Below are 117742 nucleotides of genomic sequence, written 5' to 3'. Positions count from 1 at the left end.
AGTTGTATAGGAAGGTCAGACTAGGCTGTGGCTGGAGGGAAAAGAGCCAAAAAAGATTCAAATCATCAAACTCCAGCAAATAAAGCTGATTTTTAATAGACTTGAGGTCTAATTAGGTGTGATGTTTTAGGACATAACACTAGGAAAACAGCATTATTAACAGTATTATTAAGATGGGACAAGAAGGCATGGCCTGAAGTTGTGCCAGAGGAGGTTTAGGCTGGATGTCATGAAAAATTTCTTCACTGAAAGGGTTGTCAAGCATTGAAACAGGCTGCCCAGGGAAGCTGTGGAGTCTTAAAAGATGTATAGATGTGCTTGAGGTTTAGTGGTGACCCAACAGTAATAGTAGTAGGTTAATGGTTGTGCTTGATGGCCTGAAAGGTCTCTTCCAATTAAAACCATTCTATGATTCTGTGGTTATATTAATGTCTCTTTGACCTGGATGGAGGCAGTTGCTATGCCAGGTGTGATTAGAGAGCGGTAAAGTGGTTGAAAGCAAGAAATCTCTAACCAGCTTGTCCCACTCAGAAAAAAAAAAGAGATCTTGCAGTCATGATAACTCCATGGAAGGATTGGTTTGATGCTCAGAAACTTATCTCAAAGCTGGCAGGACATGCCAGGATGGAGTGCAATGGAGAGCATGGAGAAGGCTGTAATATGCCTGCCTCTAGCAGCTCTGGCCCATGGGTAACAGAAATAGCAAATATCCAGGGAAGAGCAACAAAGATAACTAAAAATATGGAAAGACCTTAATGTTAGAGTGATTTGAGGATTCAAATGACCAGGATTATTTAGGATGGAGGGATGAAACCAACAAAAAACAAATGAGAAAATACACAGTCAGGTATAAAGAGTAGAAACCGATTATTTGCTCTTTTTTGGGGGGTGGTGGAGGGGTAATAGAAGAACTAGAGAGCATCAAGTGAAACTAGCAGGTGGCACATTTAAAGCAGACAGAAGGAGGTGGATCTTCACATGGCCAGAAATTCAACAGTGGGACATCCTGCTTTGAGGTGGCTAAAGTTCACAGAGGATCCAAAATAGCACCTATACACATTCACAGAAGGGGAAAAAAAAACAAACCCATGAGGTGCTATTAAATGCAGAGACACCAGCTCTGCCTCGAGCAACTGCCTAAGCCACCGAGGATTGCCTTTTCCTTACCTTGAGAAAGGCCTTGAAATGCCTGCATTGGCTCAGGACCAGGGAGGTGCCTGGTGCTGCTCCAGCACTTCCTTCCAAGCAAAGCAAAGAGTGGCTCGGGCTGGCTTTTGTGATGTTCAGTGGCTGTTGTCGTTTCTAGTATGTGCTTTTAATTTACAAAAGGAACCAGCTGTGAAGAAGGCTGTAGCAGATACTGTGGGGAGAACATGCTTGCCTTCACATTAATGATTTAGTACCACACTCAGGTGACTGCCGATTTGTAAAGAGGCAACACCGTGAATGACATTAATTAGTTTTGGTCAAATAAAACACAGTTGGCTTCCTTGAGAAACACTGGCCAAACTGTTGAGCAGAATTTGCCATTTCTTCCCACCATCTTCAGATGATTTCAATGGGGCACATTCAAGGTATTTCCCTCCACTTCTTCTTGCATCACAGGTTCACACAATATACACCAGAACTTACATCTTCTGTTGTGATTCTTTTTTTGATGTTGAAAGGCAATGGGAATGGGCAGATTTGGTTTTCTTAACTTTCAGTGGTGGTTCATTCTCTTTAAAAAAGACACTTTTGTGACTTTGCTGTCTCAGTAAGACCTGGCAGATTCAAAATCAGAAAATTTATCCCAGAAGCACCAAATATCCGCAGCTTTTTAAATTTACTTTCCCTTTCTTTCTCTTTTTTTGCCTGCAGAATTGCTAAGTTTGGAACTTACTCTTTTAATAATTTTCCTTAGAGATGCAGCTGCTGCAATGGATTGTTTCCAATAGCATCCTGCCTCTCCCTCACAAAAAAAACCCCAAAAACACAAAACCAAAACCCCACAAACCACAACCAACAAACAAACAAAACAAAACAAAACAACCCTATTCTGGCCTGGCCTTTCTGTGAGAAAAGATAAAAACTTGAAAATGGGAATTCTTCAAGTTTCAGGAGGTAAATAAGTCATCCTACTAATTTTTGAAGTTTAATAATACTTATTAAATGTTCTCTTTTTGTTGTTTCTGTTGTGGGACTTCACACTGTCTTTCAGTGGACCTGACTGTACCATCATTTTGGTTCTTAAAACCACTGTCAAAAGCATTGTGACTTTTTATCTGTACAGTTGGAGTAGTTGAATTTCCTCATGGAGTTGGACCCCAAGCTTATGTTCTCACCCACAGCTGACCTGTTTTATTTTTCTGGTACATTAGAGCAGGAAAGCTCTCCAGCAGGAACCATGCTGGTAATTTGCATTACAGAGCAGGGCTTATCAAGAATATAAATCAGTTACAAGACTCCTGTAATTCTTACTTTTAATACTATTACCCACATCTTCCTGAGTTCCTACACCCATTTTTAATGCTGAAGCATGATTTAATTTGTTTTCAATGTTAATTTGTCCTGCAAAAAACATCCTGATGCTGATGTAATCTGTGGTGCTGATACTTTTAGATACTAGATAGCAATAGTCCCTTTCTTATGGAGAAAACAAAACTCAAAAGTTGCGATTATAGTTAAGAATTTTAAGTGTTTGCATATTGCTGTAACACAAATAGTCATCCCAAGTACAATGAAAGAAAAATGTTGGCTAATGCTTTAACAACTTGTCATTTCTCCTGTGAAATGGGTTTTATTTATTATTGCTTTTTTTCTCATATGCATTCTGCTTATACAGTTGTAAATAAAAGGATATCTGTAAAAGGGTGTAAATAAAAGGGTATCTATAAAAGGGTGTAAATAAAAGATCTGTGGTGTTTCTGCAGTGTTCCAGAAGTATTCATGCTCATGTTAAAATTAATAGAAATTAAAGCTTGTTACTTCTTTGTTGCTTTTGCTGTGACCTCAGCCTTGGCATGAGGAGCAGGACAGGCACAGCAATAACCATCAGGAAGCATCTGTAAAGAGTTGCAGGTGGAGCCCTGGAGATACAGCTGGGTCTCTTCTTCCTTACCCAACATCTAGCCGGGACAAAGTCACTCACTTGACTCCAAATTGAGGAAACATGCCCTTAGATGCCAGGACATGAGCAAGTCCTCTCAAGTCCACAGAGAGTCTTCATATTCTTGAAGATACGTGTGCACACAGGAGTGTAAATGAGGAGAGCCTTCTGGGTCACCCTCTTTCCCTTTGTTTTACCAAGATTCCTTAGCTCAACATTTTGGTGGTCTTCCCCCATTTTCTTTCCCACTCTAACAGCTGTAGGGTGGCTTGTAGCCTGCTTAATCTGTTTCCGTGGGATATGGACCCCTTGCCTATTCCTGGTGGGGCTGAGCCACGTCATCTCAGGGGACAGCTGAGGGCTTCCTGGCTTGCCACTTAAGGGACCCATCGACAGCTGCAATACTGTATGCTCACTTCAACACTATGCACAGCATAGAGAGAGGATTTCCTTAAGGCATTTCAGAACAAATTCCTCCATGGGATAATTTCTTTGTCTTCAGATGGGTTATGCCAGCAGGGAGACCTAACCCTCCCCTGAGAAGCTTAATAGGGTGTCCAGATTAGTGAGAACTTCTTAGTTCTCACATTCCAGTCTTGCTGACCTACTGATCAATAGGAATTTAGATGATGGGAATGTTGCTTTTCTTTTTTTTTGCCTTTTTTTCTGTCTTTTATTTTCAAATTATTATTATTATTGGTAATAATTAAAGTAATAATTACAGAAAACGGTTCCAGGATGGAAAAATCTATTTTCTCAGACCAGATATCTGAATAATAACTTGTCTAGCCAGCAAAATAAAAACTTTTCCATCTCAACTCAAAGCCTCTTACAGTAAAGGCAAGGGTGCTGCTTTATCTAGTTCTTAGAAACTTCAGCTGATAACAGAATTGTGCCTGACAAGCATCTTTTTAACTAAGAACTTTTTATACCTTCCCAATCACATTGGTCTAGCTGCACCCAGGAGTTTCAGGAGGACAGGTAGGTGGGGAGAAACTATTTTCTGAGCCAACAACACATACAGGACAGAGGTGCCTATTCATTTTGCTCATTGCTCTTTATATTTGGCCGCAGTACTTTCACCCATCACTCTGCCAACTCAGCTTCTGTACACAGTTCATTTTCTTTAGCAGGAGAGAACAGAGGGAACAAAGAGTTTGCTTAACACCAGTATTGTGAGATGGTTTCAGTTATTCAGGTCTCTTGGCCCTTGCAGCAAATTTAGGAAGGAAAGCAGTCCTTTAAAAGCATGTACAGCATCTTGACATTTTAGGTCTGGAGTGGAGCTTGGCAGGGAAAGCCTGGACAGGAGCCAGGCTGCTTCAGCAAATCCTACCTGAAAGTGATCCTGCTTAGTCCTTAGCTCTTTAATAGAGAGTTTCACTGAAGTGGGAACTTTTATGGCAGTTTTCCCAGTGAAACTGAGGTAGAATAAAAAGATAAGTGTTATATTGCCTATTGGCTTGATAAAGCAGAACAAATATTTTTTCTTCTGGATAATAATGAGAGAGTAAGATCTTTGCTTCATATCATGTGAACACAGGCTTTGATTTGTTAATTCAAACTTATTAAAATCAGGTCAATTCTCCATGTTGAAGGGGAAGGGACATTTTCTCTTGTCACTTTATGTTTGTAGTGGATTTTCACATGTAAAGAAGAGTCACTCATTACAGAAATATTAATCAGCCACATTCCCCCACCAATCACTGTCTGTAGCAGATGGTGCTCTTCTCTAAACCCTGCCAAGGTCCCATGGCTTGGGTAGGGAGAGAGATCCCACCCCATGATAAGGGGTGATACTGTTAGTCATGGGGTCTGTGTTGATAGGTTGGACTCGATGATCCTCGAGGTCCTTTCCAACCTAAGGTATACTGTGATACTGTGAAGGGTGTTTTCCTCCCCTCCAGGGCTGGAGAACAGGAGAAGAGAAGGAGCCAACTCACCCATGGGACCTTCCCCAGGCTGCCCTGGGCATCACCTGGCAGATGCATCCATGTGGGCAAATCAGCATTTCATTTCCCATCCCTGCCTCCCACAATCTGAGCCAGCAAGCCACTGTGCTGGGCAGCTGAGGTCGGCTGGGACCATTGCCCAGCTCAGGAAGACAGGCAGGAAGTGATGTGGCCACCTCACCAACCCCCTCAACGGTGGCAGAGGCAGAGAGGTGCCAGTAAGGGCGTCCTCTTCAGGTCTCCAAATAGCAAAACAGGCAGTGCTCTCTGTGCCCCCCAGCTTGTCTGAGCCTGCAGCATTCTATGACACTATATGTCTGGGGGGCTACTTAAATATGGCTCAGGCCTTTCCTCTTTGGTGCACTCCTCAGCTCATACTGCAGCACAGCCTGGGTGACAGCCAAGTGTGACTCAAAAAAAAAACCTAAAAAAAAAGGAGGAGCTGATAGTAAACATTTCAGGCTCTTCTACCTTATGTTAAAATGGTCACTGCAAGTTACAAGTCAACACCCTTTTTCTATTTTTTTTTTAAGGCTTTGCCTCTTTTGCCTTCCCTAATTGGTGTTTAATTATTAACAGAAGAGTAGTTTTTGGATAACGAGTCCCATCTGCTGACTGTGTGCATGTATTAGGCCTGGCAACACCAGTCTCCAGAGAGCTTCTCCATAGTCTCTCCACACTCACTGACCATTCTCCCAAAACGTGAGCAAATGCAGCTTCTTCTGAATGCACTGAATCGGCTGAAGTTGAGTTCCTCTGTTGCAGTTTTGGTGCTAACCCATCAAGTCCAGCAAGTTCATTTTCTGAAAGGCAGCAGCTGTCCCTGCTGAGCTGTTTCTGGACTGCAGTTCACCCATGACTCATCTCTTCTGCAGTTCATCTCACTGCACTTCTCTTTTGACAAGTCATTTCTGTCGCTCTGGCTGTTGCCCCGCTCTCAGGTTTGCTAAGCCCATGTAACTGAAGGGAGACTCTTTCAGAGGCAAGTGGATAACCAGTGTCAGAGGATGAACAAGAAACCTTTCACAGCACAGTAAAAGCTGACATCAGTTTTCAGTTACCTGTTCCCAGAATTTGTCATTATTACTGGGGTACTGATGGGGAAACCTCCTTGAGGAATGCTGGTGTAATGTATCTGAAAAGGTACTGCGTTAGTATTTGAGTGGAAGAAATCTCAAAACCCCAGGCAGAGTAGCTTTGTCACTTTAAAAGAAAGAGGTTGTGGGAGGAGGGAAGGGAGGGGGAAAAAAGTTGGCTATTAATAGACAATATGACTAGGAGCCCCGTTTTGAATGGCTTCTTTAATTAGTGGCATGTAATGCAGCAGCAAGGTTCTCAGTGCACTCTACCTGCTGACTTCCCAAGTGCAGATCAGAGAAAATCAGACAGAAAAAAAACTTTGCCGTGAAAGTCTGAGCTAAAATGCACAAACTAAAAAATAGCCAGGAGATGCTCTCTGAGTGTAGACTAGTGGAGTCAGTGCCAGCTCAGATTCTGGAAGTTTAAGTTATTTTCCCAGCATTAGCTGCCTGCCACAAGCTTTCCCCATTACTCCTGTTTCTCTCAGAATTTGTCTTTTATGTCTGTTTTGACAATAAGCTCCCAGAGGTAACAGCTGTCTTCTTTTACTCAGTTTCGCAATGCCTGGTACAAATATATCTTGCTTTCTCAGGAACTCAGCTCTTGAGCAGTGCTACAAGAAATAATGCTGCTCTTTACAGTAGTTCTCCATTAGCTCAATTTATATGTACTTGAGTTTTCAGTATCTCAAATACATAAACAGCAACCAGAAGCAGCTATTTAGGTGATTTAAAGCTAGGAGGAGGCTTGCTTCCTTAGCTCTGTAAGTCATGACAAGACACCTGGACCCATCAGCCCAAATGGATTTTACCAGAGCATTAAATTACTGCGAATATTTTGAAAAACACAGCTCAGATGTTTGTGGTTACTCTTTGGCTCTTTGCACCCTGCTTTAAGTAATTACATGTGGGGTGGCAAATCCTCCCTATAATGAAAGAAGAAAGGAATACTCCACAGGTATGCATGTTACGGTGCTGATAAGCAGCAACTAGCCCTGCAGGAAAGTTTTAGCGTGTGAATATCAAAAGCAGAAGGGAGGATAGAGAGCTGCCAGGCCAAGGCAGAGCTCCTCCTTTCTCAGTAAAGTAGTTCTATGGGTATGCTGACTCACCAGCTCCCTGTATAATAGAGGTGGAGAAAAGGCAATTATGTATAATTTCACAGCATTTCTTTTCCTCCCACTTCACCATTTCTCTTGTGGTGAGTGCACCACATTTCATTTGGCTGAAGAGCCAAGAGTTCTCTGTGTGAGAAAGCCTTATAAAATTGTACCTTAAGCTAGATATGTAAAAGCCAGATAAGCAGGAGTTAATAGTTCCCAGTCACCTTCAAAGAAAGGGTAATGTTTCATTGCTTGGCAAACCAACACTTAATGCACATAAACCAGTTGCAAATAGTTTGTGGAATAGTTGCAGAGAACATTTACACAAAAGGTGTTAGCAGATCTGCTGGTGGTGTTTGCACAGGCTTCCCCTCTTTTTCCAGCTGTGTATTTAAAGCTTTCATCACATTATCTTTCTTCACTTCCCAACCAAAGGAGTCCTGTTCCTTATGAAGAACATTTCAGCTCATCTGCAGGTACTTGCTCATTCGCAGGTGCTGGTCCATGGATGGTTGTCCAAAATGGTGCAATATTTAGCACCTAGCCCTCTCAGCAGCCTCATCTCTCACTTCTACAAATGGGAATTCATTGCTTGTCTAGTTCAGTGGCTTCTGCCCCTTGGGCAAAATCAAAGGGCACTGCATTAAGTGGTTTCATGTCCAAAAGAGAATAGTCAATGAAGGTAGCTCTGAGAAGAGCTTCATTACTTGTCCAACATCATTTCTGATCACTCAAGTATTTCACCATTGCTCTTCTGTTCCTTAACCTGACAGCACAGTTAAACTATGATATCAGAAAAAAAAATGCAAGATGCACTGTTGTTTTTCCTTCTTAGGTTACAGGTTTTGGGTGTGGTGGGGACATAAGAAAGGCAAAAGAAGATAGGTTGCTCAAAATGCCCCTTTCTCTCACTTAGTGGTTCTGGTGAAAGGCATGACCTCTTTTCACAAGCTTGGTGCTGCAAGGTTACTTTCCATCTCCTCATGTCCTACTCCTCACCAGAACCCAGATGCTGTTGCTTGCATTCAGAGCTGCTGGTTATTTCACCAACTTAAAGGAAAGGTCTAAAAGACAAAAGCCACCGGGCTTGGAGGACCCATTGAGTGTTCATCACCACAGGACTCCTGTCCCCCGACCATCTCTATTACTCTGTGTTTACGGAAAACAGGCGATGGCAGAAACACAGCCCTCAGCCTGTCTGACCTGACACAGCTCTCTTGATTTTGCCAGCCAAAAGCCAGCTAAATCCTGGATGGAAATTACACACACACCCCCAAATACACCAAGCCTTAATGCACTGCTGGGTACCCTGGCAGTAAGTGGAGGCATGCTGCCCCGCACAATGCTGGTGAGGCTAGCAGGCTGCCTGAACCTTGAAACAACAGTGAAAATCATGGGGTAAATTCTCCTTGACATTTCTAAGTTTCAGCTTTCCCATTTCCCAACCAAAAATCCCCACAGGACCTCCACGAGTTGAGTTGCACAAGTTTTGCTTTGGCCCTGCTACGGTGCCTATGTCTCCAAGACAGGGAGCCTGGAAATAGGCGGTACCTGCAACACTGTTGACTTATGCCTGCAATCGCTGCTTGGACTGTTTTGCAACATTTTGCAAGATGGCAAAACAAACGATCCTCTGTTTTAGAAGCGAGGTAAATGGTGAATTCCACTGCAGATACCTTATCTCTCACAGTTAGGGAGATATCAGGACACAGTCAAAACAAGAAGCTTGAGGTAGGGGAAGCTTGCTGCTGTATTTTGACACTTTTCTAATGCAGATCTTTGCATTCCAGAACTTTGTGGCATTTTGTTCTGTCACTCAATGTGAGCATCTGTGTGTATGCCTGTGCTCAAGTCTCCCAGTTTAAGCTTGATACCACCATGGTTTTGTTCCCCTGCTATCACCATTCAGCCACAGGTCTAAATATAAGCAAAGTGGCTTTCAGCTTAAACCCAGAGTAAAGCTGAGGAGTGAATGGGCTCTCTGTGAGGCTCCCAGTGCTTTGTCCTGGTAACCTAAATGCCAGAAATCAACAGGAAGGCGGTTGGTTTAGTGAGGTTATGATCAAGGTTTGGTTTGCTTTTGAAATTACTTCTGGTATTAAGATGAACAAATCCTAGAAGGTCACACTCTCTTTGCACTCTTTTCACTCAGCTCTGCTGCACACAGGTTTCAATACCATGATTATTTCTTGGGTGCTGCAGACCCTCATGATAATCAGTGCAAGAACAAATCACCCATGGCAGCTGTCACTGTCACATTTTCCCTGGTGAAGAAACATGTGAACAGGAGTCAGTTGTCAGTGGATCTGGGTTCTGTTTTTTCAGCCAGCTTTCCTAAAGAAAAGAGACAACATTTGTCACCAAGTTTTGTCAATGTCTCTTTTCCCTGGCCCTCAGCATGCTCTATTGCCTGCTGCCTGACTTGAGCAATGCATGGAGGAGAGGTGGAAAGGAGCTGCAGTGTTGGGGAGGTGGTTGTAGGGCAAGCCCAGCTGCAGCCACAGGCACTGGCCAAGGCAGGCAGGACCATACAGAGCACCCAAAACAGCCCTGAGAAGAACTCACCCCATATGTGTGGCATGAAAGGCACATAAACAGGAAGCAGAAAGCCACAGGAAATTTGACAACTGAAGTTTCACCTTTCATAGAAGCATTATTTTTACTAGCTCTATCACTATGTGTTATGTCCATAAAGAGTGTTTGTTTTCTCATTCTGCTCAGGCCTTGGATAGGAAAAATATAGTCCCTTTAGGTTATGGATTGTTTTACTTTCTGCCTCCTGCAGTGCTACATTCTGGTAATGATGAGCCTTATAAATTCACACCAGGGGATATTGAAGTCCAGCCATACGGGCACAGCTCCATCCAGAACTTGGGAAGACAGGTTCAATGAGAATACTGTATTGATTTGGGTTTATAGAGCTTGGCATGTGTGAAAGTTGCTGTTGTCATGTTGTGCATGCACTTAGGTCTCAGGAATATGACATCTTCAGTTGATCTATGCATTTCAGTCACCAGGACAAGGTTGATTACTATTTTGTTTTGAAGCAAGGAGTTAAAAATAATTTGCTTTGTAGCATCTCTCAGAACACTCCTTTAATCCTTCATAACATTTTCTTGCTGCTTCTCTCAGCAAAATTCTCCTGTCTAGAAATTATACAGATGAGCAATTTTTCTCCTCCAGCTTTCAGCCATGAATGAGGGGCGTTCCATATAATCTCCTCCTCTTGTCCTGACACAGCTCTCCTCATGAATTTCTTCATCTACAGGCACAAACACCACTCCATCCCCTGTGCTGCTGACAGACCCACTTTCTGCTTCAGCACTATTCTGTCATACTAGAAACCAAGTGGTCCTTAGAGACAGCAGAGAGAGAGAAACCTGAAGCTTCCTGGTCAATCCATCTTGAATAATATCTGTCGATCTGTCTGCACTGTAAGCTGGCAGCAAGCCAGCATGGGAGGAGCTAAGCACCTCTCCAAATGTGGGAGCAGGCTGCAAGGGATGCTGGCAGAGGTCACCTTACCTACACACTCACCTGCAAGGATTCTGTGGCCCAGCCTTTCCAGGGAATCCACACAGGTACAACTTTTGCTCAAGAGCTCCACATCTTGGCCACTACCAGTGCTTTGCTGGGGCCTCATGCAGGTGGTTTTCCTCACAGACATCTTCCTGGAGGTGGATTTCCTAGACCGCTAATGGTCATCACCCTGTTCCTCTTGCATTGCTGCTGCTTTACCATTTTCTTCCAAATAAGATTTCATGACACAGCCTGCCTGTCTTTGCTTTCAAGGCCTTTCCTGGTCCCCATTGCCCACAAAGGCCGTTCTTGCCTTGCTGCCCAGCAGGTGCTTTTCTGCTTTCTTTCTAGCTGCCATCCCCAGTAAGTGTGGAAAACCCCACAGCAGGTTCATACCGCTCGCTGCACAGCACCATCTCCTTGTCTCCTTTACCTTTCCTACAGGACCTGTCTGCTGTTTCCTTCCTTGTCCTTTGCTTGTGGAGTTTTGAGGCTGTAAAGGTTGAGAGTTTCCAGGAGGCAATAGCTTTCCTCCACTCACCAGGGTGCACAGGTCTGCAGCAACTCTACCCAATCTTGTAGCTGATATGATCGGCCATTCCTGGGGATATTTTGTGCTCATCTTGCAATGCTGCAGCAGCTCTCAGCTAGAGCAGTTGCTCCAACCTCCTGGACTACCTACCTCTTATACTTCTTCCCCACCTCCGTTTCCCTCTCTGTCTCTCTGGCACCATTGCATACTGCCATGTGAACACAAATTAGCACTGATGGTTTACCTGGAGGTTTTACTTCTGTTATTTAAGGGCATTGCACCAGTTTCAGGGCTTTGCTGGTTTAGTCTTTTTAACTGCAGGACATTTTTGTGGTTTAGCTCTAAGGTAAGTCGACCTCATGCCTGGGCTATGATCCCTCAGTGACTGTCATCCCTCCACAAATTTTCTCTGCTCCCTAACACATTCCCTCTCATCCTTCACCCCCTGTTTTGTAAGCTAGGCTGCTTCCTCCTTTCCCCACCCCCCACTCTCCGGGACCACTATCTGAGCATTTTTCTTAGCCACTTCCCTTTTTCAGGCTTGCCATGCAGCTGTAGATGACTGAGGGTACAGCATCCCCACACACACACGAGTAACCCTCTGTTTACAACTGCCTATCGCAGCACATTTTAATTTCATCAACAACTGCACAAACTATTTAGAATCAGCTCTCTGATTACATTCCTAAGGTCAGTATTCAAGTTCAAAGACTCAACAGTTGTTGATACACTCCTGCAGAGCCTCCTCTTCTCCAGAGGTTTCCAGAGGTCTGGATGGCACTTAAAGGCTGCAGTTGGAGATGCCACCTCTCTCAATTGTCCCACCCACTGCTGCCCCTCTTGCTTCCTCTGCCCCCCACACTGCCTTCCGCAGAAGTACCTTTGGGGAAAGCTGATCAAAAAGTCCTCTGTTGACATACCCCAGCAGGGTGTCCCCAGCTCAGCCAACTTGTGTCTGGCCCCAGAGGGATGCAGCACCCAGCTGAGGACATGAGGTCATGATGCTTACTGGGCTCCTGCTCCTCCCTGCTGCTCTGGGTTTCAGCAGTAGGTTGCTGTTGTCCTGCCACCATCACAGACCAAATTCACTTTGGGCACATAAACCACCTGTTATTTTTCAGCTAGTTTCAGCACAACCCGAAACCTCACCCTTTTCCCATGACTGACTTACAGAAGTAAGCTAGTGCCACCCTTTGGGCTTGCCTTCAGAAACCCAGAGTCCTGCAGTGCTGGCTCTTTGAGCTGTTCTACAATGGGCCTAGGAAGTCCCCCACTGCAGCAGAATGCTGGCCAGGGAGACTTACACATCATGTACAGCTCCAGGAGGACTGCAGGCATAAGATATGGGGACTAGTGAAAGGGGTGTGAGAGTCTAGTGTTTATTTTGTCTCTAGATGCTTTTACTCAGTAGCCTTTCAGCAAGCATCAAGCACAAAGCATATGGTAGGGGTGGTACCAGCTCCCAGTGTGCTGCTGGAGACTCAGTAAAGTTGGTTCCATGGCTTCTCCCATCTTTCATAGATCTCAGGAGACATTTTTATCATAATTGCATAATGTAATCTTATATAGATAGTCCTGGGCAAGAAAAGGTTAACTGAGAATTATGGACTTGGGTGAACCTATGTCTTCTTTAAATGTCAAGCCTGAAGGGCAGAAAGACTACAGAACACTTAGAGTTATTTATTGCCTTCCTGAGGTCTTCGTAACAGGCAGGATGAATGGAGAAGGCCACACATATGAGATCACAATCTTACCAGTGGTTTGGCCAATATGACCAGACATCAGGTGATGAAGACATGGTTCTTTCAGTGCACATCCCGACTCAGGACCTCCTGCTGCAGCAGCAGCAGTACCCCCATCACCTGAAGGTCATCCTTCACCCAGAAAGCTCAGAGCCTAAACTAAGGTGAGGTAGGTAAGCACAGGAAACCAGCTGAGGACAAGGAGACAAACAAGGGTGAAGGGTCTCTGAGGGAGGACCGCTCTATCCAGAGGTTACATCTGCCTTTAACTGGCCTTTTTGCATTACATCATGCAGAAGAGCTGTGGGCAATGCATGTGAGGAAGCTGCTTTCAGCTGAGTGGGACAAAAGGGAACCCAAACTGTTCTGAGTTTAGTACCAGAAGCAGATAGTGAGAGAAGGAAATGCTTGTGCCTGTTAAGAAGGATCCTACAAATTTAAACATCCCTCCCCCACAAAAAAAGGTCAGTATTTAGTATCACTCATGCTTTCGTACGGAAGGGCATAAATTGCACAGTGCTGTTATTTTCCACTGCTCTCCTTAAAGACCTTGTGATTAAATAAATAGAACCAATAGTGCCTTAATGGTCATGGAGTACTATGATAGTATTGTTCATCCAGAGGTACACCTCTGCATCAGATACTCTCAAACTACTCAAACACTTACTACAGCTTTAGGCATATGCTGAAGAACCTGTTATCTGGTCCTCCTCTAGAGGTAGTGAGACAGCTTTGCATGGCCCCTTTATGCATACAATTTGAAGCCAGGAGGACCTGTTAGATCTAGGGGTCTCTTCCACAGCCCATGCTACTGAATTTCACCACGTAAGTCTCTACGAAGCTCACCATATTCAGCTAAGCAGAAACAGTTGGTCTTGTGTGCAGCAGGCAAAGGAAGAGCACCACTGCTGACCCTCAGATGTTAGGGGTAGAAGTGGTGAGCTATTGAATCCCGTGCCAAAGCTTGCCTGCAAACACTAAACAAAAACACTTTTGGAAAATACTGTGCATCTTGTTTTCTATTGAAGCACTTTGTGTCACTGTCTTCATGACAGAACATCTTGGTTTCTAGCATGAAAAACCCCACATCATTTTACTTGGCTGGAAAAGTTAGGTTGTCTTTTTTGTTTGTTTTCTGATTATCCAGGGAAACCCCAGCTTTGGTTTTTAAGACATGAAATCAGTTGGACCTGATGATTTTGGAGATCTCTTCCAACCTGGTTGATTCTGTTACAGTAACATTTAAGAGCTCACATGGCAACAACTTCTCTGTTCCCAGTAAAAGCCTCTGTGACGCAAGCAATGCAAGCTATTGCGCCATCCTTCTGCTTGAAGCCCATCACCACAAGGATGACTTTCTGGGAGGTGTGGTGGGGTTTTATTAAACATTACAGGACTATCAGTGCAGGGGAAGATGCTCTCTAGTTTGAAGTATTCTCTAGCTAGGTCTAGGCCAGCAGAGACAACCCTTTTTGCCTCCAAATGATTTGATTCTGGTTTACTCTAATGAGAAAGACAAGAAGGTTTTCTTGGGAACCTGCAATGTAATGTTCTCACATACTTTGGGATGCAAGTCCCAGAATGTAATGAACACTTAAGGTGACAGACAGCAACCAACCACTGAGAGGCATGGAAGGGTTGCTTCACTCGGGAGTTTGGTTTGGGAGTTTAAGTTTGGTTTTAAATGACTCATAAATGTGAGTTTTGGAGATTGTGCTAACTGCAGTGACACCCTGTGGTGAGGAAGCAGATATTTGTTTCTGACCCCATTACCTCAAAGAAAACCCTAAAGTTCTCTCTGCCCTGCTGCCTGCAGTCATTTGCAGAAGGAAACACAGCTGAAAGGTAGTTTTTTCCTGGTAATGAGTAGCATTCCTTATAACATATGGGCAGACAAGTATTTTGCAGTTTCCATTATTATTCAGATATCATACAATTAACATTATAAAAGGGATTTCATATGCATATTGCCTGGCTTTAGCAGAAAATGTGAGATTACAGTTAAATACAAGTTGTATACAAGTGCCATTTAGTTTAAAATGTAATAAGACTCTAAGCACACTTCCAAGAGCAATGCACTACATGTAGAAAAGGACCTAGTGACTTGTAAGTATCTAGAATCATAGACTTCTAGGGGTTATCTAGTCCAATCCCCCTGCACTAGCAGAGACACCTTCAACTAGACTGGGTTGCTCAAAGCCCCATCCAACCAAACCTGAGGTGCTTCCAGGGATGGAGGTTCTACCACCCCTCTGGGCAACCTCCTAACAGTGTTTCATCACTCTGTATTAAAAAAAAAAAAAAAAAAGGCAATAAAAATCTCTTCCTTAAATACAGACTTAATCTTCCCTCTTCAGTTTAAAACCATTAGCTTTTGTCTTATCACAACACACCCTGCTGTCCCTATCATTCTTACAGGCCCCCTCTAAGTATTGATGGGCAGCAATAAAGTCTCCCTGGAGCTTTCACCAGGCTGAAAAACCCCGAATTCATATTTTGAGTAAGTTACATGGCCAGCTGAATGCACTGCCCAGCAAATTATTCACATGTGACCAGCTCTTGTTATTGCCTTACAGCTCTATTTTCCCCGGTTGTTCCTTCCCAAATCACCTAAATCCATCCCTTCCCCTGTCTCTGATTCCTTCCCTAAACATCCCATCATAAATCCTAAAATGCTTTCCCTGCATCCATGATGTGTCTCACCATCATATAAAAGGTGCTCCTGCATTGACTCACTGTGATACATTTCACATCTGGATCATGGGGCTGAGATTCTCCTGGGAGAGCCCTGGGAGGATCCCACACAGAGTGTTCCTGCTTCTAAGTCCTTAATTTGTGTTCCTCTGTACTTGTACTCCTGTGCACATCTGGGCTTGTGGAGTAGCCCTGCAGGGCAGGGTAATATTGAGGCTTCCCCTTCAGCCCTTGTCTTTTTGTGTTCCTCTGTGGGTGTAAAGACAAGTTTTTATCACAAAATCCAACAAAAAGATAATAGTTCAACTGCCTCTTTACCCATGGAGCCTGTTGTAAAACCACCGTGTGCTTTCTCCCAAGATTTTAGCATAAATCACCGGATCTTTCCTCCTTTCTCTCCAGCTTCTTTCTTACTACCATGGTACAACCCCACCTTCATCTTTATTTATCCAGACAAAACCAACAGCAATGATTAACTGATAATTTGGCCTCTATACTATGGCCTATTTCTGTGTGGTCCTCACTGAGCATTAGCCTACAGATAATCATTGTCCTATTTTCCCCATGTCTTCCCTAAGTGCTTACTCCATTACAGCCTTTCCACTTTAATGGGAACTGCCTATTCCCCAAATTCTACCTTTAGACTAGATCAGATTTTCCCAATTACCCTGACCTTGGCTCACCAGGTCCAGTCAGACCTCCTTGCCAAAATGCGTGAGCATTCAAGAGTATTCTCAACTCCCCCACTCCCTTCCCCAACAGTCTCTATCTTTACCCACAAGTCCTACTGACAAGAACACCAGCCCACAGCTACAAATACCCAGAAGCCTTTCCAGCACTGTGAAAGAATTTACTGCCTTGAGAGTAGGATGCAGTTGGTATTCCAAATGGAAAGCACTGACAGAAATATCACCTCTTTTCCTAGGCCCTGCCTCTACACCTTCCTGAATGACTACATACTCATTGTAACTGTTTTAGGTTTGCTCTATTTTAAAGACTATTGGGGAAATTATAAAATCAGTTTTCCTTTAAAGGACCAAGAAGGATCAAGACCAGAATATATTGTATCTAAGGGAAGAGCAAACTCGGTGACAGGACTTTTTCCCAACAAAATGACTAAGAATTCAGAGAGAATTGCTGTTTCCAGTGACTTTGAGGAAGATTAACAGAAGTCCTGGCTCTCCCTGTGAAGCTGTTTGCTGTAATTGAGGTCCTACATGAAGAAATATACATATTTAGTAAATGTTTAGTAAATTTTATTTTTAGGTATGTTTAACAGCCCTATTTAGTTTTTAAACAGAACTGAGGGAACTAAACCAGCCTGGAGCTTAAGTTTCAGTTGAAATAGACACATTCACGAAACATTTCTACAGCAGAGACAATTCCTCCTATTTAGAAGGCAGTGACCAAAGTAGTCATCTCCATTGTTTAAAATTGTCTGTTGAATCTGCATTTTCCAGGTCTCAAACAGAACTTTTCTTACCTGGTTGTACAGTATGAAGTGCTCTAAAGCAACTTCATTTCAACTTTGGGTGGTAAGGCAGATGGGGAAGAAACAGGAAAGCAGAATACTGAGAAAAAGTGACATAGTTAAGACTAATTTGCAAGTGGTATCAGATCCTAAGCATGTAACACACACAGAAAAGCATGATACAATTTAGGAAACAGTATTTAATTCAAGTTTATAAAAACAAACAAACAACACACACCTCAAATGCCTCTGAAAGTGAAAATCCATTTGCTAACACTGTTTATGCTACACAACTGAGACAGCTTTAAATCTCGTTTTGCAAGCCCCCAATGGTAATTTACCCTTGTCCTCCACTCATTTAAAATGCTGCCACAAGCTGAAACACCAACAAAACCACTTTATCATTTTGTAAAAGCCCTTTCTACAAAATTTGAAGTACAAATTTATTGTTAACATCATTTCTGCTAAAGTCTTGTAATTAGCTCAAACTGATATTAGAGTTAAGAAGTTTCTCCAGTACCACAAATCTAGGTTTCCACACACAGATTAAGTGTGGGACATACATAGCACAAAGGAAACTATTTATAGCCAAAAGAGGAATGGAAGCTATTCAGAATGTAGACTTCCTTTTGCACCAATTTTGTAGCCCAAAATGTGCCCTAACAGCTCTCCCTTGGGAAGCAGCAGAATGAGAAATTTTGGAAGACTGGTCCCTTAGTCACTCAGTTTCAAGGTGAGAATATAAAATGCATTTTGAAACAGCTGCCATGTTGATATAATTTCTTTACCTCATGCTCCATACAAAACATTAAAAAGCAATCAGGAAAAAACTGACTACATTCTAAATGTGCTTCCCAACTCCATGCAAAAGATGAAATGGTTGTTTCCCAGTTTATGCCCTAAGTTATAAAAACAGTTTAGGTTAGTTCATAACCTAAACTTTGAGTAAAGAAGAAATCTATGACAACACTACTATTGTATCATCATTAGTAAATGTATTGCATTGTAGATCTTTTCCCTGTTGGGAAAAAATATTAAGCCAAACTACTGACAGTTTCTCTGCTTGGCCTCTTCAGCAAAGTGAAATGTAGCACCAAATGAATCTGATAAATTCTCATCTTTCTTCATTCTCCTCTGCCTAATTTTTCAAGATACTCAGAGCACTACTTCCAAATCTGCCTGTGCTTAAGCTACTCAGGTTTGCATGTCTAACAGTCATATTGTGTTTTGCTTCTAATAAGGAACATATTCTTCAAGTCAGTTCATCACATTACAAAGTAGCAAACAGAAATTCAGAATATAAATTACAGATGAAAACACAAACTTAAAAATTACAAGGTGAAATTTGTTATGAAGGGAAGTAAAATTCTTTGGTGAGCATTGAGACAATGCATGGAATCTGTTTCTTTGCATTAAAATCCTGCCGAGTTGAGCAGGACTCGTACTCTGCCACTCTGCGATTCACACGAGTTAAAATCTGCATGAGTTCAAGCTCCCTTGCGTGTTTCTCCAGCATCTTACAGAGTGACTGAATAAACCAGGAGCCCTCAGCTGAATTCCTCCAGGAGTAATAACCTATGGAAGAGAAAAATGTCGAATTGATCAGATGTAGCAGCCTCTGATAAAGGACAGGATATCGATTAGGAGAGCAATGCATTGTTTTCAATAGTAAATAATGTTCTAAAATAAAAAGTCAAAACCATTAACCAATGAAATTTAGAATTTTTATCATCTCCCCAAATTTCAACTCAAAGATTTTTCTACTCCTCTCATCTTTTCTACACTAAGAAAAGTTAAGTAGGTAGAACACTAAAAGGCAGGAAAACTATCTTCTGCTGCAACAGCCTTAGCCATTAATCACTTACTACTCCTTTACAGAGTAGTACAGGGAGGTGACAGTACAAGTGGAGCCAAGATGCAAAATGGATTTCAGTGTCAGGCAACCAGCACAAGAACAAGAAGACAGTCTCAACTTTAGGCTGGATGTTAGGAAGAAGCTCTTTATAGAAAGAGTGATTGGCCATTGGAATGGGCTGCCCAGGGAGGTGGTGGAGTCACCATCACTGGAGGTGTTTAGGAAGAGACTTGATGGGGTGCTTGATGCCATGGTTTAGTTGATTAGATGTGCTGGATGATAGGTTGGACTCGATGATCTCAAAGGTCTTTTCCAATCTGGTTAATTCTATTCTATTCTATCTTCAGAACTAGGTGCATGAATTAAAGACTTGAACTTATTTCTGCTAACTGAAAACATTAAGAACTCTGCCACTACCAATTTTGTTAAAGGACACAATAAAGCTGATAAACTTCAGCATATTATTTGCCTATCACCCACTTCTGTGTGTGCATCTACAGACACCTGACTGTTTTGTTCTCTCAGAGTTGTTAATACCTTTTACATCCTGCTGTAAATTATTTGCACAACTGAGACCAACTGAATTTAGAGTAGATGAACATTTGAGGTTGTGCTAGTGACAAGGATGCATATTCTGGCTTTATTTTTGGTTGGGTGGGATCCTTTTGTGGGAACTGAGCAGAGCAATTGCCTCAAAGAAATCAAATCAGGGGAGGAAAAAAAAAAATGACTGAGGGAAGAAAATTCTTATTTCCACGAAAGAGAATGAAGAAGTCACTCACTGACTGGATACAACTGCTTTTGTCATTGACAATACCAATTCAATATGATGTATATAGATACAATTGAGGAGAGGCTGAGGGAGCTGGGATTGTTTAGCCTGGAGAAGAGGAGGCTCAGGGGTGACCTCATTGCCCTCCACAACTACCTGAATAGTGGTTGTGGCCGGGAAGGGGTTGGTCTCTTCTCCCAGGCAACCAGCACCAGAACAAGGGGACACAGCCTCAAGCTGTGCCAGGGGAAGTTTAGGCTTGAGGTGAGGAGAAAGTTCTTCTCAGAGAGAGTCGTTCGTCATTGGAATGTGCTGCCCGGGGAGGTGGTGGAGTCACCATCCCTCGAGGTGTTCAAGAGGGGATTGGACATGGCACTTGGTGCCATGGTCTAGTCATGGGTCTGTGGTGACAGGTTAGAATAAACCTTTATTAGAATAAACCAAACCAGGTTGGAAGAGACCTTCAAGATCATCGTGTCCAACCCATCAACCAATCCAACCCACCCAAACAACTAACCCATGGCACCAAGCACCCCGTCAAGTCTCCTTCTGAACACCTTCAATGACAGCGACTCCACCACCTCCCCGGGCAACCCGTTCCATAGCGCAATCACTCTTTCTGTATAGAACTTCTTCCTAACATCCAACCTGAACCTCCCCTGGCGCAGCTTGAGACTGTGTCCTCTTGTTCTGGTACTGGGTGCCTGGGAGAAGAGACCATCATCAGCCTGTCTACAACCTCCCTTCAGGTAGTTGTAGAGAGTGCTAAGGTCACCCCTAAGTCTCCTCTTCTCCAGGCTAAGCAGCCCCAGCTCCCTCAGCCTCTCCTCATAGGGCTTGTGTTCCAAACCCCTCACCAACTTTGTTGCTCTTCTCTGGACTCGTTCCAGCAAGTCAACATCCTTCCTAAACTGAGGGGCCCAGAACTGGACACAGTACTCGAGGTGTGGCCTAACCAGTGCAGTGTACAGGGGCAGAATGACCTCCCTGCTCCTGCTGGCCACACTGTTCTTGATGCAGGCCAGGATGCCATTGGCCCTCTTGGCTGCCTGGGCACACTGCAGGCTCATGTTAAGCCTACCATCAACCAGCACCCCCAGATCCCTCTCTGCCTGGCTGCTCTCTAGCCACTCTGACCCCAGCCTGTAGCACTGCATGGGGTTGTTGTGGCCAATGTGCAGAACCCGGCATTTGGATGTGTTAAATCTCATGCCGTTGGATTCTGCCCATCTGTCCAGCCTGTCCAGGTCTCTCTGCAGAGCCTCTCTACCCTCCAGCAGATCAACTCTTGCCCCCAGCTTGGTGTCGTCAGCAAATTTACTGATGATGGACTCAATGCCCTCATCCAGATCATCAATAAAGATGTTAAAGAGCACAGGGCCCAGCACTGATCCTTGGGGCACACCACTAGTGACTGGTTGCCAGCTGGATGTGGCACCATTCACCACCACTCTCTGGGCTCGGCCCTCCAGCTAGTTCCTAACCCATCGCAGTGTGCTCCCGTCCAAGCCATGGGCTGACAGCTTGGCCAGCAGTTTGCTATGGGGGACGGTGTCAAAGGCCTTGCTGAGGTCCAGGTAGACTACATCAACAGGCCTCCCCACATCCACCAGGCGGGTCACCTGATCATAGAAGGAGATCAGGTTGGTCAGGCAGGACCTGCCCTTCCTAAATCCATGCTGGCTAGGCCTGATCCCTTGGCCATCCTGTAAGTGTTGTGTTATTGAACTCAGGATGACCTGTTCCATGATCTTGCCTGGCACTGAGGTCAGGCTGACAGGCCTGTAATTCCCTGGCTCATCCAACCGGCCCTTCTTATGGATGGGCACAACGTTGGCCAGCTTCCAGTCCTCTGGGACCTCGCCAGTGAGCCAGGACTGCTGGAAAATTATGGAGAGTGGCTTGGCCAGCTCATCTGCCAGCTCTCTCAGCACCCTAGGATGAATCCCATCTGGTCCCATGGACTTGTGGGGATCCAAGCTGCTAAGGAGAGTTCCAACTACCGCCTCATGGAACATAGGGAAACTGTGCAGCTCCCTGGCTCCTTCTGCTAGCTCTGCAGACCAGCTGTCAGGAAGACGTTCTGCCCTTCTAGTAAAAATTGAGGCAAAGAAGGTGTTAAGTATCTCTGCCTTTTCCTTATCCTTGGTTACAATGTTCCCCTCCGTATCCACCAAGGAGTGGAGGTTTTCCTTCCCCTTCCTCTTACTATTAATGTATTTATAGAAGGACTTTTTGTTGTCCTTCACAGTAGAGGCCAGTTTAAGTTCCAAGTGTGCTTTTGCCTCCCTAATTCTCTTCCTACAAGACCTAGCAACATCCTTAAACATTCTGTGGGTTGCCTCCCCTCGCTTCCAAAGGTGATACACCCTCTTTTTTTCCCTCAGTTCCATTAAAAGTTCATGAACCATCCAGGCTGGCCGTCTGCCCCGGCGGCTCATCTTCTGGCACATTGGCACAGCCTGTCCCTGAGCCTTCAACAATTCTTCATTGAAGTAGGTCCAGCTCTCCTGGACCCCTTTGTTTTTAAGGACTTTATCCCAAGGAACCCTCTGAATTAGTTCCTTGAGTAACCCAAAGTCTGCCCTCCGGAAGTCCAGAGTGGAGGTCTTCTTGCCGCCCCTCTTGGCTTGACCAAAAACCGAGAATTCAATTATCTCGTGGTCACTGGACCCCAAACACCCTCCAACCACCACATCACCCACCAGTCCTTCCCTGTTGGTGAAGAGGAGGTCAAGCATAGCCTTGCCCCTGGTAGGCTCTCGCAGCACCTGGGATAAGAAGCTGTCCTCCATGCAATCTAAAAACCTTCTAGACTGTCTCCTCTCTGCCGTGTTGAGTTCCCAGCAGATGTCAGGCAGGTTGAAGTCGCCCATGAGAACAAGGTCCGGAGATCTTGAGACAGCCCTAAGCTGCCTATAGAATGCTTCGTCAACATCTTCCTCCTGGTTGGGTGGTCTATAACAGACTCCAACCAGGGTGTCTGCCCTGCTGGTCTTCCCTCTAATTCTTATCCACAAGCATTCAACCCGAGCATCCCTAATCTCCATCTCAATGGCATCTAGTGTCTTTCTGATGTACAGGGCCACCCCTCCACCCCTTCTTCCTCGCCTGTCTCTCCTGAAGAGCTTGTAACCGTCAATTGCAGCGCTCCAGTCGTGTGAGTCGTCCCACCACGTCTCTGTGATGGCAACTATATCATAATTTTCCTGCTGCATCAAGGCTTCCAGCTCCTCCTGTTTGTTACCCATGCTTCGTGCATTAGTGTACATGCACTTCAGCTGGGCTGCTGGTTTCACCTCCAACTCTAGCTTGTCGCCCCCAGACTCTTGTCTGAGAGGACTCTCTTCAGCCCCTTCCCCCTTCGAAACTAGTTTAAAGCCCTGTCTATGAGACCCGCCAATTCCCTACCCAGGATTTTTTTATCTTTGGGGGACAGTCCGTTCTCATATACAGTGATCTTTCCCCTTCTCTGGGACAGATGTACTCTATCTGTTGCCAGCTGGCCTGGTGCAGTGGAAAGTTTCCCAATATCAAAAAACCCAAAATTCTTTTGACTGCACCAGCCTCTAAGCCACTTGTTAACTATAGCTGCTGACCTGTTCCTTACTGTATTCCCTCCTGCAGTTAAAGGTATTGATGAAAAAATTATTTGTGCCCCTGACCCCTCAACCAGGTCTCCCAGGGCCCTGAAGTCATCTTTGATAGCCCTGGGAGTTCTGGTTGCAACATCATCATTCCCTAACTGCATAACTAGTAAGGGGTAGTAGTCAGAGGGCTGTACCAGTTTAGGCAGTTTTGGACTTGATGATCCTTGAGGTCTCTTCCAACCTTGGTGATACTGTGAAAATTTCAGTAACAAAGCTGTCTTTGCAGGTCTCTCACCTGGAGCTGTAGAATATGCATACAGGAAGTCTGCTTCTACAGGTATTTTCTGACACACTGTTTCTTCTGATGCACTGTCTGCCTCAATCCCAGAATCTAATTCTGTCCCTCTACAAGCCTGTTTGGTGGAAGGAAGAATGGAAAACAATTTTCAAACACACACACACAAAACCACCACCACCAAAGATGCAGTGACTGTGATCACAATACTGATTTTTTTTTTAAGACTAGTATAGCCTGGTTTAAAAAAAAAAGGGAAAATAACACAAATTTATATGCTCACATTTCCATTAGATAGACTAAGAAAGTAACTAGCATTTGTTTAAATCAACTACAGTTTGGTTAAAATAGATGTTAATTCAAAAGTGCCTTCAGAAACTCACTGAAAATATTGGCTAGTGTGTAGAAAGATTTTAAGTAATCCATAGAATTAAGGTAATGCAATCCCAGCTGTTTCAAATACTGCCTAGCTAATAGGGCAGACTGTGTCTCTTTTAGACCTGAGGAGCATCTTATTCTGAAACTAATTCCATTTAAATAGACTTCAGAAGTAATTAACTTTTTTGCACTACTAATTAATTAAAACAACATGAGGTTTTTTTTACAAGTATCCATCTGATTTGATGATCACTGCTTACCTGAATGAAAAAGAGCTTGGGTTTTCCTGCCAAACTTTTGCACCTGTCACCTCTGAAAAGGCTTGTGAGTGCTTTCAGTTCCAGAGGGCCATCAGTACCATAGATTAATCCTTCATCACCATGGCTTAGCAACACACAAACAAAACTGCTTCGCTTGCTGTGATCTTCTTCAGAAACTTGAAAGAAGAAGAAAAAAGATAGTTAACTTTTTTTGTTCCCTAAACGCTTTGAACATTTGATGCTTCTTATGTCACAAAAGTCTTTAAGAACTAATTCCCATGTTTAGAAATTTCCAACTAGTTTACTTCAGGAGGCTGGACACAGAAAATCCCAAATTGAAGGCCAACCCTACCCATTCTAAGACATGGTCACAGAACTAGGCAAAGAATACCATGTTCCCACAGCAGCTCAAAGATACACCTCACTCAGGCAGTAATGGTCAACAGTCTTGTGATCTGCGATTAGACCGATGAGGAGTTCTGAGTTTTGGGAACAGATGGGGAAGTCTTACCTCTCTTTCCAATCAGAGACACTTCAACTGCTTGGATTCACAAAATCACAGAATCTCAGATTATTGGAAACTGAATGCAGCATTAAAGTCCTTGCTGCTGCAGGGACCTAGATACTAGCATTACCCCTTTCTCTCACTCCTATCCTGTAGCAACATCTAGAAAGATTGTTCAAGCCTCTGAATTTGGTACTTAAAGACCTTCCTGTGACTACAAAATGCTAGAGTTATGGATCTTTAAGGCAACAAGGAGGGTGGACAACAAGCTCTCTACCCTAGACTTCAAAAGATCAGACTTTGGTCTCTTCAGAGATCTGCAAGGGAGAGTACCATGGGATAAAGCCCTGGAAGGGAGAGGGGCCCAAGAAAGCTGGTTACAATTCAAAGATTACCTACTGTAAGTCCAGCCACAATATGTCCCAACAAAGAAGGGATGCAAAAATGCCACAGGCCTTTTGACTTTCAGCTATGGTGAAGAGACAGGCTGCAATTCTACGAATAAATTCACTATGCCTGTGCACATTCTCTGGTATAAACATTAACTGGCAATAAACAACCTACATCTATGGTAGCACGTGCACTTGAAAAAAAACCAAACAGGATTACTGCAGGCTGTCTGTTGGGAATAGTCCCTGGCATACTTTTACTGTTGAACTGTAACCTGGCACAGCCTGGGAGCACACTAATGGGCACAAGCCACAGTCATGCCAGGGAACCTTCCAACAGTTTCTTAGAACAGACTGCTACAGGGCTATAGATACCTCCAGGCACCATGTAATTTACTGGTCTAGATGTAGCTGAGTACAAACAAAGCAGGAAGAACACAAACAGTAGTATAAAGCTCTCACTTGACAGAAGGGTGTTTAATTTCACAAGTCAAGTAAACATGAGTTGTTTCTCTAAAAGAGTAATTCATTCTACACACTTGCACTTCTGGTCCCTCAATTAGAAACCCTTCTGCATCAGAAAACCTCCTGGGCCATACCACCAAGCATACAGCACAGAATCCCTCTACCCAGTTAAGCAGAGTTTTTTTCCAACTCACAGAGCTTCAGTGATTCCAGAGCCAGAATATAAATCAATCTGCACTTAAAGTTTCATCCTTTTTTCCAGCCTTCTTTAAAAGACAAGAAAGGATATGAAGACAGTCATGGCACAAAAGATGGAGAGAGCAAAGATGAATAAACATGGAAGCTATGATGTATATGTCAACCTCAGTAACACATTACTAGTAGGTATAACATATCTAAAATAACCATGGAAGAAGAGATGTATTTGGCAACAGTGGTTGATTTAATACACACACTGAACATACTATTACTTACCATTTTGCAACAGATTAAAAATGTCCTCACACGAAAGATCATTGTTGATCTTTATCTTATAACCCAGCGTCCTAAAAACGCCTCTGACGCGTGCAGCATCCACATCCGTACCTGAACGGGGTGACATCCCTGTACACAAGAGAAATGTATTGTGTTTTACTCGATACAGACGGCATGGTCTGAGCCAAATTCTTTTCTCACTTATACCTGTGCCAACATGGAATATTATCTGGACCCATTCTAACAAAAAAACAATTGCACTGCTATACATGTACACCACCTCCTGCTCTCTGCACCTACAGGGTAAGTTTATCTATTCCTTTCTGTATTTAGGTAGATATGAAAACATGACATACAAAAGAATGTCATTTCCATGACAGAAATCATGACTAAATGGTAAGACAGACTTGTACTGCCTATCAGTTAATCTCCCCATTGCTGCTATATGCCAGTATGTTGCCTCTAGCTATATCTAAAAGAATTACACTGAAATGAATCTCATTCAAACAACCTAATTTTAGATTGCAGTAAAATTTCACCTGCATATTTGATCCAGAGCAATAATACAGGCCACTAAGTCATCTAAAGAAACAAAAATTTAAACATTGGAAGTTGTACCAGTATGTCTGTGGAAGTTCTTATTGTTTATTATCACACATTCCCCCATCTCTGGATAATCCATTCTGTATCTGCTGTCTTGCAGAATGTCAGAGTCCACAGACTTGCTAGCAGGTAGGTTCTTTCTGTACAGAAATTAAGACAAACTTTAGGTGTTAATTCCTGATCTCTCTTCTCTAGTTTCAAAATAACAACAAACCAAGGTTAATTTACATGATTCTAAGTTATATCTGTGAAGTCAGTTGGTAGATCTGACTTAAGACTAGCGAAGACTGTACTTGCCCAGACATTAAAACAAATAAAATCGCTCTGTATAGTTAAGCAGCCTCATAAAACCTCTGTTTCAAATTGGGCAAAATATGCACATACACAAAATAATTAAAAAAAAAATGGGAAAAGTGGAGTCATTTGTATTTGTAGTAATCTTTTGTGCAGCTCTTAACAAGCTTAAAATTTAACAAACCAAGGAAGAACTATGTCTAAAACAACACCTCTTCAGAGGAGAATATGAAAAATTAGTTTAAGGAAATGAGTTACTTCATCAGTAACAAATCAGTGGGGTTTTTAACTACCATCTCTTGAAAGTTTTGTATCTGGAAGCAAGACCAGGTCTCTGAGATTGTCAGTCTATTATAAATTCTAGTCAGAAGTCATACAACCATTGAATATTCACAAGTAAACACTCAAAATCTAGAAGGACCAAGACTCCATATGTGGCTGTATTTCTGCCTTAATGCATACACCAACCACACCACCACTCGTAACTCTGCAGTGCCTGTCAATTTTACTCAGTCCACGTATGCTGAAGTCAGTTTTCACATCAAAGCAGACTGGAAAACGGTTACAAGATAGGAAGCTGCTATCATGTATTCTACAAATATAAAGTTTGAAATGCTCTTCTATCTAATTTTAATTGAAATACTAAAAGAATTACTTTAGAAATGAATTAAGTTACAAGAGACAATCTGATGACAGCACTCAGTATCACAGTATAACTAAGGTTGGAAGAGACCTCGAGGATCATTGAGTCCAACCTATCAACACAGACCCCATGACTAGACCATGGCACCAAGTGCCACGTCCAATCTCCTTTTGAACACCTCCAGGGACAACAACTCAACCACCTCCCTGGGCAACCCGTTCCAATGATGAACGACTCGCTCGGTGAAGAACTTCCTCCTCACCTCGAGTCTAAACCTCCCCTGGTGCAGTTTGAGACTGTGTCCTCTTGTTCTGGTGCTGGTTGCTAGAGAGAAGAGACCAACCCCTTCCTGGCCACAACCACCTTTCAGGTAGTTGTAGACAGCAATGAGGTCACCCCTGAGCCTCCTCTTCTCCAGACTAAACAATCCCAGCTCCCTCAGCCTCTCCTCATAGGGCTTGTGTTCAAGGCCTCTCACCAGCCTTGCTGCCCTTCTCTGGACACGCTCAAGTGTCTCAATGTCCTTCTTAAACTGAGGGGCCCAGAACTGGACACAGTACTCAAGGTGTGGCATAAGCAATGCAGAGTCCAGGGGCACAATGACCTCCTTGCTCCTGCTGGCCACACCATTCCTAATGCAGGCCAGGATGCCATTGGCCCTCTTGGCCACCTGGGCACACTGCTGGCTCATATTCAGGCGGCTGTCAATCAGCACCCCCAGGTCCCTCTCTGTTTGGGAGCTCTCCAGCCACTCCGACCCCAGCCTGTAGCTCTGCATGGGATTGCCATAGCCAAAGTGCAGCACTCGGCACTTGGACTTGTTGAATGCCATCCCATTGGACTCTGCCCATCTGTCCAGTCGGTCAAGGTCCCTCTGCAGAGCCTTTCTACCCTCTAACTGACTAACATCTGCCCCTAACTTGGTGTCATCTGCAAACTTGCTGATGACTGACTCAACCCCCTCATCCAGATCATCAATGAAGATGTTAAATAGGATGGGGCCCAGCACTGATCCCTGGGGGACACCACTAGTGACTGGCTGCCAGCTGGATGTGGCACCATTCACCACCACTCTCTGGGCTCGGCCCTCCAGCCAGTTCCTAACCCAGCACAAAGTGTAGTGGTCCAAGCCACAAGCTGACAGCTTAGCCAGCAGTTTGCTATGGGGGACGGTGTCAAAGGCCTTGCTGAAGTCCAGGTAGACCACATCCACAGGCCTCCCCACATCCACCAGACAGGTCACCTGATCATAGAAGGAGATCAGGTTGGATCTGTCAGTGTAATGACTAGCTGTCACCAGAACAGGCCTGTGCTTCCTTGTTTCCACTCCTCTAAGTTCCCCTTGCACTTGTACTTCTGCTGCACTTAAAACCCTACAGCAGGTAACACAAGCAGCAGAACTATCTGCCACAGGTTGAGGTGAGCTCTAGAAGCAGTTCAAGGAAAGGACTGAATATTTAGCCCAGCGTGAGACAGAAGTCTTAGCTAGCCACTCAAAAATACTGTTAAGCCAAGTGTTCTGCTTTTCAGTTCCTTGTATATAAGCATGGCCTGTTCTGTCACAGGCTGTGTATTTTCAAAGGCAGTACAACAACTGTAATAGTTGTTTATAATTTGCCACTGAAGAAATTCTTCCTTTACTTCATCATTTCTTTTATGGCTCTCACCTTGTGTTACAGCACAAGATTCCTCAAGTCTTAAACCAGAAGTACCTCACTTACCCTTTGGAACTAGAAATAGATTTTGCATCTGTCAGATCTTCCTCCACATGTGGTCCATCTCCTGTATCTGCCATTATGGGTCTCAATTATCAGCTTTAAAACAGAGGAAAACAGAAATACACAGCAGTTAGTTTTCCATGTGAAATAATACCTTCAGATTGCTTACTTTTGTTAGGTTTCCTTAAAGCCTTACGCATAGAAAGGGCAATTTTTTAGAACTATGGGAATGTTGGAAGGGGATATTCATATCAAATAACTTCAGCTTAGGAGCTGAGTAATCCCTACATGTCTTATATTTGAAAGAGTGTGAAATATCCCTCTAAATTACTGTGTTCTGAAACAACTATGGGAAAACCAGTCTGCAGATCACTGTGACCAAATCACCAAAGAATGCCTACAAAAAGTAGGACAAGAGACAAACACATTGAAAATTATTCTCTTTTAAATACTGTAATGTCCCTACATGCATTTTAGTATTATGAAGAGTGTCACATATGGATCCTTTCATCTCAGCAGGACAAAAATTGAGATCCAAACCCAAGCAATACAAGTTATCAGGTATGTGCAAAGACTAACAGAAAAGATCAGATTTGGGTCATAGTATTTTGAGAAATGAATTATTTCTCTGCATCCTGTTGCAAATGAAACATCACCGCACCCAATCCTAATTGGTGCACATAAAGGCAACTGTAATATAGCTGACATGGAACCACAACAATGTACATTTAAATAGTTTATGAAATTAACTCCATGCTGTGTGTTTGTTTACCTTTACAAGAACACAGGAAAAGACATTATGATTGATACCAAGCCAGAAATCTACTTAAAAGCAATAAATCTCCCTCACAATTACTCCATGTGTACTCATGAACCAGTAGAACCAGGAATTTCTATGCCTTTTTCAACCATGGTTCCAAGCTTTCCTGGGCTCTCACCCTGACACTTTTGAACAAATCTTTATTTTGTAGGAAACATCCAAACAGATTGACCCACAATTGTGTTGCAACTGCTGCTGTTTTCTTCTGGAGAAGCAGTATGTGCTCGTCCAAATCCATTACCATGGCTGAGATTAATCCCCTGTCCCTGGAGAGACAGGGAATATATTAACTTCCTACCTTGCTTGTTCTTTGTCTGCCAACAGTATGAAGTATCACACCACATCAAAGAGCACAGCATCAGGTACCAACTGCATTATTGAAAGCAGACAAGAGGTGTACTGAAAGCAGTGTGGCCCTGTCAGCAGGGATTCAACCCCTGCCCTAAATCCAGGCGTTTACCCCAACTGTCTGGCACTGTGAAGTCTACAGCACCAGTGTGCAGGTACTGCACCAGCAAGAGTAAACCAATAAACACATGCCTATATACACTGTGGTCACCTGCTGTCTATCTCATGAGCCAGCCTCAGCTACTGATAACTACTTAGAGAAAGACTCAGCTGAAGTAGAGGGAAAGCTAACAACTTTCTGGCCAACAGGTAAGGGAGAGTAAGTGGATCATTAGAATGCCTTGGATTTACATCAGACATGCTCAAACACATGGCTGCATCCCATTAGGGACTGGTTTTAGAAAGCTGGTGGGAATAACACTGGTAAACAGCAGCAAACTTAAGCAGGCTAACTGGAGACCTAATACACTGAGATCACTGAAGGCTTCTCTAACATAAATGTTAAAGCATGCGGCAAACCTTCAACATTTAAGTGACCTTAAATTAAAGCTTATATCCTTTTGCAACCTTCAAACCCTAAAATTGGTGTCCTTGATCCAATGAAATCTGATAAAACCTCTGATTACAATGAACTACAACACTCTGTTTCTGAGAAATCTAAAGCACATTTTGTAAAGCTGTCTCAGAAAAACAGTTCATACTAAAGCCTTTGCAAGCCTAGCTCACCACCAACAGTTTTAATTGCTTAATGTGTTGGAGCTAGCTGCACTCTACTGCATTGCAACTGTAGCTTGTCTAAGAATTTCTACAGAAGCTAGAGAGTGAAGAATAAAAGATATAACATTAAGTACTTAAAATACACATGCATTTTCTTCAGCATAGAATGTGTAACTCACCTTCAATATATATCAATTTCTGAGCACCTTAATGCACCAAATCACCTGCACTTCTCTAAAGAACAAAAGATACTCACAAAGAGATATCCGTTTGGTTGCTAGGCACTCAAATGCACATTTGAACCAGGAGATGTTTTCTGCTCTAAAGAAGGAGACAGGGTAATAGCAATGCTCTCAGGAGGGTGGTGCTTATCCTAGCAGATTACTAAGAATTGCCTCATCTTGGTTTAGGTAATGCAATGATGTCATATTCTGTCAAGCAGAATACACATGTCCCTGTAGAGGATGATCTCATGCAGTTGTTAGATATGGGGGGAATGAATTAAATCCTTAACACATTCTCCTGATTAAAAATTGTTATTCTGCTCCTTCTTTTCTGTGAAAGCTTAGGTAAGACGAGCTTTCCCCAGTAAGGAAACTTAAACAAGTAGGTGAAATGAGCAACAGCATTTTTTTAGGCTAGCAGAATATATTATGTAGATTTTAGGAAGTTTATTTTACAGTATTTTACCAGTCCCCTCCCAAAAACACTCCTCACCAACTGCAAGTTTTTTTAAAACCCAGTGAGACATATACACACACACATATATATGATAATGCTACTTAGATCTTCACAGGTAGTATGTAGTAAAAAATAAAGTGGTTGAAAGAGGTCTGAAACTGGGCTCAGCAAGCTACCAAAAATGACCAAAGCCTCTATGTATAGCAATAAAAGTGCAAATGTATGTTGCCTTACATAAATACAGTTGTTCCAATGCTTTTATTTTGATAGGAAAATTATACATAAACCAATTATTTTCTGTTCCATCCATGCCTTTTACTTAATTTTGCCTTGACCTCAAAAATAAATTCACATCATCATAGATGACTGCCATAAGAACCACCAGGTTTCTTTTTAAAGCACTATTTGAATTGTGAACCAACAAGAGAAATAAATGATGTAGTGATAAAAATAATACTAAAGCTTCCCAGGGAAGGAAGCAAATAACTGGTGTCTAGTTACTAACTGTATTTTGAAACATGTAAACCACAGGAGACAAGACATGTTCAGTAGATGTCACCTGCCACAAAGTCCTGACTGTAGGAATAGAATAGAATAGAATAGAATAGATTAAACCAGGTTGGAAGAGACCTTCAAGATCATCGCGTCCAACCTATCACCCAACACCACCTAATCAACTAACCCATGTAACCAAGCACCCTGTCAAGTCTCCTCCTGAACACCTCCAGTGACGGCGACTCCACCACCTCCCCGGGCAGTCCATTCCAATGGGCAATCACTCTCTGTGTAAAACTTCCTCCTGACCTCCAGCCTGAACCTCCCCTGGCGCAGCCTGAGACTGTGTCCTCTTGTTCTGGTGCTGGCTGCCTGGGAGAAGAGACCAACCTCTGCCTGTTTACAACCCCCCTTCAGGTAGTTGTAGAGAGCAATAAGGTCACCCCTGAGTCTCCTCCTCTCCAGGCTAAGCAGCCCCAGCTCCCTCAGTCTCTCCTCATAGGGCTTGTGTTCCAAGCCCCTCACCAACTTCGTTGCCCTTCCCTGGACTTGTTCCAGCAAGTCAACATCCTTCCTAAACTGAGGGGCCCAGAACTGGACACAGTGCTCGAGGTGTGGCCTAACCACCTGTCCGAACCAGAAATCAGTATTTGAAAACTTAAAAGACTAGAAAAAGGAGACATGACTGCAAGAAAAAAAGTCAGACATGGACTTTATAAATATATACATGGCACACTGTGATATTCATTCAGATTTGCAAATTAAAAAGTTTCCATTTCACAATACATAATGATAACCAGTAATTATATAATTAATCTGGCATCTGGGCTGTTAACTCTTTTTCTTCACACCTGTCAATCAGTAACATAAGGAAAATATGAAAGTTGACTATATGAAAGAAAATCAAAAACATCTGAAATACTCTGTTGCATTTTCTGTGTAGCCCCTGTTAAGTATTACTAACATAGATGGAAGCATGTCAATACTGTGCTAGCCCTTCTCATTACCTCTGGTCTGGATGTAGTTTTTGGAAAGCACTGACACTGGGCCAGCACTCTGATGATAAAAGGACAGACAGACTTTTAGTTCGTCAGCATTAATCTGCAAATTCAACAAGACTGGACTTATACTGAGAGTAGTTGGGCCACTTCCTTATTTGTTGACTTATACCTACTAGCTGCATCACCACTGCAGCAAGTATTAAGAAGTCTTATAAGGCTATTAAGGGGAAGATGCCTTGTTTTCAAGTGTAACATATTTTCTTTATCTACTTCTCATTATAACCAGTTGGAGGGTACTAGCAGGAAAAAGACCGACCACACGTTGGACAGGGCCTTCTACATGCTATAAAAAAAACTAGTCAGAGGGTCTGAGAGGGCCTCCCCCTGCGCTGGCAGGGCTAGTACAAGAGAGAGGAGCGTCCGTACCACCGCCCCTGCGACCCTCCCTTGGGATGAAGTCGCAGCTGTCGCACACTCAGTTAACAACCGGGTCACCGCACAGCCGCTTTCCTGATGAGGTTTAACCCGTTCCATCCATAGCTTTATTTGGTAGATCCAAATGCAGCTGCTTCCAGATCCAAAGGCCCTATGCTTCCAGTCAGCTAACAGCCTCTCGGAGAGGCTCTGCAGAGCAGTTTTAAAGATGAGCTTTCCCCATTCTCCCTCCTCCCTCCCCCCACTTTTCTTTTGTTTAGGCAGTTAATCCACGAAACCAGTCTTAAACTGGGAAACCGGCTGCCTTAAGTTTCTGGATAACGAAGACAACTTCATAGTTCAGCCTCGCTCCGCTCCAACTCCGGCACGGACGAAGCGGCGAGCGCCGGGACGGCCCCAGGGCCCGGCCCCTCCCGCCGCCACCGGGAGCGAAGGCGCTGCGACGGGGGAGCGGGGAGAGCCAGCCCCAACAACCAGGCACCCTGTCGCCGGACTCGCTGCACCGGCAGCCCACTGGACAGGCAGGCGAACAGGAAAGCGGCGCTCCGAGCCGGGCCCGCTCCGGGCGAGCCGCAACTTCCCTCCTGCTCCAGGTGCAAGCAGGCTCCTGTTTCATCATCCGGCTCCCTACGGGTGAGGCGAAGGCGGCCATCCCCAGCGGACTGAGACCCCGCAGTGTCGGACACTCAACAGCCTGCTGGCAGCCACCAGCCAGCCCTACCCCCACCAGCAGCCCTATCCCACATCCCCACCGCTTTGTTAGTCTCAGACGACGACGACGACAACAACGACGACAACGCCGACGCCTCCTCCACCCACCGGCTCTGCCGCCTTCCCGCTCCACCGGCACTGCACTCCGACCTGCCGTCCCCGAGGCTCAGACTACGCTCGGCTGGGCTCAGCTCGGTTCAGCGTGAAGGAAGAGATGGAGCACGTCTCCCGAGTGCGTTTGCCGTACTCCCTCTGGCTCCTCCCGGCGTGGGGCGGGGCGGCGCGGGCAGCCCGCCCAGAGTGCCGTCGTTCAAACGCCGCTGGCGGCACTGCGCGGGCTTAGCCGGTAAGTTAGTGGCAGGGACCGATTTCTCCGTAACTGGTTCCCCCATGCCCCCTGAGGCTGTGTCTTGCTGGGCGAACCAACTCCTGGCCCTGAGGGGAGGCAGCGTGATGCCGAGCTAGGCGCTACCTGCCCTGCCTGCGGCCTTTGGGGCACCTCTGTGCCGTTGCTTCGGCTGCCCGCTGCAGGGCCTGCTTGCCGCCAACCGCGCCGCGCCCCTCGGCTCCGCTTTGTGGCGCGGTAGAAACAACACCCGCGGCCCTCGGCTGCCGTTACGCAGCTCCCAGGCCTGTAGGGGTGTCCACGGGAGCCTTGGGTTTGGGTGCTGACCCTGTTACAGCTGCCCCACAGCCACGCGTTACTCTGTTCTTCGTGCTCTTAGGCTTGACTTGTAACCCGAACCTCGTCCGTTTTTGTCTTTTGTTTTAGTTCTGTGTGCTTTCTGACGGAATAGTGATTTACGAATCGGCCTCTTAAGTAATCCTGTGGAGATGTTTACCACAGGAAATCCTTCAGCTGTTAGTGAGCTAGGTAAGCATGGGTGTGCTGAACTACCGCGGAGCAGGCAGGGTCTATCTCCCGCTGCTGCATGCTGAAAGCTTGGCAATCACACTGCCGATTGGCAAATGGAGCCTGAATACACCTGCCTGTTAGTGTCCCTCTGCCCTGCCGGCTCAGCCTTACACAGCAGCTCTCTCAAGCTGAGGGCTAATTTTCAGCTTCATCATCAACGTTCAGGTCAGTTAGTGTTGTATTTGTACACTGACCTTTGGTAGCAGGAATCAGAGTAAGTTAGACGTTAGGAACTAAAATTTCCAGCTTCTCACAACAAGAATTAGCAGACTTTTTGGGTTCTTATCAACAGGTCTACCATATGTATTTTGTACAAATTCCTCAAATCTTAATTACAGGAGCTGTTTCTTCTGTTATGAGTGCAAGATGAAAATTTGATGCTTGTTATTGTTGAGGGAAGATGAATAATGTTTGTCATTATACTGCAGTTCAGCTTAGCATAAGGATAATTAAGGTAATTGTCACTGATCTTAGGGAATTTAGCACTAAAGAGAAAATTATTTAGTGTGTTACTTTAAGGCAGAGACAGCAGATGGGAGAAAACATCATGTATTTATTAGTGTTGAGCAGCAGGAATGCTACCATAGAGCTATGCTGCAGGATACACTAGCCAGGAAAACACTGTAATCACATGGTTTGGAGAAGCAGTTGATTTGCATGTCTAAACTTCATTTCACAGCAGGTGTGGGTACTGTGTTTTGTTAGAGTTTTGGGGGGGGTGTTTTGTTTTGGTTTTTTACTAAAATTTAGGGATGCATATGATGAAACTATGTATTTGCATTTTTGCTGTACCTGAGGGAGAAAATTGCTGTTTGTGGAATGGCAAGTCCGTTTCACAGTATCACCAAGGTTGGAAGATACCTCAAATATCATCAAGTCCAACCTGTCACCACAGACCTCATGACTAGACCATGGCACCAAGTGCCACGTCCAGTCTCCTCTTGAACACCTCCAGGGATGGTGACTCCACCACCTCCCTGGGCAGCACATTCCAATGTCTTACAACTCTCTCTGTGAAGAACTTTCTCCTCACCTTGAGCCTAAACTTCCTCTGGTGCAGCTTGAGACTGTGTCCTCTTGTTCTGGTGCTGGTTGCCTGGGAGAAAAGACCAACCCCCTCCTGGCTACAACCTCCCTTCAGGTAGTTGTAGACAGCGATGAGGTCTCCCCTGAACCTCCTCTTCTCCAGGCTAAACAATCCCAGCTCCCTCAGTCTCTCCTCACAGGGCTGTGCTCAAGGCCTCTCACCAGCAGTTGCCCTTCTCTGGACACGTTCAAGTGTCTCGATGTCCTTCTTAAACTGAGGGGCCCAGAACTGGACACAGGACTCAAGGTTTTTCTTAATGAAACAAATGAACCTCACAAATAAATACCACCAACAAAAAAAAGCAAACAAACACCCCTCGCCCCAAAAAAACCCAACCAACCAAATCAAACCCCAAACCAACAAACAAAAAAACCCCTTAGCCATCTAAGGCATAAAAACACAAGGCATCCACTTTCCTCATCACTATAAAAAGAAGTCCTTTTCTGTCAAAAGGGGGAAATTAGCAAGTTAAGTCATCTCTCAGGAGATAGATTTATTTTCCAAGGGTTTTCATGCAATTGCCCTGCTGAGTCAAAAACACTGAAGGCCAAATATGTTTCCAAAGCACCACTTCTGGTGAAAGAGAAGAAAGGAAGATTAAGTGAGAATTTCCCAGTAAACTTAGAGGGCTAGTTCATAGGTATAAATTGTATGTGCTTGAAATAGGTATGCTGCATTAGGTTGATACAGGAACTGAAGTTACCTTGAAAAGACCTGACACATTGGGCTGCTGAAAATCTGAGAGCGCTTGGACTGCAGGAACAGTGGCAGATGTCACTTTAATGTGAGTCATCGTCTTTCCCTGAGGTTCAGATATCTGCAAAAATACATCCTGAGCTAACAAGGAAATGTAAAATGGGTAGAGAATTATAGGAATTGCCCTTTGCTTCTTTTTAATGGCTGTGTTGTGGGAAAGTGCTGATACAGGCAATGTCTTTTGCACCCAGTCAATTTACAGTCAACAGCATCAAAACGAAACTGAGGGTTGTGTTACCACTTCTGAGAAACACCAATTCATGTCTATAATTTCATTTTCATTCCCAAATACCACAGTAATTGGAAGAAAAGGTAAGGAGTGGAGGAAATTCACAGGTCAGGAGACTGACAAAGTCTATAGAGATATGTCTGACCCCTGTAAGAAGTTAAAAATACTTATGCTGAACATAAGCACTAAATTCTCAAAGTATAGCCAGGCTTAGGAATACCATAGGCAGAAATGTTAGGTGTCCAGGAGCCTTCACTGTGGAAAACTTGGATTCAGAGGATCTAAACTCTGGGCTTCAGGGCCCACAAGAATATCATAGTATCAGTCAGGGTTGGAAGGGACCACAAGGATCATCTAGTTCCAATCCCCCTGCCATGGGCAGGGACACCCCACACTAGATCAGGCTGGCCTCATTCAGCCTGGTCTTAAACACCTCCAGGGACGGGGCCTCAACCACCTCCCTGGACAACCCATTCCAGGGCTTCACCACTCTCATGTTGAAGAACCTCCTCCTCACATCCAGCCTGAATCTCCCCACCTCCAGCTTCATTCCATTATATTTAGATTCCATTATATTTAGATTCTTAAACTCATCTTCACGGAGCCAGCTTGTTAAAGGGTTGAATACTTTTGAGTATAATCAGTTTCATCTTCATCTTTCATTACAGCTGTGAGGTTGTTTTGAGAACCAAGGATTGCTAAAAGGTTACACAGGACAGACCAAAAAGATGCCCCTTCATCTTTGTTTACTTCTTGTTCTTCATTTCACACTTTCTTAGCTTTACCAGTTTGCAGATGTTCAGAGAGGTAATCAATTTCCCAGCAAAACATTAATGAAACTTAGAATCTTTTATACATGTGTCTTGGTCCAGAGAGGGAAAGAGATTCCGTTCTTTTGAATATTCCCCTGTTATGAAGTTAGAAGCACAAACAAGGCACAAATATCAACAGCCCTCGAGGGTATTTATTGACAGAATAACGGGGAGAGAGAGAGAGAGAGAGAAGAGGGAAAGAGAAGAGGAAAGGAATTGTATTACCACACCCCCCCAGGATGGTTTGGGTCTGTGGAGGAAGGGTGCTGTTGCTTTGGCTTGGAGGAGATGTCATCTTTGTTGGTAGTGCTGTCCTCCACTGGAGGATGGGATGGGCAGATCCCAAAATTCAAGTCCAAGTCCTTCTCTGAGCAGCCCATTCAACTCCATGATTTGCAGCAGGTGGGACTTAAGACAGAGAGAGGGTTCCTCCTGGTCTGCTGATTCCAGGCTACCTGGTGATGCCTTTTCTCCTGTGTCTGTCCTTTTCTCTCCTTGTATTTTATTCTCCATTTTTCTTCTCCTGAGCATTGCTCAGGTCTTTTTTTTCAGTCACAGGATGTTTTAGGTGTATGTCCAGGTGATGAATCCGTTGTCCTTTTCACCATCCTCCCTTTCAGGGGTAGCTGATGGGTAGAGATGATCTTGTCTATGCACATTCCAGCGAGTCATTATCCAGTGGTGTCTGCTCTCCATCCTCTCCCTTGGCAGCTATTGTCTGGGCAAGGAGCAAAGGTGATTTTATCTTTGTTGATTTACATCAAGAGAGACAAGGTTTAGTCTCTTACAACATGTTAATGTGCGGCTGTGCTTTGCTACATTACTTCATAACATTTGCATTAACGCAAATAGAAGTGTAAAGGTTACAAGATAGGAAGCATTTACTGCATCATGTGCTATTTCTGAGACGAGATAAGATTACCATTTACCTTTGCAAGAAAGTATAGGAGATTTTAAAGCAGGTGAAACTATTCCTGATCAATAGCAAACCTCATTTGTATTTCAGTTCTTTGAGATACAGAACTCAGAGTTGGAGTCACTGAATTTTTAACTTTTCTCATGAACTCAAGTGCTGGGCTGTAAATTACCTTATTTGTCTCTCCAACCATAAAGCAGAAGTGATAGTATTTCTTCCCTCCTTACTAATGTTGTGTGGGTAGGTAACACTCTCTGTATACTTTGAGGAGGAATGCAATACCATTCTGTAAACAAAATGAAACTTCCTAGGCCTTCCCCTTCTGTCTCTGTTGGGTTTGTCCTTGATAGTATTAATACAATGATCTTCCAAAACTGCATGGAAAGATTCAGTGTCAAAGTGACCATCATGGCAAGGTTGGGTACTGAGTTGGAACTTTGGCAACTCTTGATTAATAAAGCATGCTCAACAAACCCAGTTGTTGAGCAGTGATGAGTACAGAATATATTAAAACTGAGTCAAACAGAAATTGATACTGATTTGACTATTTGTAATTGCTTTAGGACAAATGAAGAGAAAATGGGAAGAAAGACTGAAGAAAGTGGAAGAACTAGCATCTCACTATGAAAGAAACCCTCTTCCTCCAGTTTACAGACCAAAACTATCCAAACCCTTTCTGCCGTCCTCTGTTTGGAAAATATTTTGTCGTCAGGCTGAAGCTTTTAATTATGTAAAAACCTGCAAAGAGGTAAATTACTGGTTAACTGGCTGTCTCTATTCTTTAAGTACTTAAGAGCTTGGTTGACACTAAAGTCTTTACCAGGTTATAAGATATTTCTTCTTCACACCCCCCTCATCCCCTCTCCTATTCCTGATACAGCAAGTATTTTTCTTGTCCTTGTAGGAGACTGTGCTACACTGGAGGCAGCTCTAAGAAGTAATAGTCCTAACATATGAATTGATATGTGATGTTAACTTCTAACATTAAAAGTGCTTTTAGAAACATGGTAGTTGATAGATTTGTTCCTTCTAAAGATGACCAAACTGTCAGGCTTGGCAGGAGAACGGAAAGGGAGTGAGAGTTGAGTAGGAAGAGAGAGAGGAAGGGAAAAAATGGCTGAGGATGGAAAAGATGCATGAAAGGCAGAAACAAAACTGAAACAATACAGCTCTCCCATGCTATCAGAGTAACAAGTTCAAATGAAAAGCAGCCATGAGCCAAATAAATGCTATGCAAAATGTTTTCAGTTTAATACTTTTCAAATTGATTACTGATCTTGAAAGAAGCCACCAGGTTTTTCCTCCACATTGTTTTAGGTGTTTTGGTGAGTGTGGTGGTTTGGCCCTGCCCTGGAGGCCAGATGCCCACCAAAGCCATTCTATCACTCCCCCTCTTAAGTGAAGAGGGGAAGAAGGGAAAAAAAAATATAACAGAAGCCAATAATAGGACAGGAGCAATTTTAATAACAATAATAAGCAAACAGGAATAGACTGCATGGAAGCAACAAGCAGAGGAAGAGATGTTAGTCTCTACTCCCCATCAGCAGGACGATGGTCTGTCTCAGGAAGCAGGGCTCTCTAAGCTTGGTGGTTACTTGGGAGGATAGATGCCATGGAGAAATCCCCACACTCCCTTCTTTCACTTCATTCTTATACTTGAGCTGACATCATATGGTTTGGAATACCTCTTTGGCCAGTCTGGGTCAGCTGGCTCAGCCATGTCCCCTCCCAAGATTTTGCCCTCCCCTCTGTGTACTCTTGGGGCAGGGCAATGCTGAAAGGACACAGCCTGGATACTGGATTCAACAGTAGCCAAAACACTGCTGCGTTATCAGCTACTGCTGCAAAACACATCAGTAGAAAGATGCTGTGAGGAGAATTAACTCCAGCTCAGTCCAACCCAATACTGTGAGCCTGACAGCCTGTTTTCCAAAATGCACTCTCTGGCTTGGCAGTAGGTTGGGTCTGGGGATTTCTTTTTTTTTGTTGGTTGGGTTTTTGTTTGTTCACTGTTGTGGGTGGCTTGTTTGTTTGTGTTTTCCATTTTCTTTTCAGATTTCCATGTTTTGATTTAGACAATAGAGAATCTAAAGAATATTACCAGAATCTAAAGAATATTATCAGGCTGGATGAGGCTCTGGCCAGCCTGATCTAGTGTGGGGTGTCCCTGCCCATGGCAGGGGGGTTGGAACTAGATGATCCTTGTGGTCCCTTCCAACCCTGACTGATGCTATGATTTGCTGTAAAGCCATATGCTGCCATTGTGTTTGTGAGGCTGCTCCTTTCAGGACATAGTTCCTCCTCCCCTTAGGTGCACTCATTACTAATGAGAGAAAAAGATGACTTCACAAACAGTTTGATGCACAACAAAGAAAAGCTTCAACTTTCTGCTCATGTAACTGAAATCAGAATGATGTCCTTCATTAAAACCAGATGCTACTTAACTTGAAAGGGGATCAGTGATCTACTTACAGCTTTCTAGTATTTACTAACCTCTAATTACTAAGTAATTAATGTCAAATAGGAACTTCCGAAGAGTTTAACTGGTTCTTTGCATAAGAAAAGTCAATCTTTCTATTTTTAAAGGATGTTCATGTATTTGCCTTAGAGAAGAACACACAAAGTGGGCAGAGACTGTACCTTGTGACAACATACAAGGAGCTTTGGTTTTATTACACGTGAGTATTTGGGAAGGTGCCCTATATGCTACCACAAGACAGGAGCATACTGGATGTACTATACACTAATGGTAATAGGTATTCCTGGGTAGCTATCCCCAGTAGCCATAATGGGTAGCCTGAGGTTTGATCTTGTCCATGGGGAAAATCCTCTTAAGGACAAACCAATCAATTCTATAGTAGGTTTCAAATTTCTTCAAAGTTGCAGACTGCCATTTCCTGTGAATTAAGGACTCTGTCAGCTGTACTCAATTCTAATAGCAGTAGATTTGCCTTTGCTGTCAGCTTTCCTCAAGGGATTGTACCAACAGGAGACAAAAACATTTCTATGTTTAGTCATACATTAATTTAAGTGGGCATTAATATGTCTGGTTACTAACTTATAGTTTTGTGTGATTAATTTAAAGTATTGACAAATTGATCATATGCTGCACTTTTGTCTAGGTTTAGCTGTATCTGCAGCTAAACTACAGCAGTCACTCTTAAATCCTGATGACCCCTCCCTAGTAGAGAAGGGAAATAGGGAAAAGGAGACCTGCAGGTTACAGTGAAAACAGATTTAGTGAAATAGCCAAATGGTACTAATGTCAGCACTAAATATATAAAGTTATACTCAGCCCAGCAAAAGCACAGCAGTCACAATACCCAGGAAGACAGTCCCTGAGAACAGAGGAGCAGAAGGTGAAGCCCAAGCATGAGACTAACAGGAAGCTCCCCTGCCCTGAGGGAACTTCTTCCTTTATACTGAGTGTGATACTCATGGCATGGGATACAGCTGGGAGCTAACTGGAGTCAGCTGTCCTGGCTGACTCAGAGCTCCTAATGGCCTGCAGCCCATGGCTGGCCTGGGATTCTGTCCTAGCAAAACCAGGGCAAATCTTCCCCCAGTTTTTGGTATTATAATAAAACATGATTATGAGATAAAAGAATCCTGGTGTTGTAATATGTATATGAAAAGTAATCTTGATTTTTATTTGCTCAATTTGAAAATTAGCTTGTCTAATCTCATTTTTAGTGGTCTTAAGACATATGAGGAGTTACTTAGTTTTTTACTGTAGTTTCCATAATTCCCTAAATTCTCAACAGCCTTCCTCTTGACAGTGTGTATTATAAGGCTTGGGGGTACAGGGAGAATACATTGCACACTTAAAATCTAGGCCAGACATTTGTTGTTCAGTTACAAGTTTTTCTAAGCATTATATGGCTGCTACTCTTTTTAAGTATGGGTGGTTGAGTGAAAAATAGAATAATAATTAAGACTTGTGGCATCCTTGTTTGCAAATGATAAGCACATGGTAAAGTTAATCATAAGAGATTGTGACCCATGTAAAGTATATAAGAGGTTGTGATTTGGTTTTGTTTTTCCTTAGCAAAGGTTATAAAACAAGTCTCATGCATTGCTATGAAGTAATTCCTGAACAAGATGTTTGCAAACTTTATTTTGATTTGGAGTTCTACAAACCAGCAAATCCTGGTGCAGATGGCAAGAGCATGGTTGCAAAGTTAATTGAGGTAAACCAGAGCAATGTCTTATCATAAGTTAATACAAATTTGGTGCTGTTGCAGTCTGAACTTCAAACCCCATAACACTTTGCTCCAGGCAGCACTTCCATTTTTGAAGGTGGCATGACATGAATAACAGCAGCAGGGTCAACTAGATCCATGACATACTTTATCTTGATTGTTCTGTTGTAAAATGAAAAAGAATTGTGGATTCTTTTTCTTAGTGGACATTCTTAATAAAGTACTGTTTTAATGAAAGTGTATGTTCCCTAATAGTGTGGCCAGCAGCAACAGGGAAGTCATTCTGCCACTGTACTCAGCACTGGTTGGGCCACACCTTGAGTACTGTGTCCAGTTCTGGGCCCCTCAGTTTAAGGACATTGAGACACTTGAACGTGTCCAGAGAAGGGCAACAAGGCTGGGGAGAGGCCTTGAGCACAAGCCCTATGAGGAGAGGCTGAGGGAGCTGGGATTGTTTAGCCTGGAGAAGAGGAGGCTCAGGGGAGACCTCATTGCTGTCTACAACCACCTGAAGGGAGGTTGTAGCCAGGAGGGGGTTGGTCTCTTCTCTCTAGCAACCAGCACTAGAACAAGAGGACACAGTCTCAAGCTGTGCCAGGGGAAGTTTAGGCTTGAGGTGAGGAGAAAGTTCTTCACAGAGAGTTGTAAGACATTGGAATGTGCTGCCCAGGGGAGGTGGTGGAGTCACCATCCCTGGATGTGTTCAAGAGGGAACTGGATGTGGCACTTGGTGCCATGGTTTAGCAGTCATGAGGTCTGTGGTGACAGGTTGGACTTGATGGTCTTTGAGGTCTCTTCCAACCTTATTGATTCTATGATTCTAAGTGAAAGGAAAAACTCTAAAATGGTGGTGGTTGGAATGCTTATATTCACTGTGGGTTTACTGACCTGGTAAGTTAGCTTTTGTAGATTGTTTTAGGTGCTCTGCCACTTCAAAGCTGTGAATGTGAATTCTTCAATGTAGCATCAGTAATAGTTCCATTCAAACATTCCTCAGTTCATTTCTTTACCAGCTGGTGCAGTCTTTTATCAAGGCTTGGATAAATCCCTCCTGATTTTAGGTGTCTTCTGATTGGCAGTTCATTATAGTTGAGTTAAATGATGATGTAGAGAATATCATGTGACTGCACTTACCAATTTGGTACCTAAAGATCTCTGCTAATTATCAATTCTGTTAAATAGTGCAAATTCAGTTAGCAAATGAGGTCCACTGCAAATTCAGTAAGACAGAGATGGACAATAAAGCAGGTTTTTAGGCTATTATCTTCTGTTCTAATAAAGTCTCCATGAGAGTGGCCATTTATTTGTGAGACTTCTGATGCTTACATGTCCCTAGCTAGGAAGGAAGGAGGGAAAAACATGATTGAAACATCTTGTGTTTTCTGCTTAGTGTTCATTGAGTCATACCTATGAACCGAGTAATCATAACAGGGAGTTAGCACAGCTACCCTTTGTAACACCATAGCTTCTGTCTTCCACTTAGGGCAAGCCTGCATTACACACTGTGGGTGTGAACAGCTCGGTGGTGGAAAAAACCCAGAAGATAGAGCCACTAAATAAGCCTTTGACCTGAACAACTGCTCAGCTTATCACTGCTGGTATAGTCAGTGCCTTACTTCAGGAAATACAGTCAATGTCAAACTTGGTTAAAATTTGCTATGCTATGAGTTTGGATTAGAATTGAATTAAATTGTGTGTTTAAAATGAGCACAAAAACTTGAATGGAAGATGTAAAATCTACACTTGTGTTAGGTTTTATGGATAGCACTGTAGCCTAATTAATGTTTATCATTTCAGCTTGTCAGCCAAAAATTAAAGGAGCTTTATGATGTAAATTGTTCAGCCAAAGAAGTCCTGAACTTAGATTCCAGTACCGATGAAAAATTTAGTCGACACTTAATATTTCTTCCCCCAAATACTGTCTTTAAGGACAATATGCACGTTGGTAAGTATGTTCTTTTCTCTTAAACCTAGAAAGAAAAGGTGAGCTTTTGACTTTGTACAGTGCCATCTCACATTTGTGTATTTGTTTTGGTGGAATAATACATGGAAACAAGGCTGTATTCAAGGTGGAAATGAATACCTATTTCATTCAGGACAAGAGGAAACAGCCTGAAGTAGTGCCAGGGGAAGTTTAAGTTGGACATTAGGAAAAATTTCTTCACTGAAAGGGTTGTCAGACATTGGAACAGGCTGCTTAGAGAAGTGGTTGAATCACCATCCCTGCAGATGTTTAAAAGAGATGTAGACGTGGTGCTGAGGAACCTGGTTTAGCAGTGGACTTGGTATGTTAGTATGATGGTTGAGCTCAATGCTCTCAAAGGTCCTCTCCATTCTTGGCAATTTTGTGATGATTTCTCATGTTCTACTTTCTTTTTCTATAATCAGCATTTGTGTTTGCACAAATTGTCTCTGCTTCACAACAGTATTTTGAACATACTTCTTAGCCACTGTTTCTTAGCCATTGTTAACACTGAGGTGTTGGATTAGAATTGAATTAAATTGTGTGTTTAAAACAAGCACAAAAACTTGAACGGAAGATGTAACACTGAGGTGTTAACAATGAGCATTAAGAAAATTTAGTGTTGACATGTAAATTCTTCTTGAGTATACATTCTGTATGGTGGAAAGCAGAATCAGAGGCATACATTGAATAGTGAGGGCACTACAGAGTATGAGCTGAGTTTTTTCTGAGTGCATGAGGAACTGATGGAAAAGAACTTGCCCAGTGGTGGAATTAAAATCTCAATCGAGCTATAAATGCAGAACTTTGGGTTCTGCAGTTGCATTGCACCTGCAGCCTTGGTTGTGATTATTTGAGTGTTTGATTTTGTAACCTTTGTTCCTTATTGTGCTTGTTTCAAACAAACAGGATGGGGGAAAAGAAGCAGAAATGCTGTTACACAGTACTGTGTTAATAATCTCATGAGTTATTAGAAGGGGGGAAGTTAGATTTGTGAAATGTAGCTCTACCGTTTGTGTCCAGAAGGAATTGTGACAACAGCAGCAGGATTACAAGAAGTTATGTTTTGTTCCTGGGTTGACATGTTGGGTTCATACTTTTGGTCCCACTCAGGTTCCTGCTTTTGTCATGCCCAGTCTCCCTTTCCCTTTCTCACCCTTACCTCTGTTTCTAGCTCTGTACTTTCTGTCATTCCAGTTTTGAGTAAAGCTTATACTGTACTTCTTCTTTTTTTTATACCTGCTGTGTTTTTTATGTAGCTTCTTACTGTGCACTATGTCCTAGGAAGGGAGGATTGTAGGGAGCACAGGAAAGATAGGCTCTTTGCTTTTAGTTCTTAATGAGAGCACAGTCATGTTACATTTAATGGCACAGTGCTGGGCTTCTTTCTAGCCTGGTATGGCATTGGAAAGGATCTTGTTTTCCTTTAGAATGGTCTAGTTATTTCATGTACCACTGGATCAAAATTGTGTAGGGTTGACACAGGTTTTGTGTTGCTATGAGGAATCTATGAAAGATCCTCAGCATGAACAGCTGAAGGGGTAGGGCATGGCCTAAGCATCACTTCAGGACAAAATTCAAAGCCTTACTCTGAAACAAAGAGGCTTTTTTTTTTTTAAGATGAAAACCCCCTCGTTTCTCATTCTTAGGAGCTCTGGAATCTGTGTCCCTAAACCTTGGAAGGAGTAACTCATGTGGCAGTCTAAGCAGATTGTCAAAGTTACAAGCAAATGCTTATACCACAGGCTGCAGCCCCAAGCGTAACACAGAGCAGTTCTTCTTGAGTGACAAGAGGGGATTGAACATGGCACTTGGTGCCATGGTTTATCTTGGGTGACAGGTTGGACTTGATGATCCTTGAGGTCTTTTCCAACCTTATTGATTCTATGGTAATAATAGCTAGAAAGCTCAAAGACTTAAATGTAATTACTGCAATTTTTGGTTCGAAAGTGTGGCCTTCAACTTCTCTGCCGCTATAAAATTCTTAAGTAATTATATGGATGATAAATAATTAGGTATGGCAGCAATGTTAGCCTGTGATTTTGACTACTAAATTACATTGGTCAGTTCTTTCAAGCAGAAGCTTGAAGTGTTGATTCTAGCCCATTAGGTAAGTGTTCTGTCTCTCCACTGTGAGTGCATCTAGCATGTTTACTGTCAGACTTCAAATCTAGTTAGAGATTGTATATTCATGTCCTGCCTTTCCCTTTTCAACAAGATGGTGAACTTGCAGCAAAAAACTGATTCTATTTTATGGTTGAGATATGTAAATATCAGTGTTAAATTCATGCATGTCACCAATAATCCTGCACTCTGGTAACCTGCTTGACAAATGTGGCTCAGAGCATTTTGACTTTGTGCAACATACTCTGCTGTAGTAAATAACTAAAAAAATGCAGATAGCTACATAAAGGAATTTCACTAAATTATGTAAAAATATATTCTTTGAGGTGATAGATAGGAAGATTATGTTTAAAGTTAAGAAGGTAAATATTTTAAACCAGAATAAACCAAACCAGGTTGGAAGAGACCTTCAAGATCATCGCGTCCAACCCATCAACCAATCCAACCCACCCAAACAGCTAACCCATGGCACCAAGCACCCCATCAAATCTCCACACAGTCAAGTGTTGTCTTTTTAATTCATCATCGTGGTGTTCTGTGTAATAAAAAAAGGCAAAGGGGAAGATTGTTGCTGTAGGATACAATTCATATAGACATAGCTGTTGATTTCCAGCTTGGGGTTCTTTTTCTTTAAAAGTTTAGTACAAATTCTTGCCAAGCATGGATTTCTTCGTTACTAACCAGAACCATTTTGTGTGGTGAGTCAAAATATGTTTCTTAAAAAAAAGAAAAAAAATCCAGGAGAAAAAAATAACCAAAACCCAAACTCCAACCACTGCCATCTTGGCTGATTTGAGAACTGTTTAGCATGAGTTAGTGGTATTTATGTGGGACTGGACATGGCACTTGGTGCTATTGTTTAGTCATGAGCTCCGGAGAAGGGCAACGAGGCTGGGGAGAGGCCTTGAACACAAGCCCTACGAGGAGAGGCTGAGGGAGCTGGGATTGTTTAGCCTGGAGAAGAGGAGGCTCAGGGGTGACCTCATTGCTCTCTACAACTACCTGAAGGGTGCTTGTAGCCAGGAAGGGGTTGGTCTCTTCTCCCAGGCAACCAGCACCAGAACAAGAGGACACAGTCTCAAGCTGTGCCAGGGGAAGTTTAGGCTCGAGGTGAGGAGGAAGTTCTTCACTGAGAGAGTCGTTCGTCATTGGAATGTGCTGCCCGGGGAGGTGGTGGAGTCACCACCCCTGTAGGTGTTCAAGAGGGGATTGGACATGGCACTTGGTGCCATGGTTTAGTCATGAGGTCTGTGGTGACAGGTTGAACTTGATCTTTGAGGTGTCTTCCAACCTTGGTGATACTGTGATAAAGGTCTGTGGTGACAGGTTGGACTCGATGATCTTTGAGGTCTCTTCAACCTTGGTGATTCTGTGAATAAACTAGGATATGAACTGTCATCTTGGATGATTTTTTTTTTGTGAGGAGCCATGCATAGTCTTAAATACAATCAAAAACATCTAGTATGTCATGTTTAAGATTAGCTACTACTTACAGGGACTGAGATCAGAGCTCATGTAAGAAAGCATAGGAGTTGATATAGGTCCACAGGAAAGCTGCAGAGATCAATGAATTTACATTGATTTACATGGCTGACAAATCCAAAATATAAAAATGAGTTAAGGAGGTGATTGCCAAACCACCTTGCTTCTCAGTTCTCTGTTCCCAGTAGTAAAATTGCAAAGAGGAAGATTGTTTCTGTATGATACAATTCATACAGGCACAGCTGTTTACGCTCACATGTTCTTAAAACAAAAAGTACAGCATTTTTCCAAGCATGAGTTGCTTGGTTACTGACCAGAACCATTTCATGCAGTGAGCTGGTCAAAAGATTTTTCTTTAAAAAAATCCAGAAGGGTTAAAAAAAGCCCCAGCTCCAACCACTTCCATCTTTGTCTGTTGTGAAAAATGTTTGCACAGGAACTGTTAAATCCTTTCTTGATTCATAAAGGACATCATCTGCTTTTGGGTTGTGCTGCTTGTTTGTTTTTAAGGTAACTTTGTGAGAACCATTTTGCAGCCTGCCATAAGGTTAATGGAGAGTAAAGCTGCTGCTGTGATTCCAGAAGGAGCAGGACATCTTTTGCAGTGTTCTGCAGAAGGAGTTGGCTTAGATGGTTCTCCTGAAAACTTCAGAGCTGTTGAAGATGCTTCCAAAGGCTGGCCAGCCACCGCTCACAAAACAGAGGAGATGGCAACATCACAACAGGGAGAAAATTTGGAACTTTCCTTTCTGATAGTAAATGATAAAGAAGGCAACAAGCAACTTTTTGTGGATCTAGGTAAATATAAGAAGTGCTTTTAAACCTCTTTTGGATGCAACCAAGGTTAAGAAATTAGATGTTTCTCAGTCTTTGATTACAGACAATTACAGTGTTTGTGTGGTCAGAATTTAAACCAAATACAGTACATGCTGAGATGGTGATCACAAATGCTGTACCTGAAACCCAGGCAACTAGCACCAGAACAAGGGGACACAGTCTCAAGCTGCGCCAGGGGAGGTTCAGACTCGAGGTGAGGAGGAAGTTCTTCACCGAGCGAGTCATTCGTCATTGGAACGGGCTGCCCAGGGAGGTGGTTGAGTCACCATCCCTGGAGGCGTTCAAGAGGAGCTTGGACGTGGCACTTGGTGCCATGGTGTAGTCATGGGGTCTGTGTTGATAGGTTGGACTCAATGATCCTCGAGGTCCTTTCCAACCTAAGTTATACTGTGATACTGTGAAAGCAGCCTTACATTCTTGATCAATGGAACGTCTTATGTTACTACATTTCATTATCTTACTCTGAAGTTTGAAGAAACTCTTTCTGCACAAGACTCTCTAATTGATTTTGTTCCTAATGACTTACATATGCTGCTCTTTGGGTTAAAAGAGGATGGCATGCATTGTATTTTTGTCATTTCACTTGCATTAGAAGCCATTTTGTTACTGAACCAGTCTTACAGGCATGGCTTCTGCACCGTTCTGAACGTATGAATTGAGCCTTCTTATCCTATTTGCAATGGCAGTTGTTTTAAGTTTTGATGACAGAATAATAGCAATCTTGGGTTGGGTGTTTCATGGTCCAGCTGGGCTTAGCCTGTTCATGGTATAAAAATGTTACAAATCTCCAGAAGCACAACACCCACAGGCAGACTGAAGTTTTGACTTCCACCCTTCTCTATCCCCAGATCTGGTTTCTCTGCTTTTTTGCCCTCAGTGAAACAAAAGTAGTTCAGCACCTCTTTGTAGTGTTATGTACTTGAGGACTTTATCTTGTTTCTTTCTCAGACTTCCCTGAAGAACCCCCATTCCTTCACTCTTCTCATGACATTTGGGATCAGTTTTCCTGCTGGCCTCTTCAGTGTCTCCCAACACTGTGCCTGCAGCAGGCTTCCCCACTACTAATTTAGAATTATTTGGCACTTACTGTGCAAAATTTCTTCAAGCATATTCATGAACAGAAATTAAACAAACAAACAAGCTGACTGTGTCACCTTTTAAGAATTTAATGTTAATCCATTAGGTAGTGTTACACACGTTACCTGACAACTGGAAAGCTAAAATCAAAGTAGCTGGAAATACTGAAATACTGAATGAAACTACATCCCAAGACTGTGGTGAGGAAAGGCTACCTGACGTGCCTGTTATTAGTTCTTTAAGTTCTTTTATCTTTGTAAAAATTAAATGTGCAAGCACCCACCAACCTCCTCAGTAAGTTCTTAGATTAAACAATGTTTAAGATACCTGCTCCTTTGTTTGTTTGATTGGTTTTGACACTGGAGTCCATAGAAAACATAAAGTTTGATGAATGTGAAGTGCTTTCCGGTTAAAATAATGGTGCACCACTTTATGCTTAGTTGTATTTCACACAGTTAATGTGGAAAGTACCAATTTCTTACACCGAAGAGAAACTTTTAGCAATATTGATGTCAGAATGATTAAAATGCCTATGCAGAAGTGTTGAGTGTGTGTCTTAATTCTTCTACAACAAACAAAAAAGGTGCATGTGAGCATGATCTTGCTTTGTTGCAGTTCTTTTATGGGACGTGAGGCACAGTCAGTAACCGTTTCTGTACATTCTAGACCCTTAGCTTTGGCTAAGGAAAAATGCTTAATGTAACAGTGCTAAGTATCTTAACTCCTAGCCAGCATTGTTATGTTAAGAAACACTTTTTTTTTCCTGTAGGAGTTTATACAAAGAACAGAAATTTCCGGATGTATAAATCATCAAAAGCAGGAAAAAACGTGATGCTGAAGATAGCAGAGGATAATAAGTTTGTGCCTAGCTGTGAGGATGGCGTTTCCTTGGAAGAAGCATATTTTCTTTCCTCTTTGATCTGCAACGTTAGGTAAGTGCTTCATCTCAGTGCAGTTTGAACTGTTTTGAAATGCACATCGGAGTGATTTTTCTCCTGCAGCAGTTAGGAATAATTGCTATCGAGGGTCAGTTATGCCATGAACATTGTTACTGTGTCACTTAGGAGTTTGAATACCGCCAAACATATGGTACAGCTTCTGAGTTGTGCCTTATTTCTCTATACACACTAAAAATGACCAAATGTAGCCATTACTTAGTTGAATCCTGTATAGTTCTGAAAGGAAAAAATTAGCTTTACAGTCAATTAGCTATGAAGAATCTAAATATTTTCTAAAGTGTGATTAAAAAAGCTAAGAAGAATTTTTTTGTACATGTTTACTTGCATACCAGATTTCCCATTTGGTATAGATACCTTCTTTGGTCGGATACAGCTACATACAATAATCAAGTTTTCTGTATCTAAACCTCTGATATGTCTTACCCTTCACTATCATAAGATTATCCTAATCATGACTGCAGCAGAAAGAAGGCTTGAAAGGGACCTCCAACTACAGGGTATGTCTATAATGTTTTGTTAAAAATACATGTTTGTGGTGACTTAAATTTGTATCCTGAAATGTTAATTACCCTGAACTGATGCCAGTAATCCCACAGCATAAGTTGTGTAGTATATTCAGATCAGAGGTGTCAGCTGTGTCTGCCAGAAATATGGGTGAGAGATTCTGCTATGTTGAATTTAGTCTTCTGTGATCATCTGGCTTCCAGCTAGTCATACAGCAAGGAAAAGTAGTTCATTGTAGAGAGGGGAGAACAAACCAACTGAAACCTTTCACAGCGTGTGTACGCAGAAATGGTACACTAGGGCACATACTGCCAGAAGAGTGCTGACCAACCAGCACTCTCATGGGCTGGGTCCTGGGATTTTTGCCAGGGACCAAGTTTTGCTGTTCTGAAGGAGGAAACACTGCAAGCCAGAGGAAACTCTCAAAATGAGAAGACAAAGATCTTCAGGGATGGCAATAGGTTGCAGTCACAGACTGAGGACGTTAACTTGCAAGGACCTCTGCAGGGCATCTGAACCAAAACTCTTCCTCCAGCTCCAGCAGGGCCACCTAAAGCCGGTAGCCCAGGACTACGTTATGTTATGCCATGCCATCCAGATGATGCTGTGTTACACTATGTTTACCATGCTATGTTATGCTACAAGACTCACATTTTCCTTTGCATTCTCTCTTTTATTCAGAGAAAGGGATGACACAAAAGTTCTGTCATCTGGCTTTTCAGAAGAGGATAGAAAGATGTCTGCTTTTTTAAACAGTAAAACTACCAGAAGTAGTAGAGGTACCTCAAGCCTTTTCTACTATACAGGAGAAAAAGTACTCTTAAATTACATGTGCTGTGATTTACAGACCTGATAACTATACCTCCATGCTTTGACCCTGTTCCTTCTGTACCTTGGGGTGGGGAGTAGTAGCTTAAATCATCTGTAGGAGACTATTTAAGGATTTGGTGTGATTCGGGCACATTTTCTGTCTATGGTCTATGTAATGTGTAATAGCAGTGTTACAATTACATACTAGGCTGGCAAAGCCAGTAACCATATCTGTATGTGGCCTTGATTTTAACAGAGTCCATGGAAGGTTACCAGGATTCGCCATATCCAGAAATTGATTCTTTTGTTCGTTCTTTGGTTAATAAAGACGGGGTCCAAGGAGGTAAAGACTGCTTTACTACTTAACAAATGGGTGTTCTGCAGCAGTATTTTTAAAGAAGTTTGCTTTTTTTTCCCTAGGGATCCGACAGTGGAATTATTTCTCTCTGGAAGAGATCCTTGTATATGACATTTCTGGTTACCGGTGGTGTGAAAATATTGGAAGAGCTCACAAAAGTAACAACATAATGTATGCTCTTTTACTCCTCACTGTTCACTTTAAACCAGCTTGCTTTATTTATTTACTGCTCAACTGCTGTTCTGCCAAAAGTGCTGAAACACTTATGGATAGAATCAGCACCTGTTAGTTTCTGCTCCCTGGCTCTGTGAGGATACGAGGCTATTAAAAAACAAAACAAAACCAACCAAACCAAAGGCACCAAAATCACCCCACCAAACCCAAACCAAAACTAGAAAAGCACACATAAAACAAAAAAGATAGCAAGCAAAGCCCCACTAACTTCTTTCCCCCCCCCCAAATTTACTTTGTGATAACTGAATTTGTATTTCTATTATTTCTCTGAAGTTTTCTCCATGGAAGAACATTCTGCTATTTCAAAATAGGTGTCTAAAGAGCTAACATACACGTCAGAGTATGTTCAACTTCAGTGCTTTAATGCATCTTAGCTAGGAAGCTGATCAATCAGAAAGGAGATCAGAAAACAGACCACTTCTAAATTAATGTTTAGTGCATTTAAAACTATATTCTGATGTTGTCAAAATGACCAAGAGAACTCCTGCCACATCAGTCCAAATGAGTTTCGCTTGTGAATCCACAAAAATAAGTGAGAAGTCAGGGATTATTTTAGATGGTGTTAGAATTGCAGTGAATCATTAGAAATGCTTTGAGTGAAAAATAATTCTATGTGATGTTTAAAATAACTGACAGATAAGGAATGCGTTTTTGAGAAACAAGGGTATAAAAAGCCCCACAGCCACTACACCAGGTGAACATGGTGCTTTCTCAAGCAAATTCCTTGAAGCTTGGTGTTTCTAAAGCACAGCTGAAAAAAGCTGGGTTGTGTAATTAATCAGTCGACAGGAAATAGTGATTTTACCTGGCTTTTATAATGGAAATGTCTGTAAGAGCAGCAGCAACAACAATCTTATCTTAAGGGTAGGTCACACATACTAATCTTACTTTAACGATCTTTAATTCCAAGATTAATGTAACGAAGTTGCCTACATTTCACTTTTGAATCTTAGTCTTAAAAGAAACATATTTTCGACTTAAGGGGCCTGAAATTCATTGGAAAAACCAACAGACCACAAAATAAGTATCTAATGGAAGTATGTCAGGGTATGAAAGCAACATCCATACAAAGTGTGCTCACTTACTGGGAGTTTCCTACTATAGGCGTTTAGTTCATTTATATGCTGTTATGAAGCCTGAACTATTTCATTCTTAGGATTCTGGTAGATCTAAAGAAGGAAGTCTGGTATCAGAAGTGCCATGATCCTGTCTGCAGAGAAAAAAACTTCAAATCACAAAGTATGTATTCTGCAATTTCTAAGCAATTATACTTCATACGTTTTGGAATGTTAACTTTAATTAATGCCCTATATTTGATTTAGGTTTTCCACTACCACCTAGGATATGTCTCCCATTTCTTTTCAAAGAGGTATGTTTTGTTCCTATTAATATACCGAAGTTCTTGAGTAAAGCTGTCTCTGGAAGCTATGGACACAATCTGATTTGCTCCATACATCAGTTACACTGGTACAGAAGCAGCTATGCTGGTGCACTAGCTCCATATAGTAATTTTTAAGTTTTCCAGCAGCAGATCTAGCACAAAAGAAGTCAGCATAGATAAAGCTGAGTAACTGGAAAAGCCTGACTGCACCTGGGACTAGACTTTCTTCTGTTTTGGTCTGAACAGCAGTTCCCAGTGTATAAACCAGCAAGGCCCCACTGCAGATGCAGAATGGAAAAACTGCCCCAGATCAGCTCTGCTGTGCATGTTTGATTTTATACAGGGCCACCTAAAATAGAAGTGCTTCTTGAAGACTTGAGTCAGAATCAAATTTAAGTCAGTGACCTGCAAATCTGAAGTTCACTCAACTCCAATATATTGAAAGCAATTGTGTTTACCTATGTGGGTAGAGTATTTAAATGGACCTGATATGGCACCTAGATTCCGAGCCCTAAACATAGTTGTTTACACTGAGTAGGCAGTAGGAGTTGGCATCTTTGCAACTTTCACGTTTTGAAATTTCATTCTGGAGAATGGCATGTTAAGCTCTACTTAAGCACATCAACAGCTACTAGTGCTACTTCATAGAAAGTAGAATTGAAATGCATTTTCAGATCTTTGAACAGATGCTAAAATTAGTTTTAACCTTCTGTTGATTTCAGGAACTGTATACAATAGACTACTTGGAGCTTGCTAGAAAACCAGCAAACAAATTCCTATTAAAATAGGCTTCCACAGGTTAAGGTGGCTATAAATTAACATGATGACTTGTTGGCCAGCTTCCTGTAGTGCCCATTATACATGACAGTACAAGTTTCAAACTTTGAGATAAGAGCAATTAAAAATACAAGGACTGTTTGCATATGGTCTAAATAAGTATTCTTGTTTCTAAAAGGAAGAATGTACAGAAATGGATGGAAGGGGGAACACTGAAGAAGTAAGCCTGTGTTCTAATGTGTCAGACTTGTCAAACATCTCAGTATCTCTAGAAAAAAGCTTGTCTCAAGACTCCCTGTTGTGGGACAATGCAAGCGATGATGCCTGTTTCCTAGAAGCTACTGAAGATGTGGAACTAGCTGAAGCTGCAAATGCTAGTCTGAATTATGCCATGGAAGAAATTCCTGATGAAGTTCTTTTGGAAGCTTTAAGGGAACAGAACACGTGCCATAAAGAAGGCAGCTAGCCACAGGCCTGGCTGGCAGACAGCCTGCTAACAATGAAACTTGTTTATCTCACGTGCCTTCTGTGACAGATGGTGCAATGCAGTTTAAAAGTGCCCTTCCAGAGCTGTAAGACAGAGAACAGAGTGACTGTGGACAAACGAGTATCCTCAAACTGTATCATCTTCAACAGGCAAAAGGAGGTCAGGGAAGATTAGGAAGGGGGCTGAAAAGTACTGCACTAAAAACTCACCATGAATGCTTAGCACTTTCAACGCTCTCTGCTGTGTGGTTTCTATTTTGTTAGTTGTATTCCAGATTTTACTGATAAACTAAGAGTTTTATTTACTTCCAGAAATGGGAGGACATTATTTATTTCAAAATTTATTGCAAGTACAAATATAATAAAACGTTTTATCTATCAAAGTTCAAAGTCTGTGTTTCTTTTAAATTGCTTTACCTTAATAGCCTGAGCTTAAAGACCAACATTGGTTAACGGAGCACAGATGTTGTATGGCTCTAACTAGAATTGCTACATCATTGATTCCATTGACACGCTGAGGAAGTTCTCACACAGACTATTTGACAATCTAATTAAATCACTGACTTCTTTAAAACGCTGAAGCAAAACAGAGCAGCAATGAACAAACAAGCTTTAAGCACTGCCCATGATAATAATTGTTCCTAACGAATGTGCAAAAGTCTGTTAAAAACACTTAAGGTTTCTGTGATAACTTCCCTCTTTGTACAGCCAAAGCCTCTTCCAGTTTCATATTTATCTTTTGAAAATGTCTTTCTGCTCCTAGAATTCTCCGTGACTCCACCAGAAGAGCAGGGAGGCTGGAAGTTCCATACTGTAGTAAGGAAATAGAAGGCAACATTTTTTTAACCCTTGGGGGGGAAAAAAACCCATTTAAATGTCTATTTTTTTCCTCTGTCTGAAGAGGTACAATATGACTTTTAAAACTGAAAACAATGAGCACTATATGGTCTTCTGAAATGGCAGCATTTCCCTTACACATGGCAGGCACATAGCATTGTCAACACAAAACAGGACACCAGGTCATAAGCCACAGCAAAGGAAAGGAGTTCCAAGACTATGTAAGAAGTCACTCTGGCCATGGAATAGAAGTACTGTTCTCAACATTAAATATCTTATGGAACAGACATGTATGTACCAGAGTCTCCCCCACCTTTGAACAGTAACAGAATAAAGAAACTGTTTTCTCACTGCTACTTTTTTTCTAATTCTGTAAGAAATGTTAGTCCTGAGAACAACCACTATGTTTCTAAGTCCTCGGAATTCCTGGACATAACAGCAAAGTATCAGAATCCTTTCTGATGTATTTTTAATTTCTAACATGAGACAAAGGGTGAGGTACTGCAATACAGTTACAGCAATGATTCTCAAGCTGCTTTTTCAGAGGCAATTAACAAAATATTGCTATTTAATAAAAAGCTAAACATAAGAGAAATACCCATCAGTGCTGGAAAAAGGGGGGGGCAGGGAAAGGGGAGGGGTGGGTGGTGTTGATTCAGAACAGTTCAGAAACACATGCAAAATAGGTACTTACTACCACTTTTGCTTTTGGGTTTTCTTCTCTATAATCCAAACAGTTACACTGTAGCTCTTTCAAATCAGTAACTAATTCAGTTGCTTGCCTCAAGGAGGATTTCCTTTCCTGTAGCTCTTCATATTCTCTTTGTAGTTGTACCAGTTGTGGTTCAGCTCTGAAAAACATCAAGGCTTTGAGGACTCTGTTTATTGGATGAGTCACTGTGAACATCTTTCCTCTGAAGAAAACGCAAGGGAAAGGTTGGTCAGAAATACAAAGTGTATGCTAGTATAACTTCCAGTTTAATTAGAACTGGCATGTTATTTAAACAAGAGCAGGGGGGCAAATCCACCAACCCCCAGCCCACTTTTCTCCACATCTCTCTGTTTCTGATAATACAGCCAGTCAAGCACCTAAGAAGAGTCACTTGAAAAGCTGAAGTACCTGGTGCTCTACTTCGGTGCTTACACTGAAGAACACTGGGGATCCACAAAGCACCTATGCCTCTGCCTAAACAAACTGGAGGGCTAAACCCATTAAAATACCACTGCAAAAACTGAACGCCACCATCCACTCATTTAACATTGTGGCAGTAAAAAACACCTTTGAGATGATCAAAGAATGAAAACAAGGAATTAAAAAAATGTGAAGACAGCTTTCATCTGTGAGGGGATTCAAACTCTCACATTGAGGGGTTCCTCTATTTCTTTGAGTGAAGTTTGTCCAGAATACTGCAAAGAAAAAAAAACAACCAACCACCAAACACTCATGGCTAGGGAGAAAGGGCTTTTTATCTGCCTTTGTAGACCCCAAGCCCACAGTTCCCTACAGCGAAAGCTTCAGTATAAAGCATGTCACTTGTAAGCAAGTGGATTTAGGTAAGTCTAATACTTCTTCCAAAGAATATAATTGCTGTATCTAAATGGTAATTAAAATTAATGCCAAGATAAGAGAAGGGGAATTGTGTGGCCACAAGAGATGGAAGCAAACCACATACTCAGAAGCATCCCTGCCAAATTGCAAAGGTGAAAGGCATTCTGTCATCTCAGAACCAAAAAAGCCCTCTTTACTACCTTTGTAAATGCATGATTCATCCCCTTCGCAATTCCAGTTGCAATGTGTTTTCCTTAGAAGGGATGGTCTGAAACACCATCCCCGGTAACTAGTGAGCTAAGTGACCTTGCAAAAACGACTATCTAGGCAACTGACATACAAAAAGAAGAGGTAATCCTGTACTTTTGTAAAAACAGAAAGCAACAGAGAGCACAAGCAGAGTTTCATCAAAATAAAATGAACTAACAAAAGAAGCTACTTTCACTTCCGAGCTACAAAGTAGCAGACTCCTTCAGTTCTTCAGGCTATTGCTATATCTCATTAGAAACGTACCCAATCAGGTCTTCTCTGAGTTGGAACAGTTGCCGTCTCTTCTTTTTGATCTCTGCTATTACCTGAAACAAACAGTGAGAAGAGACTTTGAAACAGTTTCTGTAACTTCAAAGGCAAACAACTCAAATTTCATTGGCTTTTTTTTTCTTTGAGGTTTTATGCTTCTGATTCTGGGTGTGGAAAATTCCAAGATACCAGACTTCATAAACTGCCATATCTGACATTTGTATTTCACACATTTTAGAGCTCTTTAAAGTGTGAAATTCTCATCTCCATCCAAAACTTCTCTTAAGGAACACTGGTTTTACAAGCATACCAAAGGAAGTAGTGACATTTTGAGCTGTACATGACCAATTGCAGCAGGTTTTTGTTTGTTTTTAGAATGCAGATGTTCAAGATGATTACTACAGCTAAGGCACTAAGCATAATTAAGCTTTCTTTAATACAACACCAAATTTAAAATAAAAGCCCAAAACTAATCATGAATTTAAATCTAGGAACTACAAATCTGATTTTAAACAACTGTATAAGAGGCAAAGTAAGGGTAACCCTGAGCAGCTGTGAATGCTGGGTGTATTAAAATGTTCATTTTTTATGTGCAGAGTAGCTTACCATATTATCTCAAATTAACAAGGCTTTAGCACACTAATTGCTACCTCCCAGAATTGGCTTTCTGTTGATTTGACTTGTTAAAAGCTCTTTTGTCATTGGAAAAAGTTTGTGGAAGATGTTCATCTGGGCAGAAAGCTTCTGGCAGGCAGTGCCTAATTTGCTCTTAAGGATCTCAGCCACAGGGCATATGCCTCTCTCCTGATGAAACCACTGCAGAGTTGTTCTGCCCTTACACTAGTTCCTCCCTGCTGCATTTTCAGTTGATCACTATTCGCTCTTAATGAGCAGAGGAACTATTACAGAGATTTAGGGAATGAAGCTCCCTGAGACTTCTCTCTTTGAAACTAAGCAATCCAATTCTGTCCTCACAGGTCACCATCTTTACTGCTCTCCTGATTTTATATTCATCTATGTTTCCTGAAGGTTAGCTCTCAATATTTAATTGGGTCTCCAGAGGCCTCACCAGAGCTCATTTAAAATGTAGAGAGACTTACACATCCTATCATGCATTCCTTCTTTTATGTCAGTATAGTGAGATACAGAAGGAGTTTGCATTCCATCAAAGTTACATCTTTTCAAGAAAACAAACCTCTGGTGGCTCCCTATCCTGCTTGTACAGTTGATTCTGTACACTTTCTTTGGGAATTATTTTGTTTCTTCTAGTCCATTTCTTGACGTTTCACTGCCCACCTCTGTATGATGTACAATCTAGTGATATGTATGTGTTTACCTTAGCATTTTTTTTCTTCATGTTCTTTAATTCCTGGGCTTCCATGATCTACAGCAGAAAAGAATTACAGATTGACTATAGGCTTTGATTTCATCTCCATCCTCCTAAACACATGGCTGCAAGAATCACTTGGGAATAACATAAAAAGCTATTTATAAACCAAACAAAAACAAACCTGATTCAATTACAGGTGTATTGGTTACCACAGTATCACAGTATCACCAAGGTTGGAAGATACCTCAAAGATCATCAGTCCAACCTGTCACCACAGACCTCATGACTAGACCATGGCACCAAGTGCCATGTCCAATCCCCTCTTGAACACCTACAGGGGTGGTGACTCCACCACCTCCCTGGGCAGCACATTCCAATGACGAATGACTCTCTCAGAGAAGAACTTTCTCCTCACCTTGAGTCTAAACTTCCCCTGGCACAGCTTGAGACTGTGTCCTCTTGTTCTGGTGCTGGCTGCCTGGGAGAAGAGACCAACTCCCTCCTGGCTACAACCACCCTTCAGGTAGTTGTGGAGGGCAATGAGGTCACCCCTGAGCCTCCTCTTCTCCAGGCTAAACAATCCCAGCTCCCTCAGCCTCTCCTCATAGGGCTTGTGCTCAAGGCCTCTCACCAGCCTCGTTGCCCTTCTCTGGACACGTTCAAGTGTCTCGATGTCCTTCTTAAACTGAGGGGCCCAGAACTGGACACTGTTGCAAAAAATTAGTCATCTGGCACCAGTTAAAGTAACACTCCTATTAGCAATTAGTGTAATATTACCTAGCTTAATTTTTCTATTAAAATGTATAAATGTAGCAATTTTAAAACTTGCTCATTCTAATGAATCATTAGAACTATAGTTTTAGTACTTATCCAGTACTTACCACAACTCCTACAAAGTTTATTTTACTCATTGTAATTAGTGAGAAGTAATCTCAGCCTTCCCAGCTAATCAACTTCATACTGTTAGGTTCAAACTGTGAGTTAGAAAAGGGTGATTTTTTCCTGAATTGTGCTAGAGGACCCTACAGAAAAGTTACTGAGATGCAGGATGAAGATTAAATCTCCAACCTTCCAAAACTCTAGTCCGTGAGCTTTTAAAACAGTGTTTGACATAACTGTTTGCTCATCCAAATTACGCAGCTCTCCAGTTTTACTACATAATGTTCTACATGTGACAAACTTCAGGATTATTAACTGGTTCTCTCTTCTCAAAAGTTGACAACTCTACAACATACTTGTATGTATGATAGCAGTGTTGCATCTAAAAGCAATTCTCGTGAGAGCCAGCAGAGGCAGCAAACCACAACTTGTGGTATCATAAAAGCATCACAAAATAAATGTATAAAGAAAATATAAACCCGTAGGCATTTTGACTCCAATGTAATGTTCAGCTCTATGATCACTCCCACAAAGTTGATTTTATTCATGGTGTACTTACACGATCAGTGATTTGGTCCTTGAGAGCAGAACAGAAGTCACTGATAGCTTTTCTGCAAATGCTTGAGTCTATGCTTTGTCTAGAGAAGTTAGAGGGACAAAATTACTCTTTTGGTTTAGTAAAGGAGAAATCGCAACCAAAACCATTCATTGGAGTAATAAATAAACCCCAGTGCTAAGCAGTGAGCAGCACAGGCAATTGCAGACCTTTCACATACTTGCAAATGCTTGACTTCTACACTGAAAAATATCAAATCCCTGGAGAATACCTCAACATCACATATGAAAAAAACAGTTGTGTCACAGAAACCTAATGGTCATTAAAATAACATCAGAGTGTAACTATACAATACTGCATTCCCTAAAGGACCAGCCATTAGCAAAAACAAAGGTAATTAGTTTTTAAAACTCTGAGTAGTCAGACATAGGAAAGCAAAATATTTACCTGTAATTTTCTGCTATCCTCTCAAATTCAGTGAGAACAACATCCAGTTCTGTAATATCTCTAGAAGATCTCTTCAGCTCTTTGGGACACCAAACCTGTACAGACAGTGGGCTCTCCACTGGAACAACAGAGTCAACATTAGGGACACACTAAATAAAAGTTATCATGGCTACTATTACAATAACCATCTAGAAGTTGTGAGTGTTTTATATGAAACTTGGTACAAGGGATATATAAATGATGTCATCTGACTTTGGCTGAGAAATTAGGACAGGTTTATCTGGGAACACTTTAGAAATTGGATGAACAATCATGTACAACTTCTTATATGTCATCATTTCAAGCAAGTTCAAGAGCATGTTAGTAAACTGATAAATGGCTCAGTGTACTGCAGACTTGTGCTGCAAAAGCTACTAGAACCAGGAGCTGTTGTGTACATTTTGTACCAATGCTATAGGAGCTTCCAAAAATAGCTGTATACAAATATTAAATTTTGGTGTAAATGGTAAGTAATTCCACAAACAGTTCAACGATGCTTCCTCACACACTTCTAAATGTAAATCTAGTACTTGAATGTAGCAGGGTACTGCTCAAAGGAAGCAAGATGACACCCAAGGAACAGTTTCTCCCCACCAAAAAATGCTACTGTCTTGAAGCTCCCTACCTTAAACGTCTTTATACTAACAGCTGTGCCTATACTGTAAGTCAGGGGCACTCCAAATTCTGCCCCCATAGATGGGGTTACAGGCTCCCAGAAGAAGGCATGTACTGCAGTGTCTCACAGCTCCATACCTATGGACCCAGGCTTCCCTCCAAAGGGAATCAGGTGGCATGGAGGGGATAATGCAGTTATGCTCTACCCCTTCAGGAGAGTAAAACACAAGTCTGAAACTCAACTAAACTAAAATCACCCACTTCTAGAAGCCGTATGCTGCTACATGCAAGAAACAAAACCTATGAGTTATGGGAAAACATTCATCTTGAATAAGGAAAAGCTCTACAGGAGTTTTGAAAAGTTTGCTTTACCAGAAGGGTCTGATGTGTTCTCTGAAGTTCTGTTCTTTTTAACTTGAACTTGAGTAGTGTTCAGAGCCTTCTGTGACATAAAAAGTAGATTAACTTCCAAAAAAAGGCCTACATTTGCTCACTTAGAATTCTGAGAGATGGCAATTAGGCAGAATGCAGGAAGGCATTTCCTGACTGACAGGTCAGTAACATTTACTTGGGCCTATTTCACCAGAATGACAGCACAGTAAATGAGTCCACACTGACAAACTGACCTATCAGCCACTGGCTGCACAGTAGGAGTAGAAACATTTTAAGAAGCACAGGGACCTGTGGTTCAGCAGTCACTGCCCATAGTATTAACAGTTCTCTGACCAGCAGCACCTTCCTCTTCACCCACATTCTATCCCAGTTCTTTGACTACTTTGTGACACCAGTAGCTCTTCTGTAAGAGTGCAGTTTACTGACAAAAGATTACCACTGTACTGAATTTTATAACCTGATTTTCAACAATTCCAATAAATTTTGATAGGCAAAAAGCTTTTATACAAACCACTACCACATAGCTTCTTTTATCACAGGCCTACTTTCTCAAGTCTGCAGAATTAATTTCCTCTGTATGCCTGGAAGCTAAAATGGGCCCAAACCATTTCACATTAATTGTGGTCAAAGTGCAGAAAAACACTGAATCAAAACTGAGTGGGTTTTTATTAAACTCTAATATATACTCATAATGGAATATAATGCAGGCATGACATGAAGAGTTAAAATTAAATTGACTGATAATATTCATGCACCTTTTTCTGTACCACGTTCTCCTTAGCAGGTGTATCTTCAGTACCAGATGTGTTGATTTTCTGAACAGCACCATCAGGTATTTTTGAGCGACGAATTTTTTTGCTAGGAAAGGAAAAATACCACATGTAAACCCACTATGCAGTGAGTATTAAGAGCTACTAGTTACTTAGCTTGAACAACTAAGTTTTAAATAGAATGAATCACTTAGGGATAAAAGGTTGTGAGCATTAGCATGTTGCTTAGCTTTCCTCTCTCAGCATGAGACCTGCTGAAGCCTTAGGCCACAAGCTGTGAATTTCCACTAGGGTTTACTGAACTGTACTTAAGAGAATAGAATAGAATTAACCAGGTTGGAAAAGACCATTGAAATCATCGAGTCCAACCTATCACCCAACACTATCTAATCAACTGAACCATGGAACCAGGCACCCCATCCAGTCACTTCTTAAACACCTCCAGTGATGGTGACTCCACCACCTCCCTGGGCAGCCCATGCCAATGGCTAATCACTCTTTCTGTGACTTCTTAGTCACACACCAGCATACATCAAAAAACTAAGGAATCTTCAAGGCCACACCATCAACATCAGTTGCAACTAGTCAAGATAATGGCCTGCTGCTTGGAGACAGTGAAGGAGTCCGATAAGGAGTCAGAAGGTGTTGGAGGATCTCAGATCAGAATCACCAGGGGACCAAAGGGCGTGTGAAAGGCATGTGAAGGTCACATGAAAGGTTGAATGCAGTGTCTGTAAGGGTATAAATGCTAGTGGATTTCTTTGTTCAGGTGCCCTCTTTGGAAGCACCCAGCTCAAGCTGACCCTGCTGCTGGACCATTCCATTTTACTTATTTTTATGACTCTGATTCAGAAAACCTAGGGTTTTGACTGAGATTCTTTAATGCTAAGAAGTAAGGATATTCAACCACGTACACTACACAATCTGTGTTTTGGGGAACATTTTGTACTGCTATGTTATTTAGTTTGTGTTTCCTAAATAGATTACATTCAAAGATGCAAATACCATATAAAGGGAACAGAATCTTTCTCTCTCAAAAGGTAGCCTGCACAACAATTTAGAAACCCATTACTAACCAACCACTGGGATCATCACATTGTATTGAGCAGAAACCTCAAAACAGAAACAAAATTATTATTGAGGCTATTTTAGCAGAAATAGAGAAAGCTTTCTTGGTGGGGGGTGGGGTGTTGGAAGTAAAAACCAAAACACACCACCACACACACAAAAACCTGCAAACCCTCTCAAACACACTCTTATACAAGCACTGTTATTGTCTAGCTATTACATCCAACAGCTATTTCAGATTTTAAACAAATTTAACAAATGGGAAATATACTAAAATTTTCATTACAAGGTTTTGTAACTAATTTTCTTTGCTACATATAATTTAACTGGCTTCCACCTATTTTTCAGTTTTCCCACTTCTTAACTTTTGACAGCAGCATTTAGAGAACTAACCTTCTTTCTGCACGTTTCCTCAGTGGTGCTGAAGCACGACCAAGTGACTCACTGTCTGAATGCTCCTCTCCATAAGCATCTACAGCAGTACTGTGCAATGGGTGATCTATGAAGAACAGAAAATAAGCTGCATGAAAATTGTTCCCATCTGATCAGGCAAAGAGCATGGACATGCCAGCACTGCCTGGTTTTAGATATTTAGTTAAGAGTATTTGTGGTTTGTTCACTAGTACAAAGGAAGTCTTATTAAAAGTATTATTTAAGGATTAGGAAAAAAATCCATACAGTTAGAAGTGCCATGGTTTCTGTACTCATCCTCCTTTACAAACTGAAACCATAAGGGCAGGAAAGCTCATAACATACATATGGCATAGAACAAGCAAAATATCTTGTATGTCATTTAAAGTCTCTCCCTCCTATGGTACACACCAAGCTCCTCCACTTTTAAACAATTGCTTTCCAAATTTTAGGGTTTATTTAATATGTAACATGGATGTTTAGCAGTTACATCTGCTACTTTTGCAAATATTGAAGGTAGCTATGAAAATGGATTAGAACTCTCAGAACTTTATGGGTTTAGTACACCTTCCATAATATAAATTTCTCTCTTCAAGCACACTGCCACAAAAATTCAGTATGAGCTTACACTGGAGTTAGTGAGCATCCTTTTTGCAGTTTTAATACACACTATAGAAGTGAAGAAGAGCTTTCCACTTTCCAGCCTTTCCCTTATGACAACGTTTTTACTATATTGGTCTTTATAGTTCATTTTCAATGCTATTTCTATTAGTTACATGTGTATCCCTATAATTTTCTTAGACTAATAACTATTATAGATGAGAAATAGCTCTTAGCACTTTCTCTACAACTCCTAAATAAAATATGACCTATATTCAAAAAGAGGACTTGACACAGGGGCATCTATTCCATCTAAATGGATTCTCTTCCAGGGTACACTGCACAAATCCTGTGTGAAACATGACAGTGGTTTTAATGCTTCATCAAAACCAGCATGATTTTATGATGCTGCTTTTTAAAGTAACATTTGAAAGTGGCAGAACAACACGCCTGTGAACATCCAAGCTCATTGCCAAGAATACTCTCACAACAGCAAAAAAAAGTAATAATGTGTATGATTTAACAGAGAGCAATAAGATATTGATCTTCAATTTAAAATTGCAAATTCTTACACAATTGCAATGTTACATTGTGTGAAATTCTACTGTTCAGAATATAAACCTTGGAGAGCCTGTATTTTTCCACTGACTTTACTTCCACATATTATGGCACTATACCTGTTACTTCCTAAATGACAGAAAATGACACCAACCTCAAAAAACAGCTGCCACTCCTGACCATAACTTTCTCTGGCAAAGAAATCACACCATTACCTAGGTAAGAACTGAAACATCTTGCCCATATGGTTTGTTAATGAAAATCATTGATTAAAGGACATTTAGGTTAATACTAACCAAAGGAATCGCCAAGTTCCTCAAGCTGACCTGCTTCTGCCACCATCAGTATCGTTGAGACATCTGGTTCCTCAAGTGGTGGTAATTTCTGAGGGCGGGAGTTGGTGTTGTGTCTCTAGATGGGTATCAAATTAACAACTAGTTCATCAGGGTTTTGAGTGTAAACCAGATTAAATGTGACAATGAATTTCAAGAATATATGACTAGAAATACATTTCATCAGGACTCGAGGACTAAGCTTCAATATCAAGTATTTGAAGTGTGGGGTTTCTTCTCATCTAAGAGAAGGGACAGTATAAACCTGATATATGCTTCTATTTGATACCACACAGTAGTACGACTTCATCATATTTTATAAAACTGTGTCTAAGTTAAGAAATCTCATAACAGCCTAATACCTGGTTTCTACATGTGGCCTCTTTCTTCTCAGGTGTTAGAATATTTCTTTTTTCATCTCTACATTACATAATTATTTTCACTTAATTAAAAACAAATTATAGCCTGATTTTGTGTAAGAAGTGGAATTTATAAATCAAGTATTGTACAGGCACTTCAGTAAAGCAGAAGGGTAGAGCAGAATGACACTACTTTGTGAAATATTTGCAAATAACATATATTTTTAGATAGAGAGATATAAAAATTAGTAAATATAAAGTGGGGGATTAAATTTCCTTACTGCTTTGTGTGTGTGCCTGGAAAGAGTATTATAACCAGAACACACTGACTTATTAAGCTTTCAACTCTACCAGCACTTAGCAATGCCTCAGAAGTTTTGTTATGGTACCAAATATTGACACGTCGACTATTCCCTCTATAAACTCATCTCTCCAAACAAGGCTGCTTTCAGACTTTTGCCTGTTCAAAAGCCACTGGTCCATCTTGCCCGATGACACACTTACTCTTCAAAGAAAAAACCCAAGAATACCCACAAGAAACTACTCCCCTATTCCGAGACTGCACCAGCAAGGCCTGTACCACACAGTGCCCGACCAAGCCCCAAGTTAAAACACAATCACAGAGCTTTAGGGGTTGGAAGGGAGTATGAAAGATCACCTAGTCCCACTTCCCTGCCAGAGCAGGATCACCTACGGCAGGTCACACAGGAGCACATCCAGGTGGGTTTTGAATGTCTCCACAGAAGAAGACTCCACACCCTCGGATCCTCTGGGGCAAATGCCCTGCACACACAGTAAAGGCAGAGAACCCAGCGCGTGGCTGAAGAGAGGAGGCAGCTTGAGGAGCGCAGCTCTGGGAGTGTGCCAAAGGCTTTGCTTCCCCTGCTTTTCAGGCGGTAAGGGGCGGGTGGCTCGGGACCTCCCGAAGAGAGGAGGAGGGGCAGCGGGCTCGGGTTGCCTACGTGCCTGAGGGCAGTGACGTGGCTGGGGGAGGGGTTGCCGCGGAAACCGCGCGCCACAGCGCGTGGCTGAAGAGAGGAGACAGCTCAGCTCAGCCCAGCCTGCTCACTGACAGGGGGGAAAAAACCAAAGCCGTGTGGAGAGGGTGGTTACTGCAAGATGGTCACTACTGGAGCAAAGGCTAACAGAAGGACAGTGGGCACCCAAACAGAGACCGCTCACAAGCATGCAGATGTTCAGGCAGGTGGCTGCAGTGAGTGCTGGAACCTGGCACTCGGTATGGAGGATGGAAGGAACAACTTCTGTGTTAGGTGTGAGCAGATCAGTGATCTGATGAGCATGGTGGTCGAACTAAAAGAAGAGGTGGAAAGGCTAAGAGCTACAAGAGACAGCGAAAAGGAAAATTGACGATTCCCATAATGTAACCTCTTCAAAACCAGAACGGGTGTAACTCCTAGCGGAACAGGGAGTTTGATACCTTCCCAGCAGCAAGCCTCTCAACCTCCCTGTAGTAACCCCCATGAGCAGGGCCAATGGGAACAGGTCTCTGCCCGACAGAAAAAATGCAAACAGAGAAAGTCTGCTCCTGTGAGCAGCACGCTGCCTCCAGTGCAGTTACAGAACAGGTATGAGGCTCTGCAGGAGGAACTGGTCATTGGTAAGGCCGAGGACTCAAGAAGGTCAGAAGCTGCACCAATGACAGGTTGCCTCAGGCCAGCCATCAAAACTTACCCAGAAAAGAAACCTCGTAGGGTCATCGTTATAGGAGACTCCCTACTGAGGGGAACAGAGGGCCCAATATGCAGACCAGACCCATTTCATAGAGAGGTCAGCTGCCTCCCTGGTGCCCAAGTAAAAGACATTGTAGATAAAATTCCCAACCTCGTGAGTCCTTCAGACTACTACCCACTGCTGGTCTTTCAGGTGGGCAGTGACGATGTAACAATGAGAGGCTCACAATCTATTAAAAAAGACTTCAGAACCTTAGGGCAAATGCTAAAGGGGTCAGGGGCTCAAGTCATGTTCTCTACTATCCCTCTAACGTCAGCAATGGATGAGGAAACACTGAGGAAGGGCCGACAGGTCAATTCATGGCTCAGGGGCTGGTGCCATCGACAGGGCTTTGGGTTCCACAATCATGGATTGGTGTGGTGGGTTAACGCCTTTTTCTGAAAACAAAAGAAGAAAGCAGGGTGGAGGGCTTGCAGGTACTTTACACTCCCTGAAGGGCGTTTCCCCCCGGGAAAGCTAAGTGTGTTCCACTCCCCCCTCCCTGCCCAGCTAGGGTATAAAAAGGACATCACTGCCCATTGCAGGCTCGAACCCTCAATCTCAACACTCGAGTCTCATGCCCTACCAACTGAGCCACGTGGTCCTCCTCCATTCCTTCAGCCACCCCCACAAGGCGTTGGCTACCATCCAGGAGTCAGTGTAGAGGTACAGCACTGGCCAGTTCTCTCATTCTGCTATATCCAGGGCCAGCTGGACAGCTTTTACCTCTGCGTACTGACTGGATTCACCTTCTCCATCCCTTGCTTCTGCCACTTGCCTTGTTGGGCTCCAGACAGCTGCCTTCCATCTCCGCTTGCTTCCTACAAGCCGGCAGGCCCCTCTTTTTATACCCTAGCTGGGCAGGGAGGGGGGAGTGGAACAGACTCAGCTTTCACAGGGGGGAAACGCCCTTCAGGGAGTGTAAAGTACCCGCAAGCCCTGCACCCTGCTTTCTTCTTTTGCTTTCAGAAAAAGGCATTAACCCACCACAATTGGTTTTCAAGGCACCTGAGCTGAAAACAACTTATGGGACACACTTGTCCCAGAGGGGGAAAGAATCCTGGGGCAGGAATTGGCAGGGCTCATTGATAGGGCTTTAAACTAGATTTGAAGGGGGAAGGGGTTAATAGTCTCCTGCTGGCCGGTGACAGAGAGGAGAGCTGGTAATTTGCTGCCCTGAGGCAAGCCACAAATGATCCACCAGGGCGTTCTGTGGAAACCGAGGGGATCTGGCACAAGAGGAGGACAGGGCCAGCCCAGCTGAAGTGCTTCTATGCGAATGCGCGCAGCTTGGGCAACAAACAGGATGAGTTAAGGGCCACTGTGCTGCTGGGACGCCACGACATAGTGGCTGTTACTGAAACTTGGTGTGATGAATCCCATGACTGGAATGTAGGGATAGATAGGTATAAACTCTTTAGGAAGGATAGGCAGGGAAGGAGAGGAGGAGGTGTTGCCCTCTATGTCAATAGCCAGTTGGAATCAGTGGAGCTCCACCTGGGGAGGGATGATGAGCTGGTTGAGAGTGTATGGGTCAAAATTAAAGGCAGGACAGGGGAAGGAGATATTACTGTGGGGGTCTCCTACAGGCCACCTGACCAGCAGATCCAAGCAGATGAGGCCCTCCATAGGCAAATAGAAGTGGCTTCCAGGTCACAAGCCCTGGTCCTCATGGGTGATTTCAACCACCCGGACATCTGCTGGAGGGACAACACAGCAAGGCACCAGCAATCCAGGATGTTCCTGGACTGCATAGAAGACAACTTCCTCCTCCAAATGGTAGAGGAACCAACAAGAAATGGTGCTATGCTGGACCTTGCTCTGACCAACAGGGAAGGGCTGGTAAGCAATATGAGGCTCAGAGACAGCCTTGGCTGCAGTGACCATGAAGCAGTTGAATTGAATCTCCTCAGGGCAATCAGGAGGAAGTATTCCAAGCTTACGCGTGCAGATTTTGATCGCTTCAGGGATCTACTAGCCAAAGTGTCGTGGGACAAAGCCCTGGAGGGAAGAGGGACCTAGGACAGCTGGTCAGTATTCAAGGACCACCTCCTCTGTGTCCAGGAGCTCTGTATACCAACAAAGAGAAAAGCAGGTAAGAATGCTAGGAGGCCTGCCTGGATGGGCAAGGAGCTACTGGACACACTATTACTTAAAAAGAACCTCTACAGGAAGTGGAGAGAAGGACAGCTAGAACAGGGGGAATACAAGGAAGCTGCCCGAGCAGCAAGAGTCCTGGTCAGGAAAGCCAAAGCAGAGTTTGAATTGAATCTAGCCAGGGAGATTAAAGGGAACACTAAGAACTTCTACAGGTATATTAATGGGAAGAAGAAGACTAAGGAAGGTGTGGGCCCCCTCAGAAAGGAAACTGGTGAAATGGTCACAAGTGATGAGGGAAAAGCTGAGGTACTCAATAACTTCTTTACCTCAGTCTTCACTGCAAGGGCCTCTAGCCACACTCCTGATGTTATGGAAGACAATGCCAGGGATGGGGAGGAAGAACTGCCCATTGTAAGTGCAGATCAGGTTTGTGATCATCTGAAGAACCTGAAAGTGTTCAAGTCCATGGGACCCGACAGGATACACCCACGGGTACTGAGAGAACTGGCAGATGAGGTTGCTAAACCCCTCTCTATTATATTTCAAAAGTCATGGCAATCTGGTGAAGTCCCCACAGACTGGAAAAGGGGAAACATTGCCCCCATCTTCAAAAAGGGTAAGAAGGAGGAACCAGGGAACTACAGGCCAGTCAGTCTCACCTCTGTGCCTGGAAAGATCATGGAGCAGATCCTCCTGGAGTCACTACTCGCTCAGAAGAATAGTGAAGAGGTGATTGGGAACAGTCAGCATGGCTTTGCCAAGGGCAAATCCTGCCTGACCAACCTGGTGGCCTTCTATGAGCAGGTGACAAAATTAATAGATGAGGGGCGAGCAACTGATGTCGTTTACCTGGACCTGAGCAAAGCCTTCGACACTGTCCCACACCACATCCTGGTGTCCAAACTGGTGACACATGGGTTTGATGGGTGGACCACTAGATGGATAAGGAACTGGCTTGATGGCCGCACCCAAAGAGTGGCTGTCAATGGCTCCATGTCCCAGTGGAGGCCAGTGACAAGCGGAGTCCCTCAGGGATCAGTCCTGGGACCTGTCTTATTCAACATCTTTGTGGGTGACATGGACAGTGCCATTGAGTGCACCCTCAGCAAGTTTGCTGATGACACCAAGCTGTGTGGTGCAGCAGACACGCTGGAGGGAAGGGAGGCCCTCCAGAGGGACCTTGACAGGCTGGAGAGGTGGGCACAAGCCAACCTCATGAAGTTCAATAAGAGTAAGTGCAGGGTCCTGCAGCTGGGTCGAGGCAATCCCAGGCACAAATCCAGGATGGGCAGTGACTGCCTGGAAAGCAGCCCTGAGGAGAGAGTCTTGGGGGTGCTGGTGGAGGAGAAGCTCAACATGAGCTCTCAATGTGCACTTGCAGCCTGCAAAGCCAATCAGATCCTGGGCTGCATCAGGAGAAGTGTGGCTAGCAGGTCGAGGGAGGTGATTCTCCCCCTCTACTCAGCCCTGGTGAGACCCCACCTGGAGTACTGTGTCCAGTTCTGGAGCCCCTATTACAAGAGGGATGTGGAGGTGCTGGAAGGTGTCCAGAGAAGGGCCAGGAGGATGATCAGAGGGCTGGAGCACCTCTCCTATGAGGACAGACTGAAGGAGTTGGGGCTGTTCAGTCTGCAGAAGAGAAAGCTCCGAGGTGACCTAATTGTGGCCTTCCAGTATCTGAAGGGGGCCTACAGGAAGGCTGGGGAAGGACTTCTCAGGATCTCAGGTAGTGATAGGACTAGGGGGAATGGAATGAAGCTGGAGGTGGGGAGATTCAGGCTGGATGTGAGGAGGAGGTTCTTCACCATGAGAGTGGTGAGACCCTGGAATGGGTTGTCCAGGGAGGTGGTCGAGGCCCCGTCCCTGGGGGTGTTTAAGAGCAGGCTGGATGAGGCTCTGTCCAGCCTGATCTAGTGTGGGGTGTCCCTGCCCATGGCAGGGGGGTTGGAACTAGATGATCCTTGTGGTCCCTTCCAACCCTGACAGATACTATGATAGAACACTTGCTGTTTTAATTCTGCTCAGCCCAGCAAACGTTACCTTTAATGTATTTCCAGAATGGCTTCTCTTGGTTTTCTTCTTGGAGGACATTTCACTCTTCAGTATATGCTGCTGAACACACAAGTCAGGGTAAAGTTACCGAAAAGTTGTCCGCGATACAGTTGTGCTTTCTCTGCCGCAGTACCTGGGGAGAGCGGGAAGCCTCGGTTAACTCGACGTTATGAGGTGCAACGCACTTCACACACAGTAAAACTCGCTGTGACTGGGCCGGGCTTACGCAGCCCGAGAAGTTAGCAACCAGGAGCCTGTACAGGCAAGATAAAGCAAGAGAACGCATAACGCTACTTACGCCTTTACTTCTTGTCTGCCGCTGCCTGCAGCAGACCCTCAGCTCCCTGCACCATCCGAGCGCCAGGAACCCAAAGCGGCGCGGCAAGGCGCAGCTCCCGCCGCCTCGGCAGCCAAGAGGCGGGAGGCGTCCCACCTCGCGCTGCCCAACCACCTCCGCGAAGCACAGCAGCAACCCTCGGCCCGGCCCCCTCAGGGGACCCAGCCGCCAACCGCGGCGCTGCCTTCCCGCCACAATTCCAAACGGGTGGAAAGGGGCGGCGCGACGAGGCGGCGCAGCGCCGGAAAAGGAAACGGCTCAACGGCGGAGGCGCCGTGACCGTTGACTCTGGTGCCGGCCACAGCCACCGCCCCCGGTTGGGGCGCAGGGAGGATTGGGCAGGGGGTCTCCGCGGGTGAGGCCTGTGCGGGGCAGCAGCGGTGAAGAGCGGCCCGAAAGCAGGGGAAGAACTCCTGGCTCCCCGGGGCTGGGGGAAGGCGGTGTGGAGTTGGCCTCCTGGCGCAGACTCTGGTAACGCGCTTGCGCACACACCCCTCCACCCCTCCACACACACCCCCACACAGCCCCGCCCCGCCCCCCTCCCCCGCTCACGGATCACTCCAAAAGGCAGCGCTGAGAGGGTGCGGTGCCACCTGCCCTTTTTTTTTTGATACACCCACATCCCCCCACCCGCCTTTTAAAAATTTTATTTCGAGCTCCTTGCTTCCCCATTCCAAAGAGCACAGGTTGTTTTTAAAAAACGTTACCTTTCCGCTGTGCCCAAGCGTACTCGAGTGCTGACCGCAGAGGGGACCTGACTTAGCTACACTACAAAACCCACAACGCAAAGCCCCATTTTCTTTTCCTCCTATACGGGCCACGAAGTGATGGTAGGTGGCATTACAGGAACAGGCCAAGACACTTTCTACCTACCCAGAAACAAGTGAACAAGATAATTTTTGCAAACTTAAGTTAAACCTAAGGTCAAAAAAAATGCAGCAGGTAAGAAGCAATTCAGAGCATACAAAAGTACTAGTTGCTGTAGGAGCATGTCATAAAAAGGAGAGTTCACTTTGAAAACGTGTAATTCCTTATCTGTGGCATGATGTTACTCAGCAATTAAAATGAGTCAAAAGTTCTACTAGTTGTGTAACCCTTTTCATTTCATGCCATATCCACCAGAAAGGGTATTCTCCCAGTGATCATCAGCTGGTGCTCACTCCCCTCTCTTTTATCCAAACAAATGAACAAAAACAGTGAAGCACCATTTGCTGGCTATAGCACCTAGCCCCACAATCCAAAGGTAACAGTACAGATTACATAGAGCACAGCTTTGTTTCTGGAGTGATGAATAGCTTTTCAGAAAGTTTGCTTTGATAAAATGTGAAGCTAGGATTAAACAATCCCACTCCCAGTTTGTCTTTAACAAAGCCTGGAGAAGAGGCGATGGAAGGGAGACCATACTGCTCTCTACCACTACCGGACTGGAGGGTGTAGTGAGGTGGGCGTTGGTCTCTTCACCCAGGTAACAAGTGGAAGGACGAGAAAGAATGGCCTTAAGCTGCACCAGAGGAAGTTTAGATGGGACATTAAGAAAAATGTATTTACTGGATGAGTGGCAATGCATTGGAACTGCCCCAGGAAGTGGCAGCACCACTCATGGAAGGGTTCAAAAAACATGCAGGACACGGTTTAATAGTCAGGACCATGTTGCATTGATAGTGAGTGTAGAGGTCTTTTCCAATGTGAATGATTCTATAGTTCTCTGTGTTAAGGAACAAACCTTAGACCCAGTTCTCAACCAGCTCTTGGCCCTCTCCATTAGGAGAGGTGTGGTGACACTGTCTTTCTGAGCACCCTGTATACATACTTAATGCTCTATTCCAATAAAAATTTGGTTTAGATTTACTTCAAGTAGGGAAGAATTTTATGAGGGAACAACACAAAATTACTCAAAAGGAGAAAGTCTGCCAGAGGTAGGGACAGAAGTGTGCATATTATTTCACAATATCCATCTTAACCACCTTGGTCGTGTGCTTCATCTACCCTGGTCTGATAAAACTGCCCATGAAATCTCACATACCATATCCCTGATTAAAGCCAGATACACTGTATAGGAGAAGACAACACAGAAAGGACAAATCACTACCATCCAAACAAAAAATTAATTCAACAGAAGAGTTTGAGAAAATTCCAGATTTCACTCAAAAGGTGTTTATGATGGCAAGAACAGTACCTGTCAGAATGCATACTGAGTACAAAAAAACGGTTTTGTCTTTTAAGAATACTGATGGAGCAAGTTACAAAAAACAGTATCCCTTTCTTACCATAATAAGATCAGAAATTTGCCTTCCAAAAGTAAAGTTTTAACAACCAGCATTTATCTTCTAGCTAAGTACATTTGTAGCAGCAGAATTGTACATCATGTTAAACGTTACCAAAGTACATCTGGGTATGTTAGTCAGCAGCATCTTTCCCTGATAAAGAAACACCTCACTGAATTGAAATGCAGAAATTTATTTTGGTTTCCTTCATTGGTTTTGAAAATTCTTTTGGTTTTATAAAACATAGAAATAGCCAACACTAAGCAAACATTTGAATTCCAATGTAATAAACTACTGCTCTAACAGTTGACTTGGATTTGTGTACCTGAATTGCACACATGTATGAAATTATGCTACAGAGTAGTGCATTACAATCACACACAAACCTTAGTGCAAACCTCGTTGTGCTTGTATTTTACATATGTTCATGTTTTCAAAACCAGCAATGAATGCTAATGCAAACCCAACTCTGTTAAGGATATCAAGACTTCAGCTGTAATAAGGCTTATTTCTGCTGATTTCTCAAAAGGTAACTAGTTATTTTCGTAATTTATCTGGGAATTAGGTTGTCATCCCTGAACAAATACCTGTCCTGTACCAACACAGTTCTGTTGGCACACATAAATACTGCCAATTGCTGCAAAGCATCAGGCAAAGAACATTCTACCTGACATATTTTGCTATTCATTGAAGAATACTCAGTGGCTCATACATAAAGCACAGAAAACTAAGAGGTTATGTCAGAAGCTCTTCTGCTTACAGAGGATCTGGCATGTTAAAAAAATGCATTTTAAATCTGTGTTCATTACAGGGAAACAAGTGGCTAGTACAGGTGCAGTGTTTACCTGATTGTTAGCATAGCCCAGCCTCCTGAATGGTTTTGGTTTTAAGTCTCTAGTGTTCTTGCCAGAGTTCGGATCTGTTCGTTTACAGGGCTGGCAATACTCTGGATTTGTGTTAATGTAGCAAAGGCTACACTTGCTGAATTAACTGCATCCACACCTCTAGTGCAGAACCACCAAATGCAGACTTGCTCTGAAGAGCCTGTATTCAGTCTCCTTTGCATGGAGTTCTGACTTGTACCTTATGAAAGTACACCTCTGAACTGGCTTCAGGTCTGGACAGAAGGAAAACCCCCCAAAATACTCAGATGCCTTGCTCCAGTTAATATTAGGACTAATGCAAGAAGAGACACCAGCTACACAGCTGTAAGGGCTTGGGGTCTTTTTGGTGGTTGATTTTAAGAGATTAATCCTCTGAGGATGCAAGATACTTACAGGCATTTTCAAACCTGCCAAATCCTTTGTGGAATTGACAACTGCAAAATACACTGCAGACAGCAAACATGCTGGCGATAAGAAAACCTTAGCTCCTTGGTGAAGGAGAGTCCCATTTTTGTCCAAGGAAGTTTTAAATAACTTACATATAGTTACCATTTATAGTTAAGGCTCTTTTTGGAAATTGTAGGTCACCATAAAAACAGTATGCAACACAACTTGACGGTAAGGCAGTGTTCCATTTCTTCAGTGTTCCTATGGCAAATACCCATTTTTGTACAAGTTAATGATTGCACATTTTCCTTCCCTATGTTTGTTGTAGTCAAATTACAGATATGACAGACGTGTGCCACCTTCTTCATTCCATTCTCAGTTACATTTTGTTATTAGCATAGAGTTCATCTATCTGTGTCTGGAAGTATTTTCGCAGTTCTGGTCTCTTCGCCTTCAGTGTTGGTGTCAGCAGGCCGTTTTCAACAGAAAACATTTCAGTGTGCAAGACAATGTCCTTGACCTGGAAAATAAGCAGTTACTAGCCAAACTGCATTCCTTAAATTAGACAAGGCCATTAAAAAAAATTTCCCAGATGTCATATCAAAGTCCCTCCCTTTAAACATTTCCCACAGGCAAATTAAAAGCCCTTTCAGGAGTCAGATTGTATTGGCCTTGAGAAGTTTGGAGAATTAGGTGTTTGGTTCTCACAAACATCTTACCTGTTCAAACGACTTCAAACCAGATTCTTTCCCAATCCTCACCATGTCTTCCAGAATGTGTTTTTTGACTTCCTGTGGATACAGGAATACATTGTATAGCTTGAAGGAATCGATGCAGAACAGCTAAACTGTACTGCAATATGACTCACCTTATTTTTGCACAGCTCTTCATATGAGCCTTCAAATCCCTTTTTCTTGGCCCAGCTACGCAAAGTCTCAGGATCAGGCACCACAACAGCTACTAAGAAAGCCTAAAAATAGGAATTTTTAAAAGAAGCAGCTTAAAACCTACCCTTCAATTCCTATGTGTTTCTTACTAGTCAGTATTAGGTTTCAAACAGCATTTCTGATCCTTCCGTGAAGTCAACAGCTTTCTGCTACTTGAATGTAGGAGAGGACAGAAGCCTGAACTTGAGAATTAGTCCTGTTAAGACCCACAATTCAATTTACACTTGCAAAAACCTGGACATCATGTTTTCATCTTCTCTGCACACTTAGCAATTTCTATACAATTATTAATAGTTAAATTAATCCAGCTCCACTACCTGGTTTGAAACTAAATGCAGAAACAAGCCATGTAACTCATGAAGCCAAAAGTACACTCAACAAATAAATGTTAAATCTTGGGACTGAAACTTCAGTTTTCTTCAAAGTTAGACTTGTGGGGAGGGAAGAAAGAAAGAGACTCCTGTATTCTCCTTTTGCATTCATTTAAGTTACCTGAAGAATGCTTACCTGCAAGCTCTCCCCATGGACAAACACCTGAGCAAGCGCTTCAGCTCTCAGATACACATTTTCTATCTTCTCTGGTGCTATGTACTCTCCCTGGGCTAGTTTAAATATGTGTTTTTTCCGGTCAATGATCTTCAATGTACCATTCTGTTGACAGAAATAGCTTTCACTCAGGAGAGGTACTTCAGGTGAAAAACCAATCTACACAGCTTAAGAACACTCTGGGTAGAGTGTTCTGGCTAGACAGTTGTCAAACTGTTAGAAGACAACAGGCTCTGCACCCATCTAACCTAGACTAGGGAAAGTCTCAGGATTGGCACTGATAGCACTTTAACCCCAGGCACCTGGATTTATTTACAACAGTTGTTATCCTCTTACAATTACCTCATTCATTGTGTTAAATAATAAATAGAAGAGATATTTTGTACATTACTACTAGTAACTACAGACATGCATATCAGAATTTTACATTAACTTACTGGTAGCCATTTCCCAATATCTCCTGTATGAAGCCAGCCATCTTTATCCAGAGCTTCTGCTGTTTTGTCTGGATCTTTCAAATAGCCACGGAACACACTTGGCCCTTTTACACACACCTGAAAGTAGCCATTTGTTAATGCATGCTGCTGTGAAGGGAAGTTAACAGTGAACACTTTCTTCAATGGTTTTCAATAACCCCCACTGAAAAGACAAGATTAAGTTTATGCATTAGTACAGGAATCTTTATTTGTGGTTTTTGGAGACCTAATGCTTTCCATTAATATAATGTATAAGTAATAATTAGTAGCATTGCTTCTTTTCCAGTCTAGCAGCAGTGTTCCTACCTAGAATTTGAATACAATCTCCATTTGTCAGAAGAAACTTAGTTATCTGAAGAAATTCTGCTGGATCTAGAGATACTACCATTCAGCCTGGCAATGTGTTTGTTTCAACTTTGGTAGGCAACAGCAGAATATTGCCAAAACTACTGATGAGAAAACTACATATTAAGCAAATTACGTATTAGTTATCCCTGCATATTAGTTCATACCATAAGCCCTAAAGCACTCAAGATTCCTCTATCAAGAAACCCTACAATTTCTTCAAACTAAGGGTTGTCTGGATTCATATGCCAAGTACAAAAGGAAGAAAAACTTCCCTGGACATAACTGAATGCTGAGGCATTATTAGGATAAAGAAAAAAGACCAAAACATGCTTAGAAGGTATAAGAAAAAGAGCAACAAGATTAAAGGTTTATAGATTGTAGGACGACGGAGATTGGGAATCAATATGGCTGACCAATGTGATTGAGTATTTTTCCTTTATTGTTCCAGTGTTGCAGGCCGATGGTGCAGGCCTGAGGTGCAGGCCTATGGAGCAGGCCTGTAGTGCAAGTATAGCACGGTAAAGTGTAGAAGAAGCAGGAGACAGGAAAGGCAGAAGAAGAAGTGCGTAGCAAGACAACTGCTACAACTTATATAAACTCAGAGTGCCCTGTTGGCATAGCTCCATTGGTTCCCTATGAGTGACCACACATTGCACTATTACAGATTATTGGTCCAACTACTAATGACACAACGAGGTTGTTGATACAGGTGCATGTCCTGTTGTCCCAAGATAACTGTCCATGTTTATAGCTACCAGTGTCTTGTTTTAGTTACATGCTGCAGGCACAGCACTGTTTTGCTCCACTGCTAGCTAACTCTGCATTTATGCTGAACATGGCCTGCCACCATGTCAGGCTCTAGGCCTGCACTGCCAGATTGCTCACACTGCTCGTCGCTGGCATTGCCACAATAGATTAAGTAGTTACCAGTGAATCAGATCAGACCTTACAAGATAAATTAAAACAATGAGTATCTGTCAATAAGAGAACATAAAAGTAAAACAACTAGTGAGGAACATGGAGTAGAGCTTGAAGTACCCAGAGATGATTCCAGATTCAAGTATTATCTTCTCAGTGTAATACTCAAGGTTGGGTAAATTTTCTTTGGTGGAGAGAGAAAAGACAAGGCATAGGACTTTTTTTAGCAAGACTATAAAATACCTCCTTAGAAATCAGAACAGAGATGGAAGCGAAACTTAAAGATGCCCACTGCAAACAAACCCCAAAAGCACTACACAACAGTCCCAAGGCAACAACAGATTCAAACCCTTACACCAGCCTGGGAGTGGCTTGGGATGCATGGATGACAGGAAACTCTTAAGAATGGTCTGATCAATAGTACCAGGACTCTAGAACAAATCTTTAAGAGTGGGATAGGAAATACAGTTTAAATTAGAGCCAAGTGGATACTAAGTAAGCATAAGGGTTGATAAAATACTGGACCAACTATTAGTTGTTGAGATTGGTACTGGATAAAATTGTCACTAGTATCAGTTCTGAAGACTAGAAGAAATTACTATTGTAGTTCAGACACCAACTCTTGGGGGGGGAAAAAAGAACTCAATTTCAAGTATTTTCAGTGATTGTATCACCGTAAAATAGAGGCATGCTGCTCAACTGCAATACAGTGTACAGGAGTTGAAAAGAGGAGGGAGATCAGGGTATTAGTGAGGGTTCTGATGACCTTGTAGAGACAGTACCAAGCTCATGTTTTAAGAAAAGTAATTTCTGCTATAAAACAGTGCTCATCTACAAGGATATGAGCAGAAGAGAATGCTATATATCAGAGTCAAGCAAAAGGCTATCTGACAAAATGTTTCCTTTTTCATAGCTCCTACAATCATACAATGGCAGCAGGTGCCAGTTTTTCCCAGTAGAGACAACAAACCATTTATCTGTATCTCGCTAGCTGCCAGTAAGACCTCACCTTCATACGGGAATAATTCTGTTCAAATTTATCTTTCTTGATCACAGGTAACTGGCAAAAGCAAAAAGCAATGCTGACAGAATGAAGAATATTGAAAGCTTACTCTCAGAACAGATGACTAGGAGGGTTTAATCAAGCTGAAGAGCAGACAATGAGGAAGAAGGCCTATTTTAAGCAAAGGATAATGAAAGACAATTCTATATCTAGGGGTCTCAGCTCTGTAAAACAGGTTACAAGCACTCATTTAGATTATTTCACACTGAGGAAATTAGGACTGAAAGATTAAAATGGTAGCTGATATATTAAGGCACTACTATATTTATTCAAATCCAGAGTAACTTGTAACGCAGAAAACCTTCACAGTACGTGCAAGCAAAACATTTCTAGAAGTTTCATTAAAAACTACCTGAATGATTCTTACTATGAGAATTCATATTCAGTTCCTCTATCAGACCAAACTTTAAAAGTATACTTAAAAGTAAAGCAAAGACTGCTGATGAGGACTAAACTTGGGGTCACAAGCAATACAGAAAAGAATCTTGATACTGCTTTCCACTTACAGTTTCCCACCACCAAACCCAGCTAAATCCTTTCTGCAAATTAAAGCCCAATGATTGTCTAGTTTCATCCAAATTTCTACCACAACAAATGAAGATTATGTGACTACAAACACTATATATTAAGTTACTTCATTAAGTTCCTTTTTATTTATCCATTTCTCACCCCCTGCAAGGGCCTCCAAGGTCCCTCAAAAGCATATAGAAAACACTACAGTTGATTTTCTTTCAGGGCTTAGGGAAAGTTATTATGTGGACATCTGTTCAAAGCATATATGCACAGTTCAAGTTGTGTATCATTTACTTGGGAGAAAATAAAAACAACATACAGCATTACACACAAACCTGAGTCCTCTAACTGCAATTTGTAAAACATACATGTTCAATTTGTGCAGGCTGAAGAAAAGTTCAGAAGAACGTACAGGTAGCTGTCACAAATCATTAGCAGCCTTCATGTCATTTTATCTCCTTTCCTCTTAGCAGTATTCCAGCCATTTAAAATTACCTCATCTCACATCACAAGCTGGGAAACAAGCTACATGCATCAGCTGTTCTCCAGCAGTTGGCAGTGGGGGGTGAGGAGGAAATCCTCTGCTAGTATTTTACTGAAGGATAAATGCAGTATGAGATAGCTTCTCAGCCCTCCCACAGCTGGAAGATGGTGTGTTGGTCATGCAACCATAAATACACAGCAATCTGTTATTCCATAATAAGATGATTTTTTTCTCTTCTAATACACTGCTTTCTGCTTTGCTTCTGTGAATCATTAGCTGACATGTCAAGAAGGTGAGGCAGGCATCTGATTTTAGGCAGCAGACCATGTGTGGCACTTCCACTAAATTCAGGGAGTAATTTTCCAAGATTTCATAAGAGACTTATATGGACCTTTTGAAATTACTTACCTCACCCTCTCCTTTTGCTGCCAAGTAATTCATTTCTTGTACATCAACAAGCTTGATGATACTGCATGGCATGGGTGCTCCAACATGACCTATTAAACAGAGTTAAGAACCTGACTAAATAGCAGTTAAGGCTATTAACACAATAAGCTAGTTACATGCTAATGTAAAAGATGGAAGACTCTCTTCTAGTAATACACCAATAGCAGTAGAGTAATAGCTTAAACTTCCTGGAACTGAAACAGTAAATTCCCAGGTATCGCTAGAATTTTACAAGCTGAACCATCTACTCAGGGTTGCTTTTTCTTATCATCAGGGTCCTCACTTTATCACAGTATCACAGTATAACTAAGGTTGGAAGAGACCTCGAGGATCATCGAGTCCAACCTGTCACCACAGACCTCATGACTAGACCATGGCACCAAGTGCCACGTCCAGTCTCCTCTTGAACACCTCGAGGGACAGTGACTCCACCACCTCCCTGGGCATGCTTAAGCAGAAAGTCCCACTATAGTTTTAATTACCAGTATTCTTTCACTTAGGGAGCTAGATTTGTAAGTTGACTGAAATGCAGACTTAGTTCCAACGTCAAAAAAATGCCTTTTAAATTTCCAGCACTGTTTACACACAACAAATTCTTATTCTGTAAAAATTAAAAGGTGTGATACTATGATCTCCTCTCTTCTGAGCCTATTTCAACTTACAAGGACAAAACTTATTGATAAGTTTGGATTACTGAACGTTCCTAGCTGTTTAGGGGTAGAAAGTTAGAATAGAATAGAATAGAATTAACCAGGTTGGAAAAGACCTTTGACATCATTGTGTTCAACCTATCATCCAACACCATCTAATCAAGTAAACCATGGCACCAAGCACCCCATCATGTCTCTTCCTAAACACCTCCAGTGATGGCGACTCCAACACCACCCTGGGCAGGGCATTCCAATGACCAATCACTCTTTCTATGAAGAGCTTCTTCCTGACATCCAACCTGAACCTTCCCTGGCGCAGCCTGAGACTGTGTCCTCTTGTTCTGGTACTGGCTGCCTGGGAGAAGAGACCAACATCCACCTGGCTACAACCTCCCTTCAGGTAGTTGTAGAGCAATAAGGTCTCCCTTGAGCCTACTCCTCTCCAGGCTAAGCAACCTCAGCTCCTTCAGCCTCTCCTCACAGGGCTTGTGCTCCAAACCCTTCCCCAGCTTTGTTGCCCTTCTCTGGACTCGTTCCAGCAAGTCAACATCTTTCCTAAACTGAGGGGCCCAGAACTGGACACAGGACTCAAGCTGTGGTCTAACCAGTGCTGAGTACAAAGGCAGAATGACTTCCCTGCTCCTGCTGGCCACACTGTTCCTGATACAGGCCAGGATGCCATTGGCCTTCTTGGCCACCTGGGCACACTGCTGGCTCATGTTCAGCCTACTATCAACCAGTACCTCCAGGTCCCTTTCTGCCTGGCCGTTCTCCAGCCACTCTGACTCCAGTCCAAAGGATCCCTTCAAAACTTCCACTTCATTTGATAAAAAGAATCTTACGCTTCATGGTATGTGTACTGGATACTAAATGTGGTCAGGGACCACATTTCAACATTCTGAAATTTGACAGGCAGACCATTAAACACCATACCTGCTGTCCAGTCACCAGGCATCGACAGTGAACATCCAGCTGTGCATTCAGTCTGTCCATAACCCTCATAGAACTAAGACACAAAACCAAAAGGTTTAAGACTCTTACTTTCCAACATGCAGTTTATCCATTAAAATGAGATTAATATTTTGGGTTTTTTTTCCTTTAATTTCAATTCAAAATCTACAGCACCTTCTAAGAAGTGCTAATATTCCACCTTCAGTTCCGATATTCAGTCAACATTTCACTTCATTTCACATGGTGTGTGAGACCAAACAGCAACAGTGGGAGCAAGAGGAAGAAACTAAGAACAGTGGCACTAGTGATGACTTCAGACACACACCATTTAAAGACAGATCTGTCCAAGACAGCCAGGAATGGAATCCTTCTACCCCATCACAGTTCTGATTATTCTGATATATTGATTAACAAGACATCTTCCCTAATCTGTGCAGAATGCATTGCTACACCAGTGCATTACTGAAGAACTTCAAGATGTCATAGAAGCCTCAAGCTTTAAAGTAGTTTTGTTTTCTAGCCCTTAAATTTCAACACATTTATTCCATCTTGTGCCATTGCTATTTGGATTTTACCTCAAAAAGCATATACTCTAAAGAGGTTCTGAAGGTAAGCATGATGTATGCAATGGGATTCTCCACAATCTCATCTTCAAAGCAACAGCATGACAATATGATCATGTTGACTAGATGCTCTACATTAGTTAGGGATACTTCTGTAAGGAAGGGAAGCCCCAGAAATTTAATCCAAGAACGTGACTTATTGCTTACAACCTTCACCCTTCAATCTTTTCCTTAAGACAGTTCAGCTGCTTACTTCATTTGTAATGAAGGCTTCAAGATGAATACAGAAATCTTAAGGGACCTGGAAAGGAGCAGACACCCATGTACTCTCCAAGAAGCATTACCCATATGATCAGAATATTAGAACTGCTCTAGCAAAGCTAAAGTATTAAAGTCTTTGGGATTTTAGTATTAAAATCTTTGGGAACCTTTGAGGCCAGGAAACTCACCTGACATCCAAGAGCTGCCCTCAGGAAGGTCAGTACGCTTGCAGATACAGGTGCTGCTCCCGTAATCATCAGCCTTACTTTTCCTCCCAAACTTGCCTACAACAGACAGAAGATACTGTGGACACCAAAAACATTTTCACAGAATCACCAAGGTTGGAAGAGACCTCAAAGATCAAGTCCAACCTGTCACCACAGACCTCATGACTAAATCATGGCACCAAGTGCCACGTCCACCCCTCTTGAACCCCTCCAGTGATGGTGACTCCACCACCTCCCTGGGCAGCTCTGTGCCACCCTCAGCCACTCTCTACCTGCAGTGTCACCCACAAATGTTAGAGATTAAAATGTAATCTCCTCTTGCAAGCTACCTTTCTTGCAGTGTTTTTAATCTCATTAGTGGCAGAAAACAGTGGTACCTCAAACATACAGCACCTACAAAAACTATGCTGTGCTGCTGCTGCAGTATGGACTCTGCCAACAATCTGACGTACTCAAGTCATGGCCTTAAAGCAAAGGCTTTATTTTTAACTGCCTTGTATCAGCTTCTCATACATACTGACTGCTATAAAAAGCAGCCATTAGGGCATGTGGCACAACCAAGGTTAAGGCCATAGCAAGTAAGTGCCAGATATAACAGCAGGCATAGCTTACTAGTGACCGGTAAGGAGACAGTAGGAGCTACAAGTGGCACTGTGTCACATTTAGCCTTCCTCCTTCAGAAAGACAGGGATAGCTTTCAAAGTGGTAAGAGAGGACCCAGACTGTTTTAGAGTGAAATTCCCTAACACAGTTTGCTGATACCATTGTAACAAAGGGAAATGAGAAAAGCTGGCAATAAGACTACTTTCATTTTTATTCTGAGTAGTCAAGTAGTCTTTGATGGGTGATGAAAACCACACTAGATTACAACCATTCATGTGAAACTCAGCAACTGCAAGCAGGCTCTGAGGCTATCAAGCATACCTGTATCTTGCGGAAGATGATTTTATCCCAGAAGCTGTTATTTCTAACTATACCACTTCTGAGTTCTGCTTCTTTCCTCTTGGAAGCAAAATCCAGCATCCACCTTTTTAATGAAGTATCTGCCTGTCCAAAAATCTATTAAGAAAAAAGATCTGTGGTTAGAAGCATCAGACTAGCATTCCCTTTTTTTTTTGTTCCCTTACAGAAGCATGCATAAATAGTCTTAACAGGGAAAGCAAAGTAAATTAAACAACCTCTACTGGTAAGCATTTTAGTTCTAGTAAAAGGTCCTGGTGGATTTTGATTTAAGAGACATCCATGAAAATTAGCACTTATCTAATTCTTGCTTCCCAAACTGTGATACTGTTTCAGTATTCAGTTTCTTCATTAAAATGATTCAAAACAGATGTTTTACTTTGGCCTTTCAGCATAATCAAAACTTGAGTTAATCCTCAGCATATTCTGAAAAGCACACCGTCATATGGAAATAAACACAAGGCTTCATGAAGAGATGCAGGTCTCTTCAGAAATACCAAATGGAGATGCCTTGCATATATAAACTTGATTTTTGTTTTCAGGAAGCCACAGAGTAGACAGCTGACTGCAGACAAGTATATTCACTTTGAAAGATTCACCAGCTCTTCAGTATTACACCCCCCCCAGCCATTCCAATTTCCTACTTGTTTACTTCACATGCTAGGTTGCTGGGTAGAGGTTGAAACAGTGCCACAGAAGTGTGAAAGCCTCAGGGCACCAAGGTTAACAAGCAAGAGGACATCATGAAAGGAGAAGAGTCACAAGCTTTGGCTCTGCTTCACAAATTCCAGTACAGAACGCATTAGCAGAATGAGGAGCTAAGTTTTAAGCAGTACAGGCTGGTCCTCCAAATGGATTGAAGTTGCACTATTTGTTCCTGGTGCCAAACAGAACTTGCATTATTTGCTGTTCCCCTGGTCTCACGATTAGAGCCCTGTAGCGTCCGAGACAGGATAGACAGCTCTGCCGCTCCTTTAGCAGTCACAGGACATATACCCTTTAACTTCTCTGGACGTATCCTAAGCAGATTCAATTATCCATATGGCAAAAGGATAATTTCAAGTCTGAAGGTCAAGAAAGAGAATTCTGAATTCCCAGCTCAGATGACCCTGACCAGGCAAGTAACAAACAAAGGAGAGACTGGGGCTGCTGACATACCCTCCCCTTTAGTTCTCCCTGCTAGAATACAGGGTGCTATACAGAAAGCTTGTATGTGTCCATGCAAACATAGGCAAACACCTGACCTTGGTTTGCAAATACCACTCCATGAGTCAGAGGCTAAAAGCTTGGCATGCAGACGCTAAAACTCATGTTCATGCTGTAGAATGGACTGAAATAACTTGCTCAAACCTAAACAGTAAGTCATTAATCACAGTAGACAGAACCAAGTTCCCTAGTTAGTCATTTCAATATTAGTTCAACTGTTTTCATACAACCAGTACTACTCCCTGCACTTTCAGCTCTTAGAGCCACACAAATTTGCTAGCATGCCAATTTCACATCCCGGAGCACAACAGTTGCTCCCATCCTGCAGACTTACCTTGTCAAACATTCTGTTCAACAATCTTGGTACTACTGGAAATACAGTTGGCTGCAGCGTTTTTAGATCATCCATAAGCAGTCTGATATCCCCTTGAAAGAATCCTATCCGACCTCCATGGCACAGAACCACACACTGTTAGAAAAAAGTAAACACTCTGAAAACACAGGATACATAATGTGTTCTAGCTGTGAAAGTACAACAATCCAATGCAGAGTGGATTGTGGAATTTACTCTTAAATCCTCTCAGCTTCTCAACTAGTTCTGCAGCATTCTCAGACTATAGAATGGAACTAGAAAGACAAAATATCAAAACATGTCTGGTGTATACAGGCCAAAGACTAAGATACAGCAAAAAAGCTCCTATCCAAAAAGGGCAGCTGACTAAACAAGGCAATTAGCAAAAGGCTGAAAAGCAAAACTTCTCTATTTCAAATACCTAAAAATGTAAAAATAGTATATACCAGGGAACAAAGGTCTAACAAACTCTGCATTTAAAATTGGCACACTATTTACTAGTCCAGTCAAAATTTCTGCCTTGTACTACTTGAATGCCCTTCTTTCTCACTCTGGTTTTCCTTCCTGTTTCACAGGACTGATGGGAGAAGAGGATTTGTTGTTAGGCAATCAAGGTGATCTTTAGAAGATTCTAGGAGAGCCACTGCCTATTTCTGCATCACTTCACAGCTACACCAAGGAAGGCAGACTTAATTCTGTTATACTCTATATTCTACGAAGTCCAGAAGCTCCAGCTCCCATACTTATACATTTCCTTTTCCTCCTAGTTTTAGTCTCATTCTTTTTAACAATATTTGTATTTCTTCTACTTCCTCCATAACATCTCTTCCTTTATCTCCTGCCATCCATCATCATCTTTTCTTCATGAGACATGCAAAGTGTCACTTTTCCCCTTCACCTGTGCTTTGCCTCCATCTGCTAAAAGTTCAGACGGACTGAGCAGCAGCTGTCATTGCTAGGTGGGAATGCATTTGTCCTGTCAAGGTCACCAACCCTCTAACTTGATTTGGATGCCAAAAATCAGCAAGCATCAACTTTACAACAAAAGCACTCTGAAGATTGCTTCTTACAGAGCCTACAACAAATCTTTTCTCCTTTCTACCAGAAGTGTTCTTGCTTAATCTCTTTATGTAGCTACACAAGTAATCACATACTTTGTAAAATCCTCAAACAGCAGAGGAGATCCAAGCACTTCATTGTCAATTTGTCTTCTAGAACATAAGTTCCTGTCCTGTGCCTACTGCATGATCAAAAGCAGAGCTTTTACCTACAGAGCTTGTACCTTCTAGTGCAAGACAGGAATAAGTAAAACAGACACTGAAGTATAACTGGTGTCCAGATCATCAGCAGAAATTGCTGAAAGCCTAAGGGCATCTGTACACCTCAGTTAAAGACTGGGAACAGAATTTATAACATACATACACACACACATACATGCACCCATACATTTTTACATATATATACACACATTTAAGGTCGAGAGCTCAGGATTTCTAATTGAAATTACAGAAACTGAATAATTTCTGGCTCCATATGCCTTTTTAAACTTGCAGAGAGGCTGTTTATTTCCCTACATAGATTGGTATGTGACTACCTTTGACATACATATTTGCAGCCTCACCTAAATTGCACCCTTTCAAGTAATGCATGCCTCTCAAATATGAGCTCAGAGGTCCTTAGTACTCCCCATATTAAGACCACCTGAGCCCCCTCATCCTCAAAAATTAAGCCCCAGGTTTCACTGTATAGTAGTACAAGCTAAGAGAACTTCAAAATTTATAATTAAATTGTATTAAAAGTCATTTTGATTTCCTAGAAGAGAACTCCACTGATACAAAATTCCTTTTTCTCGAATTTTCTTGGAAGCAATGGTAAGTTTGAGCACCTTACAATTAGTTTTCAGTACACAAGCAGGATGCCACAAATTTCTAAGTTTGCAGACCAGAGAATGGCATGGGTTTTTAATAGTGCACTGGTGATATTAGAGGGAATTGATAGGTAGTGTATATGTGCTCAGGGACTGTCTCATATTCTAGTAGATTATTTTATTAACCCTGGCTCTAAGGTCAATGTTTATTTCAGTGTGAAAATCAATTGTCTAGTACTCACTGGGTATTGTTTTATGAGATATTGGTTTTGTGAACCTTACTTCAAGCTTTCATACACATGTGCAAAAGCCAAAATGGAAGAATGTGTATCATTAGGATTCAAGAGACATACATTCTGTAAGAAAAGGAAGCTTCTTGATAGTTCAGTACAACAAACAGACGCTTACCTCAACAATTCTCTCAAACATATGAGCCAAGGGCAGGAATGATATCAGAACATCATCAGAGGAAGGCATAAAGGATTTCTGAAAGTGTTAGTAAAATTAAATTTAGTTCTCATTGATTCCTTGTGTTGCCAAAGTTAAACACAACAATGAAATCTACCATCTGAACTCCATTGGAATGAAGCTTCATTGGTTTTATTTCACTAAAAAGATTCCAGCTATGACTTCTAGCATGTGTCAACACCCATTGCAGAAAAGGCAGTATTTTAGAGTTGAGTACAGTGACCAGATTCATTCAACTTAACATTCATAGGATTATGAACAGAAACAAATTCTGATAGAAATCACAGAAAGTTTCACTGTATACATTGGAAGGGAAAGGGAACAAATAAGGTTAGTATCATAAGGGTTTTAAATAAATGCACACTTACATTAGAGTGTTTGCTTATCCAATTTACCATAAGGCTGGTATGTTTACATAAGCCAATTGTAAAATCAGTTGCTTAATTTTGAAACAGTTCATTTTGCCAAGTACTTGGCATATAAAGTACAACTATTTTTAATTACATCTGTAAGTGGTAGAGCCACCTTCTTAGCTAACCTGCAGATGAACTGTAGTAGTCCAATGTAAAAGTTAACACTATCACATGAAAACACAGTCACGCTGCTTGCTGATTTACATAATGGCTCTAAGCAGTTTGGAGGCTTAATATGTTATAGCTTCTCCCATCCTTAGCAGGGAAGGTTAGCCTCTACACAAACCCTGATACACAGCTTGTACTTATGACAAACAGCTTGTGGCAGTACTCGATGTAGAGACATCAAGATTTTTATAACATTTATCTTAAACCAGAACAAACTCTGAAGTTCTTGACTGTGACAGAAGAAACCGATAAACACTGACTTCTGACCTACTATGGGCAGAGTGCTGTCAAGTTACATTTTCACTTAGATCTTACTAAAATTTAAGACCAAAGTTCATGAGATGTCAACATTTGTTTTACTCCTGAGATAATTCTCTTCATGCAGATACACAATATTAACCCTTGCAGTTTACCTCTGTACTTTTCACAAAAGCTGAAGTATTGCTGATTATATTCTGATGAGTGATCATTGCTCCTTTGGGATTTCCTAAGGAAAAAGCACATCAGGATGTAACAATGAAATGTTTAGGTCCTTTAAGCTAACAAGCAGTGATAAAACTGGTCTAATAGCATTTCAATGAATCAGCCCCTTCTTTGATATTAATACCTTTCTTTGTATATCAATGACAGAAGGCAGAGAACTTGCCAATATGCTTTCAAGAAGCTGGTAACAGTTAAGTAGTAAGTTTGTGGTGAAGTCTTCAAATTTAAGGACAGAAATCTTTAAGAACGCATCATGTTTCTTGGATAAGCTTCTTTCCTTCAAAATTCAACACTTCCATGAAGAGGCAGCTGTCAAATCCATACTAATTTATGTTCTCACATATGCTTTAAAGATGTGGCTTGTTGTTGCACTCTTCCCTTCTGCTCCCTGCCAGTGTTGAATATTAATTCATAAATGTCAACTGTGTGACATCTTGACATCTAGACAGTCCTTGTTTTTATCTTACAGCAAGGCTGCTTAGAGCTAAGGAAGAAATTTTGCTAATACAGCACAAAAAAAGACTATGGAAGAATTGAAAGTCTGATGTGGAGCCCTCATTGTAATGGAAATACAGATTCAGCATTTATTTCTAAGCCCCAAAATGTAAGGCCTCTACCCCCCAATACTACAACTCTCTATCAATCAATGGGAAAAATCAAAGGGAGCCTTACCATAAAACTTCCCCAGCTACTACTTGCCAAAAAGATACAGCAGCAAGGGAGAATCTTGAAGAAAATAGGAGGGCTTCTGAATTGATTTTGTATATACAGGATAATAATTCCGCATAATGTAATGAGGTGTACCTGTCGTTCCACTGGTGAAACAGATGACTGCTAGATCTTCTGGCTTTGGAGGCTATGGGAGTTAAGAAAGTATTAGCATGATTAAGATGGCAAGGAAAAATATTTTCCTGGACAAAACACTGAAATAATAATGTTACATTTGAGCTATGGGGCATAAGGAGATTTGCTAGTTTGATCTACAGAAAACTATCCAGCTTCAGGTTGATACTTAAATTAATTTCATACTTACCATAGGTTTTTGCCTGTGTGTTCTTCCCAGTTCCTACAAAAACAAAAAAAGAAAGGGGAGAGTCAGTTTGGACATGAGCATGAAACATTGTTTCTTTAGTTTACTACACAAACACTGTAATTTTCCATTATTTAGATGGTCTGTTGCAGCATTTTAACTTATAAAAAGAGTAATGAAAGCTTTAAAGGATGTTCTAAAGATCTACAGAATAGCTACAGTGTTCTACAAGGGTAAAAACTAACCTAAAAGACAGTTTTTTTCCCCAGTTAGTAAGCCAGAAGTCTCTCACTAGAGAAGCTCAGGGTAAAAGAGTTAATGACAAACCTCGATTCTACACCTCAAGCAGAAGACACATACCACTGACAAATGTTGAAGAGGAAGCAAGATTCATCTCACTAAGCACCTCACACCATCATCAGCACTTCTGAGAGTGAAGACTAAGTTTCCCCTTGAGGGCCAGTGCTGGTTAGCAACTCTTTAGATTAAAGCACAGAGAGGACAAGATTCTCTCCTCCAGAACCTCCTCTTCTCTCTCCCTCCTTACAATTATTCAGGCTTGACCACTAATGTCATTCTTTAAGCAGAATTGAATGGATACCAAGAAGATCCTTTTATCATCAAGGATATAACTGATTGAGACAAAAGATCTTAAAGTTCCCGTTCAATGTTGAGGAGCTTTAAAGTTTCAAAGCAAGACTTGTTACTGTCATGCCTACTTAAGACTAGAAACAGCAGTAAAGACTTCTGCAAATTAAAATGGACCTTTTGTTAAGCATAGCTTTGGAAGCACCCTCAACTTCACTATTGCCTTCAACACTCCCAGTACACAATGACACTATGCATTCCTTTACTAGCCCTAGACTTCCTTTAGTAAGATGTATCTTAGATTACTGAAAGTTTTAGGAAAAAAAGGAATGTCCAGAAACACAGTTAACATTCCCATAAGTGCCCTTTTGAAACAGAGCTGCTATGCAAAAAATAGCTTCTATGACAATGTAGCTGTCTGCTCAAAATAGCATCTGCATATCATGTGCTACCAGAAGCCCAGTACCTCCCTACTGCCTGTTTTGAGTAAGATCTAGCAGTTAATTGAATGTACAGCTAATATCTCTGATGTCCTAGAACAGAACTCCCACTTCTCTTCTTGTTGAGTAGCCATTTATTCACATACATTCATCTCTAAGTAACCAGAGCATATGTACAGAAACCAAGCCTACAGCATCTGGAGGATACAGAGGAACTAGTCACAAAACCTGTAAAGCATAGCTGAGCAATAAACAGAAATCCACAAAACAAGTACTTAAAACTAGAAATTCTAATCTAAGCTCCTAAACAGTTCATCATTGCCTTTCAAGAGATACTAAAAGCCTCTACCCCTTTAAAAAAGTGACAGAAGTTACTGTGCCTGCTCCCTGAAACACTATCAGAAACAATTTGCTTAATTTCTCCCAGATTCTGAGAAGAAGCTCACTGAGCAGCTAACACTGCATTAATCCAAACATCAAGCGTTCTTGTCAAATAAGAGCTCCAAAGTACTACTGGAAGTCACTACTTCAGCACTTAAGCTTCTAGCTTAAAGATACATTCATGCCCCAGTTGTGCTTTCCTGTAGCTAGAAGATCCAGTGAAAACATCTTCCTTTGCCAAAAGCTGTAGTCCAGCTAAAGGAAAGAAGTTGCATTTAATGTACAAACTTGCAGTCCGGCCAATCTTTTTCCATGTTTAACCCAACCCTCTTGCTACTGAGCTCTAAGTCTCTTACTCTGCATAATGTTTTTAGCCCTCTTTCAACCTAGCAGTCTTGCTGGGGCTAGTTAGCTACAATACAGTTAACTTTTAAAAAGACATGCTGTCATTTTTACATATTTACCAGAAGGTGGCTCTGTTAACATAGCACTTAAGACTACTATGGAAACAAGTTTGGCTGAAATGAAGTATTTCACAGTAGTTACTGACACCTGCACAGGACAAGCACTTAAGACACACTGAAAGTCCCAATTGAGCCAAGTCCACACCAGAACTGCATCTGGAACCAGGCTAAACCCAGTTTCACAATATCACAGTAAAATGGTACTTTGGGCAATTTGTTTCTGGGACAAAGTTCTCCAAATGAGTGAAGTTATGAAACAGACTTGCATAAGAGATCTAGACAGACGAAATAAATACAAGCAAAACCAAGACTTGACCACTAGGTCACACTAAGCAAAAGGACCTCTACTTCCAAAAGCCTCTAAGTCTCATTCCCCTGCATTTACCCTGCAACAGCTTACTGCTGTTTTCCTCCTCCTCCCCTTGAAAACTTTTTGTACATAAAGGGTACAGGGAAGGATGCCATGTTTCACAGTTTTTGAAGTAATTATTTCTGAAGTATTAGTCCCCACATATAGTTATGGTACTACTTCACATAGGCAAGCCTTAAGACTCACATCTGATGTTCAGTCTGGACAATGTTAACAAGCACTTATTCTGCCATCTTGGCATACATGCTTTTACATTTTGAGTAGTATGAAATACTGTTAGCAAGTTGTTTTCCTTCCATTTTTCAAAAATATCTTGTATGTAAATTCATTCCCAGAGAAAAATTTTAAACTAATCCAGAACATTTTGTTCATGGTCCTAAAAATCTGTTCAACAGATATGGTCTTCTTCCTCCACAAGTTAACAGGATGAAAGTGTTAAAGCAGGTTAAATGTGCTTACCTCTATTTCTCTCATACTGAAGATTTCCACCCCACACTTTTTGCCACGTTCCACAAGATCTGTGCCAAAAGGCTCCATGATAACAATGGTGTTGAGTATTGGAGTTTCTCCTTTTTCGACACCAGTCAGCAGAAGTTTAGCCTTATCAGGTTTGTCACAGAAAACCAATGACAAGTCAGCTGATGAAAGAGAATGATATTATCAGTACGAGGAGTTCAGACTAGAACCATACATCAATGTGGTAACAAAAGGCTCTTCTGAAGAAGGCTACAGCTTTGCCATCATGCATTCAGGTGCTGAACAACTACAGTATCCTACCTTTGTTCACAATGTATGAAATTGCTTCAGCTCCCAGTGTGTCATAGAGTGGCACCACGACCATGGAGTATGCATAGCACCCGTATTCAATGATAACCCACTGCACACAAAAACAAGACGCAAGTCACTGTATTTGCTTATGAAACAGACCTCCACAAAGGACTGAGATTTTGTTTCTAACAAGAAAGCTAATAGGACAGAGCTCATTTGGATAAGACTTTCTGAAAAAAAAAAAATAGGTAAAATAGGTGGCAGTTTGTATTTTTTGACTTTGAAGATCTACTAAAGCCTTTTATTTGTGGAAAGAGGAAAGAACACAAACAACAAGGAGCTACAGGAAAGAATCTAATTTGATAAAGTCCAAGTCTGCCCCAAGAGCAATTTTAAACCTTTACGAAAAGCTGTTAGCATTAACTGTCTCCTTAGTTTACATATATACTGAATGGGACTGAATAAGAGCACTGTTTCCTCTCATTGTTGGGTTATAAGGTAGGCAGAGCCTTTAGTATTCTATAACACCACAGTCTTGCTCATGTCCTGACACACATTTATATACACACAGTATTCTTACATCTACATCAACCACATTTCATTTGATGGCCAGACATGCAACATATGCAGTTAAACTAGAAGTCCTTTGGAAAGCCAGCCCCAGAAAATTTCCCAGCATTTCTCAAGTGTAATTGTTATTCTTTAAAGGAGTCTGTTCTGAAGACTTCTATAAAGAAATGCAATTGTATCTATGCAAGCTGCAATAAGGAGGATTTGACTGCTAACAAGTGTAGTACTTCACATAATGGAGGTTGCAGCCATAGCATGATGTAGGCTGACAATACTTTACAGCAAGCCTGATTCCATCCAAAGTACCACCAAGATAAGACAGGGATTTTTTTCCAGCTATGGGGCATAGCTTGAAAACAACTAGCTACATCAACTACAAGATAGCACGTGGCACAGGACCCTCTGGACACATTAAGAGGTCAGTGGAACTGTAACATTTCAGGTTTTCCCCATCAAGGAAGAGTGAGAAAAACCTTTCAACATAAGCACCTTTAGTCAGTTCCAGTTACAGGAAGCAGTAATGTGCATCTTTAGAAAATTTATCAGAACACATAATTCAACCAGGATTGCATTAACAAGGGTGCTTGTTTCCCTTCCCTGCCCCCAAACTGTCACACTTTCCAATGTTTTTGCAGGACATTAGCCAGTGACCTCACCCTTGTATGATGACATCGAAATACTAGTCAGCTGCTTATTCCATATACCCACCAGTGTAGAGGGTATGTCAATAAAATTGCTAAACCTGTTTCACAAACTGTTTATTAGGGGCAAATTCTCTAAAGCAAGCTCTCTGAGACAGCCTTAAACACATTGGTTTTTTCCCCTGCAAGCATTTTTGCAATAGGTAAACTGCACATCTCTTGTCTGAAAAGGTTTTTAATAAAGCTAATACAAGGTCAGTTAACATATAACTGGACAGGATTTCATTCAGACAGTATACATACTGGTAGGTCTAAGCAGGCATGTTTACACCAGACATGAAAAGGTCAATTGAGTATTTCTTCCCAGACAGCATTCACCTGTACCTATAACAAGGGGGCAGCTGTTTTGCTGTTCAGCAACCTGATGTTCAGTAGTTATTTTAATAGGGGGGGGGGCTCCTACAGCAGACCTCAGAAGCTGTACACAGTGATAAAGGCTTCCTGTTGCAATCTCCAACAACTCTCAATACAACAACCAGCATAATTTCTGGACTACCAAGACATTTTTCTTCCATTTTAGCTTCTGAAGTCAAGAGTATGTAAATACAGGTATCAAACCCAGACACTTCAGTTTCCCCTCTGAGCACCAGTAATCAGCTAGCACTAAATACAGACTGAAAGTTTCAATTTCCTTTCTGACATTGCTCTGCTCTGTTAAGGGATACTGTATTTCACTGTCCTGTTTTTTCAATCCAAGCCACATGGTTTCCAGTTACTCAAAGAGAAAGTAATATCTTTATTTGTCAATCCAAGTTTATTATTTTTTAGTGAATACTTAAGCAAATAGCATATTTGGATTTTCCCCAGTGGGGGATTTCCCCAGCCATTATTCCTTGAACTGGAAAGTGTGAATGATTTTGCACAAAAAAAACCCTTCACAATCTCCTGCCTGAATTAGTGACTATGTTGGGGATGTCACAATACCCATGCACTAGTTCTCAGCAGGGGAAATCCCAGGTTTAAAGTTACTGGTTTAAGCAAGTCTTTCCAGCTCATTCCTGACCCAACTCAAAAGCCTGCGGGAGCAATGCAGCTCAAGCACGTTATGTCTGTGATCTAAGACCATGCTACCATGCTTTCCTTCAGAAAATCCACTCACTCAGCAAAGAGCTTGCCCCCTAATGTCTGTAGGGAACCAGTTCAAACTCACACAACACTAATATCTGCTCCCTTTTTCACTTCCAGCCCACAATATCATAAGCACAGGAGACTCAACTGAAGAGGCTGTAACACCATGTCATTTAGCAGCCCAAACTTTATTGCAAAAAAAAACCCCAAACTTAAAAAAGTAGCTGTTCAAAGCAGAATTCTAGCAGGAAAAGCCAAGCACTAAGTTATTATGGATTTCAGAGTCTGGAGAGCAAAAAAAAAAAGCACTTTTCTTCACCTGTACAAGCCTAGAGTTAGTTGTATTTTTTGGTGTAGGTTGTGAGAGGAAGGAGGTCAAGGTCATTTGTCACAGAGCTTGCATTTTAAATGACAGTAGGGAAGACACTGACAAAACTGAAATCAGAAGAGATCCAACAGCAAGTTGCTGTCCAGCATCACCAAGACACTGACACAACTTCTAACTGTCAACACTGGATATCTCTAGATAATGGCACCCAAGCTGAGAGTGTTTAAACAGGAGGACAGCATATTTTGGACAAAATTTAAGAGCCAGTCTCCTGTCTTAATACAAGTTTTGATGGAGCTTAATACAGCAAGTACTAGCTTGAGCTACTATGTGCTTAAATACAGGACTGAATTTCTCCCATCTATTAAATAAATGTAATAAGCAAATATGGAAGGTATTTACTGAATATTTCCTAATATTTTTGGCAACAGCAATCTAGAGCCACTTCTGGGTTAAAAATGGATAGAAATTAGCTAATGTAATCTACATATGCCCATAGCGGTCTTAAGGTCAAAACATCATTTTGCTTTTTCAGAGGATCTTTAATGAGGTCATTTTCTTGACTCTTTCTGCCCATTTAATGAACTGTACCAGTAGTTCTCCCTCCCAGAATCTTTGTGCCTAGAGCCTCTGCCAGAGACATCTATCATCTTTAGCCATCTTTTATTTGTCCAAGTATTTAATCACTAAAGTGGTTTTTAAGATTTTGAAGGGTGTAAACCCTCCTTTGTGACTTCTAACCACTTTCAATTACATTGTACTCCAACATCATTTTAAGAGATAAAGCAAATGGTGATTACATTCACCAAGGACTGCATTAGCTTTCCATTAAATAGACCTGCTCTATGAACTGAAAAGGAGAGAATTACTTAAATTATTCCAGATTAGCTGATTCTCATCCTGCTCTCCAGCCTTCTACATTCATCTCTTGGAGGAAAATAGCTAAATCAGGTATCAGTTTGGTTTCTCAGCTAAAGATGCTATGCCTATGGATTGTGGGCCTATGATGTCAGCCTTCAGCATTTTTTCCAACATCAGCTCTTAGGTAGGGAAACTCAGTACACCACCAAAAAGCAACAGATGAGAGGGGCACTTCAGTAGTAGCTAGACCACCAATACACACACTGTCAATTAAATTACCTCAGGTCTGTTTTGTGAAAAGATTCCTATATATTGAATTTGAGATGGTTTGAAGCCTCGGTGAAGTAACGCAGAGCCCACGTACTCACATCTGTCTGAAACCTGGAGAGGCCAAAGAGAAGATAAAAGAGGAAGCTCATCAGTATACATCCCTCAATATTATTGTACCTTAAGCCTTACAATAACAAGGCAAATAACTCATGAAGCAGACAGAGGTTTTCTAGGCTAGTTTGGATGGCCATTGTGACTTTGGTAGCCTAAACATTTTGTGCCATTACACTGCATTGATTGTAGATACTACACTTGTGCTTTGTATGCAGAAGGCACACTTGATCCAGCTGGACTTGAAAGTGTTAAGTGCAAATATTAAGTTCAGACAAAGGCAGCGTTGTTCTGTTGTACCTGCATTAAAACCCAGAAGTGACATTGAAATGATTTAGCGTTACATTCCTACTCTATCCCAAGCACCACATGTGCCATACTTCTGCTTCATTCAGTGCCTATGGGAATGGATTTTCTCTTCAAAATGTGGGAGAATCAAGGAGGCAAAACCCAGCTGGTTTTATAAAAGAAGGCTGGGAAAACAGCTTTCTAAATTCTTCCCATATGGCATGACCTGAACCAATGTTAGTCACACAACTCAAACAGCAAAGCCCTTAACAAGTGATCAGCAAAGTCACCTTTGAAAAAGTGATGTCTCCTACATACATAAGGTGTTTAATCAGCTTAACAGTAGGCAATAGGGAAGGTTTATAGACACTTGAAGACAATAATTGATAAATTCAGGAGCCACCTAAAAGTGTGCCACTGTTAAAGATTTGCATAAAGATTTTGAGCAATCACAAAGGAGCATGTTACTAGTTAGAAGCATTTTTAAGCACTCTATACAACCCTCATTCAGTGTTATGGAGACACGTGGTCAAGGAGAACAAGTAACACCTGTAGACAGGATTTTTCCTAGTGTAAGATAAGCCTCAAAAATCAGCACCTAAAGTAGTAGCAGTCTGAGTTCCTGAATACTACTTCAAAGCTGCAGTCATTTAGAGGCAGTGTCCAAGTCCTAAACAATTCAGCAATGAGATGCTAAAAGCTGCCAAGATTTAAAGAGTTCCCAAATAAAGCCATTAAACCAAATGCAGGATATATTCTTCTCCCCTTTGTACATATTTGAGGATGTTTCTTTAAAACACTCAGAGGAACTAGAACCTTTCTGCAATATTCTACTATTTTAAAGCATCTATAAATTATTAACATTTGTTATATCACATTACTGGATGTTGTATCAATGGGTATCAGCAAACAAAAGCAGGTCTAGCACTAAGTTAGAGAGACTACTTACCTCTTTATAGGAGAGCCACTCATATGGCTGGTTTGGTTTTCTAAAACCTAGACATGGACCATTGTCTAAAAAAGATATTAAAAAAAATTACTCAAAATGTAATCCCAGACTCCTCCATCTACACCCTCAGTGTTAAGCCTCAGAAAAACTTTTCAAAAGAGATAGCTGGAAAAGGATGCTAAAGAACAGCACTGATTTCAGTAACATAGCTCTGCTTCACAAGAGGTCACAGTTAGTTTTCCCTTCAAGAAAGCTCACACCCAATATATTTTATCATATTACTCAGCAGATATCCCCTAATCCCAACTGTTTCCAGTGTCCAGGCCTTTAGTTCTTCACATTGGGAAAACTTTTAGACTTACTTGATACTTGCACACCCCTTTGGAAGAGATCATAAATTGTTCTCACATCATCGTAGTAGTAAACCAATGGGTCATCACTGTTAAGCAGAGCGGATCTTCGAGCACGCTCACCACCCTAAGAAAACCAGTTAAAGGTTAGATACACTTGTTAGTTATAAATGAAAAGGAATTTCCACAAGGAATAACATGTCCTCTGTTAAGCTTTTTATGAGCCTTGGCAAATTCTGCCAGAGACAACTTCAGTTCTTTTCACCATCGGGGCAGAGATCTGCAAGGTTTCCCAGGACACTGTCTGAACAGTCAGACTGCTCCCTGCATTACCAAAATCTGTGAGGCAAAATCGTATTCCTCAGCTACCAATGATAGCACAGAACAAACAAGAACAACAAAATTCCCTTCGACACTCCTTACTAGACACAGGGTTTTTCCTCAAATGCTTTACTCTGTTGGAGCATACAGCATAATTACATAGAATGCAGAGAATAAACCAGGTTGGAAGAGACCTTCAAGATCATCGCGTCCAACCCATCAACCAATCCAACCCACCTAAACAACTAAACCATGGCACCAAGAACCCCATCAAGTCTCCTCCTGAACACCTCTAATGATGGCGACTCCACCACCTGCGCAGGCAGCACATTCCAATGGGCAATCACTCTCTCTGTATAGAACTTCTTCCTAACATCCAACCTAAACCTCCCCTGGCACAGCCTGAGACGGTGTCCTCCTGTTCTGGTACTGGCTGCCTGGGAGAAGAGACCAACAACCACCTGTCTACAACCTCCCTTCAGGTAGTTGAGGTAGTTGTAGAGAGTAATAAGGTCACCCCTGAGCCTCAGAGCTCCCTAGATACAATATGAATGCTGAGATTCTAATCTGCTTCTACAACTACAAAACCTAATCATACTCCAAACTGTGCTTTCAAAACCCAAATGATGAAGGGTGGCCAACACCACCCTGACTGCTCTCATAAGTAAAGTACTCTGTACCAGATAAAAATTAAGTCCTTTAATCCAGGTTAAAGTTCCATCGTATAAAAAAATTTCCTCCCGATCTAGTTAGGAGGATAATACTATCTTGAAGATTAAAATCACCATTTTGTGGCAAATTAGCATTTTAGAGGCTACAATTTGATCAAAGTTTCACAAAGTGTAGTTATGCAAGTACTATTGGGACATATTAGTCCTGCTAGAATGACAGACACCTACAAGCACATGCCTATCTGGTTAAACAAGAGGATCTTGGGTAAACACTGAGTTTCTCCCCCAGTGGCTGCAGTCAACTCTTGGCCTGTTTGAAGTCAAATTCTGGACTGACTCTGTGCCCAAACTGTGCTATGCCCACAATGACAAAAATCTATTCATATGGAATCATAGGCTTTTCCCAACCACTGGTTTATTTTCCTGTTTTGAAAGTACCCTGGAAGGCCAGAGAACATCTGCTCATGTATAAGCTACATAAACAGATTTATCTGCTGAAGATGTCTGTGTCCACAGAAAAACACTAGCACGTCAAAGACAGAAAAATATTCTAGCACTAGAACAAGTCTAACTTGTTTTAGCAAAGTGCTCTGTGTAATGCAGTGCTTGCCACTCCTTTGACAGCGAGTTGAAACCTACACTGTGAACGTGACCCAGAACAAGTTAATGACTGGTTTACCTCTAGAAATTCCTAACATTAGAAATTCAAGAGCATACTTTACTCAGACCAACATCTACTCTAGAAGAAATAAACAGATCACTAGTACATGTCTCTGTCTGGAAGGAAAACCAAACTGATTGCTTTATTGCACTGGTTTCACAGATCCGGGACAACCAAGATCAGCTTCTCTTTTCCCCATGTGTCACCTCTGGAGCTCCTCTGAGGAAGATGAGAGTGTAGTTTGTAACCACATTCATTGGTAATGTCAACAAGTACAATGTATCAATACCATGTTTAGTGTGCTACAGTTTTCATTTCAGGTGAAACAATATCCTAAGCCATTCCTCAGGTACAATCAAGAAGTATTTGTTTTCTCCTAGCCTGAACTACTACTGTTTTGTTTACACACCCTATTACTCAGCACCACAAAAGCAGTTTTTGGTCAGTGCCTCAGGCCCAGCAAACTTGGGAGAAAATTTAATAGCTAGCACACTGTTTTGACACAAGATTTGGTGCACTGTCTTGCTGAGAAACAGAAGCTGTAACAGACTACTATTGAGAAGACTCCATCCATTCCAATGATTTTTCAGTGAAGGGAAGCATATCCAATTTAGGATTGTGCTTACTTTTTTCTTCTTCCTGAAGTGAAATTAACTGACTTTTCAACAGCTCTAGAGTAAGAGTTCTGCTTAAAAAAGACTCTCAGCACCTCGTGTGAAGGCCATCAGGAGTTCACTATTTTCTTCAGAGATGCAGTGAAATACACCTGGATATGTTAAGATCTTATCTCGTGCTCTCAGTCTGAATTAATCTACTAGGTGAGATTATGGTATTGTATGACATTTTGCTTGAGTATCAAGAGCTGTCTTAAGAGCCTGTCCAAAGGGTGCTCACCCAGAATTTGTGCAGTATCAGGTAAAGTTCTGTTCCACGCAGTGTTTTCTAAAAATCAATGATTGTTACAACCAAAGATCTGAATGTCAGGACTGGGATGTTTGGCTGATTTCACACAAGTTATTTGGATCTGGGAACTAACAGAGCTGACTGGTACAAAGGTAAGCGCTCAAAGGGGTTGTCAGCATTACCAAAGCATTAAGGAGCTAAGCAATAAAACCTTATTAAGTCGAGAACAGCCTCTGGCTACTCATGAAATGCATCCCCTGCAGCACTTCAGGGAGCTGCAGGAAACTGACCCATTACACAGCAAGTGCTGGGCATTAAGTAAAGCTTTGGTGATAGTTTAGAACAGCAACAGCTGAAAGAAACAGACTTATTCTACAGAGGCATGTGTTACTCTGCATGTTTGGTCACATAAGATAGCTGCTCTCATTTGAGCCATGGGCATGCTTCTTCTTGACACACACTCTTTAGGACAAGCAGTAATGTCAAAACACAGTTGGTTCCACCGTGCCTCAAAGACAAGAGACCAAATTCTGGCTTTCCTGAGAAGGAAAGCATACTAGCAAGTGGTATGCTGGTCATCAACATCATGTTCTGAGCAGGAAGAAGTATAAATATTCTGAGTTGGCCATACATTTTTGTAATTTTTATTATAATCTCTAGGTAAGTACACCACAGGTAAAACTGATCGCTTGATAGGTAGGCAGTCATGACTATAAGGTAAGCTAGAGTTCTTTTCATGTATCAGGAGAATGTAAGAAGGTTTAGAAGTGTTCATGAGTTGAATACCTCTCTCCATATTTGAATGTCTTGAGAGGAAAAAGAGTCAGAGTCATAAATCCAAATTCTTACTACCAAAAAATACAGACATGCCAGTTTATTTATATCCTATCCTTGACATGATTTAGTAGAGCTTGAGCCAAATAGAAGCATTTCGGTTTCTAAAGCAAGATTTAATACATTTGACAGCCGTACACCCGCACTCAAATCAGTAGCCAAACTTGTTCAGCTATTGGTCACCCATGACTAGAGCAACCTAAAAGCTGACAGATTCAGATGTACAACTACAGACATTAAGAGTGCACAAGCTTTGCACAATACAGGACTAAAGACCCTATTTCTACCATTACTGTGGCACTGAAATGCTTAACAATATAGTGCATGATTCAGGACCGCGTAAGTCTTAGCAATGCAGTCTCAAACAGGCTTTATTTAGAATCACTCACTAATCATCTCCTCTCTTACAGACAAGAGATTCAAGTGGATTTGGAAAGACATTCAGCTATACCTCCAAGAAGTTCCCCTGAAAAGATCAGGTAGGGAGTTTTGAGAACATGGGGTATCATTCAGTCAAATGCATACTCTAAAGGTCATGGGTACATATTTAGAGCAGATGCCACAATGAAAAAATCTGCTACTTCCAGTGAGTCTTCGTACTGATACTCAACCTAGTGTGCAATCTTTATGATTACTTAGTGATCATTAAAATGGGTCACTGGGTGCTAGCCTACCAAATCAAAGCTTTACAGAGATGGGAAGCGACCTAGAACAGCAGAAAACAGGACTTTTCCTCCCATAAAGTTATGAAGATTTACTATCAGAACATGCAGAAACCCTACTCTAGTCACTGACTTAATTTAACTTTGTTAGAGGCCAAGGTAAAAGCCACAAGTTAGAATTGAGAAGAAACTTACAGCTCAAAATTGCTATCACTGGTGAACAGGTGTAAATTAGATATTAAAACAGCAAAGAGAAACTGCCTTCTGCCATGTCTGTCTTAAAGCACATTGCTTACTCTCTAGACCTTTTAATATTGTATTGCTTAGCCAGAATAAAAAAGTATTATGATATAATTTGAAAGCAGAATTTATTTTTCTTCTGTGGAAGTGACAACCCATCTTAACAAATGTATAAGAATAGAGTAAGTGAAGCCAAATACTAAGCAAAAATGTAGTGAGAAACTGAATCTTAAGCACTGTATTATACACTTGTTACAGTTATAAAAATACCAACAGTAATTTGAAACTTGCTCCAAAACACATTCTCATTTGACTACAGATTACAACATTTAGGACTGCATTTGAACAACCAAACAAAACTGGATAGATCTTGCCCATTTCAATGTGTTTTCAATCTGAGCTCTCATTACCAAGACATGATAACAAGCTCAGTTTTTCCTTCAATCTGCTGTTCCGTCTTCCATACACTAAAATGTATTTTCTGAAGAGGCAAAATAATGCAGTTATACCTGCCTTGATGTTAATCAGTACCATATGGATCAATGATGCATTATGCAGTTCAGTAAGTCTCATAATACCAATGAGTCCCATCACAGAATCCAGTGGTGACAAGCAATTTAGCTTGAAGAGCAGTGAACTGGGACAGCTGTCAAGAGGCCCAAGCAAATAAACATTTGTCACTAATTTTATGGCCAGCTAAGAGCCACTGGTTCAGCATGTTTCAGTGTAATGCCCTCCAAACCTGGAAGTCTGTACTGACTAGTGAGGCTCTCCACAGCTGGAAAGCTTTTACTGCTAGTCTATTCTAGCCATTAAACCATACTGCTCGTTAAGACTATTCCATCCATATTTGACTTCACTATTAAAAAACCCCACTTAACAGCAACTGTCTCTAAAAAAACACCATACGACATAAGCTATGATAGCCTACGCAGAATTTAGAAGGTGGTTGCTTTCATTTCAACTTACTCTATGGTTGGGATCCCTTGGCAGGACTAATAGATCTTTCCTCAGATCATCTGAGGACAATTAGAACCCTCTCCATGTAGCCAATATACAGTCTCATCTGTCAGCTATTATAAACTAAATATTGTAACAGAAAAGTATTAGACTAAACAGGATACACCAGCACAAATTCTGATCCCAAGGTCTAATTTAACACAGCCAGGAACTGAAAACTACTATGCCAACTCTAGCATGCACAATTTTCCTACCACCAGCCAGATCAGAAACTGTGTTCTCAGCACTAAGTCTTTTTCTCCTATCCTAGTTACTACCTCTATGACTTCAACCATCAAACTGGTTTCCAAATTCAGAAAGCTGATAGTAAACCGAGCTCAAGCCACAGTTCAGAAAAAACAAACTAAACCAAAACAAAACCAAACACACACAACAAGCCCTGAAATGTATTCCACTCCACTAAAAGTTTAGAAACACCCTTATGTAAATTAGTGTTTGATCTCACTTAGGCTTCAAAACTCAGCATCATGAACTGGCACTTACCTCTATTTCCACAGACTGCATTCCTAAATCACATGGTGGCTTCAGTGCTTTTGGTCTTGTTGCATACCAGTAGGTCGTGAGAGCTGCAAAAGCGCCGAAGCCCATCAGTGTGTTTGTCGGGAGGGTGCGCACATACTGCCTGACATCCCCAAGTTCCGGCATGCGTAGGTGTCTGAACAACTCATGTGCTTGCATTGCAATTCAGTCCAGTTGTCCCAGTGCTGGAATCTGTTGATATGAAAGGTTACATACAAAGATTTGAAATCCACTTTCCATTCACTGTTGTCCTGGGAAAGCAATGTATGCTCTGTCCTAAAAACTTCCCACTATCAAGATAACTTGACCTGCCACTAGGCAGGCAATACCCTTAGACTTCTGCGCTGCAATTGAGCAAACAGCTACCAGTTCACACTGTAGAAAAACAGGTGGGACTGACAGGATGTGATTTCTTCAGGTCTCTAATATTATTTTTAACAGACAGTGCATTTAAGGGAAAAAAAGGCACCTTTACTTAAGGACAGCATTTCACAACTGAAAAATAGTTGTCTGTAGAGTAGCTGTATTGTAAGACTGTTTAAAACAGTAAGTGTAAAACAGGGAAGTCAGAGAGGGAGGCCTGGGCTGCAAGAAGTAAACTTGCTTCCATTAAGCATCCTAATCCTATGGTAACATAGCAGGATTTTTCGGCTAAATCCAGTAAAATAAACTCTCTATCTTCTACTCTCCCTTCCATCGTGCACAGAAAGCTCAGTACAGCAAACTGCCTTCAAAGCTGATATCCTCCCACAGCTCCTCCATGCTAGCAAGCTTCCTATTTTCCCCACAATTTACATCTGGCCATGAGGCAGATGAAAGCAGAATCCAAGGGGGCCTAAGGCAGCAGCACACAGCAGTATAATGAAGTACAGGAAGCACATTTGATTTGTCACGTTCACACAGAAGGAAGAGTCAAAAGAGGCTGCTCCCTGCTAGTGCTTGCTGACATGGATATTCCATAGCAAGAACCAGCCACGGAAAAAAGGATAGCAGTTAGCTCAGCTGGTGCTCCCCTCTACAGCCAAGGTCTCCCAGAACGCCTGTCACATGCCAAACCCACCAGCTCCTGCCCAGTAGGTGAGGGGTAAGCAGCAGGCAGCCAGCCTGCCTGGGGCCAATGGCAGCCTGCACCCCTCTCACCCCACCAATGGGGCCTGCCTGCCCAGCTGGCAGAGGCACCCACAGGCACCTGTCATCCACTCAGCTGCCCAGCCAGTCTCAGTGGTGAAGGGGAGGAGTGACACTTTCCTGCTTGCTTGAAGTGCCAAGCATCTATTCAGATCATTTAGGTCCAGCCATTTCCTATGGACAATAAAATTAAACAAAAGACCTAAAGAATGTCCAAGCGTATTTAAATAACTGGAACATAACTGCATAACAATGGCCTGCTGCAGGACAGCAGCATAAGATACACTGAAATCTAACCAGACAGACTTATATGCTTGTTTTAAAACCAGCTGTAACAGGCTAAGATTTCCTATTTTTCCATGAGAATTCCTAGCTTGCAGTCTGCCTTTCAAGTCTTTTCTGCTGCAATCAGTTATTCAACCAGGCTACAGAAGAGTTATCTAGTTCACAAAATGCCTAACCATTATTTGGACAAAGATTTACTAAAGGGCAAAAAAGCCATAAAATTAGTTCAAAGGGCCTATGGTTTCACAATGTTAGCAGAAGGACAGTCTGGAATAAGGTCATGATGGGGCAATGTGAGGATGGAATCAGGTTCCATCTTTGGAAGGGTCCCAGACCCATGGAGCACAGCCCAGACTGCAGGCACTGCCCTTTCTCCCTCCCCCCTCCCTTTTCTTATACGGCATAGCCTCTGGGTACAGGGCTTCAATCACCTAGACATGCAGTGCAGGGTCACTAGAGAAATGCTTTTTGGTTGTCTGCAATGTAATACACAGCAAACTATACCTAAAATCCACAATGCATCAGGTTGTATTAATGAAAGGTAGAGAAAACCAATATATTAACAAGGAACCTCTTCATCGTCCCTTACCACAAAGCATTAAAAGAAAGAAATAAATTACTGACCTGTTAGGATTACCATGCTATTGCTTTTCATGCATCAAATCATGCTCATTAGCATTTACGGCATGAAATTAAGTTTCAAGATGTACAGGTGAACAGTAAGACTAAGAAGTCATTCTAACAAGGAATCTTGGCTTACAAGTTAACTGTGTACACTGTTAGGAATCTAGAAGAGGGAACTATAATGTATTAATAGCCAAGAGCAAGCTTAGCTCTTTTCTCCTCAAGCCCTACAAGCCCACAATAAGCACCTTTTACTTTTAAAACAGACTTGTTTTCCTCTCTGCTTTAGTCATGATTTGTGCTGCACACACACACACAGATTTAGGAATGTAATGTAATTAGAGAGTTACTCTTTCAGGAGGTTGTGGTGCCATTACAGCTAACAAGAACTGAAGCAAACGAGATCACTTAATTCACATCCCATTGTAGTCGGAGCTGCTATGATTTCAGCTGAGATGAAAAGAAATGCACACCACTACTTTTCATTTCCTTGGCCAGTTGTTTACAGAGCAGCCTGTAACAGAAAACCTTTCTTGAGCAGTTATACCACAGTTATCAGTTATATAATGATGTTTTACTGCTTAGCTTTATACCAATGGATCACTTTCTTATTATTTCAAAAAGTTAGGGCAGTTTTCTACTAGACTAAGCAATTCTTGCATTTGACACTATCTGCTAAGTCATATCAACTCTTGTTTTCTGTATTTAAAGCAGAGACAGATGCAACAGGGAGAACACATTAGTTCTTAAAATATGCATCCAAATATACCCCATCAGGAAAGGGGGCTTCAGTGTCTCCCAGACTTCTTTGATTCATCTCAGTATCTACCTGGCTCAAGCACCAATCACATCAGACATCCAGGGTCTTTACCATGACAAAAGCAGTTTAGTACCTAGAATGAGATATAAAGACCTTGCCAATCCACCTTTTAGGTTTTTTCCCCTCAAGATAGGGCCCAGCTAAGACCGCTTGCTCAGGACAAGACAAAACTCATGCTCTCTTCAAACTCAGGTCCTGCAATTACATCTCATCCAGACAGGCTCTGGACTACAAGAAATGGACTCAGGAACAGTTTCACTGAAAGACTGGACATAGAAAACAACTGGGAGTCAAAGGTAGAAGATCCAGAGCAAGAGAAGTTACCCATCTGAGATACTCAGGTTGCTACATGTAGCAAACAAACCTGGAGCAGAATGGACAACATGTGAGGTTAAAAGCACTTTTCCTCTCAATGTAACCAGTAGACCTTCCTTCATTTTTGGGTTTCAAAACAACATCAGAAAGATATGGGAAAGCAGTCTTAATAACAAGGCAAAACTGTTTTCAGAGATAACTACCTGTCCTGGCCATCTCCACAGAAACAGCAGATCCCAGAAATCCTGTCCCTAAAAGCATCCCTCTGAACTCATCATACCAATTCTGTTAAGGAGTTCTGTATGGCTCAGACAAAGACAGCTCTCTGTTCATGCACACACCCCACAGCACCCAAGAGCCATTCTTTACAGCAGAGCCAGTATCTCAAGGCAACAGCCCAAGTTGGCAGGACTCCGCCGTTCTTTGCTGCTCCTACTCTTGGTGTACAATGGGCTATTTACAGCCGGCAGCAGCCTGCCTATTGTCTATCCATAGCCAGACATCATTTGAGTGCAACGGAAGAGAACAGGAGAGCAGCCGTGAGCTTCTGTACTGCTAAGAAAACAACCCCAAGAACCACTTGGCTTTTCTTCCTCTCTCCTAATATTTAGATGAGCAGTGTGCTAGCACTGCAGTGGCCTGCCATAAAGGCAGGTCCACCACGTGGTGTAAAAAGTAGCTGTTATTTCTACAGCTTCTTGCAGGCAGGAGAAAGCTAGAAGACAAGTTACCTATTTCTGTTGTGAGCTATATGTCACTAAGATGTTTTCACTACAATATGCTGGAGCAGGGGATCAGGCACCCATGTACCTTTGGGTTATCCTGACAGCCATTTCCCACTGTTTTCTTACCATTACAAGTTACACTGCACAGCTCCCACAGAGCTCTGTCATACTTAAGCTGCTTTTTCAAAGCGTGAAAGGAGAAAGCACAGAATTATGTTCTAGCTCCTGCATCAAGTACAAAAGAGAGAGCAACAAATAGCTTTGGCTGTTAACAAAAGAAACCCTTTTGTCTGAATAAAATGCATAATCCTAGTCTCAGAGTGCATTTACAGTCATCTCAAATTTGAGTTAGTCCAACCTGTCGCAGATACATGATGCCACAACCCTCTTTGTGCTGGCCAGGCAGTCATCTGGTTGCACTGTCACACTAGCAAGGTGATCTGGAACACACCATTTTCCTGGGTTAGTTCTGAAGGTGGTTCTCAGTTAGATCAATTCTTGTCTGGATTTTCAAACAGTTATTATCTCCCAGACTGAAACAGGACAGCACAACTGGGTTAAGAGATGGACTGTTGTAATACTACACTTTGAACATGCAACTCCAAACACTGCATGTAAGTCTTCACAGGATTTTATCTGTGTGTTGCAGTCATGGCAGTAACTTGACTGAGGTCTTGCAACCAACTGTGACAGAGCCAAACCGTAACCAGAAGAAAACCACAACCACCCTTAAGATACAGTAAAGAACCTAAGAATCCTCAGTTTAAGCCTTGTATAACACAAATACATCAAAGGTGACAAGACAGTCTCTTTAGCTATAAAGGACTTTCCTGAACAAACCAAGTACTGTTGAGCTGTCAAATCCTCTACTCTATCCTCTTCCTGCCTCCCCTTCCCCAATTAAAAAATAAAAATCTCATCATGCAGAGGGCTGTCTAGGTTGCCCAGCCAGGCTTCACAGCTATAAGCCCTCCTTTTAAACAGTAACTCACAAATCCACTCTTCTGCAACAGTAAAGAGGGAGAATCTAAAAAGCTCATAGTAAGGAACACATCCTATGCAGAGAAGAACCAGCCGGTCTCTAATATTCACTCCCTCACCTCCAGCCCCCTTTAAGCCAACCAGTCCTGCTCTAGGCAGCCACAGGGTATCAGTTTTTCAAGCTGCCTCTGCTGGTTTCATTCTTGCATTTGGGACAAAGCAGGATTGGGGAAAAGCAGCCTACAAGCAGGATTCAGCTCCAGCAGTTGAGGCATAGTGATTTACTTCATAAGCTGCCACTGCAGCTGCAATGAAAGTCACAGCCTTGTCCTCAGATCTTTGGCTGCAATCTCCTGCAATCAAATGGAACACCACCTGGATTCTTGCCTCTTAATGAGTCCAACAAGTAATATGAGTGCACACCAATGAGGTCACTGGAGTTTATTCAAGTTTAGGAGCCGAACCACATGACAAGGACCTGCTCAGTGCTTTTTGTGCAACTACAGTCTTCCAGCAGCACTTGGCAACTCTGTACATTAAGGAAAAGCCCATACTTTCCGCTAAAACCTTTGAGACATTGCTTATTTAAGCTTTCTGTGGTCTGTGCCTATGCAAACAAAACAGTTTCTCATCTTCAAATACCACAGAAGATGCTACAAATGGGTAATAACTTAGACTGTAAAATATCTATTAGAACTGCATCCCTACATCAAATTTGCAAGTACAGTATGACACTACTCTGTAGACTCAATCTCAACTCAGATATAGTTTAGATGAAAATCACTTTACAGAAGCAAATTGTTACAAATCAGCATCTTTCTTGTGGCATTGAGAGCTTAATTAGATCATATCAACTTATTCATTGTACTCCTCCCAGGAAAAGACTTAGGAAGTCCAGTATGCAACATCAAGTTAACACATGCTTCAGGTGCCCAGTTCAGACTCTGCAAGAATGAGTTTCTTACTCATACTTCTGTCACCTGACGTCTAGCAGAAGGCAACCTGGATCAGGATCACTAAGCCACATTGCATCACAATAGTTCAAAAGGGTGTTTTAAAAATACATCACCCCTAACACTGGGCAGATGAGCAAGTGCCTATGAGAAGTAACTGGTTCACCAAGTAACTTCCTAAGACCAGCATCACAAGAAAGAGTATGACAAATCAAGCAACCTCTTCACCTCACATATTAAGGTACACCAGTATTTCCTCTGAGTCGGTAATAGAATATAGAATAAACAATTTGTATTAATATAGAATAAACCAGGTTGGAAGAGACCTTCAAGATCATTGTGTCCAACACGTCAACCAATCCAACCCACTTAAACAACTAACCCATGGCACCAAGCACCCCATCAAAAAACCTCCTCCTGAAAATCTCCAATGACAGTGATTCCACCACCTTCCCAGGCAGCCCATTCCAATAGGCAATCACTCTCTCTGTATAGAACTTCTTCCTAACATCCAACCTGAACCTCCCCTGGTGCAGCCTGAGACTGTGTCCTCTTGTTCTGGTACTGGCTGCCTGGGAGAAGAGACCAACATCCACCTGTCTACAACCTCCCTTCAGGTAGTTGTAGAGAGTAATAAGGTCACCCCTGAGTCTTCTCTTCTCCAGGTTAAGCAATCCCAGCTCCCTCAGTCTTTCCTCATAGGGCTTGTGTTCCAACCCCCTCACCAACTTCGTTGCCCTTCTCTGGACTCGTTCCAGCAAGTCAACATCCTTCCTAAACTGAGGGGCCCAGAACTGGACACAGTACTCGAGGTGCGGCCTAACCAGTGCAGTGTACAGGGGCAGAATGATCTCCCTGCTCCTGCTGTCTTCCTAGGAAACTAATTCATCCTCACTGGGCTATTAATGCAGACCAAGTGCTGAGGCCAAGTTTTCAAAACAGGGCACATGCAGCTTCAAACTAAAAAGTTTGAGTTATGGGTTTAAGAATAATAATTCATTAAAAAAAGCCAGAAGTAATTTTCTGCAACCAGGACACCATGCACTTCCACCATAGGCCTTAAACAGTCCAACCACAAAAAAAACCTCCACATTTTTCTCCCAAACCTCTACAAAACTGTGCAAGCTGTTTTCAGTCAGTTTTGGACAAGATACCAGTATTAGTAAGATTCAAATTACGAAAAAAAAAATAAGGCATTTTACTCTAATTTTACTTTCTGTAGATTAATAACTCCCAATATGAAAGGCAACAAGAGTAGCAGCCCTATGTTACCAAACATTCTTGTTCCAGGAGTCAGGCAGGATCTGCAGAGAAATGCAAGGCCCTCATTTGCAGCCAAGTTTGAACCTATCACCTATAAAGGTCAGTGCTGTACAGCAGTGCTTCCATGAACCAATGCACAGACCATCTCCCCTCTTATTTGTGAGGATTTTTGGGGACTTACCACTAGCTATATTTAATGTAATAAAATATTTAATATATCTGAACTTGTAATTTAGCACAGCAGGGAAGCAGGATATGGCAGGCAGTCTATTCATGAGTCTGTTCAGAAGCCAAATTTATCAAGTAATGCATCTCCTTGGGACAGAGCCTCTCTCTCCATCTCTGCTACACATGAAAAACACTTGTGCCATTTGTTTTGAGTCTACCCATTTCAATCAACTGCATTACCAAGATTCAGAAAAATAAAACAAAACACCTACTGCTATCTTCTATTGCTCACACTAGTAATAGTGTTGTTTTCTTGAAAAGAAAGAGAAGAAAGTTTAATCTTCCCCACTGGAGATAACACACTGTCCACCCATGACACACATCCAGGATAGAAGGTATAACCCATCTCTATCTCCTCAAAATATCCCATGTGGTTTTCCATTTCTAGCAGAACAATGAGATAGGAGAATTGGCTACAGAGACTACTGCAGAAACAGGAGTCACTTACCCAGAGAACTATTTCAAAGTTGTCTTTCCTTCTATTCTGAATTACTGCCTTTGTTTTTCCATTAATACAAACCTTACATTTGCCCTTGAAGAAAAAGGCTACTTGGGGGTTTCCTTCTCAAGAATTGAAGACTTACTTCCAGCCTCATGTTGGCTGATTTGTAGTTGTAAACAAGCATCTATCAAATTTAGAAATTGCTTTCATTATAATTATACAGTCCTCAGAACAGGCTAAAGCCATTTGTTCAAGACCTTGAACTGACTATATTACACACAAGGGCTACTTGTAATTACAAGCTTCAGATTTTCCACATTAGCTATCTTCAGACATTTTCATCCTCCAATATAAGCAAGCTAGATATCCTGGGACTTGAAAGAATGAGATAGTAACAGTATAGTGTCATGACAACATTAGAATTTTGGGATTTGCATGATTAATACTGTGATTGTCAAAAAAGGCATTTTATAATAAACTCTTGTCTTCTTACACTCAGAATTTCTTGATCCAAGAAACCTTATCAAATGCCTTAAGCTGAGAAATCTCAGTTTCTGAGTTTGAGAGCATGTTCTGAAGCAGAAAAGTGAATATGAATTCTCCTGAGCAGGCTCAGGAGACTGCAGGATTCACTGGAAAGTAACATGGATGAAAAAAGAAGTGTTAACATCACATGGAATAGTTCAATAGTCCAGGCACAGATGTACAAAAACATGGTGTTTTGACAGCAGTTTCTTTGGATGTCACTCTTTCCTATCCCAGGACCTGACCATCACAGCTCAGACTCTAATCCCAGAGGCATATTTAGATGGTTTACTAGATCTGAGAGGGTGTCTATAATACCCCAGACAGCTCACAGACATGCCTTTTAGAAATTCAGAAGGCTTCAAGTGTTGCAATTCCTGTTAAACAGGAACGAGAAATGTATGCATATTAGAACAAAAGCGTCGTATAACTAGGCTAAATCCCTGCGCAAGTGCTACCGAACAGCAGAGAGCAGACAGGCCTGCAAAGTCAAAGTCACTCAACCTTCCATTTTAGGCCAGTTTGCCTCACGCTACGCTATTTCCACAGGCACTCCCGACTGCCTAAAACCCCAAAAAGCTTCTTCAAGTATACACTGCATTCACGCTCGTAAGCACAACCTACCTGAAGAGGAGGTGCAGCAATTAAACGCTAACCCCCGGTGTTAACAGGCAGCGCTGCGCTCCCCAGCCCGCTACCTGCTGCTCGACCGGGCAGGGCAGCGCAGGGGCTCGCTACTCCCTGAGCCGCGGCTGGCCGGGGCAAGCGCCCCGCAGCCCCAACCGGGGGAGAGGGCAGCGCCATCCGAACAATGCCCCGGCAGCGCTCAGGGAAGCCAGACAGCCGGCTACGCTTTCCTGAAGGCTTTTGTGCCCAGGGCAAGCCAAGCCGGCTCCAGAGGACGCTCATCCCAACACGGGGCGGAAGGGAAAACGCAGCGGCCCCAGACAGGCAGCCGGAGGGGATCGGTAGCGGGACCGCCCCGTCGCCCTTCACGCCGCAGGTGACAGCGGCCGCGCAGGCCGCCCCAGCCTTGCGGCGAAGGGACGAACGGTGGCGGCTCCAGCAGGCCCGTGAAGAGCCAGCCTGCTTCAACGGCAGTCGGACAAATTGGGGCCGTCGCGTCCCTGACAGCCCCCGGCCCTGCGCCGCCGGCAGCGCTGCCCGCCCCTCAGCGCGGCAGGGCCCGCGGCCTCGTACCCCGACCCTGCGGGGTAGCAGCGGCAGCACCCCCCAAACCCCGCTCACCTCCCGGCAATAACAGCAGCAACAACGAGCACGACCGTACACGACTCCCTCGGCGCCGCCCTATTTAAGCCGAGCACGGCGGGAGCGGCGTGTGCGTCTGCCGAGCCCGCCTCCTCCGTCCATCCGCCCGCCTGCCCGCCCTCCCCCTCGCACCGCCCGCCGGGTGCTAGGGCCTGCCCGCTGCGACTGCCTGCCACTCTGCCCCTACCCCTGCTCCTACCCCTACCCTTGCCCGCGGGCCGGCCCGGCCCCCGCCTGGCGGCCTCCCCGCTGCCGCCCAGGGCATCGCGGTAATTCATACAAAAGCTCAGTGCGAGCAGTGAAAATACGGAACGCGCGGGCAGGAACTAGAGGGGAAAGGCAGGGAAATGAGATGAGCGGTGTGCGGTATTTTACGCCTTAGAAATCTGAGGTGACAGCTTGCGGGGGAGGTTTTTCTTACGGCTTTGCAAGAGACCTCTTGCGCCCAGTATAAACAGGTGGAAAGGATGTGTGTTTTAGTATGAAAGCACTGGAAGAGGACAATGACCTTGCTGCAGCCTGGGGTTTTATTCGTTCACCGCTGCTAGTCTTTGTGAGGGGTCTGTGGGTTTGAGGTGATTGCTGGTAAAGCAGAAGCAGGCGGGAGCATGTCGGTGACCTCTGACGGTGGTCGACTGGCTCTCAGCCGCGTGCTTCATCAGTCCCTTCAACCCGTAAATCATCAACCCACGTCTCAAAATCTCACTGATGCACACTGACACAGCCAGAGTTTTCTTGTGTTTCGTGGATAGGCTATTTTAAGCGTTTGTGTGGGTTAAGGCTATACACATTCATATATATATATGTATATATACATATATTTTGTAAAGGCAGCTACTGTTTCATGATGCTACAGTTTATGCTGGAGTATGCCAGACGTAGGACTTCCTGTAAAATAGAGGTTTTAACAAAGGAACAAGCCTATACTCACTTTTTAGTGCAGAGGAGG

General features: G+C 42.3%; 4 protein-coding genes across 7 annotated transcripts; 1 reads left to right on the top strand and 3 right to left on the bottom strand.

Annotated features, from left to right (window-relative positions):
- Nucleotides 1–17360: 17360 nt before the first annotated feature.
- Nucleotides 17361–34878, bottom strand: CASP3 (caspase 3). Its single transcript, XM_068136978.1, has 7 exons — nt 34738–34878; nt 29425–29517; nt 26782–26906; nt 26164–26292; nt 24331–24506; nt 23693–23810; nt 17361–18755 (listed from the first exon to the last, which is right to left on the bottom strand). The coding sequence occupies exons 2-7, from the start codon at nt 29496–29498 to the stop codon at nt 18529–18531; spliced, it is 849 nt and encodes a 282-aa protein (XP_067993079.1). The 5' UTR covers nt 29499–29517; nt 34738–34878; the 3' UTR covers nt 17361–18528.
- PRIMPOL (primase and DNA directed polymerase) lies at nt 34819–56519 on the top strand. The gene is made up of 13 exons (XM_068136973.1): nt 34819–34975; nt 39909–40093; nt 41932–42023; nt 43394–43535; nt 45345–45492; nt 49627–49914; nt 51800–51962; nt 53175–53272; nt 53560–53646; nt 53724–53832; nt 55052–55134; nt 55218–55264; nt 56232–56519. The coding sequence occupies exons 2-13, from the start codon at nt 39914–39916 to the stop codon at nt 56517–56519; spliced, it is 1725 nt and encodes a 574-aa protein (XP_067993074.1). The 5' UTR covers nt 34819–34975; nt 39909–39913.
- An 87-nt stretch (nt 56520–56606) lies between these two features.
- On the bottom strand, nt 56607–74517 carry CENPU (centromere protein U). Of its 4 annotated transcripts, none has more exons than XM_068136974.1 (12): nt 73983–74517; nt 73673–73817; nt 67407–67521; nt 65935–66040; nt 64459–64561; nt 63683–63752; nt 62657–62774; nt 62213–62291; nt 60781–60828; nt 59439–59500; nt 58071–58290; nt 56607–57350 (listed from the first exon to the last, which is right to left on the bottom strand). In XM_068136974.1, the coding sequence occupies exons 2-12, from the start codon at nt 73721–73723 to the stop codon at nt 57213–57215; spliced, it is 1110 nt and encodes a 369-aa protein (XP_067993075.1). In that variant the 5' UTR covers nt 73724–73817; nt 73983–74517; the 3' UTR covers nt 56607–57212. The 4 variants fall into 4 exon arrangements, with proteins under 4 accessions (XP_067993075.1, XP_067993076.1, XP_067993078.1 ...); XM_068136975.1 differs by having other exon boundaries at nt 63683–63749; XM_068136976.1 differs by having other exon boundaries at nt 56610–57350; nt 58071–58227; nt 73983–74515.
- Nucleotides 74518–76159: 1642 nt separating this feature from the next.
- Nucleotides 76160–116849, bottom strand: ACSL1 (acyl-CoA synthetase long chain family member 1). The gene is made up of 21 exons (XM_068136972.1): nt 116773–116849; nt 107200–107427; nt 101417–101531; nt 101055–101119; nt 99716–99817; nt 95918–96017; nt 95600–95778; nt 92901–92933; nt 92672–92723; nt 91798–91871; nt 90744–90821; nt 88451–88585; nt 86875–87009; nt 85912–86007; nt 84882–84954; nt 83260–83348; nt 79487–79603; nt 79011–79154; nt 78425–78526; nt 78276–78347; nt 76160–78076 (listed from the first exon to the last, which is right to left on the bottom strand). Exons 2-21 carry the CDS (start codon nt 107392–107394, stop codon nt 77936–77938), a joined length of 2097 nt encoding a protein of 698 aa, XP_067993073.1. The 5' UTR covers nt 107395–107427; nt 116773–116849; the 3' UTR covers nt 76160–77935.
- Between the last annotated feature and the right edge of the window lie 893 nt (nt 116850–117742).

The sequence above is a fragment of the Melanerpes formicivorus genome, unplaced genomic scaffold (assembly GCF_026170545.1).
Source record: "Melanerpes formicivorus ecotype bairdi unplaced genomic scaffold, bMelFor1.0.p_v2 SCAF_4, whole genome shotgun sequence".
In the NCBI taxonomy this organism is placed as follows: Eukaryota; Metazoa; Chordata; class Aves; order Piciformes; family Picidae; genus Melanerpes; species Melanerpes formicivorus.
The sequence above is the reverse complement of the archived record's forward strand: the minus strand, read 5'-3'. Positions and strand labels throughout refer to the sequence as shown.

Bases quoted from the DNA above. Each gene is read 5' to 3' on its own strand.
- CASP3 (XM_068136978.1), bottom strand. From the start codon at position 29,498: ATGGCAGATACAGGAGATGGACCACATGTGGAGGAAGATCTGACAGAT. The intron at 24,507-26,163 runs GTAAGTAATAGT...TCTTCTTTCAAG, and splicing joins TTTTAATCTGTTGCAAAATG to TTTCTGAAGAAGATCACAGC. The intron at 18,756-23,692 runs GTGAGAGACCTG...TCTCTTCCATAG, and splicing joins TGCATATTCTACAGCTCCAG to GTTATTACTCCTGGAGGAAT.
- PRIMPOL (XM_068136973.1), top strand. From the start codon at position 39,914: ATGAAGAGAAAATGGGAAGAAAGACTGAAGAAAGTGGAAGAACTAGCA. The intron at 49,915-51,799 runs GTAAATATAAGA...TTTTTCCTGTAG, and splicing joins GCAACTTTTTGTGGATCTAG to GAGTTTATACAAAGAACAGA. The intron at 53,273-53,559 runs GTACCTCAAGCC...TGATTTTAACAG, and splicing joins AACTACCAGAAGTAGTAGAG to AGTCCATGGAAGGTTACCAG.
- CENPU (XM_068136974.1), bottom strand. From the start codon at position 73,723: ATGTCCTCCAAGAAGAAAACCAAGAGAAGCCATTCTGGAAATACATTA. The intron at 67,522-73,672 runs GTAACGTTTGCT...ATACCCATCTAG, and splicing joins ATTCTGGAAATACATTAAAG to AGACACAACACCAACTCCCG. The intron at 59,501-60,780 runs GTAAACACATAC...TGTTTGTTTCAG, and splicing joins TGAAGAAAAAAAATGCTAAG to GTAATAGCAGAGATCAAAAA.
- ACSL1 (XM_068136972.1), bottom strand. From the start codon at position 107,394: ATGCAAGCACATGAGTTGTTCAGACACCTACGCATGCCGGAACTTGGG. The intron at 86,008-86,874 runs GTATGCTTGATA...TGTCTGTTGTAG, and splicing joins TCATCTTCCGCAAGATACAG to GCAAGTTTGGGAGGAAAAGT. The intron at 84,955-85,911 runs GTGAGTTTCCTG...TTTGTGTCTTAG, and splicing joins GGGCAGCTCTTGGATGTCAG to TTCTATGAGGGTTATGGACA.